The following is a 128,574-nucleotide window of genomic DNA, read 5'->3' as shown; positions in this document are numbered from 1 at the left end:
ATTACAGTGGAGGTGAAAAATTCCTATCACCTAGTGACATCTTGATGATCCTCACCCTGTGTAGGCCTAGGTTAATGTGTTTGTGTCTTAGTTTTTAACAAAAAAAGTTTAAAAAGTAAATAATAAAGCTTATAGACTAAGGATCTAAAGAAGGAAAAATATACATATATATTTAGAGATGAAATCTTAGAGTCTCACTCTGTCACCCAGGCTGGAGTACAGAGGCATGATCATAGCTCACTGCAGCCTTAAACTCTTCTTGGGCTCAAGTGATCCTCCAGCCTCAGCCTCCCAAGTAGCTGGGATTATAGACACACACCACCGCCCCCAGCTAATTTTTTTCATTTTTTTTAGAGATGAGATCTTGCTATGTTGCCCAGGCTGGTCTCAAACTCCTGGCCTCAAGCGATGTTCCCACCTCAGCCTCCAAAGTCGCTGGAATTTACAGGCACAAGCCACCATGCCCCACTAAGAAAGAAAATATTTTGTATATCTGTACAACATGTTTATGTGTTAAGCTAAGTGTCATTACTAAAGATTCAAAAAGTTAAAAAATTTTACAAGTTTATAAAGTAAAAAAGTTACAACAAGCTAAGGTTAATTTATTATTGAAGAAAGAAAAATACTTTTTAGTATTTTACTGTAGCCTAAGTGTAGAGTGTTTATAACGTCTAAAATAGTGTACAATAATGCCCTAGGCCTTCACATTCACTCTCTCACTGACTTGCCCAGAGCAACTTCCAGTTTTGCAAGCTCCATTCATGCTAGATATGTTTAGATACACAAATACTTATCATTGTGTTACAGTTGCCTGCAGTGTTCAGTACAGTAACATGCTGTCTAGGTTTGCAGCCTGGAAGCAACAGGCTACACCATATAGCCTAGGTGTGTAGTAGGCTATACCCTCTAGGTTTGTGTAAGTACACTCTGTGATATTTGCACAACAAGATCTCCTAAGAGTACATTTCTCAGAAAGTACCCTCATCCTTAAGTAATATATGACTATAGTTCAAAGTAGTTAATAGTTAAACAGATACAAATCTAACAAGGAACTTGAATACCAAAAGAAAAACCCAGAAGATGCAACTAACTGGTGAATCAGCACTGCAAGAGTGGGAAATAAAAGAACTAGAAATGAAAAAGTTAGCATAAGCATGTTAAAGCATTAAAGGGGTAGATCTTATTAATATTAAGTGTTCTTATCACAACTTTAAAAAAAACAAAAAGAAAAGACAGACTAAATGCAAAGAAATGATTATTATACAGATAGCAAAATTCCAATCAACAAAAATAGAAACAAAAAGAGAATGGAATTATAAAGAAGGTACAAATAAAGTATTAGATAACCATTTTTGTAAATATTTTTAAATGCACAAAACCATACTATTAAATATTTAGGAACATGTACATACTTAATAAGATTATCAAAATGTGGACTGATACATACCCGCAAATGTCAGAAGAGAGAAGGCCTCTAAGGTGGCAGCAGGGGATGGAGGGGACCTCAACTATATCTGAAACCTGCTATTTCCTTTTTAAAAAAAGTGCACACACCCACACACGCATACACAGAGCCACACAAACACATACGCATATCTAATATTTTTAAATGTCAATATGTAAAAGCAAGTTTTGTCCCCTTCAAATGATCTAAGCTCTCCATAGCCACCTTGGCCAAACTCAATACCTTATCTACTTGATCAGAATGTCTGCTGGATGCTTTGAAGAGCTGGTTTTCCAGCTGCTGCTGCTGTAGAGTTAGTTACTGGTACTGGAATCTCTTTACTGCCATGACAAGCTGGCTAGCTTTCCAAGTATGGATCAGAAGTCAGTTTTCTGGGGTGATTTCACTCTCAGTATATTGCCTATGTGGTCAGTAAAAACTTCTGGGGTAATATATTTAATACCACCCGGGGAGGGAACCGATGTGGAAGAGTACAGAGACCTCAGCAAATGCTGAGATCTTTTTCAGAAACCTGACACCAAATGAATGTAGAAACAGTGACATCTAGTGGCCAAACCACCAGCATGGTGCAGAGGGATGATACCCAGGAGACTTCAGCACCCCTAGCGGCTGCTGGTGTCCAGGTTGTTTGGCTGTCATTCCTCTGAGCTCAAAATCCATCCTGACTGCTGTGGTTCGAGGATGTCCGTAACCTGGACAGTGCTTTGGAGGCGCATAAGGAGCCAGTCCTCCTCTTCACCCTCTTCCGCCCCTCCCTGTTTCCGGGCTCACCTTCCCCTTCCGTTCCAGATGTGCCATCTCTGGTGCCTTGGGTCCCACAGCTGACCAGGTGCTGGCCAGCAGATGACACTGTGGACACAAGGAGAAAGTCATACTGCCACCTCACATGACACAAGGGATGCTGTTCTTCAGTGTGACAGTGTACCCCTTACCACTAAGCCAGCTAAAATGTGATAATTAAATTAACTTAGTGGTACCGAGTTATTGAAATTCAGGGCAGGGAGTAAGACACTGGAGTGCCAGTGTAAGCAACTGTTCTTTGGTAGCAGGTACCTGCAAATCGACCCCTAAAGGCCAGCAGCTGAGAGGCCAAAGAGAGGCTGATGAATCCAGTTTCTCAGAAAGAAACTATGAACAGAACCTATGACCAGGGTGGCCTTGAGACAGTGGGTCCCCGCATCTGCCCTCCAGAAAGTATTCTTTAGGTAGCAAGCTTTTTTTATAAAACATGCAGTTTGTCATGTCTCAGACCCGCTTTTGAAATTCGTGACCACTGGGGAGGTTAGACAAACACCTTTATAAGGCGTTTCCTGCACTACGGGAACACACTGGTCATCACGGCGGTGAGGCTTCAAGACGGAGCCGCCCTTGCCATGCAACAGGCTGCTTTCCTGCACCAACCCATCCCACCACAGAAAGGCCCCAGTGAAACCAGACCTGGCTCCACCAGCCTCACTGCCGCAAACAGGGCTGCAGGTATGTTTCTAAACACTCTAGCAATGGCCAACTTGGCAACTTCGAGATTATTCTAAGGAAATGCTGGCTCAGATGCAGAGGCCCATAAGAAAATTATAAAATCTGACACCTCTTCTACCGTCCAATGAAAATTGTCTCTCAAAGGTCACTACCAATAACAACAACAGTAACAAGAGCTAATACATATTGATCACACACACACACACACACACACACACACACACACACTGTGCCAGGCACCAGTTTAAGGCCTTTACGTGTATTATTAGCTCATTTAAACTCATGACAATCCTATTAGGCAGGTGTTAATATTATATGCATTTTACAGATGAGAAAACTGAGGCATACAGAGATAAATTAATGTGTCCAAAGTCACAGAACTGGTAAGGTAATGGAGACACAAAATGCACTGACATGGTCACAGTCACCCTCTGGCCAGTCTGACTCCAGAACGCTGCGAGCCACTTAGCTACGCTGCCTCCCAAAGGCGGTTCCTCAGTCGGCCCTGCTTTTCCTCCTTGAGGTCAACCTCCCCTTGGCTGGTTTCTTCCTCTCCATGGGCTCCTCTGTCTCCTTCGCTGTTAATACATTCTCTCTTCCTCTGTTCTACGAATGGAAGCATCTGGAGTGCTCTCCTCTCCAACCCTATTTTTCATTCTGTCTACTCTTTCTCCCTTTCTTTGGGACCTCTTACCATTGGGACTCATTGGATTTAACATCAGGATTCTGAGGTTCCAGACTCAAGGCCTTGTGTTCGGCCCCTTCCCTCCTGGGGTCCTGACATCCCCCTGTGGTAACTCGAGGGGTGGTTTAGAGCTCTGCTGCTTGCCTTGGCTGCCCACGAGCCCCTCCTGGGGGGCTTTTACAATCATGGCTGCCCAGGCCCCGCCCAGGCCAGTCAGACGAGAGCCTCCGGGGCAGAGCACAGGGACCCACACTTGTCAGGCTCCCGGAATCTTTGACTCCCTGTGGATGAGTCCTCAGCTGTGGCCTCTCCTCTCCATACCCATCCCCTCCTTAAGTGCCCTTCTCGCCAGCCTCCTGCCTCCAGGTGCCCCTGGTAATGAATACCTCCCTCTAAGCCAAGTCTAGCCTCCTAGAGGAAAGTTCCAGTCCTACCACTTGCCACCCTTGCTCACATGCAGTGTCCCCCATTCTCCTCATTCTCTGTTAAGGACAGACCCCTGGCAGAGGCATTCCTGGGCGTCCACATCATGGCCCACCGAGCCTACTGCTAAACCCGTGCCCACCTGGTAACTTCCCTCCCAGTGACATGCGTCATTCCTCAAGCATCACCTCACTCTCCTACCCGTGACCTCTTTCCTCCCTTTACATCTGTTGGCATATTTTACATCATGCAAAGCTTAACTGAAATGTCACCCTGGACAGTAATCGTGAGCTCTGAGCTTCCTATGGCAAGGTGGGTGGAGTAGGCTGGCCAAATGTGGCTGATTTCCAGGTAGATAGGTCTGCTCCCCAGAACCAGCCCTTCCGGATTCAAGGCAGAGAAGAATCGAAAGTCTCTCTTTGGTTTCCTGGCCCTCGCTGACTTCACACATTAAGCTTTCCACAGATGGGCCAGCATCAGTGAGTAATCTCCCCTCACCAAGCTGGTAATCTGGCAGTCTCTGCGTGTGCACTTCCCCCAGCGGGGGCCCTTCCTGGGAAAAGGGGTGTCAGGATGCCAGCAACACAGCAGAACCCTGAGTGCCTAACAACAGGGTCTCTCCCAAGGGCCAGCTATAGTCACTCGATAGCGGAGGGGACCCACAGGGGCCCCAGCACTGGCGCTAGTGCCAGGACCTGTCCCCCTCCCAGACCTCAGTCCCAGCCTGACCCCCCTTAACTGGGCTTGGAAGAGCATGAGAAAGTTGGGGGTTGGAGGACAGCTAGAAAATTTCTAGCATGAATATGCTTTTGAAAGCATCAGTATGGCCATATAAGTTGTTTTAAATTTATCTTTACATTTATCAACATATTGTGGGTCTGCTTAACTGAATAATGCTATGTCTAAAGCAAATTCACTCTGTTCTAAAGCATCCATGATGGAAATTCTCCAAACTTAGAAAGTTGAGTGCAGTTTCCTGGTTCCTTCCTTAAGTTCTCCTGCCTTGGGCTCAAATTCCCATACCCTGGACAACACGCAGCCCATGAAGGAGCTGGGATCTACTTCGACACCCTGCACCTACCCTCTTTCTCACTCTGTGTCAGTAAGCTCTTTATTGGAAAAAGTGGGCCGAAAACTATAAAATCCTAATAATTTATAGTTTTTAAGCATACTTATAAAAACAATTTATCTATATTGACATTTGCCCCTGTCTAGGCTTACTCTCTATGAGGCAAACGCCTGTCTCTTTCTGTTATGATGGTTGTTGTCCTGACTTGGCACGTGGGTGCACATTATATTAGTGCTTCTTGCATACTTTTCATGTGCAAATGAATTGTCTGAAACCTTGTTAAATGCAGGTTCCATTTCGGTAGGTCTGGGATGGAGCTTTAAATTTTATATTTCTAGCAATCCCCCAGGTGATGCTGAGGTTTCTGATATATGAACCCACGTTAAACAGAGAGAGTTCATAACATCTGTGCAAGGAGAGGTTTAGTGTAGAGAGAGAAGATCACTTAGACTACAAATAGAAAAATCACTCACTTATTCCTTCCAACCGTGAAGCATCTACCCCTGCACATCATCTCTCCCTGTGTGCATGGAGCCCAGCATTTTCTGGGAGATGTAAAATGTGTGTCAATTTCAATGGCATTTCTTGGCTTGGCTTGGCTTGGCTTGGCTTTGTAACTGTAACTTCCTTGTCTTGAGTTAATCTCCCTGGAGAAGAGAGGGGACCATCTCCCACCACAGTGGTGCTAATGCTGTGCCTCAACCTCCTTCTTTACCTTATGGAAAACCCTGCAGCCTGAGGCTGCTATAAGCAGATAATTCCCAAAGCTTCTTCCCAAAGCTATGGTGTAGAACATCAATGAAACGAAAGAGCTGCTTCTTTGAAAGGATCCGTAAAACTCATCCCAAGCCCAGGAGACACTCTGCTTCCCAAGATGCAGAAGCAGCCAGCCATGTGTGCACCATCCTTCCCGGGCTGAGAGACCAAAGAACGTGGGCCAGCATAGTGTTGGGTGGGGGCACTTTGCTAACAGTGTCCCTCCTCTCTCCTCCTACCAGATCCATGAGGGACCAAGGCCCTCTCAATGCACAATGCAGCCTTTGATATCCCGGCTGCAGCAGGAGGCCCAGGCAGGGTGGGAGGGGCGGCCCAGCCCTCAGGCCCACAGCTCCTGCACTGCCAGGCCCCTGCTGGGGAGCAGGGCTCCTCCCTGCCTCTCTGCAGATCACTCCATGCCTACCAGGCTGCAGCACATTCCTCGCATTCTAGGACTCAGATACACAGTGTGGTTCTTGTGGGGGCGGCCAGGGCAGGGAAGGAGGGCAGAGAGCACCCAGGAATCAACACTGCTGGGCTCGCCCCCTCCCTCACTGACTTGGTCCATGCTGCCTGGCCTGCCACCCCTTGGAAAGTGGTCCCCACCCAGCCTCTCCCTGCAAACGCCTCCTTGGCGATCTGATTAAGCTGGAGCTGTGGGTGCAGCATCTCACCTCAACCCGGGCAGCGTCAGCCAGCCGACTCCTCACTGGAGAGCAGGCAAACCCCAGCTGCTGCTGGGAAGGGATCCAGGAAACCGTCTGATGTAGCCCAGCATTTGCAAGTGAGGGGATGGGGGACAAAATACGTTAAGGCTACAGATATGCACGAAATTTAGTCACACAAAACTGACCTCATTTGCTTTAAGATAAGCAGCAGAACAGGGGAACGCAGCTGACGTAGTGAGCTGAACTTTAGAAAGCCTCCCACGAGATCCCACAAATGCGATGCGAGGAGATGTGGGCTGAATACAAACAAGGTAAGACAGACTGATGACTGATCTAAAGCCCACTAATAAATTACTGAACGCTTCCTTGGATGCTATTTTCTGAGCAATTTCTTAGTCTCAGGTCTCAGCCCATTCCAGGCCAAAATGTAATAAAATCTTGGATGAAGGCCCAAATTCACTCTTTTAAATCATATTGAATAAGCATCTACTCTGGACTGGGCACTAGTGATTCTGTTGAGTGTAAACAGAGCCCCGGGTCTCGCAGAACCTGCAATCCACCGGGGACTTACAGGTCAAATCATATAGTCACAAACAATTGTGCAGTGCGGGCTCGGACAGAGGGACGTTGGCGCTATTGGAGCACGTACAACGGGAATTTCGCCTAGGTGGGGAGATCGAGGAAAGCCTCCTACAGAAGTGACTCTTAAGCTAATATCTGAAAGATAAGTAGGAGTTACAGAGGCAAAGATGGGAGGGAAAAGAATTCCAGAGAGAGGAGCCAGTGTGTCCCTCAGAGGCCCCGGGCCAGGAGAGAATGCGGCCAGTGCGAAGGATGCGTGGCCAGGCAGTGCAGGGTGCAGGCCCGCATCTGCTAAAACGCAAGCTCCATGAGGGCAGGGAATTGTTATTGTTTTCCTCACTGCTGTATCCTCAGTGCGTAGAGCTGTGCCTGGCACATAGTAGGCACTCAGAAATATTGAATGAATGATCGACGAATGTATGAAGCTGGTGGAGAACACAGGAAAGAATATGTGAGCAATAGATATTTTGCAGGTTTTTAGGCAATGGGATGCTGTGAACAGATTTCTCTGTTTTGTAAAGATTTACGGTAGCAAAAAGGCACTAGGGGCAGGAATCAATAAACAACGTAGCTAAGAAGAGAATTCCGTTTCTGCATGAAGGTAGCTCAATCTAAGCTGTGGTGCTGCAGACAGAGGGGGCTGGAGAGTACTGAGAGATGTTTGGGGGACTCAGTGAGGGATTCCTGGACACAAGCTGATCAAAGTCATCGGCGAGGAGGGGACAGAGGGATACAGGAAAACAGAATCAGAACTCGCCATTATCTCAAAAGGCTTGCAGGGAATGCCCCAGTAAGATAGAAAAACAAATGAAATAAATGTTATCTCACTTATTTACTCAAAATACAGTCAGAAATACAAGGACACGAGTACAGTGGGGAAAATGGCTGAAAACAACAGGTATAAGAAACACTTCAGGCTTTGAGACACCCTCAGGCTCCAAGCATGAATTATTTGTAAATGAGGCTACTAAACATTAACGCAGTTCAGGCCACATGAGGACACTTTCTGTGTTGAGAAAACAAGGTGACCAATCATGCTGTACAGGTACTTTGGGCTGCTGATGGGACCCTGCCTTCAGCTCTAGGTGCTGGATGTTGAGATGAACATTTGTCAGCTGGAACTCACTGAGAAAAGGGCAGCTAGTAGCACAGCAAAGGACGTCAGTACATCAAGGAACACCCAAGTTATAAGAGGACATGGTAGACACAAGAAAAATCTCAGAGGAAGTAGCGGCATTTAAGCGCTTAAAGGCTCTCAAGAAACTGAGTGACTGTTCTTCTGTGGTCTCTGGGAACCCAGCTGAGGTGGCCATTGCAGGAACAAAGATTGCCACTTAGTCATAGAAAGAGTTTTCTAAAATAAATCTGTCCCCAAATGAAAGCCTTTGGCAAGTGTGAAGCCTCCCCTGGGGAAAGTAAACATGAAGGCAGGGATGGGAGAAGACAGGGTCAGGCATGACTGGCCTGTGTTTCTCACCAGCATTTTAAGGAGGGCATCGGCCTGGTTCTGTTTAAATTCTGGGAGGACCACTCCAGTGTTGAGGACAGCCTGGGGGCTGGGCTCACCGAGTGGTCAGGATCGTCCACAGTATACACCAGTTCACACCCAGTACACACCAGTTCACACCCAGGTGCTGATACTTTGGTTGGGGATTGCATTGAATCTACAGATCAATTTGGGGAGAATTGACATCTTGACGATAGCTAGTCCTCCAATTCATGCGCACACTATGTTTCTCCATTTCATTAGGTCTCGCTGGATTTCTCTCATCCATGTTTTGTGTCTCATCAACATACAAATCTTGCATGTATTTTCTTAGACTTATTTCTATGCATTTTATGTTTTGGGTCCTGTTGTGAATGGTATTGTTTGTAGATTCTTTAGGATTTCCTAAACAGATAATCATGTCATCTACAAATAAAGACAATTTTTATTTCTTCCTTTCCAATCTGTATGCCATTTATTTCTTGTTCTTTTCTTCCACAAATTCTGAATAGGAATAATGAGAGTGGCTATCCTTGTCTTGTTCCTGATCTTAGGGATAAAGCATTCAGGCTTTCAGTATTAAGTGTGATGTTAGGTATACATTTTCATCACTGACCTTTATTGGGTTAAAGAAGCTCCCACTTACTCCTAGTTTCTTAAGAGATTCTATCATGAATGGATATTGACTTTTGCTAAAATCCCTTTTCTGCATTTAATGAGATAATTGTGAGGGGTTTTTTCCTTTCTTATCTGTTGATGTGGCGAGTTAAAATAATTGATTTTCAAACGTTGAACCAACTTTGCATTTCTAGGATAAACCCGTTTGGTCTTTATGTGTTGTCCTTTGAATATATTGCTGGATCTGATTTGCAACATCTTGCCAAGGACTTTCACATCTGTGTCTTCCTCAAACAGGAGGATCCCTTAAGCCCAGGAGTCTGAGGTTGCTGTGAGCTAGGCTGACACCACAGCACTCACTCTAGCCCGGGCAACAGAGAGAGACTCTGTCTCCGAAAAAAAAAAAAAAAAAAAAAAGGACAAAGTACTATATATTCAAACTTGTGCTTATTCAGCAAACATGCATTGATCACCTGCCATATGCCAAGGATTATTCTAGGTAATAGGAATTCATCAGTAAACCAACAGATAAAATCCCTGCCTTCAGGGATCTTATAGCTTAATGAGAGGATAAAGACAGTGAAAATCACAAATAAATAAATAATGCAGTGAATTACAAGGTGCTACATCCTATTAAAAAAAATTAAAACTGCCGGAATAGAAGGGCTATAATTTTTATTAGTTCAGAGAGAGATGTGTTCTCTGAGAAGGAGACAATTAAGCAAAGACTTAAGGACACAAGAGAGGGATCCACAAACTTCAGGAGACCAGCATGCCAGGAAAAGGAAAGAGCCAGTGCAAAGGCCCTGAGGCAGGAGTGTGCCCTGCATGCAGAGGAAGGCCAGTGTGGAGAGTGTTGCTTGAACAGTGAGCCGGGGTGAGTGGATTGATCAGAGTTGGACAGGAAACAGAGGGTACGTTTTAAAAAGGAGTAATTGGAGAGTGTTTAAATAGAGACTATTTACAAAGCTACGGGCAAAGTTAAGGTAAAGCAGCAAGATCAGACTCCTGCAAGCTGGCAATAGCTAGATGCTTTAGCACTGGCTGGCCGGAAGGGGCCAGAAGAGAGCAAGATCATGGGAACCTGGAGAGAGCTATTGCAGGAGAGGGCTGCTCCCTGGGGCTGTGGCCCTGGTAGAGGAACGCAGCCGAGGCCACCACCAGGGCTGGCAGGGAAGGGACTAGGTGAGCAAATACCCCGACCTCTCTCAGCAGCCATCTCCCCACCCCACACCAGTGCCGCCATCGGCTGACCCTGCCACAGAGGGCAGCGGGGCACGTTTGAAGACCCCTGTGCCCAGTGTCCTGGGGAGACAGCAGGGTGAAGAAGGCTGGAGGGCAGATCTGGAGGGACAAAAGGAGACTGTCCAGGACAGGAAGAGAAGTGGAAGCTGAGGCAGAGAGGTATGTGGGTTGTGACGCCTGGTCAGCCACGTCCAGAACATTGGGTTTCACTCGTGGTGACATGTGTGCCACTGCAGGGTCTCGGGCAGAAGGTTGGTATGACTTGCTTGTATATTACAAGGAACATTCTGGCTGCTCTGTGGAAAGAGACTGCAGGTGGAGGAAGGGCAGGGTGGAGGCTACTGGCCCTGACTTGGACCATGGGGTAGCAGCAGAGGTCATAAGGAAAGCGTTCCAGTTCTAGATATATCCAGGTAGATTCACCAGGATTTCTGGACGGAATAGATACCGTCTCTCACCATGGAGCCTATGTCACATGTCCTACCTTTTCTTGGAATTTTCGTAACAAATCCTACACTAGAACACAAATCTCAGGACTCCTAGTTCAGTGTGTTCCCACAAAACATGCCAACACAAATCAGTTCATGTTTTTAAGTTAGTTCCCTAGTGAGCAGGCTGGAATAGGAGTGTGTGTGTGTGTGTGTGTGTGTGTGTGTTTGCCAAGTTCATGATACAAGCCCAGGACTAACACTCCCTACCACTCCCAGGGAAAGGAATTTCTCCTGAGTTCAGCTTAGTTTTCAGGGGAATTCAGATTTTAGGCATCTGACCCAGTAAACAAGACAGGTAGGGGGAGCCCTGCCATCCGGTGAGTCCTGCTCAGGTGTCTCTCCTGGAGAAACTCTTGCACCCGGGCACCAAGAGGCCTGTGCAAGGAGGCCTCCAGCAGCATCACTAGAAATAACGAGAAATGGAAGGAACTTCAATGTCCATCAATACAGAAGAGATGGTGCAACAGTTAAAAGGAATGAAGTAGATCGTCACAGAGTCGAGGAAAGAGCCCCAAGACATATGATTATGCAAAGAAGGAGGAGGAGGAGAATAAGGAGAAGAAACTGGCAGTACAATGCCTACAGCATGATCCCATTTATGTAAAAAAAAAAATCCCAACCCTATGCATGCGTGTGTGTGTGTGTGTGTGTGTAGAAAAAGCATCACCTCAGCCTGACGATGTCAGTGGATTTATTCCCTCCACCAATGTGCACCGAGTGCCCTCTCCACGCCGGCCCTGCGCTGTGGGGGCCAGCAGTGAGCAGAGCAGGCATCGTCCCTGCCCTGTCCCGGCTGGGTAAGGGAGCAGACGTGGTATAGGGGGCAGAGGTAGTCTAGGGGGTAAGGGGAAAAGGGATACTATCTCTTTTTTAAAAACAACTCTGTGTTATCCAAGTTTTTACAGTAATAATTTATTCATGAATGTGTCATTGCAAATATGTAAATAAACAAAAGAAGAAGGTGGAGGAAGAAGAGAAGAGGGAGGGGAAATTCATGGCTAGGGGCAGAGTGTCAGAGGTGCCCGCAGACTGGGGTGGCTCCTAGGCTGGAGCTCCACTGGTTCCCCACCCCAAGCACATGTCCACAGGATCCTGGAAGGAAGAGGAAGAAAATCAAGTAAGATCATATTTTCTGCAACAAGCGTATTCCAGTAACTGAAGAGTCCACGTCTCCCATTGTCTCCAATGACCTGCACAGAGCACTGCTGGTAGCTGGTTACGGCTTCTGCGGAGAGCTGTCTGCATCGTCCTCCGTGAATGTCATTGCCTGCAGACACGGTCTCTGCACTGTCGTCTTGCGTCTCCACCCAGCCCGTGTCCTCTGCAGAGAGCCCCCTCTCCACCCTTATTTCTTGAAGATGCACTAGGCTCCCACACAGACTAACCAAGAGCACGTGACAGGCAGCAACACGGATTACATAGAGGCACACACCTTCCAAGCTGACCCTTACCCTGCCCTTGGACTCGTCTTCTGCTCTGCACAGAAAAAGCGACAAGATAAACTATTGGCCAATTGGGTTCCAGTCTTGCCCCCAATTCAATGTGCTCTTTCCCCTTAATAATAAATTGGTTCATCAGATTTAGAGTCAGAGTCCTCTGTTCAAATCCCGGCTCTGTCAGTTTCAAGCTATATACCCTTAGGCACACTTACTCTTATGTAAAAAAAACATTATTATTATTATTATTAAATGGGGATAATAAAAAGGCCTACCTAACAAAATATCCGTGAGGATTAAAAGAGGATTTACAAGTGCTTGGGTGTTGCTATTTGTTGTGTGTACGGGAATGTGGCCCATCCTGCCAGTTTCGGGCACTGTCTGTGTGTCTGGAACGTGCTGGGCGGCGAGGAGGAAGAGGTGCCCAGGTGAGCAGGACAGAGATAAAATCTCAGTTCCGACCAGAAAGTCTACACGGAAATACATCCAGGTAAAACCAGATCTGCCTGTCCTCCAAGATAATCAGAAAGATTCCTTTCAGTTGCCTCCGACCAAGAGCAAACTGGCTGCATTTGTTTCCTCTTGTTCCTCAACTGACTGGCATTTTCCATACATAAGTTTTGAAAGCTATTTACTTAGGAACAAAAAATGAAGTTATATACTCAATTATTGTCATCGTTATGATATTTGGCTTCGGAGTCTAATGGATCTATTTTAACGATAAGGCAAATATAGGTGTCTGTCTCATTCCTTTCCTGGATATATTTCTTGATAAATTCCAGAGGGTGACCTTGAGCAAACCAAACATTTCCCCCTCGGTCCCTCCCCCTCTTACCTGACACAGCTTTGAGTCTCTCCGGTATTCTGGGCTTGCTTCTTTGAAGACATTAGCAAGTCCCTCGGGAAGTGCCACGGCCAGGTCCGCATGCAGGAGTCCAGGTGTTCGTGTCTCATCCGCAGCTGGAAGGCACTGGCCCTTCCTCCTCTCACTCCCTGTCCCCTTGTAGTCCACGTTTACATGAGCCAGCGACTCGGGAGATGGACCAGCGCCTCTGAAACATGACTACACTTCATCTCACTGGGACAGATTTCTCAAAATGCAGATTCCCAGACCTCGCCCTACCCAGTGCATCAGAATCTCTGGAGGTAGAATCCCTGGAAATTTTATTCTATACTTCCTACGTGATTCTGATTAGCCAAAATATTGGCAAACATTACCAGGGGGATGAGGGACAGGGTATAGGATTTGGGGTCTTCAATGCCGGAGTTTCCTTTCTTAATCTTCTGATCCACACCAAAGTGCATTAAAAGCCTTGACCACCAGGGGGCAGCATGTGCAGGGCATTTGGGCTGCGGAGAAAATCTGCAGGGACCTTTTTGATTCCTCACGTGTGCAGTGACGACAAATAACCTGTACAGAAGGCCCCTGTTTAGGAAGCTCCTCCAAAGCCACCGCTTCAGTATAGGCTTGAATCGCGCCTGCCAGGGAGCTGTCGGTCCACTTTCGTGCGGGAACCGTGTTGTCTAAGAGAAGCCCGGTGACGTCTCTACAGCCTTAGTTCTAACCGCTGGCACCTACGGGGGTGCCCACGCGTGCCAGGAGGGGGCGGACAGAGAGGGATCACGCACAGCGGGTTGATCACTTAAAACTTGTAAGAGAACATGACCCAGGAGCCCACATCACACAGCACAGCCTTCATTCCCAAACTTCACCTCCACCTTCAGCAACTCTGCCTACTAATGAAGTCCCAGCTGCTTCCCACCTCCGCAGAGCCGCATCCCTGCAGAGGTTACACAAACAAGGGAAACAAACTCCTCACCCACACCCAGTCAGCCGACACGAGGCTGAGTGAGCGAGAACCGTGTAAATGCCACGGGCTAGTTCTCAATTCTTAAAGTGCACTTGAATACCAGACTACTACATCTCAAACCTTAAAGTGCAAACAAGCCAACTGGGACTCTTGCTAAACTGCAGATTCTGATTCTGTAGGTCTGAGGCAGGGCCTGGGTTTCTGCACTTCCTAGCACGCTCCCAGGTGCCGTGGACCGTTGCCGGTCCGTGGACCACACTTTGAGTAGTAAGGCCGGAGCCTGTGTCACCCTCCAGCTCCTGCCGTTCCTCTCCGTGGATGGAAGCCCCAAGACGGCATGAGATGGGAGCAGTGGAGCTGCCCAGCCCTCAGCTCCTTGCCTTTTATTGTGTGAGCGTCTCTCCCCAGTGAAAGTAACTCTAGAGTTTAAAGACATTGTTCGTGCTTGGGCCCTAAAACAAGCCCATTGCTTAACCTCAACCCCACCTGAAGAAACAGTGATCATTTCATAGCTCCAGACTTCTAAATCATTCCAAGGATTTTTTTAACCAAATGAGATCTTTTTTAGACCCCAGCCCCCCGATGTGATGTGGGCCCCATGTATACAATACTATTATTGTCTTGGAGCAGAGGAGGGTTTTTTGTGTTTTGTTTTTTTTTTTTTATTTTTTTTTATTTTCTTCATTCCATTCCAGTAGTTTCCAGCCAGGGAAGATTTTGCCTCCTTAGGGACATGTGGCAATATCTGGAGACACTTTTGGTTGTCACAGCTGGCTACTAGCTTCTTGTAGGTAGAGGCCAGAGATGCTACTAGTCATCCCACAGTGCACAGGACAGAGCCCTACAACAATGGATTATTCTGCCCAAAATGTCAATGACACCACTGTCGAGAAATCCTGCTATCTTCTCTCATACTCATCAATATCCTTGGCAATTTGCTGAATGACTTTTTCAAAAATATTTTCACAGGTCAGGGTAAGAAGATTTTAGGCAGCCACTCCAAACAGAAACCACCAACATCTCGTGTTCCAATGGGCAGGAAAGTTTAGTGGCTGAGGGGTCCTGTGACTGGGATTGAGTGTCAGTTCTGCCATCAACAAGCTGGGTAAAATTGGACATGTTACTCAGAATCTCTCAGCTTTATCTCCCCAAACATCAAATGACTATAAGCCCACAAGGGCAGGGACTCTCTCTCTCCTTGGGGCAGCAAAGTACATACATCCTCCTGGCGCATAGTAAGTGCTTGTGTATTTATCGAAGAAACGAGTGGGGCCTGACTTACATGCAACATAATTTTTTTAAATCTGATGATGAATACTACTTTGTAAATCTTGATTAGAGGCTTGAATGTTAGGGATTATTGTTACTAGCTGTGGCTTATCTCAGCAGAGCCAGACTCGCACTCCGGGGTATGCGTAGGACCCTGTACTACGTACATCCCAATGCATCGAAGCAGGAAAAACCATGGGCTCTCACATCCGATGGCCTGGTTTCAAATCTTCACCCCACCACTACATTTGACCTACTCTCTCTATGCCTCAGTTTCCTCCTTTGAAAATGGGGGTAATAACAATTCCTATTTCACAGGGCTCATGAAAGAATTAAAATTAAATGAGATAATATATTCAAAGCCCTTTGCACAGTGCCTGGCACAAAGCACACGGTCAGTAAAAGAAGGCTTTATTATGCTTTTGGCCTCCCAATCAAAGGCACCTGATCACTTACCTCTCAGAAAAGAAGTGGAGACACTGTACTGAAATCAGAACCCGGGTCCAGAGACCAAACTCACCTGGCTCCTTTCTGCTGGGTGGAAAGTCAGGAGCTCACCCTTCTCAGTCTCTGCTCCACACGCACAAACAAGGGGTTTTGGAATAAATATTCCATGCTCTTCTGCATGCCCACTTAGTCATATTCAGAATATAGCCCCGACAACTGGATACCCTGCAATAAGGCCAAAGGACACTAATAAAGGTGTCAAAGATGAAATTGCTTAGAGAGCAAAGAAACAAATGAGGAGGGAAAACTGCAGCCTTTGATTCAGTGATGAATTTTGCATAAAGGGCTGTATATTACAGCGCCCCAGAGACCATACTGCCACACACTCTGCTTCCATTTTTTATGAGAAAATGGAAAATGGGGGAGGGGGGATCCAAACTGATATTAGGGGAGTATTCAGGGAAATAAGTTCAAGCATAGATCTTGATTTGAGCACATGAGCCCAAGCCATTTATATTTGATAGCACTGTAAAAGCTTGGAGTGGAAAAGAAGCATCTAGTCCAATCCCTTCATCTTCCAGACGAGCAAATGGAAGCATCTGGGGTTCAAGGAACAGGTCCCATACCATCAGCCCTGTAGTGGCCAACTTGGGAAGAGGTGCCGCAGGGCTTATCCCTTCATCTGACTCTAGAAGGAAACTTGGAGTTCTTCTTTTCCAAGGACACTCTTCTCTCTGGGCTTGTGAAGTTCATTCATTCATTAAAGTGCCCGTTACTGAGCACTTACTATGTGCCAGGTGCCATTCTCGGCACTTGGGCTACGGAGAAGAACAGGACAAGTGCCTGTCCCTTGTACACTTATGTTCAAGTAGGCAACACAGTCAATAAATAAGTGCACAAATACATTATGCAACATAGCTTCATACAGTGTTCTTATGGAAATAAAACAGCACATGGTGACAGAGAGCGACTGAAGGGGGAAGGACAACCAGGAAGGCCTCTCTGGGAAGCAACATTCACGATGAGAAGGGGCCAATCACATGGAATTCAGAGGGAAGAGGGTTCTGGTCAGTAGGAACAGCAACCGCAAACACCCTAGGCAGGCGTGGGCTGCAGCGTGAACAGGAGGGACACCCATGGCTGGAACAGAGGAGGCGACAGGGACATGCTGGAAGGGGGGTCAGTGGTGGGCAGAGGCAGGTTGCTGCGGCCGCAGGGACTTTCCCCAGGTCCCCCTGGAAGGTAGAAATCGGACTGAGATCAGGAGGAGCCTCTAGGCTTGTAAGTCGTTGTGGTTCTGTGTCAGCCCCTCATCGTGGAGACCTTGTGTTGAGTCAGCAGATCGGCTACAAGAGGTGCCACACAGGCCCCCAGACAGGCTGTACTCACACTCAGGACCCGGCAAGGGACAAGCTTCCAAAGGCCAAGGGAGTCCGCAGAAGCAGAGTGACCCGACAGCACTGAGATGGAGAGCGGTCCCTCCCTTCCCCTTAGAAGGGACCTTAACGAGCTCACTCAATCATGAATCAGCCCTGCCAGCCCAGAGTAGGGGCCCAATAGAGTCTAAGGCTAATTTTTTAATCGTTATTATTAATATTTAATTAAACAAGAACTTATGAATACAGTTTCCTTGTTAAAAAAAGAGAAATAAAAGAAAACATGATCCCTATAGCTAATGTCCCCTTAGACTCCTTTCCACTGATCCTATCATCCTGTCAGCCCCCACCTCTATCCTGCTATTAGTATCAGTTGGGTGAATATCCTTCCAGACCATTCCTTATGCCTTTACACACATCGCTTACCAAGCAGCAAGTCTGGAGTAGCTATCCAGTTTACTACATAAACACCCACCCCATTTGGCTAACTGCTGTGTTGCATTCCTTGGTATGACATGCCACCGTTCAACTTTCTATGAATTGTAATGTAGACCATTTCCAATTCTTTTTGTCTCATGAGAAATGCTGAAATGAAATCTCCTCCGTGTCCCCTTTGGTGATGTTCCTCTTTGGTAGACGGAGGACTTTACTCTCAGATACAATTCACAAGTGGAAACTGAATTGACTGTAGGAACTTCTAAGCACCACCCTCGTGATTTCAGCCAGTTCCCAACTTCTTTGGAACTCTGTGCAAGGAGGAACTTAGTTTCTGATGAACTCTGAGAACTCTTTCTTGCATCCTACCACTCTGTGATTTCAGGTATTAAACCCATGGGTTTCAATCACAGGTAGAGGGTCGATGGCTATAAGGTGTTGGCAGGAGGGTATCGCTGTGGGTTGCAACATGGCGAGGTCGCAGTGTGCCACCCCGGCCGTGGCACTCACCGTAAGGGCGTTCCTGGGGAAATGACTAGCACACACACAGCCACTGGCTTCTGCCTGCCCTTCCCCAGGCCTTTCCTGGATATTAGGGGAAATGATGTCACCTTCTGCAAATTGTGTGTGAATGCCTAAGGCTGAATCACTAATTTATAATGAGGTGAAGGAAAAGTAACTACAACTACTTTACATATTCTTTAGTTTACAAAACCCACAGTTCCTTATGTCATTTCTGGAACAGCCCTGAGACATACTCCAAAAAGGGATAATTACAATACATAATAATGTGCAGTGAATATTGTTATTCATTACAGCTGAATAGATTGAGACAAAGATAATTAACTGATTGCCCAAGGTCAACAGCTAGGAAGTGAGGGCAAACTTGGAACCCAGATGTTCTGATTCCTAATTCTTTTCTCTTGCACAGGACAACACTGGGCCTCCCCATTGCATGGCTGTGGAGACCCGTTTGTAACCCTGACTAACTGGGAGAGCCATGCGTCCTCAGCAGATGCTAAAGGACTGACTGCAAGACCACACTCAGAGACAGAATTTAGGTCTTAAAGAGGCAAGTGAATAGAGGGAAGAGAACCAACCTTGGGGGAAGAGGATGTGGGAATTAATTAACTGAACACTAAGATAAGACAAATAAGTCCATGTTGTCTGAAAGGCTTTTACTTCACTGGTTAATTGAAGATACTATTCAGGACACTTTAGCTAAACTGGTCATGGAAAGCCTTTCTAGAACGCGGCAATTAAGCTAAGACCTAGAGGATGAGGAGGTTCCAGCTTTGCCAACAGAAAAGCAAAGCAGCCATAGGCAAGAGTGACTATATGAAGTTCCCAAGGTGGACAAAGTCACTGGACGGCCAGAGACTTTCCTCCGCTCAGGGAGCCGAGGGCTAGGGGCGAGTGGAGACATGAGGTTAAGTGAGCCCCTTGATGACTGACCTGGGTCGTCAGTGTGAGAGGAGCTCCGAGCACTGACTCAGGAAGACGAGACTGGAGGAAGCTGGAGGGAACCACCAGCTTTACGCAAGGGAACAGCAGACGGGGACACTACAAGCAGGAGAACAGAAGGCAGAAAAGAAAATGCTGGTGAATAATGAGTAACACTCGGTCCCCTAACCTGTGAAATGGGGGAGCAGGATGGAGGGCTCCCTAATGCTCCTTTTAGACAGGTTCTACCAACGAGGAACTGAGCCCACAGAAGGTCAGCCCGGGAAACGGCAGGGCTGAGCCCAGCTCTCGGATCTCCCAATTCCTACCCAAGCTGGCTGCAGCCCAGCTCCTTCCTTCTGCTGGAAGAGAGAGCATCAGGAAGGAGGCTCGGGCCGTGGCCGGATGTGAGGCGAGGCCCCGGAGAAACCCCGCGGTGGGGCCATCTGCCTGGCGTTCCCCTGCAGCCTGTACTGCGGCCCCTGGCGCTCTGATCCCAAAGCCAGTCCCTTTGCTCCCCCAAGAATCTTCCCAGAGATGTTGGGAACCACTTTGATTTTTGTTTTGTTTTTTTTAACATCTCTCCACAAAACAGCGTGAGGAACAAGAGAAAATTCATGGCCCCGTCACAAAGCTGTTTCAGCCAGAAAACCAGGTCTGTGTCCTGCCAATTCCAGCTGGGTTTCAGGGCTCCCCCCGGGAGGAGAGGGAGGACAGACGTGGAGGTAGGGAGCACCGTGCAAAGCACCATCTCCTGCAGGGATGTTCTTTATTCAGGGCATGGGTCTCAGCACAAACCAGTGGTGCTCCTGGGGGAACAGGGTCCCCACACCAATCTAGAACACAGTCAGATCTTCTGCCCAAGTCCAAACACAGGACACTTAGTGGATACTTAGAACCAAGCGCATTAGAGTGAAAAGAACGCTCAGCAACCATCTTGTCCAATGGTCCATTTCTAAATACGGACACTCAGTCCCAGAGAGGGTCACCTAACAAGTCAGTTACTTATTTTACATGATACATTATGTGTAGTATGTATGTTCTATATAGTTTGAGTATTACATGTTATATATCACACATAAGCCCACATATATACATTACTCTAAAAACTATATACTATTATATATAGTTTTGTGCAATTTTCTTTTTTTATTTAATCACATACCATGAAAACCCTCCCCCACTACCATACGTAGATTGATCCCATGTTGTTAACAACTACCTATTATTTTTCAAAAATAAAAATAAAAGAAGTCACTCTTGGCGAGGTATTCAAATAGCTAGGGATGACAGGGAGAAACAAGAGTAGGATGAGGAGAGGGGCAGAGAAGAGCGTAGGCTGGGGATGGGAGAAAGGCAACCGGAGAGGAAAAGTCAGGGGCCAGGGGATGCGTCGGTCAATAATGGCAATGAGGGGACAGAAAGTGAGGAGAGCCAGAGATGACCCCAGTTAGGGACAGGAAGTGGGAGCTCTTTGTGGAGGGGAAGCACAGGAGAGGCAGCCCAGCAGCAGCCCGTGAGGGCGAGGCCATGGCCATGGGTAAAGCTGGCCCCAAAAAGCTTTCCTCTTTCCCCTCGAATAAGTCAGAAAATGTGTCTCCCAATGGTTTTACCAAATGGTTTTCCAACACCCAGGAGCATTTGCCAGTTTCCGAGTGGGACTTGTTTATTTCCATTATGGAGTCTCAAAGTTCAAAACAAACTTCCAAACAAAGGGATCCTCTGCTCCGTGGTGCTCAGCTCCATTCTCCTGCAAGGACGGAGCCAACGACGCCACTGTCCTGATGACTTTCCCAGCCGAGTCCACGGAGAATCCCACCCCCAGCTTCCTCCTGCGTCTTTCCCACTGCCTCCGATTGTTGTGGACATCCTCACGGGTATAACTTTTTTAGCTTCTTTTAACCCTTTTCTCTCTATCCTTATAACTCTGCAGGGAAAATAAAATTGTTTCCCCCACATAAGCTTTCGAAGCCTTTTAGAGTGGTCCAAGTTCCAGTGGTCTCTCCTAAGAGCTGATTTCATCAGCATCCGTCTGGATGCATTATTAAAAAGAACCCTAGACAAGAAGAACTGGTCAATTAGGCTCCCTGAAGTTGGAAAATTCTGAGGCACATTTTCATGGCCACCACTCTGTGGAAAAGCCCACCTAGTCTCCATAAGTAAAAAATGGCAGCATTTTCACTGAGGGCAGTGCACTAAATGAGGGATGATGCTAATAACTAGCATACATCAAGTCTTAATTTGCCATGCATTACACTAAGTATTTTAATACATACACCAATCCAAAAGGTAATACTGTCATTGTACCCATTTTACAGATGAAGAATTTGAGGCTTATGGAGGCTGAGTATCTTGCCCAAGGTCATGCAGCTAGTAAGCCATGGGGCTGGGATTAAAAGTCAGCTAGGCTGGAAACAGCACTAGCTTTTTAGGGAAACTATCGAGTTTCCCTAATTCATGTTTTGCTTAGTTAATTGTCTCCCTGGTGCCCCCAAATTGGATGTGTGCTGCATGAGGGTAGAGTCCTTGTCTGTCCTGCTCACCACTGTCCCCAGCAGCCAGCACAGGGCCAAGCACAGAGTAGACACTTGGTAAATAATTGCTGAGTGAATGGATCAATGAATCAATATCATGCTTTTATTTGACTATGTCCTATAATCTGAAATTTTCTGAACATCGAGGGTTTGGGCAATAACTAAATATGTTCATGGGATAGTCCTGTTAATTTTACATATCTAATTTATCTGAACTTTCTCCCAGAAAAAATACCTTTTTCTGGGCATTAGAATCTAGCAAGTTACCTGCAACTTGGGGGTTGAATAAGGAATCTCAACCTAAAAACATAAGGGGTCTCTAAAGTGATCTTTTGAAATAATTTAAATATTTATCATTTAGTATGTTTTCAAAGCTGTTCTAGGTCTCTGCCCTTTTCAACAGCAAAGAGCTATCTGTGAATCACCTGGAATACTTGCTTAAAATGCTGAGCGAGGGAACCCAGAGCTCAGGAATCTGCATTTTTGCAGGTCCCCCAGGTGCTTGTTACATATACAAAGCTTTGAGAACCGCTGTGAGGAGGTTAGGGCTATTTTTATTCCCATTCCATTGGACAAAAATCCTAGTAAGATATCAAAATGTTTCAAGTCCATTGATCCTTCGATTTATCTAAAGATTCTTTAATCACTCTCACAACTTGGGGTCATGAGCCATATCAATTCTTTCCACCGTATGTAAAATAGAAACATCATATTTATCTAAAAGGGGTACCTCCCCAGTTTTAATAAGAGGGTGGCTACCTAACCTCACCCTGACATCTCAGGCTCCAGTGCACTAAGTCAGTCTCACACATGACCACGCTAAAGCGGGAAGATCTGGTCCCGTTCTGCCACAAGACGCTGGCCTGGACACTGTTGCCTTGTCTATAAGTTGAGGGTGTGAGTGTTCACAGCTTTTTGATTCTACACACGCTCTAGCTGGAGTCATTCTATAGGCAGGGCTCATGTGTCCTCTCAGTCTTGTTTTTCAGCACTCAAAAGTAATGCTTCTGTGACCACGAATTAGGTTCAGAAACTCACAGGATAAGCAGTGACAGGAATGTACAGAGCTCCACCCTACTAGATCAGTTGTGACCACAAATATCCAAAGTATCAATTTCTACAATACACTCCTATAAGAAGTAATTACAAAAAAAAAAAAAAAAAAAACTCTTGGGCAAGAATTAGTTGACCACGCAGACACCGGGGGGACCTGTGAGGCTGGGTCGTGAGGCCACACACCTGTGTTCCCTGCTGGAGCGTTTCAGGCGGGGGCGCCTAGGCGGTCTATTCTTAGGCCTGCGTGATATTAGATCCAGAAAAGAGCTGGGTCATTCTGTCAGCAGGTGTTTATTGATACCTCCTACGTGTCGGGCACTGTTCTGGGTACCAGGGGCCAGGAAGTGAACCCTACTGACCGTCGAGACCCGTTCTTTCAGGGCGCTAACCTTCCAGCGGGGAAGAGAGGCGATAAACAACTCTAATGGATGAGTCAGTGATAGGAGACATGAAAGTTAGGGGCTGAGGAATCCCCTATGTCTCTTCCACTTGTCCAGCCGCCTCGTCCTGCAGCGAGGAAGCCGAGGCAGAGACCGCAGTGACCCACCCGCTCAAGGCTGGACTGCACCGAGCTTGGCAGCAGCAGGGCCGGGGTGGAAACTGTCTTCCTGCAAAGCCAGTCTGGCCTTCACGGCCCCTCCCAGCGATGTTTCTTTCCCCATCATCGAGCCTTTAGGCCCCAGTATCGAGGGAGGAAAAACAAGCGCTCGAGCACCCCCTTGCTGGTCCCAGGACGTGGGGTCGGTGCAGACCCCACCACACCCCGGGACCAGGCAGGAGCCCAGCGGGGCGGGGCCTCGGACACGCGCCGGCGCGTCCAGCAGGTGGCAGCAGCGAGCAGCCGCGCCCCCCGCGCTGCCAACCCGCGAGCCCGCATCATGGATGTCGAGCTCTCCTATTTCGCTTTGCTCGCCTTGGAATTCGAGACCCCAGACGAGGACCAGGATTCATGAACCGGTCGCAGGGGCCGGGGCAGGGGCCTCTGGCTCCCGACGCTGGCCGAGAGGTGGGTCCCGGGGCGGGTCGCTGCTCCCGAGGCCGGGTGGGGACGCGCTGCCCCCGCCCTGCCTCCCTGCGGTCCACACCCCCTTTGGGCGCCGGAGCCGCTGGGCTGGAATAGTCCGGGGTGCGCGCGAGCAGGCGCTGCCGCCCCGATCCGGCCCGGGATTCGGGGCTGAGGAGCAGGAGGACCGAGGAGCCGATGTCCTCCCCCTCCTCCTCTTCCTCCTCCTCCTCCTTGCTCACACCTGCGCCTATTAGTCCAGTCGCCTTCAAGGCCAGTGGTGGCTACAGCCCAGAGAGGGGACAGCAGAGGGAGAGAGCACCTGAGGATACAGAGCTGGCACTGGACTGCCTTTTCACCCCCAGGTGATGAGTGCGGTTCTAAGAACGCAAGATTTAAAAAGCAACCCGGGCCTCCGTATTGAATGAAAGACCCAGTGCGAAGACATCACCATGAACACGAGCAGTAAGTGGATCCTCCTCTCCTTTGCCATGGGAACAGGGGTGGGGGCGGGGGGTGCAGGAGCCTGCGCTGCTGGGGCTGCCTGGAAGGAGGAAGGCAGCCTGGCATCTCTGGCCGGACAGATGACCCCAGACTCCTCTTTGGTGCTTTTGGTGCTCCCTGGCAGAGGGACAGCTTTGGGATCTGGCTTTTCATGATCAGGTTGCCAATATTTTATCCGCGGCGCCAGTTGCCTCTGCTGGGAAAGCTGCTTGTCTCCTTCTAGCAATGCCTGGGAAGGCCTAGGAAGCAGTCGTGTGGCCATTGTCTGGCTGTGGGGGCCCTGAGGAGACCTCCCTGCACACATCTGGAGCACCACGGAGGGCCCTGCTTGTCCCAGAGCAGGGGAGAGCAGGGCGCCTGGCCTGCAGGCGGGCAGGCCGGCTGGTGGGTGTGGGCAGGCAGTGGGATGAGAAACAGCAGTTTAATAAACAAATCATCATGAAGCTACCTTTGGATCTAGAGATTGTGAAAGATCCAGCTCCTGTGCCCCGCAGCCCAGTGGGCCCAGGGCTGATTCCTCCACATACCTACGGGGTGCTTATCCATCCTTGAGAACAAGAGAAAAGGAACAGCCCTTTGGCCAAGGGCTCTGACATGCCAGAGGCAACAACTGCTTGCAGAGCCAGGACCAGACATTTTGCTGCCAGGTTGGGCCTCAGCAAAATGCAGAGAATACAGTCAGAAGTACAAGGAAGCATAGTCTGTTTCTGTTCTATCCAGTCCTTTTGACCACGGGCACCAGCAGGGGTGCCGCAGCCTGGGCAGTGCCCTGGGAGGCAGGTCAGGGTTCAAGTCTCACTCCCCCGCTCTCTCGCTAGCTTAGCTTGTCTAGGTCACTCCAGCATCAGGTGGGGCTGTGGAACCCGAGGAACCCCACAAACATACACTTCCTTGGGTCTGTGACTTGCTTATCACTCCCCTCTCTACATCTCAGACTGCTCATCTGTAAAATGATAGGGCTTGAACTAGAAGCCCTTCAAATCTAAGAATCTACAAGTTTTTTCCAAAAAAGCTAGAGCTGAGCAGCAAGACCAGAAATATCAGGACCTTACTGAGGCTGTGTCCAGCCAAAACCCACTGTGTCCTCACCTCTCCCCCCCACACACACCGTTTCAAGGCCGTTGGCATAGAGAAGAGAAAAAACAAAGCCAAAGCCACTGAGATGGAAACGAAATATATTTATTTACTATGTATTTGTATGACTCATCTCTCTGCTGTCTTCCTTTGTGTATTACATATCTATGCTAAGCAAGCGACCGTGGCTGGACTCCCTCTGCCTTTTCTAGCCAAAGAATTTTGCCTCTTGATTTGACAGGCTGGAATGGTGTTTTGGCTTCATTACCCGGCTCAGGAAAAGAGCAAAATCCTGTAGACCCTGTCACCTAGCAGGCCACATGTTTGCATTTGCATGTTTTCAGGAAAATAAAGATGTGAATTGCCTGTCACTTCTCACTATCTCTAGGAAAAAAAATGTATTTCTGGGAGTCCTTTCCCACTAAGTGACAGAAGAGAAAGATGGCTCATCTATTTTTTAAGGAACTAAGAAAGGAAACAAGCAACTGAATCTGCCCTTTTCTATCTCTGGAATCTGAAGGAAATCTTGTCCTGTTAGCAACACCAAGCATTCCTGAAAGAAGGAAACAGAGATTGTCTTTTTGTTTCTTTTTAAAGAAATAATGACCAATAGAGTTGGATACTGCAGAAGATTAGGTGAGAGTTGGCAAGATGCCATTCTAGCCTCAGGGACTGCTTCTAAGTAGGGAGAGTGTGTACTTTGCAGGAGTGGTGGCAAATGGACACCGCAGAATGGCGTGGTGGCCTGGGGAGCCTGAGTTCCTCCTGAGAGGAGGTGCTTCTCTAAATGGGTGCCTGGGGACACTGGAGGAGACTGGAGCTTAGGGTTGGAGGCTGGACTCGGGCATCATTGAGGTTCCTCCCAACGCTGGGTCTGCCAATGGAGTAGACATCAGGCCTCACAAGGAGAAGAGGGACAGGTCATAGGGTCATAGGGACTGGGCACTGGTAGGGGGCAAAAATGCTCCCTTTGAGATGTGAAATTCTTAACTCGATTCTCATGCCTGAAATTGTCCCTCACAGGAACTCTCCCTTAGTTTTTCTTTCACTGCCATTTATTTGGGTCTTACTCTCCACCAGCCACCATGCTACACACTTCCCTTCCTGATCTCACCAGACTCTCCCACCCAACCTGAGAGATGCATATTATTGCTCCAATTTTATAGGGGAAAATTTGATAGATGATGTTCAGTGACTTCTTCAAGTCATGCAGTTAGTTGTCAGATTAGGAAAGGTACTTGGACGTATAGTATATTTGACTGGGAGAGCAATTCCTAATCAGTGGTTCAGATGTCAACACTGAAGTGGGCAAAGCATGAGGTCACAGTCTGCCTCGGTGTATGCTGGGCATTGGTTCTAGGACCCCCATCTATACCAAAATCTGCGCATGCTCAAGTCCGGCAGCCAGCCCTGCAGAACCCACCTCTATATGCAAAATCAGCCCTCCATATTTGAATTCCCTGAATACGGTAATTTCCATCCATGTTTAGTTGAAAAAAAATCCACATATGAATGGACCCACGCCGTTCAAACCCATGTTGTTTAAGGGTCAGCCGTATAAGAAACTCCCTATCACTTCATCCGGAGAAGAGGGGCATAAGGCCGTGGTCTTCGGGCAGCATTGAGGGTTGATAGAGCTCAGGCCCTGGAATCAGATGGCTCCGGGTTCCAGTTCTGTTTTTGCACTTATTAGATGTGTGATCTCCAGCATGATTGTCTCATCTACAAAAATGGAAATGATGATATAGATGTACATGAGCTTGGAATGGAGACCAAATGTGGAGTGTGGACCTTAGCTGTGGCCATGGCTGGGATCATGTCAGTGATGGGGTGGTCACGCTGTCATGGTCACTGTGGTGGTCATTGTGGCTGTTGTCATTGTTGGCTTTATGACAGTAGCAAGCAGGTTATTCAACCTCTCAGACATTACACCTTCGTCATGAACTGAGAAGCATACTGGAAGTGTGATTTTTGAGGATTAAATGGGATTATGAGGAAATACTTTGTAAACATATGTAAACTATTTTTGTTAATAAAACCCCATTTCTCAGATGACAAAAACAGCAGAATGCTCAGTCAGTGACTCCTCAGTGTGAATTTTAGTTGCATCAGAATTTTGTCTTCTGAAATGCAGTTGGGCTTTAGCACACCAAAAGCAGGAACTTGAGAGAGAGTGGTAACACGGGAGATGACGGAGCAGGGTGGTAGGCAGACCTGGGTAGAGCACAGCAGGTGGGGTCCGGCCCTCGGAGTCAGTGAGGGAGGGGACAGAGGGCTCCTCAAAGAGACAACAGACACCCAAGGCATGAGCAGCACACCCAAAGCTCAGGAAGGCCTGGCCTCATGTCGCTGCCTTCCCTTGGGTGAAGGACTTCGGAGGAAAGGAAGGAAACAGGCCAGTCCCTGCCTCTTTGCCTGCCATGGGGTGGCTCGGCCACCCAGCCTTTCTTTACTCTGCGAGCTCCCAGCCTGATTCTGCCATTTGCCTCCTGGCCTACTGAGGCAGCCCCCGACTGACCTCCCTTCACCCACCCAGCCCCCTCCAGTCCTTCTCCATATCCACCCTCTGCATCATGCTCTGCTTTGTGGATGCCGTCCTCCTGGGATGAGAGAGGACACACCTCAGCAAGGCCCCGTGTGGCCTGGCCCTGGTCTCACTCACCAGCCCCATCTCATCTATACTGCACCATTCTCCCAGTCCTGGTCCCACTCCCCTCCTCCCACTCCCTCTGAGAGTTCGCTCCCGCCAACATGGCAAGCGTTGTTCCTTGCTCCTCGAAAGCCCTTTCTCCACAAGCACACTTCCCCCGGGCCAGCCTCCTCACCCTCCAGAGCTGCAGCTCACGTGCCCCTGAGGCATGCTCCCAGTGCACCCTGGCCCTGTCTCCTCAGAGCCTGGCCTCTGTCATTGCTCACCTCCATGCAGTCACTGCACTGAAGCTCACCTCCCACCAGACAGCAAACTCTGTAAGAGCTGTGGCATACAGCCCCTGGCAGTGACATATTCTGGGGGGTTTCTTCATTCTGGATTGTACTTGGGCTATTTTCCTAAGCCCACAGAGTGAGGAAGGAGTTGAACTGAGACCTCTTGCTCTCCCCCAGTCCCCAAGCCATGGGGTACCACCCATCTAATGTGCATATTCTTAGGCAACGATAAGTCTTGGATTATTCCCTGTCAGTGTCTCCCATTCCTATGTTGGCCCCAGGAGTTCCAAAGCCAGGGGAGACTGGGTTTCCCCCAGTGTGCTGGAGGTCCTGAGCACCAGAGTTAGTCTGTTTCCCATAAAATGCCATGTTCCTCACTTGGATCCAAACTCCCAGAGCTCCCAAAAGCTATGGCTTGGTGAGCATCACATCCAGCATGAACAATGGTACTGGGTACCATTTTCCCTCATTTCAGAGGCCTCCTCTGCCTTTCTGCCCCTTCGTTGGTCTTTATCATGGATGGCATGCTAACAAATTACTTTTTTGGGGTAGACTTTGTTCTGTGGAAGACAGTATTGAGGGGTCATATAACCCACACAAAGGCATCATGGGATAAGCAGATCCCATCCTGGAGCACTGAGAACCTGAGCTTTGGGGTGTGGATTCCTGAGTTCAGACTCCAGATCTGTCATGTAGTCTTTCTTGGACAGCATAGATCACATCTATGAGCCTGAATGTTATCACGTATGAAATGCCAGTGTGCAGGGTTCTCATGAGGATTGAGTGAAATACTGTGAGAAACTCACTGGCACTGGGTCTGGGCGAATGGAACTGAGTGTGAAGTTGAATTGGCCGTTGAGTAAAGCAAAGTTCTGGAATGATGGTCTCATAAAAACCAACCCTCGGATTGAAAATTAGCCTGTTCTGCTGGTATTGCCGCCTGGGCTGGGTTTGCTACAAAGGAAAGCCACAGCTTTCAGGAAGCCTTCAGGAAGATTATTAACCTGGCATGGTGTATGCTTAGGTCGACAATGGCAAGGCAGGGAGTTAGAATTCTAAGTGAGAGACAATTACCCTAGTTCAGAAAAGGTCTGAAGGCCAGGATTTGGGTGGTCCTAAGAGTAGAAATAAGGGGAAAGATCTTTGAGAAAATAAAGACTGCATGGCCTAGCCCCTGACTGTATTATAGGGTGAAGGAGAAAGGGGGGATTCTATCAGTCAGGGTCCTGGGGGGAACTAGATAAAGGACTCTTCACAAGTGTGTGAGAAGGGCACAGAGACCCAGAGACCCAGCCGGCTGAGGGGTAAGGGCTGCATGACAGGACCTGTGGCCCCTGGCTCCAGGGAGGCAGCCAGCCCAGTTGCAAAGAAGGAACCAGGGGCATAAATATCCTGACCCCTGCCTCCTCCCTCCCTGGGGTCTTCTACGGGTACTCCCCATTGGCCAAATCCAACCAGGAGCCAGAGGGCAAGAAAGGCAGTGGATAGTCCCATGACGTCAGCCTCCCAGGGCCCAGTGAGGGTGGGAGGGGACAGAAGGGATCTGGAACCGTAGGGAGTTCAGAAGAGAAGACGCCCAACACAAGGGGCAGGATGACTTTCCTCTGCTGATGCCACTGCCCATGTCCAGAACTCCAAGAATTCCTTAAGAACAGGATGCATTATGCACAAGAACACACTAGGATGCCCTCTGGAGAAATTCCAAATTTGCAAAACAAATTTGCAAACAAAGTGGTTACTTACTTACCATGATAGAGATTGTTTTAAAACAGTGTTTCCCAAATGAATGAAGCAGTTGTTGACAAATGATAACTTGAGGCTAAGGGGTGGAGTGGGAGGCAGAAGTTAGAGGAATAATGCAAGGAACAATTTTTAAATCATGCAAAATGAATATAACACATCTCTGAAAATCACAATGTGATTTCAAGAGCACTTGGATTACATAAAGGAAGTGATATCAATTCTGAACTCCAACTTCCCTTTCTGGCAAAAGCTTTATCTTGCTGAGATAGCATCTGTTGTGAATGGTCAACAACTGGCTATTACCCAACATTAGCCAGATACCATTGTGAAAGAACAGAAAACAACCAGAAGTATGTAAGCACCTTCAACTTTTTGGGTATTGTGCCAGTAAATTCTTCTCTGGTAGTTCTTAAGGGCACAGACGAGCTGGATGGCTGGGTTCAAATTCAATTCTAGCCCTGCCCTTTACTTGCTGTGTGTCCTTGGGTAACTCACTTACCTTCTCTGTGCCTTAGCTCCTGCTCTCTATGATAATGATGACAGGGAGGGCTAATAATAATGCCTCTCTCATAGAGTTATTATCAAGAATAAATTAGTTGTGATTTGCTTAAAACAGTGCATGGCACATAGCAAGGGTTTATAAACTATATAAAAATAAATAGTGTATATTATACTACATTGCTAAGTCTACCATAACAAAGTGCTATAAACTGGGCGGCTTAAACAGCAGGAATGTGTTGTCTCATAGCCCTGGAGGTTAAAAGTCCAAAATGAAGGTGTCAGCAGGATTCCTTCTGAGAGCTGAGCAAAGCACCTGTTCCACCTCTCTCCCTGGCTTAGACACGGCTGCCTCCGACCTGCTCTTTCAGCATGGTCCTTATCTGTGTATCTTTGTGTCCAAATGTCCCCGTTTGATAAGGACATCATTCACACTGGGTGAAGTCCCACCCTAATGACCTCATTTTAAATTGATTACCTCTGTAAATACTTTATCTCCAAATATGGTCACATTCTGAGGTCCTGAGGGTTAGGACTTCAACATATGAATTTGGAGGGGACACAATTCAATTCATAATATAGTGTTTGTCGAGGAAATGACTCCTCAGGGAGAAGAATTCCTTGTGGTTTGGTTTCCCCCGAGTCTCAGCCACTCCCCATGGGTGGCACAGGAGGCTGACAACTGATTGCTAAATACAAGTGTCACAGAGACTGTCCATCTGGTCTTGATGTTTAAACCCTAAGTTTACCCTTCCGGGACAGCAGGGGTGGACCTCCTTCCTGAGAACCTAAATAAAGATATGTGTTCACACATAGGAGGTCCCCACATGGGAGGACCCCAGGTAACTTAATGTGTCCACAGTCAGTCTGTTTGCCAAAAAAAAACCAACCCCATCCCACACTTATTCAAGCCATTAAGCACAACTTGTAGTATTTCAATCGTGTAAGGAAATTTACAGTCATGGTATTGGTTTTCAATCTGCCTAGTTCCTGGGAATGTCCAAGTGGGAATAAGAATTGGATTGTTCATTTGTTCATTCAACAAATATTTATTGAACACCAGCTCTGCACCAGGCATGATGCTAGGCATGGCGTGGTCTTCACCGTTGTGGCTCACACAGGTGGGCAGAGTGTGCCTCCCGGTGGCCAGTGGAATGGGATATCTTTTATCTGCTCTGCACCAGATTTTTAATGAATTTGAATTATTTACCATCAGTGGAAAATAGGAACATCAAAATTGGGATTTCTAGCTTCTCTTAAAAACAAAACACAACTGGAATATCTTGCAACCCTGGTGCCATTTTTCTCCATGACAGCGGTCAATAGGGTTGCCTGCTTTGGGTGGGGCATGCACTCATCTCTGGTTTGCCGCAGTCACCACCACTTCCTATTTAATTCCCCAAGGACTGTGTAATATTTTTATGTTACCTTGCCACTGTAGTCTTATAGAGGATCCATACAGCATGTAATATGGAGAAGTGTATCTTCACACAGAGATGTGGAAACTGCCACACATCTGTTCATAATTGCGGTAGAAAGTCTATCTAGGGTTAGCCATTGATTAACACTGCCATGCTACTGAAGTCCTCTTCAAGGGAGCAAAGCCCTGCTGCATGTCCTATTTCCCCAGCAAGCCCATTCCCAGGAGGGTGATATCATATCCTGTTGGATCTAGTTGGGCAAATAATGGGGCAAACAATGCCCTCCCCCCTCCATCTCCTGGAGGTCATTTTTGTTTCCAGGGACCATAGTAGTAGGGGGTGGGGCACAGAGCAAAGGAGAGCAATTCTGGATAAGTGATCCAGCTCTGGGTACCTTTTCTGGCACGAAAGAAAGCATCCTGGGAGGCTCAACTGTCCCAGAGCTTGTTCTGACATATAGGACACATCTGGTCCAGTCGAGGACGCCTAGTCAACAATGTGAGCTCTGTATCAGTGAGGTCGGTTTAGACAGCCACCCGACTCAGAGCGGATTGCTGAAAGGCCCCAGCAGTGATCCTATATGGCTACTCAAGACCTCCCTCTGTCACTGTGGGGTGCTCCTGCTTGGAGTAAGTGGGTAACGCCAACATAATTTCTTCTGTTAGGCGGCAGATTCTTCCTCATTGCTCTGGAAGAAACCAGGGTAGCAAATAATTCATGGAAAGCAAAGCACAGAGCCTGGCACATATTAGGTACTCCAAAGATGTTTGATGAATTAATTCATTAATGAAAAGCCTGCTCTCCCGGGTCATCTTTCTGACCAGCTGCTGAAATGCTCACCTGCATTCAAGGCACTTCTAAGGCAACCTAAAATCTAACAAACTAACTCTCTTTAAAAAAGCACCTGCTTTAACTTTTATGGTCCCAGTTGATTGACAGACGCTCCATCTACCCAGTCACTGAGCCAGTGATTACAAAGTTGTCCTCTGGGAAATTTCCCTTTCCTCCTCTCTCCTGTCTTCAGTCTGTCACCATATCTGGTCCTTTCTGCCTCCCAAATCTGACTTGAAGTCTTCCCCTCTTCAACCACTGTCACTTCCCAATGTCCAGGACATCGGGCATGACAGCCTTTGGAGTAAGACGCTGGGGGAGAGGGGTTGATCTCAAGTTCAGAAAGAGGCAGCTGAGCAATGTGGGCTGCTGGAAAATGTGATTTCAGCTGCATGCACAGGAGGAGGTCAGCACGCTGCCCTGCAGAACCACAGTCAGGCTCTGTCTGAAGATTTCTGTTCAGGGAGGACAGCGATCACCTGCAGCATGCCTGGGAAAGAGTGACCAGAATGGTGGAAGGACTTGAAACATGCTAGGGACAGGGCTTTGGAGGAGCAGCAGGAAGACACCGGAGTTGGCTCCACACATTGGTTTTGTGTCTGCCTGGGAGTGTGGATGGTCCCTCAGTGATTTCAGAGGATGCTGCTGGGCTTTGCCGGCTCCCTAGATGTCCAGGCCCTTTATCTAAGGATGTCAGCAGCCAGACAAGGGGGTCTTACAGGCTCCACGTTGCCGCCTGTTGCTCCCGGGCCGTGGTGGCTGCTCGTGTGCTGGTGCTACAGCCCCACCCCCTCTCCTGGCAGAATTCCACTCTCCACTGCCTGTATCATTTCCAAAGCTGCTTTCTCACATGTGCTTAATTTTGTGCAAAGCGCCGGTCTTTCTCCATGGGCTGTTATCTCTTGCCCTCACCGGCACCGGCAGGGCCAGCGAAACAACTGCCTCGCAACAGTCTAATGACACAGCTGATCTATTTTAAGCACCTGAAGCTCACTCCACCAAGTGCCAATCTTCCCGCTGCGAGCCGCGCTCCGCATGCAGGAGCAGGGGTGGCCCGAGGTCTATTCCTGCATCTTGAGATACGGGAAACAGCCCAGGGATCCCGGCCCTGCCCGTCTGATGACGGTCTAAGGCAACCGTAAAATTAGATATTTTCACAGTCAGCACGAGTTGCTCTGGAAGGAGAACTGCCTGTGATGTCAGGATCATATGGCTCAGGAACCTCAGGTGACCATAAATCCCCTTTCAAAGGACAGACACAGAGCCTGGGCCTGTTACACATCGAGAGAAGGGACCTGGGAGGCAGCATTTTAGAAGCAAAGAGACTCCTTAGCCTCAGACTAACGTTTTCTCCTCCTGTTCCTAATGAAGACACATTCTCTTCAAACTATAACCTATCTGAGTGCGAATGTTTCACATATTTTATTTAATGCTTACAACAGTCCTACATGGGTCTTCCCTGAATTCTGTGTCTAAGGACTAGCACCCGTGTTATGCTTGCTGTCGCCGTTCTGCACAGAACTTACCACAGTCAGTAATCATTTTGTTCATTAGCTCGTTGACTTTGTTTCCTTCCGTCTCTTATCCCCTTTTGACTTTAAGCCACACGACAGCTCTGTGACAGACCCTGTCTGTTTTGTTCCCTGCTGGGCTGTCCAGAACAGCCCGGCGTGTGACGCAGAGTGATGCTCGCTTGCAACAGCGTTTCTTGGGCGCAAGCTGAGTGCCTCGTGGGCATTCCTGCTTACCCCTCACGAAAGTCCTGTGTGGGGGACACTAATGTTACCCACATTTTACAGAGGAGGAAACTGAGGCCCAGAGAAGAGACAGTTGGCTCCAAATCTGAAATTTAAGACGAGTGACAGAGACTTGGGTGACTATGTGGAGTGAATATGTGAATGGATGAATTTAATGAGGAATAGTCCAATATCCCCATTTTACATACAAGGAAAATGAGGTTCAAAGGAAAATCGCCTGGACGAGGTCACAGGAGCTAGGAAGCAGGGGAGCAGGTGTGTAAGCCTCGTGGATCTGACTTTAGGGGCTCCTTTTCCTCCTCCCTCCTGCTCCTTTTCACCATATTCCCCTATTTTTACTATGCTGGGGTCACGGGGGAAAGCATGGATTGGGGTGGCTGGCCTTGCAGTCGACGTCCGGCACTATTCGCTCAGGCGATGAGGCGACTCCCCACTCTGCATGGCGATGACGTTCCAGACATCGCGGGATCAGGAATGCACACACAGAGAGCCTGGCCTCAGACTGCTTCCTTCCAGGGTCTCCGAGGGGCAGACGGGAGCACACACGACTGTGACATGAGGGAAACCGTGACGGGAGCTGAGAGGGAAGGGAAGGCAGGTCAGGTTCCTTTGGAAGTCTGGAATGTTTTGTGGGGAAGGTTCCGTTCCACCTAGTCCTTCAGGGGGAGCAAAGTTTTGTTAGCTAGAGTAGACAGAAAAGAAGGGCATTCCAGGTGGGCTTACTGACTCCTTCTCTCAGGCAAGCATTCCTCCGACCCTTAAGCACGACTCCTGAGTCCCGAGCCTTTGGCTAAGAACTGGGGGTCGGCAGGGGGGAGGCTGAACTAAAAAGACACAAAGCATTTCAGACTGCAGGGAGGTCCAGCCTGTCTCACTGCACAGAGGAAGAGGAGGTGGACAGTGAGAAAAGGCTGGCAGTTGGTGAGAGCAGATCTTTGAGAGTTTCAGATGCCAGGTGAAGAGTGTGTGTTACAGTCTGTAGCCAATGAGGAGTCAGGAGTGGTGACCCGACCAGAGCTGTGCATTATTCAGGAAGATCTCCCCAGCAACACAGGCCTGGCGCATCAGAGAACCCAGAGGCAGTGGGAGGCAGGCCAGACGCAGTGGTGCAGGGGTGAGTGGCTGGGAGGGGTGCGGGGAGGATGAGCTGCGGTGATTCTGCAGCCCCACTGTGCATTACTGGCCGCATTTGTGCCACTGTGCCCACAGGTGAGCCTGGTATCTGATTCTGATTTCTGGGGCTGTGTGAACTGATCCTTTGAAAACTAGGTTACCGACCAAGTCAAGAAGCCTAGATGGAGTATTTGATAATAGCTTGAGCTGTAGAATCAGACTGTTAGGGTCCACATTCCTGCTTGACCCTTACCAGCTGTGCAGCCTGCAGTGAGTTGCTTATACCCACCCCCAAGCCGCAGTTGCCTCTCAACATGGGAATGACAGGTGAGCACAGAGTAAAAGAATGTGTGAAAGATGCTTAGCACGGTGCCTGCCACGTGGAAAGCACTCAGTAATGATTAATAGTGATAAAGTAATGAAATACATTTGAATGCACTATAATGGGAAAAACTCTTAAATATACAAATTAATCAACACATGCTATTGTTAAGATATAATCATCTTTTGATCCTTCCATTGGGAAAGACGAACAGAGTTGTGTATTGATAACCCAGGCCTTTTTTAGCTAACATTTAAGGAGTACTTTACATGTCATATCCTATCCAAACACTTTCTGTATATTATCTCTTTGGATTCTAGGCATGAGACAGGCACAAAATTACTGTTGGAGAAGGCAGTCCTGATCGAGCAGGGAGCATGTCATACTAGACCAGGGATTGGCAAACTCTTCCCGTAAAGGGCCGGTTAGTAAATACTCTGGCCTTTCCAAGCCACAGTCTCTGTAGCGTGAAAGCAGCCACAGACAATGTACAAACAAATCGATGAGGCTATGTACCAATCAAACTTTATTTATAAATATAAAGGTGGAGGGTGATTTGGCCCATGGGACAGTTTGCTGACCCATGTAATAGACAATCTCTAAGGTCTCTTCCAACTTTGAGATTCCAATCAGAAATGATGACAAAGAAATGCCTAATTCTTCTAATTTAGGTTCACCTTTGTAATCACAAGGGGGTTTACTTCAAATATGATAGAGAAGATCACTGGAAAGATAGACACAGAAAGGACCAGAAAGCTTTCCATTCTTTGTGTTGGTTTCATGCTCGGCACACCCCATAATTCACACTCTGGTATTTTATGACTCTTCTCAAGTGGCCGCTAAATGCCAGCCTGCACAGGCTGCCTTGGGATCTGTCAGGTAGACAGTTCTTGGGCTGCAGAGAGTGATACTCAGACCTGAGACTTTCCCATTTGAGAAAGGAATATTGTTATATTTCATGCCAATGCTTCAATATCCACAGCAAAGTCTCCTCTCCCTTTGCTCCCCGTTCACATTTCCTACTCAAAGCCTACATTCCCTTGGAATTTAATATGATAACCAAGTGTCTGCCCAGCACGTTTTATCATCCCTCCTTCTGATTCTTTGCAAGAACTGCCCCCATCTCCTTGCAGTACTAATGAGCTGTCATTGTGGCCGTCTGCCCCTCCCCTAAAGGATGCACATGACCTAGGCTAGCCAACCAGAATATTCTCTGCAATTGGATCTGGAGATATTGGGAAGAAGTATTGATTCCATTGAGGTTGCTCAGCTAAGGAGAAGAGGGTCTGGGAATGCCAGTGGCCATTATTGTCCAACACACAGGAAGAAGCTGTCTGAAAAATAGAGAAAGCCATGGCTCTGACCCTATAGGAAAGCCCCTAATCCAGCCATACCTGAAGCTAGAGCTACCCCTAACCCCAGACCTCCTAGTTGTAAGAACCAACAAATTCCCTTTTTGCTGAAACTAGTTTCTGTTGGCTTTCTGTAAAGTACAACTGAAAGGGTGCCAAAAAAGGCACTGTTTTAAAACCATTCCTTTCACTTGGCAATTACCCCATTTATCAAAATCCTAGCCACCTTTAGGCTAAAACATTCTTTCATCCAGCTACCTATCATCCACTCCTGAGGTTATTTTATTCCCTCTTCTGAAGTCCCTAGCCCTTGGTTTAAAACATTCTTATGGTTACAGATCATTTGCTATAAATCAACATCGTTCATCCATGTGCATTTCTTAGCGTACCTCTTAGATTATAAACTCCTTGTGGATAAGAATCGTGTGTCAATCAGTTATGGTGTATTTGTTCCCCACTTGCAAGCCATAGACCACTGAGGAGCCACAGTATTATTGCTAGAGCTTACAAATCCATGTGTGCACCTAACTTTAAGTGCATCACACCTGTCAAATACATGTGTTTGAGAAAATTCAATATGGCCAAAAGCTACCCAAAGTACTACTTAAATGCAATACTAATATAGAGAGGCTAACAAACATTTTTGATGTTAAAAAGGAATCCTCAAATGATTTGAATGTGATTACGTGGATGTATATAAATGTAAAAATTGTTGAGCTGTATAGTTAAGATTTGTGCACTTGACTCTATACAGATTATACCACAATAAAAAGTAAAAAATAAAATAAAAATAAGGAGTCTATATTTGACAAGTCTCTCCTTCTCCAGTACAAGAGCCCTCTTACCTAAATACACTGATGATATATTATAGACCTTAAATAAACTAAAAGCTAAAATTATACAGCTCCTAGGGGAAAAAAATAGAATATCTTGTGACCTTGAGAGAAAGCAATAACTTCCTAGAACACTAAACTCGGTAAAAATGGGCAAGAATTCTAACAGATACATCACATATACAAATGGCCAATAAACACATAAAAAGGAGCTCAACATCGTTAGTCATCGGGGAAATGCAAATTAAAACCACCTCTTTACACCCACCTGAATGGCTAAAATTTCTCATATGTTTCTGGTGGGTATGCAGAATGGCACCACTTTGGAAAACTGTTTGATAGTTCATAAAAATTCAACAAACACCGACATATGATCTAGAAAAGCCTCTCCTAGATATTCACCCGTGAGAGATAAAACATATATCTGCAAAAAGATTTATGTAAGAATGTTCCTGGCAGCTTAATTTGTAATAGCCCAAAGCTGGAAGCAACCCAGATTCTCATCTATAGACAAATGGATAAACAAATCGTGTTACATTTACACAATGGGATACAACTCAGCGATAAAAAGGAACAAACTATTGATATGTGCCACAACACGACTGAATCTCAGATACATGCTTAGTAAAAGAGGCCAGACATAAAAGAGTGCATACTGTATAATTCCATTTATATGAAGTTCAAGAACAGGCAAAATTAATCTATGAGGATGGAAATCACAACAGAGTTTACCTTTGGGGGAGGAGTGAGTGATTGCAAAAGGTTGCAGCAAATTATCTAGAGTAATGGAAAAGTACCCCATCTTGATTAAGGTGTTGTTTATATGGGTTTATGTATTTGTCAAACTCATTGTATTTAAGATCTATATATTTCATTATTTGTAAATTGTACCCAATTTAAGTATATATGTGTGTATATATCCTGTTTAATAGAGTACCCTTAACTAGGTTTGGAAACAGAAGAACTGACTTCAAATCTCAGCTCTCCTACTCTGTAACTGTCGTCAGTTCTGTGCTCCATCCTATCAGCCTTGCTTACCTTAAAGGGCTGTTTCAATGATAATAATACCTGAAAAAGTGTTTGGTAAGCCATTAAGCATTGCATATTCCAAGGGCATCCTCTCCAACTTGTTTTGTGCGAGTTTCTCCTTGGCTCTAATGTTCCAGCTACACTGGCCTCCCTGACCTCGCCATGTGCTTTCCAGCCTCACCCTTGCATGTGCTGTTCGTCCACCTGGCTTGTTCTTGTCCCCGGTCTTCCATGGCTGGCTCCCTCCCATCCTTGCAGTCTCAACTGAAATGCTTTAGCTTCAGATTACCTATCCTGACCCCTTATTCATTTCCTTCATTCTATTTGTGTATTTACTTCTTGCGGATCTTTCCCATGCCATCATAAACTCAAAGGCTAGAAAACCTGACTAGTGCATCCCCAATCCTTAGCACATGGAAATATTACCTAGTAAATATTGACAAATAAATATTTGCACCAACAAACATGAGCTTTGATGCATGGACTTTGTAATCTATTTGTGCTGATTTGGCACTTTGTTCTTGGAGCCTGTTCTTCCCTGGGGCTTGGTGGGTGCCAAAAAGTGACCCCAGGATAAAGCTGGTGTCACTGTACTGTGCTCACTCAGGAAAAGCTTTTTTGTGTCAAGGATCTCAGGGAAGCCTTAGGACATCTTGTCCTTCAGAAGACTGGGACACTTTCTGTTGTTTATGGCAATGCTTTATGGCCCCTCTGTTGGGATGTAACCTGGGGGTTCTGCATGTCTCTCCAGGCTGAGGGGAACCTGAGGCACAAACAGGCCAACTGTCTAACATGCGGGATTGTCCTGTGTCTCCTGATGAGGTATTCCCAGCAGTGGGCCCAAGAGCAAGCAGGGTGAATGCCCGTGTTCATACCCACCTTATTCAGCTCCTTACAGACCTCTGGGCCAGTCACAGGTCCTCTTAGCCCTGATCCCCTCCCACTCCCTCTCCCTAGTGGTCAGACCTCCTCCTTTCCTGGGTTTTCTGGATCTGAATGCTGCTGCCCTCGCTGAGGCCGTTTCTGTCCTTTGGGTCAGCCCCAGGTCCAGAGGCCGCCCTGGAGCCCAGAACAACTGGGCATCACCCACAGCTCATCTGCCCACAGAAGCTCTCTGAAGCCTTCTGTTTACAACTGGAATGTGTTTGCTGACCCAGATTACTTTGGGTCTGTGACATCAGTGTTATGGGAAATGCTCCTTAGCCGGTAGCAAAGTCCACTTGGACTTAGAGAACGCTCTGGGGAAACCTGAGGGGCTTTGCGGTAGGTGAGAAGTCCACCCCTCCCCCATCTACTTCCTCCGTAGCCAAAATTCTGCTTTCCCTCTGCTTGGCTGTCTCCATTGAAATCTGTGTTCTTTTCAACAGATAATGTCAATACGCCCTTTATGCGAGTGGGATTTGGGGCTTCTCTGTTTCTCATCTGAAAATCTGTCCTGTGCCAATGAGTTTGGGCCTCTGGCCCACATGTTAATTATTGTACCAGGGTTCCTGGAGTCGATTGGGGACAGAATGCCTCTTTGGCTAGAAGAGAGAGATTCTGGTAGGATTTTTTTTTTTTTTTTTGAGTCATTAATGTAGCTTAGCCTGAGCAAGTGAAAACGCTTGTGTGCTTCTTTGATATTTGCTCCTTTCTTATCTGAACGCCACACTTTGCTGGGGTTTGGAAACCAAATGTTAATGAATCTCTTGGGGTTTCTTGAATTTATATTGCAATAATCATTTTTGCTACTGTTAGTGCCAGGAAAAAAAAAACAATATTTTAGGGTAAAGAATGGTAGAAAGGGATCTACTTGTGTGTGTGTGTGCATGTATTTAATATATGCATATGTGTGTGTGTGTGTGTGTGTGTGTGTGTGTGTGTGTGTGTGTGTGTGTTTGTGTATGGAAAAGAAATCTCGCTAAACTAGGAGTCAGAAGACCTGTGTTAGAGTCTGGGCACAGCTTTTCAATTCCCTAAGCCTCGGTTTGTTAATCAATGAAATAGGTGAAGTGATCCTTGCCTTACCTGATTCATATGGTTGATGGCCACCAAAGGAGGCAATGAATGAGAAAGCCTTTAAGTTAGCCTCCGTTTTGCTAGTTATTAAGTAGATGCCTTCCTCCCTTGGCCAGACAGTGAAGCCAAAAAAGACTTGAATTGCTTTTTTTATTACTTTTGGTTGCTGGCTGTGTTTCTTTCAATCATTAAAATTTAATACAACTCTGCATAGAAATTGAGCACAAGGCAAACCCAGCATTATTTGGGTTGTGGGTAAATGGAGCAAGGCGAAAAGAGTCCATTCATTGTGCATCTAGTGTCTTCATGGACAACTGTCCTAATTTCAAATATTTCACCCCACTGTTGGGCCATGCATCCGATCATGTGTTTCAGTATCTCACTCCAAAAGCATGGGCTCTATAATTAAATGATGACAAGAAGAAACATAGGACAGTGACCATAAGATAGAGGCTTTGCTTCTTCTCTTTGTGTCTGGAAAGGCGTGAGCAATCCAGACCAAAAAGAAAGAGCCCTTTCATCGCGCCCATCAGAGCAGGTGATTCATTTTGGCCGGCAGGACCAGAATTTCACCTTTTAGCTCGTTTTTCAACTCCCCGATGAATGGTGCTGTCACCAGGATTCGTCACTGTCTCGATTGGGAAGAACATCCTGCACACCTCTCGTAGGCCTCACTTTTTACTAATCCCCTCGCTCAATAATCTGGACACTCTTTAGCTGCTCCTGCGACAGTTTCTACCGATGGCTAACCTGATCAGGGCCAGGGGGAGTGAGCCGTGAGGACTTCTCCTTGCTGGGAGCTGCCTGGGGAATGCGTTTTCCATGACGTGTGACCGGCTGTGCTGGAAGCACGTCTGGCGTGTCTGTTTTGGAGTGAGAATCTCCCTGTCTGGAGAGGGAGCAGGATGCTTTGGAGGGAACAGGGATAAGGCCGGTGAGGCTGCTGGCAGGAGCCAGATCACACAGGGCCTTGCAGACCCTGGCAAGGAGTCTGGCCTTCTCCCAAGAACAAAGTGAAGCCATTGAATGGTGCTAAGTGCCCCTGGAGGTGGTGGGAGTCGGAGTTAAGCATCGTTGGATTTGCATTTTGAACGCATCACTGTGGCTACCGTGTATAGAACGAGCGGGGAGAGGAGGCCAGTTAGGGCCTACTGGGATCTTGCCGGCAGGAGACGAGGGGACAGGGACTGGGATGGATGGAGCAGGGCACTTTCTACTCCAGGGCCACTGCATGGTCTGATACCCTGGTGGCCTTATACTACTTAAAATAATGATTTGGAGTCTCTATTAGTCAGCTAAAGCTGCCGTATCAAAATACCACACACTAGGTGGATTAAACAACAGAAATTTATTTTCTCAGTATTCTGGAGGCTGGAAGTCCAAGATCAAGGCGTGGGCAGGACTGGTTTTCTGAGGCCTCTCTCCTTGGCTCATGGATGGCCATCTTCTTGGGAGTCCACGTTGTCTTCCCTTTGTGTGTGCCTGTGTTCTAATCTCTTCTTATAAGGACGCCAATCATATTGGACTGGAACCTACCCTATGACCTCATTTTAACTTAATTACCTCTCTAAAAACTCTAACTCCAAATATAGTCACATTCTGAGGTAGCCGAGGTTAGGACTTCAACATATGAGTTTGGGAGGTAGGGGGCAGGGGGCGGGGGTGGGGAGACAGGGTTCAGCCCATAACAGCATCCCTCCTCAAATTTTCTCTTCCCCTAATTCCAAGACTGTCTTACCTGTCACTGGAGGAGTCTCTGCTTCCTTTATTGCTGCTTTGGGGGAAATCAGTCTTTCCCCAGGTGAGCCCTTCCAATTCGATCACACAAGTTGATCATTTTGATTCCCAACATACCTTTTCTAAATTCCCTATAAAGAATATTTAGATAACCTTTAGCATTTTTGTTATTTTAATTGCCCCGTGCACACACACACACACGTATGTGCACTCACACACACAGTAACTACATTACATATACTAGAAGTTGCATAACCATGTGATAGATTTCATTTGGGTTTTGGGCTTCCACCAGAAAGGTGAACGTAACTGTGTTGTGATTTCTGTTACAGTGTGGTTTAGCCGCAGAAATTTCCTGTACTGGTTACTTCTTAGGAACAAGTCTATTGCATTTACCTTCCTTGTGGGCTCAAGAAATACCTATTGTAGGAAACAGCCGTCAAGTTCATCTTGACCGAATATGTAACTCTTCGGCTCACCCCATGGGTGTACTCAAATGTTTGTTGTATGTCCACAAGAATACCCCAGGGTATAGGGACGTAAGTAGCATCCCTCCTCCAGTAATTTACAATCTGATAGAGAAATAAAACAAGTGCAAATATAACTATAAAACATATAGTTAAACTATGCTGTAGGTCAGTGGTTCTCAAAATGTGGTCCCCAGACCCACAGTGTTAACTTTATCCAGGAACTTGTTAGGAATGCAAATTCACAATCCTCACCCCAACCCACTGAATCAGAACCCCTGGGGGTGTGGCCCAGTGACCTGTATTTGACAAGACATCCAGGGATTCTGGTGCATGTTCAAGTTTAAGAACTACTGTTTAGTCATAAGCAGTATATGCCATGAGATTTGAAAGAGAGCCCATATTTGGAGGAGGGTGAGGGGAGACATAGGAAATATTTCTAGAAGTATGTGGCATACGAGATAGGCCTTGAGGAGTGGGTAGGCTTTTGATATTTATATGTAGACGATCATATTTACTACAGTTGCCATCTGTATGTTTATATATTTCTTTCACAAAAGTAATTAACAGCCTGGACTCTTAACTCAAAAGATCTGCTAGCTGTCCCTTCCTTGCATTTTAACTGGCTCACTATGAATTGAAGCTTCCATCAACATATGCTCAGTTGTAGAACTGGTAATTATGGTTGGAGGACACGTTTCATTCCAAACATAGCTTCTGAACATAGCCTGAATTGGAGGTAGAGATTCTACCTCTACGTCCTTGAAACAAAATCAGCTTAAAGCATCCTTAAATCTTACAGTGGGAAGAGACCTTCAAGGTCATGTAGTCTAATAACCCAGGCGAATAACCTCTGAGCAGGCCTTGAAAGATGGGTGGCATTGGGACACCCAGCATAGACACACACCTCTTCTTTTAGCCCATGGAATGATTCTATAGCAAGAGTGGGCAAACTATGGCTCAAAGGTCACTTCTGACCCACTGCCTATCTTTGTAAACAAAGCTTTATTAGAACACAACCATGCCCATTCTAAATAAAGCTTTATTGGAACATAGCCTACACTGGGAGTCAGAAGTACTGAGTGCTGACGGTGTTACTGAATAGCAAAGCTATGAGATGTGATGACAAGACACAGTGAAAATCAAAAGGCCCTCAACAAATACAAGGAGTTGCTTTTATTGTCTTAGAATCAAAGAATATTTAAGCTAGCAATGGCACTAAAGTTTATCTTATCTTAGCCTGGGTGACATAATGATCCATTAATGTGTTTCAGTTGGCTCACATAGGATTCTTTTTTATTTTTGTTTTTTAAATATTTGAGCCAAGATATGAAAACTGAGAGTTGTACTTTGAAATACAGATTTCTGGTTTCACTGAGCACATGTCCCTACATGACAGGAATCAGTTGGTATTCTGACTGTACTTTTCTTATACTACCAGAAACTTCTCATCTGGTAGTGTGGATTTTTCAGATGGTCTGGACAAAAATGTCATTTTCTTATAGACAAGAGCTATGCTGATCATTGTGTTTCATGATTCTGTTATGAATTTGTATGAAGTTCATTATTTTAAAAATGTTTTTTGCAAACCACCATGTGCTAGGTATTATGCTTGGCATTAGGACTAAAGAGATAAGGAAGCTCCATAGATATCATTCCTGCCCTCCCTGAGCTTAGAGCCTAGTGGAGGAGACAGACATTAAGCAAATAATCGCAACTAATTATATCAATGCATCGTGAAAAATCCAGTCAAGACAGAAGACCCAGGACTATGAGGACCAATGACAATAGGGTTTCCACTGTTGAAGGAAGTCAGTGAAGGGCCTTTGACCTGTGGGGTGGAGGGGATCCATCAAAAGATTTCTCAGCTTAGCACTATTGACATCTTAGACTAGATAATTCTATGTTGAAGGGAGGAGGAACTGTCCTGTGCATTGAAGGATGTTTGGCAGCATCCCTGGCCTCTACGCACTAGATACCAATAGCACCCACATACACACACGCCAGTTGTGACAACCAAAAACATCTCCAGGCATTGTCAAATGACCCCCAGCAAGGAGATGGGAGTTGGAGAGTTGTCCCTAGTTGGGAACTGGTAACCGCGAAAGAGGCCTGGTAGGAAGGCTGCTGCGGTCCAGGTGAGAGATGCGTGTGGCTGGGCCAGGGCTGGTGGAGATGGAGGGAGACAGGCTGAACCGCAGAGCTGGGAGAGGGACGCGTCTACATGGCTTGGCAATGGATAGACTCTGAGGGGAGCCCAGGATGACTCTCACAGTGCGTCATGTTGAAGAAGTGACAGGTTTACACAAGTGACACCATCATATGCTGGCTCTGAGATCTCAAGGCACAACGCTCAGAATACATGGTGGAGTGAGGGAAAGAAAGCACCTTTACCTGTCTCCCTGCCAGTGTAGCCGCCTGTGTTGCTCATCTCCGCCTGATGGCAAATGGCTCTAGTAACAGACCAACAACAGCTCTTCCTGAAAGAAACGACAACTTTAAAAAAGAAAAACCATCTGTCAGGGCTGAGCGAATTAAGCGTGTGTTTAATCTAGCTGTATTAGGACATTATTTCAATGCCAGTTGACTTTTTTAAACAGTTATGAAGGTTGGCAAACACATCAGAGAAAATATACTTTGTAATACTCAGAGAGATATTGGCACATTTTCTGATGACAGTACTTTCAGTACACATTGGTATCACATACCAAGATTTCTAACATTCTCATCTCAGTGCCAAAGAGTGTGTGGATCTTCTTTCTAGTCATTAATCTAATGGTTCTCGACCTTAGTGAGAAAAAGAATGTCTAGTAGGGCTTGTTTACGGACTCAGTCAGTCTGGGGTGAGACCCAGGAATCTGTATTTTAACAGTCTTTGTCCCCTCTCGCGCCCACCTCAGGCGATTCTGAAGCAGGGGATGAGCTGACCACTTCAAGAAACACTCATGCCGTGAAAAGCACCTTGAAAAAATTGGTTCCAATTCCTTTGCACCACTGACTTCTGCTCCGTGACCTTTCCATCTCACCCCGACTCTGCTGGGCTCATTTGCTCATGTCCAGAGCTGCTCCAGCAAGCTTTCCCCAGCGGCTTGGATGCTCCCACGGGGTAGCATCCTTGGTTCTGCAGAATGCCTGCAGCAACAGGTGACAGGCACAACTAACGCTGGCCTGAACAAGCTACACGTGTTTATTTTACATAGCAGGAAGCCCAGAGAGGGCCAATTCCCAGGTGGGTTCGTTCAGAAGCCCAGCAGCACCGTCAGGCACCCAGATTCCTTCCCTCTTACAGGGTCTCCCTCGGAATCTGCCGTGAGCTCCATGGCTGCAGCTGCTGCGTCACAGGTGGACAAGAACCTCCATCCAAGAGAACCTTCCCAGGACCCCTCCCCCTCCACAAGCCCTCCCTCCTGTCTCCTCCCCCGGGAGCATCTCACACGTCTTTGCCTAAATCAAACCATTGGCAAAGGAATAGGATTATTAGGATCAGTCTTCACCAATCAAGATTCCTCCTGCAAGTCTAAGAAAGGTCACAAGCTTTCTGGAAAGACATGACTACTCAAGGGAAAGTAAACAAAAATTGGCTCCCCCTAGGGGAGAGGGGTTCTGTTCTCAGCAGAAGAGAGGAATGGCAGCTGGGAAGGCAACAGCTCTGTCTGCTGCAGGACTCTTCTTCCTCACTTGTAGCACTCTCACAACCATCCCCCATTGGACTGGGAGTCAAGTGAGGCAGGGACCGTGTCACCCTGGGTCATCATGGTATCTTCAGTGAGATGCTAGGGATCGTGTTAGATACATGAAGTCCAGCATGAGGTGGCCCTGAAATATTTAATTTAAATTAATGGAAGATTATGATTTAGATGGAAAACTTAAGTAATTAGGAAATAAATTAGTTAGTTGCAAATGACAAAACCCCAACTCAAACAAGCTTGTATCTTTTTTTAAAAAAGGAAATGTTGTCTGGGCGCAGTGGCTCATGCCTGTAATTCTAGCACTCTGGGAGGCCCAGGCAGGAGGATCGCTCGAGGTCAGGAGTTCAAGACCAGCCTGAGCAAGAGTGAGACCCCATCTGTACTGAAAATGTAAAAATAGCCAGGTGTAGGTCATGGCTCACACCTGTAGTCCCAGCTATTTGGGAGGCTGAGGCAGGAGGATGGCTTGAGCCCAGGAGTTTGAGGTTGCTGTGAGCTAGGCTGACGCCATGGGAACCCTTGCTGGGGCAACAGAGCAAGACTCTGTCTCAAAAATAAACAAATAAATAAATAAATCAAAAAGGAAATGTACTGTATTGGTTTGTATAATTAGGAAGTTCAGAAACTCCAGGCCCAGGAGTATCCACAGACTCAAGTGATGATTTAGGGATCTGTTCATTCTCTCTCTCCATGTCTAATGTGAGGAACAAGATGGCACCAAGAGCCTCAGGCTACCTCCTCCTGGCTTAGGAAGCCAGGTGGCTTCTCCAGGAGTTCCTGTAGAAAAACCCCAGAGGGGATTAGGCCTTGTGCCCACCAATCACACGGAAGGGCGTTTGGGGTTTTCTGCTTGGCCAGGCCTGGGCTACTTGCCCACTCTGTGCTGGGACAGGGTCAGCCCCACCCAAACCCCATGGAATGACTTCCCTACAGGAAAGAGAGGGTTCTATTGTCAGAAGAAGCAGAGAGCAGATGCTGACCAGACAAAACAACAGATGTCCACTACATTTGTGGGTGAAAAAAAACAAAAGCTGTTTGCAGGGCATTATACATAAACCAAACCGTAATTGAGAACTGCTTGCTGATACTCACAGAGATTAAACATTTCTCCCCTGGCCCACTGTACTATATGAATTCAGTTTGAAAGTTTGAATGATGCTTTGTTTCCTAAAGGAATTTTTGTCTGTTGATTTTTGGGGAGGATCTTTAAATTCTTTCATCTCAAAGCATGTCTCAAAATATTCTTTCTCTTTCCTCCTGTTATCTGTTGGTCTTTTTCTTCTCTATTTTTCTTGGTTCCTTACATGTCTTGACTTCTTAGTCCCACACATTATGTACTAACAACCTACTAAAAAATATAAAAATGCCATCTCTCCATGGTTCTTTTCCTCTCTCTCCTCCCCTTCCCAATCAGGAATAATACATCGAAATCTTATCACCCCGTATACGGACCTCTCTGCTTCCTTTACCAAGTTCTATGTTGGATTGTAGCTACTTAGGAATATATTTTCATCAGTCATTCATTTGACAAGTATGAATTGAGTGCCTACTTGTACCAGGTACTGGGACTAGCATTAGAGTTACAGTAAAAAACAATCTCCTCTATCCCAGCCTGGAACTTCCTTTGAGGTACAAAGTGCATTTACTTTATCTTTACATCTTCACAATGTTTAGCTTCATTTTATTAGTCACAGTATATTACTATTATTATCATTATTATTATAGCAAGCTTTCGTTTACCGCTCACCATAGACCGGACAATGTACTAGGTGCTTTATGTATATTGTTTCTCATCCTTTCAAAAATCCTGAAAGGTAAATACTGTTGTCCATTGTACAGATGGAGCAACTAAGGCTCAGTGCCATGAAGCACCTTGCTCCAGCTTATACAGCCTGTGAGAGGCAGAGCCTGCATTTGAACAGAGATCTGACAGATTCCATAGCCTGTTTTTCTCCATATCTCACAGAATCTGCTCTGCACATACCCAGGAGAACGTGGAAATTGGCTTCTGCTTTTCCACGAAGGTTGAAGTTCGGATCTGCCATCTTGCGTGCGGAACGTAGGGAGTGACTTTGAGTTGTGTTTTCTGTCGTGTGGATAAGCCCACAAGGCCCACGACTCATCCTGACTCCTGTCATCACTGAAAGACCCATTTGAGGCTTCATTATTCTGGCTCCATCTCATGCACCCCGAATCTCAGATGCGTCTCTTGTGCCTCAGTTTCTTCACCAACAAAACTGGGAAGCTTGATATAGACCAGATGTCCAATAGAACAGTATGCTGAGGAAAACACTGTATTTCTGCTCTGTCTAATACAGCAGCCACTAGCTACATGCGGCTGCTGAGTACTGGAAATTGGCTAGTGTGACTGAGGAACTGAATTTTTATTTTAATTAATTTACATAGTCACATGTGACTAGTGGCTGCCGTATGGGACAGGACAAAGCTAGAAGAATCTTTATCATCCTTTTGACCTCTAATCTTATCCATACCCTAGAGTTGTATTTTTTTTAACTGTGTGGTACAGCCTATTACCAGACCCTGAAATCAATGTATGGGGGTGCAAACAACATTTCTTAATGAAATGGCATAAAGTAATGAAATGGGATGGGATAGAAAAAGAAAAGAACCTATCAGTACCTATCATGGCACTCAGATAGGTTTTGATTGTGAAACTTTAGTTTCACATATTTGTGCACTGAGTCATTATAAAAAAAGTTAACCTCTTCCAGTGGCTCATGATCAAAAAAAGTTTGAAAACTACTGTCTGCCTCTTTGTAATGTCACCGGGACCTAGAGAGTGCCGGGCCTCTGTGTCACTCCCTCATCCACCCTGGGGCTCTGCAGGACCTCGTTTCAGGAGTGCTCTTTTCTTCCAGATCCTACAGGCATGTGGTGAGCATGTGATTTCACTCAGATGGTAATTGAAAGTGACTTCGTGGTCATCTATCTGTCTGCATGCAGAGACCCCACACTGGTGACCCAGAGGCGGAATCCGGCCCTCACAGAGAGACCTTGACCTATTTGTGCCTGATCATAATCCCCTGGGGCCCACTAGCTTCTTCCCCTCTAGGTGAGCCGGTCTCTACAATTTGTCCCTCTAGCTCTATTTGCCATTTACGTTACCTGCCTGGCCCCTGAAGGCATTTTGTGCTGCCCCGTATTTAGTATGCACAGACTATTATATCTCAAGGAGACTGAGAGGTCACAAAGTGCAACCTTTTTACTCTATAAATGGGAAAATAGGAGCCCAGAGGTGGGGTGTGACCTACCTGGAGCCTCACAGAAAGTGAATGGCAGAGAAGGAACCGGTTCTCTCACAAGGAAGAACCAGAGACTGGCAGAAACTGCAGGAAGAGGGAGGAGGGAGGAAGGAAGGCAGAGAGCGAAAGAGGGAAGGAGAAATGAATAGCAGGGAGGGCGAGGAGGAAGGGGGGGAGATGGAGTTGGAATGACAGTCCGGCTGTCCTCGCAGCCCTGGGGAGGGGCCCTGGCCGGCAGGTCGGATTTCGTGGGACAGGCCCCTCACGCAGTGATCACGTGGATGACCTCGGAGGCCAGCAAGGGGAGCCCTGTAGACCTTTGAGCAGAAGCCTCCGGGAGGTCTCTGCCCTCTAAGAACTGAGGATGCTTAAAATGGCTTTGGGAACTCCCTGACTTGTGAGGCCGAGACCTCATTTTGGGCTGCCCTCAGGCAAAGTGTGCCCGATCTGAAACTGTGGCATCTTCCCGATGCTTCCTGCTGGCCCTGGAGTGGCCAGAATGGTGGGGACCCTGAGCGAGTTCCCGCCTTCTGGGACCCTCAGGGCTGCATCTGTAGAGATGGGAACGTAGGTGAGATGGGGCAGAAGGTGCCCTGGGGGCTGCCTAGGGGTGAAAGGGGGTCTTGAGTGGTGGCACTTCAGGCCCTACCACACTTTAGTCACAGTGGCTGAGTTCATCTGCCCGGATTATAGGCGGGATCCCAACTCCAATGCCCTCAAGCGCCTAGCAGTGCAGGAGAGGAGCCGACCAGGGGTAAGGCAAAAGGAAGAAATAGGAACCATGGATTTAAAACAAACACCAAGCCACCCAAACAAAGCCAGTCTGAGAGCCACATCCAACGCAAGCCACCTCTGGTCTAGGGACTTTCCCTGAATGACTACAGTTGCCTCGTAGATTTGCATTCCACGCATGGTTTGCAACAGAATCAGGATAACCTAGAGGCCATTTCATCATTTCATTTCAAGAAAGGGTTCACAGCTTTAAAAAAAAATGTTCGGAAACCTCTAGACTAGATATTTTCTATATCCCCTCCGCTCTGATACTGAAAACCTGTAAGTCAAGGGACCCGAGTTGACAGCTGATATTCCTTGGATTTCCCCACGATCTATCAGGGCTTGATGGCCTGCCAGAGCCTCAGGAAGCAAACATTGTATAAGTATTAAGACCTCTGGCTCTGAGGCCAACAGACTGAGTCACTCATAGCACAAAGACAATTGCTGGCTTCCTGAAGTTCCTCTATTTCCAACATGGTTTCCAGGGACCCAGACAAAACCCAAATAGTATTTTTCAGATAAGCTGTAGAGATGTTGGATAGAGTGTTGCAAGGCTCCAGTATAAGTCAACCCCATTCTCCCTGCTGCAGTGCTTGTGCAGGTCCCCAAGGCCAGGTAGCTCCTAAGCAGGGCACAGACCAGGATGCATTGGGCAGAAGGAGGCCCAGGAATGCCCAACGGGGGAGGGAGGAGAGGAGAGACACTTGAGCCTCTCTGAGACCTACTGAGGCCTGTCTGAACCCTAGCTCTAAAATCCACATGTGATGTAACTTTAGGCTAATAAACTATCCTCTCTGTGTCTCAAAGTCCCATAAAAAATAGTGATCATGCGGGAGCTATCTCATGGAGTTGTAAGAATTAAATGAGATGCTATATAGTAAGCATGCACCACCGTGCCTGGCACATAGTAATTGCTCAATTAATGTTAGTTGTTTTGAGTTATTTTTACAGTCCCTTCATGTCCCTGACTGCGGACTTTGTAAAGGTAGCAAGGGACCCAGTCAGCAGTGACAAGAGAGTTGGTGTTGGCTGACAGGAGCCCACTCCAAAGTGGAAAAATACCCAGGCTGGCAGACACCCTAGGGATTGTCCCCCTCTCCATCTGATCCTGTCTCTTCCTCAGCCATTCTTACACAGTGCTGCTATCATATTCTTAAAACCCCCTGACCAAGCGTAGCCAGATGATATTCTTAAAATATTCACTGGCATTTCCTTCACCCAGTGTCTTGTGCCTTCCCTCTGTTCAATGAGCAGAGCCTCAGGGCCGGGATGGGCAGCAGAAGGCAGGGACAAAAGGGGTGGCTTCCTAGCTTTTCAATTTCAAAAGCCTGTGCCTGTAGAGGAACTGGAAGGATTGACTACCAAGCTAAATATTCCAGAGAAAGCATTAGTTAGGGAGGGTAGAAAGGGCTCCTTTGCCCCCATCTAACAAGAATGATTCTTGTTATCAATCCCTTCCACCCAGGGGGAGAGAGAGGAAAGAAATGAGAACACAGATATATTTGAGTCCTTGGGAAGAGGCTGTGTGCCTGCTCTCTGGACTGAGTTCATGGACACAGGCGCAGTCAATTGCGGGGGCGCGGGGGCCGGGGAGGGACTGGCTGAAACTTCATTTTCACTCATGATGAGGTAGGATCCAAGTTGAATAATAAGAAATAAAGAGCTCCCCGTGTTGGGGACTGCCACTCAGGCCGCCTGGCTTGCGCGGCTCGCTGCAGAGAAGGCCCCTGTAGATCTCACCCAAAGCCTGTCTGCCTAGCTGGCGCGTGGCAGCTGGCCGTCACACAAGAGCAGTCTGCCTGGCCAAGAGCGTGCCGTTCTGACACATGTCCTGACAGCACATTTCTGAAGAAGGCAGCAGGAGCCGTGTTGCCAGCAACATGCCATGACCACGGGACACGCTGACGAGGCCGGCAGAGAGAGGCTGCGGAGGAGGTTCTGCTGCGGCAAAGGTTTTCCGACATCCGCTCGGGGTGACAGACTGTGTTACTGACCCGCTGACACTGGAACTGTGGCCGGGGCGGGGCCCTCTGTGCAGGGACCCGGGGTTCCCAGAGGACTTGTACCTCTGCCCTGCTGCAGCTGCCGACACCTGCAGCGCCTGCCTCTCTCGGGGCCGGCACACACACCTGTCAGGCTCTACCTGCCCACGCCAGAGACGCTGCCCTGCGCTGACACCCCTGGCCTGGGAGCGGCTCTCACCGCTTCTTCGTCTTCTGCCAGGGATGCTGACCTGCTCTCCCCTCTTTCCCGGTCTGTTCTCTGGTCGCCTCTGATGGTTATTTTTAAATCTTTTCAAAATTATTTCTTTAGCCAGCTGGGTGATGGGTGATTACTGTTGGGGGAAGTTACATACCCCACTTACCCCCTCGACCCCACTTCCTCCCCAAAGGTGGCCATTCTCTTGGACTTTTGCATTGTAGGCAATAGAGCTTAGTGGTGAGAGCTCAGACTGCCTGGGTTCAGATTCTGCCTCTGCCATTTACCAACTGTGACCTTGGACAAGTGGCCCTAGGTCTCTGAGTCTCAATATCCTTCTCTGTAAACTAAGGATAATAGTATCTCCTCTTGAGTTATGAAAACTCAGTGAGATGGCCTATGTAAATTGCTGAGGACACACCTGACCCAGAGGAGCCATTGTCTGAATATTGTCTATTGTCCTTCCAGACCTTGACTTATGCACTTATGCCTGCTATTTCTTCACGCTTGGCTTCAAATCCAAACGCTCTGTGTGCTTCTGCGTCTTGGTACACTCACCCCCAGTCCACCTACCCTAAGACGAAGCCTCAGCATGACCTCCAGACTTTTGTGAACTCTCTCCCCACCTTTCTGTGATGCTGTGTACCAGCCCAGCCTCTTGATTTGCCCTCTCTCATCCTGTCGTCCAAGAAGAGCTGCCCCCACGCACTGAGGGAAGCACAGTTGCTGTGTGAGCCTGGGTGAAGAGCTTCCGTCCTCTGAGCCTCTGTTTCTCCTCTGTTAAGTGAAACCACTGGACCAGTTCTGCCATTCTTTTATTCATTCAACAAGCAGGAAACAATCAATGACACAATGATATGGCCACTTATTGTATTCCTGGCACTGAGGTGTAACGGTAAACAAGAAACACATGGTCCCTGCCCTCGTGGAGCTCACAATCTAGTGTGTGTTGACAGCCTCCCAGGCCCTTCTGCTCTAAAAGTCTGATTCCAGGTGTTCACTCAGTGAACGCAGATGTAATGACCCGATGAGATGACACATGCATGGCCCCCAGGGGTTACTAGAGGCGGCTCTTACAATCTCTCTATCAGAGTTTTCAGAAAGCAAATCACTCGCTTACTCTAAGTAAGCACACAACAAACACACTGACAGTTTCCCCTGGAAACAGCAGATGTGCCCAAAATACACCGCCCCAGGATAGCATAGATCATAGCCTTTCATCCCCACAACAGGAAACACCCAATTCACACATTCCTATGCAGGATATATCAAAAGCATGTCAGCCACCCACCTCTGCAGCCCACACAAGCCATAAACAAAGAGCGCTCTGGAGACAGGGGGAGAAAGAAGAGGTTGCTTACGCTGGTGAGTAGTCGCAGCCAACGGGTTTTTTCTTGGCCGTCAGCAGGAAGGGAAAACCAGGAAACCTTCGCTGAACTTGCTCAAAATGGATTTGAGAAATGTTTGAGCAAAGCTCTGTGGCTAGCTGGCAGGAGTTATTTAGAAAGAATTCCTGCATCGCGCTGGAGATGAGGATACACAGCTTCGGATCCTTTAATATTAATTATTGCTGAGTGAGCCCAAGCAACGCACTAAGCACTTTTATATAATGCAAGTAATTTAATATTCACAAATGACTTAAGTTATTCTCACTCTACAGATAGGAAACTGAAGCTTGGAGGTCATGTGACTTGCTCAAGGTCACACAGCCAGTGAGTGGTAGTGCCTGCCTCCTGCATCCCTCCCTTACCCTTTCCAACGCGGGCATCCGGGGAGACACAGGGTCACGGGAACACGATGGGTGCCTGGCCCTGACTCAACTCTGAAACCAAACCCAGGGCCCCTGCTGTGACGTACAAGTTCCTCTCGTATACAAGCCCACCTTAACCCTTCAGGCAGCTACTTTCAGATACCTGTGAAATGCCTACTTGAGGCTCCCTTAGTATTTAGCAGATACCTGTGAACACACTCAGAGTATTCTGGGCTCTAATTGAGAAGCCACAGCGTGAAGGTGGCTGCATCCTGCACCCGGGGTCCCCTGGCTGTTGTAGCTCCTTGCTGAACCGGTTGCTTCTCTGCTTGATGTTTCACCTTTCAGCCAGGAGCTCCACTGTTTTTATTACACTCCCAGACAATTACTCACAGTTGTTATGCTGTCTTCAAGTCAGTTTTGTCACTCTTTTAATTATACTGTAGCATAGCTGAGGTGGACCTACCTCTTAAAGACTATTTTAAAGACACTCTATTAAAATGTGGGAAGATTTTTATCTGCAAGGTCAAATGACTTTCAGGGGAGGGGAAAAAAATCTCTGCAGGCAAACACATCAATAAAAAGAACGTAACTTAGGTCATATTGCTTATAAGAGAGAAATCATGCCACTATCTGCTTTTAAAAGAGACTAATAGGCCGGGCATGGTGGCTCATGCCTGTAACCCTAGCCCTCTGGGAGGCCGAGGCAGGTGGATCGCTCAAGGTCGGGAGTTCGGTACCAGCCTGAGCGAGACCCCGTCTCTACTAAAAATAGAAAGAAATGATCTGGCCAACTAAAAATATATATAGAAAAAAATGAGCTGGGCATGGTGGCGCATGCCTGTAGTCCCAGCTACTTGGGAGGCTGAGGCAGTAGGATCGTTTGAGCCCAGGAGTTTGAGGTTGCTGTGAGCTAGGCTGACGCCACGGCATTCACTCTAGCCCGGGCAACAAAGTGAGACTCTGTCTCAAAAAAAAAATAAAATAAAAAAAATAAAAGAGACTAATAAATCTGATAACATAAAACACAGTCCAGTTTAAAAGTAGGACCCATTCATGGAGAGGGAGAGAGTTTGGAGGGAGAAAAAGAATCACAAAAGAGGACACACGAAGGCAGAATCATTTGTTAATTGGAGGGACCCTTTGGAGTCATTTTGTTCAATCTCCTCAGTGACTAAGGAGGGACTTAGGGCCAGAGAAGTGGGATGATTTCCCTAGCATTAGAAAACAAGCTAACAGCAGAGAGTGGATTGGAACCCAGATTACCTTCAGTGACACGGAGACAAAGAATAAGACCCAGAGAGAGAGGAAAAGTTAGGGGAGGAGCGGGGTGCTGAATTAGTTCACCAGTAGGTTCTACTTACCAGGAGATCAGTCAAGCCTCCCCTTCCAATATGTCATTTTGCGCCAACAATTTTAAATTATCTCTGTAGCATTTGGGAAGAACTTTACTTACAAATGTAGTTGTGGAATTAAGACTTATTTCCTCTTAGAACTCTAAAGGTTTGATATGCGTGTAAAAGAGGGCTTAATGTTTCAGACCCTTCATTTTTAATCTCAAAGGTATCGACCAGCTAGTTTTTTATCTTAAGGAATTATACTGATAGCCATTGCCAACTGATTTTCTTGCCTTTATTCTTGGAAAGATTAGGATTGTTCAGTCTTTCAGTGCCTGAAAAATTGTGATTTCCTTTAAAAAAAAAAGTTAGTATTTATTTCACTGCTCACAATCCTTTGTATCCAGATCAAATTCAGGATGGGTGAGTGTGTGTATACTTGGTTCCGATGGCAAATTGTTTTTTTAAGTACAACTTTAAAACTCTTCCGGGATAAAAATGAATCATTTTGGTCTGAGGTGGTATTCCTGAATTCATTTGTACATGTTATTTTTATAGGACTAGGATTTAACCAGGTTTAATTTCTTTCCCCACAGACTGGTGTTCTGTTTTTTAAATTAGCAGGCTGCACTGTTAAGTATGATAGCCACTAGCCATGCGGAGGTATTGACATGTAAATTTATGTTAACTAAAATTAAATTAAATTACATTAAAAATTCAATTCCTCAGTCACACTAGCCATATATCAAGTGCCCAATACCCACCCATGGCTAGGGACCAGTATGTTGGCCAGTGTAGATCTCAACCACGTCCATCATCTCAGAAAGTTCTAGCGGATGGCACTGCTTAAGGCTAGTAGCTGGGAATGTCTCTCTGGGCACCCTTCATTGGCCAAATAACACCAAAAGAAGCTGGAGGTCTCCTGCATACGTTTTAGAAACCTGTCACATGATCCACAGGTCTCCACATGGCCACTTCGTGGATGATCTTGCAAGTGAGCAAAGTGAATGTCCGTTGAGGCTTAGGGCTGGTCTGTAACGTTGTTCTCAAGGGTAGGTAGTTTCTAACATAAGAGGTAGTTCAAAAATTCACGTGTAAGTCAACTTGGAATTCAAAAGATGTGTGCACATAAGACAAATGTCATAAATCACGTGACTGAAACTTAGTATTTTCTGAGATAAAAATTAGTGGAAATAAGGCTGGGCGCGGTGGCTCACAGCTATAATCCTAGCACTCTGGGAAGCCGAGGCGGGTGGATCGCTCAAGGTCAAGAGTTCGAGACCAACCTGAGCAAGAGCGAGACCCTGTCTCTACTAAAAATAGAAAGAAATTATCTGGCCAACTAAAATATATATAGAAAAAAATTAGCCGGGCATGGTGGCGCATGCCTGTGGTCCCAGCTACCCAGGAGGCTGAGGCAGTAGGATCTCTTAAGCCCAAGAGTTTGAGGTTGCTGTGAGCTAGGCTGATGCCACAGCACTCACTCTAGCCTGGGCAACAGAGCGAGACTCTGTCTCAAAAAAAAAAAAAAAAAAATTAGTAGAAATAATGACCAACAGAGAATGAACAGTCAAATTTTAGTGTTTCAGGGGAATTATAGAGACACATCTACACACACAGAGAACAAGGTTAGATTAAGTTCCTGATTTAATTAGCCAAGGATACAAAACCTTACTGGAAATGAGGTGGCTTCCAGGGCAAGGGCAGGTGTGGCATATCTCAGCCCGGTTCCTCTTGGCCCCCAGAGTTCCCGCTGGCACCGTCTGGATGAGGGAAGGTCTTGCCACACCTCTAAGCTCAAATCTTGCTACACCGTTGCCCTTTTATAATCACATTTTACATCCACAATCTGGGAGAGCTCACACCAGTGATATGTGAATTTCTGCTTATGGGACTATTTATAAACATCACATATTCCCAGAGCTCGGGCCACACTGAGCATCGCCAATGCAGCACCCTCATCCTGAAGGGACACAGCAGGGTGTGGGCTGGGGGCCCCATCATATTTCTGCCCCAGAAGACCCATTTTCCTAATCCATACCCCTCACTCTGATTTTATGCTTTTTTGTCTGGGTGGTTCAAAGACTAAGTTCGAACTGAGGACCATGCTCACAAATCCATTTCCCCAGAAAATCAAATCAAATCAGAAAAAAAACTCAAATTGATCTTGAAAGTTGGTTGTTGAACAAAGAAGACAGGTTGAATTAGACGAGGTTGATGAAAACTCGTGCAGTGATTCTGAAAGGACTTTTGGATACTTCAGACGGTTCTCATCATTGATGGGGATGATTGTACGATTCGTTCTTATTTTATTTTCAGACTCACAGCTTTGTTTCTCTTGGCAATGATAGATCACCACACTGCTCACATAATCATGATCTATATTTTTCTCACAAATTAGGGGAAGAGGGGAGAGTGAAATATTTTCCAGGGGACATTGAACAAAAATCAGAAAAGGAAGGAAAGGGGATAGGACTAAAGAGAGTGTTTATGGACATTCTGGGGAGTGTGGAGGGATTGCTCTGAGCCGTGGAGAGGATGTGGTCGTCATGATACCAGCGAACATTTGTGGAGCACTTAATGCACTTTTTGAAATGTTTTACATGTATTAACCCATTTAATGTGTTAATCAATGATTTAGTTAACTAGCTAATTCATTTAATTTTTGTCTTGAATTTAAGACAGGAAAAAAACAGTTGGATAAAGGACATGAACTCCATGAAAGAAAGACTGTGAGAAGGATATTATTCTCCCACCCCAGGTGGCAAAGTTATCAGAAGCCACAGTTTCAGGGCTACGCAGCCAGCTCTCCGCCCTACAGCACACTTGTGAGTCAGGATACCTTCAGTGGGAGATAATCAGAAGTTCTGATTCCCTGTTTCTTGTCTTTAAAAGGAGGAAGGCAGATGAGATCAGCTATGGGGATCATAGACGTCCTTGAGAATATGAACAGAGCTGTAGGATAATATACGTAACACCAAATTTAATTAGAGAATTTAATTAGGTGGATCAGATGGAATAGTCCAGGTTATGCAACAGTAAAAAAAAGTTTTAGAGACTATGGCAATAAAGATTTGTTCTTGCTCATGATAGACGTTCACCGTGGCTTAGCGTGGAATTCTGTTCCACGGCTCCTCCATCAGGGATCCAAGCTGACGCATCCTGCACACCATCTGGGGTGTCACTCACTGCTGGGTTACAGAAAAGACAGTATGGCAGATCACATGCTGGCTCCCACGGCTTCCAATTGGAAGAGACACACACAATTCCCATTCACACTGCATGGCCATCAAGGCACCATGTGCAATCCTCCATGTGCCTAGAAGAAAAGATTCAAATTTCAGTGAACAGACAAAACAACTACCACATTGGAGGAAGAACCCCTGAAGTAGGGGATCTCTAAATTCCTTTGTAGTTCAAGGTTGCAGTGAGCCCAGCTTAATTTATAATATACTTATTCAGAGTTCAACCAGGAAATCTACGTGTATAAATGATAGGTACCAATTCTCCTTCAACCGGGTGGTTATCTTTATAACCAGGACAAGAGTGAGCATTCTCCTAGTAAAGTATGAGCAGAAGTTTTTAGACTATTGCTTCAACTTTGAGTGAGAATTGAGGAAATGAGTAATTCTCTCCCCAGTGCCGCTAGGGGCTGCCTATAAGAGAGAGGAGTAGGTTCCTCACTGACAAAGTTGTATCAACAGCTTATCCATAATGCAGTTGGACCAGACAGCTGTTAATATCCCTTTGAACCCTGAGATTTCCTGTCCTACGCAGGTGCCTGCTATTAGTAAATATCAGATGACCAGATTTTAGAATGGCCAAGCCAGACATATGTCAAGGAAAGGATATCTAGAAAAGTAGCCCTGAGGTAGTCTTAGCAAGAGAATGACAGGCACGATAGGCTAGCAGAGCTCTCAAGCATGGTCAAATGCTGACTACCGAACTGCAGCTCCTGGGAACACCAGCCCCTTCATAAGCTCCACCCACCCATTTTTCTTAACTGTATACATGTGATATTTTCTCCATCTTATGGAAAGTGCTGTTGAAAGGAGCTCTAGGATGAGTCCCCATGTCAGCCTCCTTCCAGCCACAGTGTCTCCCTTCATGCCTCCTTTATAGAATGTCCACGCTGCCACTGACCACTCTCGCTGGACAGATGTGAAAGCTGAGGCCCTGAGAGGGGCTGTCACTTGCTTAACTCAAAGGCCTGTTGGAGGCAGGGGCAGCCACCCCTTTCTTTGAGACCTATGACTCCAAGGCCCAAATGCCCTTTGACAAGTTTAGGGCCTGATTTTGATCCAAAGATCATCCAAGAAATGTTATTTCTGGATGGTTTACCTTGAAATACTCTACTTCCTCTTTTATTTTTCTTCACTCTGGAATTTGGCCTCTATTATTGCAAGGAAAGACTATGCTCACTCAAAATCCTCTGCCTGACCGGGCACAGTGGCTCATGCTGTAATCCTAGCACTTTGTGAGGCTAAGGCAGGAGGCTCTCTTGCAGCCAGGAGTTTGAGACCAGCCTGAGCAACATTGCAAGACCCCCATCTCTACAAAAATGAAAAGAACTAGCTGGGCATGGTGGCACACACCTGTAGTCCCAGCTACTCAGAAGACCGAGGTGGGAGGACCGATCACTTGAGCCAACAAGTTCGGCTGCAGTGAGCTATGATCACACCACTGCACTCCAGTATGGGCGACACAGCGAGACCTTGTCTTTGGAAAAAAAAAATAAAAAGCTCTGCCTGCTTAAGGAGATTTATGGACTCACATCCTAATGCCGCGCACTAATGCTGCCTTAGCATGGCTCACTCAGCCTGATGATGAATTGAAGTTACTTTGCTAATCATTTCAACCCTTTATGCTTTTTTTAATGATAATGTCTTACAGCAGACTTTTTAAAGAATTAAGGCCTGCTGGCTAGTGATCTCTTTGTCCTTTTACAGTTCCCTATCAGCAGAATCCTTACAATCCTCGGGGCAGCTCCAACGTGATCCAGTGCTACCGCTGCGGAGACACCTGCAAGGGGGAAGTGGTTCGCGTGCACAACAACCATTTCCACATCCAGTGTTTCACCTGCCAAGGTAGGAAGCCAGTTTCCCCACTCTCTTCTAGGATGCCTGACCACCCTCTCACCTCCAGGACACGCCACAGGGGTAGGGAGAACAAACACAGGCAGCTGAGATATCTACAAAGACCTAAGGAGACTTTCCTTGAGCCTCTTCTTAGCAGATTCTCCCTAAAGCAGTGTGGAGTGAAGGGGGAGCTTAGAGTGAAGGTAGCATTGGGATGTAGGAGACACAGGGAGCCTGGTGACCCCAGAGGGGTAGGTGCTGACCCAGAAGGAAAAAGGTCATCCTGCAAGCTTGACTTAAACATCTGAAAAGACTCCTGGCTTGTGCCTATAAATTCATTTGAGAGCAAATGAAAGTGCAAGCCACTTTGGCTATGATTCAGCATGGTTCTGAGATGATCCCCTATTCTATGACAGTGTGACAATCCTCAAAGGCTACATTTAACAAGGAAGACAGAAGAGACATTTTGACTTTGGTAAGGCTTGTAATTTGGGAGCTACAATTTCCTAAAGAAGGCAGCTAACTGGCAGCAGGAAGGAAGGGGCACCCAGCCAAAAGGGCCGGGGGAGCCCCTGGGCCCAGGGCAGCACCCCCTTCCCCAGTGTCTCTGACACATACCCCTCCAGGCTCCACCTCTTGACCTCTTTTTGCAGGCTTCCCTGTGCCACAGAGCAGATATTCTTACATTGGATTGTCCTGTGGGTTTACAAAATATGTGACCCCAAATCCCTGATGATCTTACATTTGCCCTCATCAAGTTTGAAGGATACTTTGTGTTCGCTTTTCCCTGCGACTGCCTGTCAGATACTTATAGCCAGATCTTCCCTGTGTCAAACTATTAATATATCTCAGGTCCTTAAATTTGGCCTCATCTGAAACGACTCCGACTGTGTTATCATCTGGAGTCTTCTCTTTGATCTATTCTAGTGTATCACTATCATTCTTAAAGCGTGATGCCCAGAACAGAGCTCAGTTCTCAAGGTCTAGCAGATACGAAAGGTCTGCATTTCTGTTAACGTAACTGATATTGAATTGACTTCCTGAGGAGCCACTTCACACCGCTGACTTATACTGAATTTAAGGTCAGTTGAAACCCCCAGATCTTTTCATATCGGTAACTGCCTCAGCCTCACATATCTGAGATTGACTTCCCCGGCCATCAAGACAGTCCTGCACTTCCTTCCTCATCCTGCCGGGTGAGAGTCAGGCCAGGGCACAGCGCCCCGGGCAGGGGGCAGATCCAGAGATCCCAGGGCAGCCCAGCCTCCCTCCCGACTCCAGCTGCCTGGAGACCCTGCCCCCCTCGCACCTGTGCTAGGCACTGAGGGGTCATTTTCTGGAGGATTTAGAATCCCAGGTCGCTGCCTTAGAATGACGGTCAGAGAGCGCCAGGTGTCCAAGGGCGTTGCCTCGTTACCACCCTCTCCCGCCGACAGGCACCTGTGCCCCGGGGTGGGGTCCCTGAGGCCCAGGGAGGGAGGGACAGGCCCGTCCCAGCCTGGGTCTCTGACCTCCAGAAGATGCCCCCTCTTCAAAGCTGCCACTGAACAAGCTGCTCAGCTGAAGACAGAGGGGCAAGTGTCCTGGGCTGCCATGTGGGCTCTGTCCCCATGTCCTGGGGATCTGAGTTAGATCATGATCTAACTAGACTCTGCACAGAGCAAACAAATTACATATTTATATTCCCTAATTTGTTTATAGAAGCATATAAGAGATATGTTTTAATTTAGGTGATTTAAATTTTATATTGAGATTTGGCATACCCCTTTGGTACAAGTTTAATTGCAAGAGTATCTTGGTGAGTGGCTAGTTTTACATTCGCAGAAATTGAGACAGGACAAAGGGTAAAGACAATAAAATTGTTAAAAAGTGGCTTGGGATACAACTTTGCAGTTATATTCCTAAGAGAGTGTATCAGTTACCTTTTGCTTAAGCTAAAACTTAATAGGTTAAACCAATCTTTTATTAAGCTCATGATTCTCTGGGGATGGGAGCGATGTTTCCAGTCTGAGTTGGCTCTGCTTAGCTCTACTGGCCTCATTAGGATGCTATGCAGTCAGCTGGTGGATCCACTGGCAGTGATTGGCAAGCTGCTAACCTGGGTGCCTCCACATGGCTCCTCAGCCCCCAGCAGGCTGGCTCGGGCTTGTTCATATGGTGGTGTCAGAGCTCCAAGTGCAAGGAGAGAGTAAGCTCCAATAAGTAAGATCTTCTCCAGCCACCGCTTGCGTCACACTAAATAGTGGCCTGTTGTTGGCCAAAACAAGTCAAATGGCCAACCCAGACTCAAATCAGGGTCATGGAGAAGTAGATTTTGCCTTTTGTGGAGGGATCTGCAGCATCAGATTTCAAGGGCAGAGAAGAGAGTAATTTGGCCATTTTGACAATCTACCACAGGGAGGTTATAGAATCTCTTTCGAAGGAAATTTTAAGGGGGAAGAAAAAAGGCCATTATTTTTCTGAGTATGTCCAATGTCAGCTTGCTTAAAGGTAAAACAAATGAGAGGATTTTCATTTCCAGCAGTAACCAGGATAGAGATTAGTTACCCTAGATGGCCTTCTCATTTAAAGAATCTAAAATTTTTGTGAATTTCTTTTACAACTCTGTTAACATGCACCACTGTGCTGACATGAAAGGAAGTAATCTGCAGAGGTCAAAAACAAAAGAAAAGCAGAAATCTGCTGTGACTACCAATGCCAGATTCCATTCTGATAGTTTGTGCTAAACCTTGGAGACCTTGAGCATTTTACCCCGATGTCTAAATAGATCATGGATATAAATTTTTTTAAAAATATAGTCAAGTAGAATATTTAAAATGGTCCTCCATTTGGCAAATGGCAGAAGTAAATGATAATCCTCTTTGGAGGAACTTTACTTTACTCCAGACCTCAAAGAATTCCCTCAGATAATGTTATTAGGAAAATAAGTAACTCACACTCAAAACCACACAAATCATAATTGTATGAGAGCCAGCAGAAACAATGGAGAGTAGAATCAGAACCTCAAAGACTTTGTATATTAGAATTTTCTGTCATGATATAATAACTATATTAATACATTTAAACAAGTAAGAGAAGCTAGAAAATATGAGCAAAAAACAAACAACACATTATAAGGAGTAGCACGGAAGATTTGAAAAAGAAACAAATAAAATTTTTAGGAATAAAAATATATAATCTTTGAAATTAAAAACTCAGTATATAAATTAAATAGCAGATTAGATGTTGCTGAAGAAAGAATTAATAAACTGGAAAATTTAACCAAAAAAGTTACACAGATATGGCCCAGAAATATAAGAATTCAACATTATATTGCAGATTAACGCTATGTTAATTAGGCAAGAAAAGGAGATAAAAAGTATCCAAATTGAAAAGCAAGAATTAAAACTACCTCTGTTCTCACATGACATGATCTGGTACAGCAAATTCTAAAGAGTTGCACTAAAAACTGTTAGAACCAATAAACAAGTTCATCAGGATTTCAGGATACAAGATCAATATACAAAAATTGATTGTATGTCTACATACTAGCAGTAAACAATCTGAAAATGAACTTGAGAAAACAACTCCTTTTACAATACCATCAAAAATTACATAAGAATAAATTTAACAAAAGATGTGCAACACTTATGCCCTGAAAACTACAAAATACTAAAGAAGAACTAAATAAAAGGAAAGATCTTCTGTGTTCATAGGTCAGAAGATTTACTGTTGTTAAGATGGTAACTCTTCAGCTTGATTGACAGATTTAATGCTATCTTAGCTCAGGCTGCCATAACAAAATACCCATAGACTGGGTAGCTTAAACAACAGAAATTTATTTTCTCACAGTTCTGGAGACTGAAAAGTCCAAAATCAGGGTGCCAGCATGGTTGGATATTGGTGAGGACTTTCATCCTGGCTGGTAGATGGCTGCCATCTTGCTGTCTCTTCACATGGCAGAGAGAGAGGAAGAAAGAGGGAAAGACAGGAAAGAAGTTGGACTCTTTTTTTCACACATACATAAAAATTAACTGAAAATGGATCAAAGACCTAAATGTAGAAGCTAAAACTGTAAAATTCTTAGGAAAAAATACAAGAATAAATCCTTGTGACCTTGAGTTGGGCAAATCTTTCTTAGATGTGACACCAAAAGCACAAGCAACAAAGGGAACATATATAAATTAGACATCATCAAAATTTAACACTTTTATGCTTCAAAATACACCATCAAGAATGTGAAATGACAACCCACAGAATGGGAGAAAATATTGGCAAACCATATATCTGATAAAACACTGTGTCTAGGCTATGTAAAGAATTTTTACAACTTAGTAAAGAAAACAAATAATTTCAAAATGAGCAAAGGATCTGAATAGATATTTCTTCAGAGAACTTATACAAATGTCTAATAAGCACATGGAAAAAATGCTCAATGTCATTTGTCATCAAAGAAATGTAAATCAAACCACAATGAGATACCATTTCATATCTAGTACAATAGCTATCATCAGAAAGACAGATAATACACATGTTGACAAGGATATGGAGACATTGGAACCCGTACACATTGCTAGTGGAAATGTAAAATGGTATAACAACTTTGGAGAACAGTCTGGCAGTTCCTGAAATGGTTAAACATAGAATTATCATATAATCCAACAATTCCAATTTCCATTCTGATGCTCAAGAGAAATGAGAACTCATATTCACACAGAAATGTATACATGAATGTTCATAGTAGTAGTATTCATAATAGCCAGAAAGTGGAAAAAACTCAATTATCCATCAACCAATGAATGAATAAATAAAATGTGGTATATTCCTGTAGTGGGATAATATTCAGCAATAAAAAGGAATGAAACACTAATAAATGCTCCATTGAAATCATGCAGGAAAAAAACATCACAAAAGGCTACATATTGTGTAACTCCATGTATGCGAAATGTTCAGAATAGGCAAATACAGACAGAGAAAAAGCAGATTAGTAGTAACCTAGGGCTAGGGGGCTGGAGGAAGATGAGGAATGATTTCTAATGGATTTGTGGTTTGTTTTGGAAGTGATGAAAATGTTCAAGAATTAGATAGTGGTAATGGTTGCATATAATCATATGTCAATATCATTCTTGAATGTAAATTTTAAAATCCTAGACAAAATATTAGCAAACCAAGTCCAGGAAAGTATGAAATATAAAAAAGATAACATAACTGACCAAGGTGAGTTTATTCCAGGAGTGCAAAATTGGCTTAATATTAGAAAACTGGCTAATACATTTCATTATAAAAATATCAAAGAATAAAAATTGATTATTTTAATAGGGCAGAAAAAGTGCTAGATGAAATTTAAAATTTAACACCTATTTATACTTATTTACTTTTAAAACTAGCAGGAATTGAAGAAAGCTGTAATAACTGATAAATGATGTCTATCAAAAAATATGAAGCAAACATTTTTAATGGTAAAATGTTAAAAGAATTCACTTTAAGATCAGGAACACGATAAGGAGGCTCACTGGCACAACTTCTATTCAACATTGGCCTGGAGGTCCTTGCCAATGCAGTAAGGTATGAAATAAAACTTATATGGTCTGGAAAGGAAAAACTAAATTTGCAATCATTTTGAGATGACATAATTGTATGCATAGAAAACCCAAAAGAATCTACAAATAATCTAGTAATATTAATAAGAAAATTATAATAATAAGGAAAGGAAAATAACTCATTGATCACTTTTAGATAATGCTAGTGAAATAATTATTCTGAAACAAATAATATAGGTAAAGAATCAAACCTTTAACCTATCTCTGATACAAACTGTACCATACTTAAATGTAAGCAAAGGGCTGATGAGGGAAAGTTTTTATCTAAGGAAGAGACTTAAGAGGCATATCAACCAAATGCAATGCGTGGACCTTGAGAGATTCTGATTCAAACAACCAATCACTAAAAAGAAAATTAAAAAAAAAAGGATGGGACAATTGGGAAAATTTGGACACATTGATTAGATGATACCTTAGTAGGCATTACTTTTAACCATTTTAGGTTATTGTGGTTAATTGTTCCAAAAATTTCTAATATTTTAGAGACACATTCTGAAATACTAGTACCAAAAAGAAAATCAATAAGAGAGTTTCTCAAGGTTACTAGATACAAAATAAATATAGAAAAATACGTTTCTATTCACCATTAACAAGAGACCATTTACCTTAGCAAGAAAACAATGTTTAATTTAGACATAAATCTCATTAAGTTGTATAAGCCCTTATGATAAAAATTATAAAATGTTTACATTTATAAAATTTCACAAGAAAAACGTGTAAGACCTAAATAAATGAAAAAATAGACTAAGTTCTCTGATAGAAAAGTAGAAATATCAAAACGGTGACAGTTATACCCTAGTTGAACTATAGATTCCAGGCAGGCAATTCTAATAAATTCCATATGGTTTTCCATTGAAATTTAGAAATCAATTAAAATTGAATTGTTGGCGAAAGGCCAGGAATAATCAAAGCATTCCTAAAGAACGACAACAAAGCAAGGCATCCTGTCCTACCAGGTATCATCACTTCTTATTACAAGTTATTAAGATAATATGGTTGTATTAAGGATCAATAAATAGACCACTGGAACTGAAGACAGAACCAAAAACAAACCTTCACATGTATGGAAACAATTTTTTGCAGATCAGTGGGGAAAGATTAGACTGCTTGATAAGTCACTGGCATGATTAATTATCCATGTGGGAGAAAATTAGATCCCTACTGTGTACCATTCCCTAAACTTAATTCTAGGTGGATTAACAGCTTTGCTATGAAAGTCAATACATACAATTTTATAAGACAATATAGGAGGTACCTTTTTAGGATTGCAGGCAGGGAAGAATTTCTGAAACATGACACAGAAAGTGCAAGTCGCAGAGGAGCATATTGATAAATTCAACAACATAAGAACTGAGAAATTCAGTTCATCAGAAAACACCACAAGGGGAGTAAAAAGCGAGCCCCAAATTGCAGAAAATATTTATAATAAATAATAAAAAAGGATTAATTTCCAAAATATATAAAGCATTTCTACAAGTCTAAAAGAAAAACAGAAAAATGGGCAAAAAGCATCAGCAAGCATTTTACAATAGAGAAAATACAAATGTCCTATATATTTGGAAAGATTCTCAATTTCATTGAAAATCAGGGAAATGAAGTTTAAAACCACAGAAAGATATTTCACATCCATCGTGTTGGCTAAACATGTCAGGTGTTACAAGTATTGTTGGTGATGCGCATCAGCAAGGACCGCGGGTGGGAAGGTGAACAGGAACAACTCTTCGGAAAACAGTGAGGCATTACTGCACAAATACAAGAGTGTTCATAGCAGCATTTTCATAAAAGAAGAAAACTACAAACCACTCAAATGTCCTTCGACAGTGGAATAGATCAGCTGTGACATATTCAGGCAATAGAATACAACACAGCAGTGAAAATGAACGAACCTCAGTTACAGGCATCGAAATGGGTGAATCTCAAAAACATAATAGCGAAAGAATGAAGCAAGCACAGCATAAATGCAGCATGATTCCGTCAATGCAAAGTACAAAACCAGGCCAAACTGAACAATATATTGTTTATGGATGCATCATAGATAGTAAAACCATAAAGAAAAGCAAGGGAATGATAAACACAAAATCAGGGGCAGTCTGGAAAGGGGGTGTTCTTAAGGAGAGGGAAACGGGCTTCTAAGGAGCTGTATTGTTCTGTTTCACAAACCTGGTCGTGGACACACGGGAGTGTATTTTATTCTTCTTCTTTAAGCTGTACATATGTATTTTTTATATTTCTCTACGTATAATATATTTCACAATTAAAGTGTTTTAAATAATGAATTAGATCACCCTCGGGGGGCCCTTCTGACTCTTTGACTTTGAAATTTCATAAACTCCAGTCTCATTTGAAAAGTTGAAAATCAACAGAATTATATGACAGATCTAGGACTCCTGGGATGTGTCCTCAGTGAACCACCTAACCCCCTCGTTTTACAAATGAGCTCCAGAGAGGTGAGGTAACTTTTGCAAAGTCACCCGGCACCTGAGGGTGGAAGAGGACCGTGCACAGAGGTCCAGCAACCTGCAAAACAGCACATTTTCACTGACACGTGCCAGGGCTGTGTACGAGGCCTCCTTCCAGGCATTCTATTTACAGCATGCATTCATTCCAGATTTGCTCAAAACAGATCTAACTTTGCATATTCTGTCCCATTGTCAAACCATATGATCTGCTTTTTTTTAATTGATAGAATTTGTTTGATTCACAGAATAATGACTGGCCCGGGTGTGTTAATGCCACGCCAATTCCATACTGCAAACCCTCTCCGTAGCCTTTCCTGTTGTTTGAACATCTGGCTCGGCTCAGCCTCGGACACATCTGCCGCGCTGGCCCAGCCTGCCCTCCATCCCTGTGCTCCCCACTGTATTTCCAGGAACCCCCGAGAGTCTTGTCAACATTTACGTCCTTTCTACCAAAAACTTCCTCCTGTAACTCCTTGGGGGAAAAGGGAGGAACTGATTGTTCCAAGTGTTCTTATGGCCTCCTAGGTTTCTCCACTGGGTGAGGTGACTCTGGGGGTGGAGTTGGCAGGGGAGACAAAGCGGAGAAAAGAAGGGAAAAAACAGGAGCTGTTTCCAGTGAGGTCGTAGGCCATGACCAAACCGATTCCACAGCCATGAAGTCAATTGCTCCACCACCTGCACACCCCAGAATAGCCCGTGCTCTGGCTGTGCCTGCTCTCGAGACCAGGCAGTGTTAGATGTGAATTTTCATGATGCTGATGGAAAATGATCCCTTCCTCCCTCCCACCCCCTCCTCCACCATCTTTTCTGGGTTGGCTTCAGGGGCCACGAGCAATAGCTCACACTGAGTTTAAAATGTTTAGGCATAAAGCAAACCCTAAAGGAAGCTCTTCTAGACTCACAGCATGTCAGTTCTAGAAGCTCAGCCTCTTCATTTTGCATATAAGTGAACGGAGGCCCCAGAGAAGAGGGAGCCAAGGTCACCGTCATCCAGAGACTTAGTGGCAGTGATGAGACCAGAGCCCAGGTGGTCCAACTCCCAGACCACTAGGTCTCCCACTGTTTCATGCAGTGACCTCTGGAACTGCCCCCTCCTTGCTCAGTCTGGCCCTTTAAGCCTCTGGCCCGTCCGCAAAGGTGAACAAACACACTTGCAAAGTATCTCCGGCATTCACCTGGAAGTCTCTCCTATTTTTAACCTGGCTGCTTTGGCAGAACAACTTTCCCTGTTAAAGATGGGGTGTTGTCACCCAGTTCCAGGCTGGCTCCTCAGACTTAACAGGCTTAGAACTACCTTGTTGGTTTCCCCACCCTTGATCACTCTTGGGAAAGCTGACTCGTCCTAACCAAGTCCTCAGGAAAGCAATGTATAAAGCCGGAGTACCTGTTTATTAATGTAGACAAGAGCTGCAACTCTCAATTAGACTACTTCATGGTGGCCTGGCCAGCTCCTTGTCTCAAAGGCGATCTAGGTGGAAAGTCAAACCATCGGACAGCAGCCTCAGCACAGGGGGAGGTGGTCACAGGATTTGAGTGGGCTCTGCAGCTGCCTTCCTTTGATGCTAACCAGCCTTCCCGGCTCACTCACCCTTGCTCCAGCTGACCAATGCACTCTGCGGTGACTCAGCTCTGGTGGCCTTGAGAGCCAGTCATTCCCTTGGAAGACTCTGCCTCTTTCTGCTCTGCCCGTTATGTGTGGATTTTCATAACTTAACTCCTTACAGGAAAATCTTATTTCCCATATTTCTCAGTTCTTCAGTGAGGGTGGATTCCACATGATTCAGTCATTCAGGTTCCTATAAATCCACCCATTCTTCTATTATCTGTCCTACATTCAATTCCTCCCTATTATCTACGAGGATATTCCAAGGGACCTTATGAAATCATGTCACATCTCTATTCAAAAGCCATCAAGGCAGTTGATCATTTTTGCAGCCATGTAATAATGAATTATTATAATCTTTTCCACACTTTTGCATATGTTTGAGATTTTTGTTTTAAGTTTTTTAAACTAGGGAAAAAGCTATCCACGGCTTCTCAGTATCCTGCAAAGCCTAAACTTCTTCAACTAGATTCAAGCCTTCCTCTAAATGATCCAAACAATCTTTTCCTGTATTACTTCCCTCCCTTCCCTACAAACACCACCCCTGCCCCAGCCTTCACACAAATATCATTTGCAACTTCCTACCTCTGTGCCGTGGTTCATTCTGTTCCTTCAGTGTTCAGCTCAGATGTCACCCCCTCCAGAAAGCCTTCCGTGATCCTTTCTGACTGGCAGGGCTTCCTTCTGTCCCTGCCCCCCAACTTACAGCCCTCACTGCCTGCATCCCCCTCATGGGCCCATCACCCACGACCTAGGGCATTTTCTCTGTATGGTCTTCTCTCTGCATGCAATTGTAACTCTTCAAAGTTCAAGGGGGCGTATTTTATCATTCCTGCCTGGAAACAGACTTACCCTTTATGGCCATGGCAAGCACAGATTCTAGACTTCACATCATCCATCCCATTGCCATCCTAAGCTGTTCCAGGTTGGGATTTGGAGCATATGGTCCCCACACCATTCTTTACCTGGCACAGAGTCACGCACACAGGAAGAACCCAGGAAACATTTAACTGAATGATTCTATTATTACATTCATGATTCCACCAGCTGTGCTGCGTTGAGTGAACCACATGGCATTAAACGTTTCACTCGCGTATTGAGAGGATTGCACGGCATCCGTGGTTCTCAGTCAGTGTGCATCAGAGTCAGCCTGGGAAGTGTGTTCAAATGCAGGTACCTGAGCCCAGCCCCAGGGAGTCTGATTCAGGCCCAGGCATCTGCCTCTTAAGGGGCTCCCCGGGTGATTCTAATGCACATGGACTACAGGCCATCCCTTAGGGAATACTAGCCCCAAAGGCCTGTGAGATATGCCACCTGGCCACTCCTGACAAAGTCAGACACCAGCCTGTCCCCCGGCGAGAACCTTGTGCTTACAGACCCTTCCTGGACTCAACTTGCCCTTGTTTCCCTCCTTGTTGCCCCAAGTGTGTGGCTGTGGCCTGGCCCAGTCAGGCTTCTTCTTCAAGAACCAGGAGTACATCTGCACCCAGGACTACCAGCAACTCTACGGCACCCGCTGCGACAGCTGCCGGGACTTCATCACGGGCGAGGTCATCTCCGCCCTGGGCCGCACCTACCACCCCAAGTGTTTCGTGTGCAGCTTGTGCAGGTGAGCGGGTGGCCAGCAGGGGCCAGGACCCTCTGCATGAGCCCCTAGAGAAGGGGCAGACATGGCCTTTCCCAGGCAGTTCTGGGGTTTACAGGGCTTATGTACACTGAACACTTGGATTTCTAGAATCTCAGAGAGGTAGGATCTGACAGGCCAGTGGTTTTCAAATCTTTTAGCAGCTGGATCTTTTTTGTAAAATGCAATCTGTTGTACAACACTAGTTGGTCATGTGATAAAGACAGGATGAGGATCTGAACCCCCAAACTCAGCCTCCCAATTCCCCTCAAAAGGCCTCCAAAGGAACCACTGAGTACCCTGGTCTCTCAGAACTCTGCAAACCACAGATCTGGCCTGGCCTCCCACATCCTCACATACAGGTGGTACAGGGACATCTGTTCATAGCCTTGCTCCATCCACCCAGTACCACCTCGTGCTGGCAGAGTGACCCTGGCAAGGGCCCATCTCTGTAAGCTTCATTTTCTCCAGCAGTAAAATGGGGGTCAAAACCATGCCAACCTTTTTGGGTTTTCTTGAAGATCAGTGAGATGATGCATGCAAAGACCTTAGCTCAGTGACCAGTATGTAAGTGTGTCTGTTTTTATTATTCTTTTCATTATCATAATGATAATCATCTAACCTCTCTCAGGACATCTCCAGGGACGGAGAGATCCTCACTACCTCCTTCCTCCCGCCTCCGGTATCTCAATCACTTGTTAATTTAGCAAATGTACATTAAGACTCCACTGTATATATGCCAAGCACCACATTAAGGAGATGAAAAAAATGAAGAAAACCTCAGCCCTACCCACAAATACGTTAAAATTTAATGGACAGCTCAGATTAAATCATAAGTAAAGCATGATTAGAGTGCATGTATATTTTTAATTGGGAAAGGGATTTATAGATTAATGATTCTCCCCATAAAACAACCACTGGTTAGTTACCAGTTGGAGTAACTAATTAGAGTTTCTGATTGAGACTAATGACAGACTGTGCAAGAAAATAGAATCTCCCCGTGGAATTCATTCATTTACCCATCTCTGAAAACCTAAGCCCTGGGTCCTGGGATCCCAGACCCATCGGAGGTTAGCACAGAGGGTCCGTATGGCACAAGGTGAGTTTGTAGTCAAGCCCCATAGAGATGAGGTGACTCCCCAAGGTCATGACTTTTTACCACAAGTCAGTGGCTGGGCCATGAGGACATAGCTCCCTTGTCCCACATCGCTCACACAAGGGCAGTGGAGCCACAGGAAGCCGCTGTTAGGGCCATGCTCAGAGTCCATATAGCAGGTGTCGCACTACAGGAGCAAGAGCAGCTCAACAGTGGGATGGGCAGTGCTGGGATTCTGTGTACGGTTTACGGTTTAGTTGGGGAGACAGAACATCGCGAGCTCGAGAGCCCTGGGCTGCGGAAACCCAACAAATCCAGGGGAGCAGAGGAAGAGGTTCTTTATGGACTGACAAACTTCCTATTAGGATGGGGGATTTTGAGAAATGTCTGAATAGTAAACAGAAGAAATTTTGTAAGTTTGGGAGCTGAATGAGGTGGGATTTTTTTAATTTGTTTTTGGTTTTTTTGAGACAGAGTCTCATTCTGTCGCCCAGGGTAGAGTACCATGTCATCAGCCTAGCTCACAGCAACCTCAAACTCCTGGGCCCAAGCCATCCTCCTGCCTCAGCCTCCCGAGTAGATGGGACTACAAGAATACACCACCACACCTGGCTAATTTTTTATTTTTAGTAGAGACAGGATCTTGCTCTTGTTCAGGCTGGTCTCGAACTCCTGACCTCAAGCAATCTTCTCGCCTCAGCTTCCCAGAGTGCTAGGATTACAGGCATGAGCCACCACACCCAGCCTGAATGAGTTCTTGACATATGGGGATAGGTTAAATTGGGATGTAAAAGTCCTTCCAGGAAGAGAGAACAAGTCTATGAGGCGTTAGTAACCTCTTCCTCTTAACAGCTGAGAAATTAAGCTCAGATAAGCATCATGATTTGCCCCGTGTCTAAATCACACAAATGGTCAACTGGGCTCAAGCTCTGGCCTCTGGGCCCCTTTTTGAGTGGTTTAGTCTGCCTGGCAGAACAGTGTTTGAATTTGCCTGGTGCTCTGGAGGTCAAGCTGCATGTGCCACTCACGTGCTTTGAGCGCATGTGTTATCAGGTCACCCATAGCCACAGAACCCCTCAGAAGAGGAGGTGTAGAATTTCTCCCTCGAACCCCTTGCAGGAAGCCTTTCCCCATCGGAGACAAGGTGACCTTCAGCGGTAAAGAATGCGTGTGCCAGACGTGCTCCCAGTCCATGGCCAGCAGTAAGCCCATCAAGATCCGCGGACCCAGCCGTAAGTTCTCCTCACGGGCCTCCCTGTTCATGGGCCTGTCTACCCGGGCACCCCTATCCCTGCACTGTCAACCACTCCCACAGGCCTGGAGGGGAGCGGGGGTGGGAGGTCCCACCCTGGAGGACCCCTGAATCACGGCCCAGTTGGCATATGGCCCAGACTCATGCTTCACAAGCACAATTCGGGGAAGACAGGCTGCCCGGCCATAAACAGTGCTGGCCGGTGCCACACATCAGCCTCCGGGGCGGGTCTCTTCTGGGATGAGCTGGGTTCTGATCTTATGTCTCAAGGACACCCCAACAGAGCTGATCATGTGTTTTGTCACCAGTGATTCTCAGTTTTTACAAACTCCACTAAGAAAGAATTTGTAGACATGTCTCACAAAAGAGGAAGTGTGGGGTACCCTGGGGGCAAACCACAGGAGCTATGCTAGCGGTTCTTAGAGTGTCCATGGCCCGCTGCATCAGCATCACTGTGGGACTTGTAAAAATGCAAATTTCTTGGCTCACCTTGGGCCTCTAGGGATGGAAGCTGGGAACCGACATTCTTAGTAAGCCTCTGGGTGATTCATTTGCTGTTCCTAAGATTGAGAGCCACTGTCTAGGGATGTGCCCAGGGCTGGGGGGAGGGCATCTGCCATGCCACGGTGACTGTTATGTCCTATCACCAAACCCCCAATTTGGGGGGAAACTGAGGATGGAGAGTGTACCTTAGCACAGTCATTCTAATTTGTGGAATGTCCGTTCCACTCAAGCGTGCCTGGTAACAAGGTGTCTAAATCACTGTTCCCAGAAGCCCTTGTCAGCCTGCCGACTGCGTGCACCCTTCACACACACACACACACACACACACACACACACACACACACACACACCACACACACACACAGACCCGCAAGCCACGCCGGCTCCAGTGTTCTTTCATGTTATACGACACTCTCACCAGCCTCGTGGAGAGAATCAATGAACACCCATTAGCCCCCTGCGCTGCATCACTGGGCGGGTGTGGGGGGCTGTGGGCCACGGCACCCGCAGAGTCAGCATGCTGGGGCCGCATCCGCCCGAGGGGGGAGCGGAGAACACCCCGAGTCAGCAGGGCTCGGCTCCCAGGGGCTCCATTAGAGTCCGCCCAGCCGTGGAGAGCTGAGGAGAGAGACAGTGGGAGCCCTCCCTCCCCTGCCCGCCCTTCCTTTCAGCCGAGGGACCTGTTCCTGGAATGTGAGAGCCCCTCCTTCCCTGTCCTCGCTCGTGCGCAAGAGCAGTTTGCTGCTCCGACCACGTTTCCATCTGAGGGTGGCTCAAAGCACACGCTGTTATCCTTCATAACTCCTTGAAAGCATCATCCGGAATGACAGAAAGACCAGGATGCTGGGATGCAGGACCGCGACCCTGCAGCGGTGCTGCCAAGGGGCCGAGACTAGCGGGGCCAACACCACTGAGGTAGGAGAGAGGCAAGCCCGAGACAGGAGGCTGCTGATTTTCTGCGTGCTGCAGAGCAGTCACATAGCCTCCCCGAGACTCAGTTTACCCAGCTATAGAAGAGGGACTGAATTCTTACCTTCTCCGCAGGAGTGTTATGGAAAGCAAATGTATTAGGACAGGAATCAAACTAACATAGAGTGTAGCGTGTAAAATGTTCTATAAACATAGAGAGAGTGAGGGATGATGTTAGCATGGAAGATGAATATAGAAAGCATGCCAAAAAAAGGACTGAGAATAAGATTCCTGAGTCTTGTTCTCTCTGTTGAGTTGTGTGTTACTTTGTGTGCTGGGGTCTCTGACAGGTAGGAGATTTCCCCTGCTGAACGTGGGAATCTCTCAGGTGAGCATGTTTTCAGGGAGAGGGTCCTAAATGTCTCCACCGTGATTTGGATGATTAGGAGGTAGAGGAAGGTGAGGAAAGTGGGAAAGTGAGTGGAGAAGAGCAAATGAGCACCAGAGCAGTTTCCAGAGGGTGCACCCAGGATTCTGGCTTATCTTGTCACTCACGAATTAAAGACATCAGTCCGTGGATCTGCAGTGCATATGTTTGATAGAGATATGTTTCCAAAGGTGGTCACTATTCATGCTGAAAATGCAAAGTGGCCTCCTGACTAGATGGGGTGTTGGAAGAGCTTCTGAGTTCCCAAGGGACAGAAGGAACCAAAGCCAGATTCAAGAGGTTTCTAAGAAAAAGAAACAACATATTGTGGAAAAGGAAAAGAAGGATGAAATAGTTGGTCTTTTTTTTAAAGCTACAAGTGTGACATTTCATCCCTGGAGGGTGAAGGTGTTCTGGAAAATCAGGAGCAATGTCTACTCAAAAGAGACCAAGGAGAAGACTCAGAAACTGTCGAGAGAAAATAATCCTGTTACTTACCACAGGAAGAGGAAATGTCCCCTCAAGACCTCTCTGAGAAGAATTAGCAACGGTAGCAGCATCAGCACCACTACCCCATCACCAGCAGCACCTCAACAGCCACCATCATCATCACCAACACCAACTGACTGTTACTATTGCCAGGCCCTGCACAGACCTCACTGAAAACAAACAGCAGCAGTAGCAGCAGCACCACCACCATTATTGTCACCATCATCGCTACCATCATGGTGACCAACACCACTGCCATCACCACTGTCACTACCAACACGATCATCAACACCACTGCTGTCATCAGTATCAGCATCACCACTGCCACCACCACCACCACCACCATCACCATCACCACCATCAACACTACCACCATCAACACCACCACCACCACCATTGCCACCATCAACACTACCACCATTACCACCATCAGCACTACCACCATCACCACCACCACCACCATTGCCACCATCAACACTACCACCATTACCACCATCAACACCACCACCATCACCAGCATTGCCACCATCAACACTACCACCATCACCACCACCACCACCACCATTACCACCATCAACACTACCACCATCACCACCACCACCACCACCATTACCACCATCAACACTACCACCATCACCACCACCACCATTATCACCATCAACACCATCACCACCACCACCATTGCCACCATCAACACTACCACCATCACCACGACCACCGTCAGCACCAATACCACCATTACTGTCACCACCACCACCACCACCCTCACCATCACCACCAATGCCACCATCACCATTACCACCACCAACACCACCATCCCCATCACCACCACTGCTAACATTGATTATTACTATTTTCAGGCACTGCACTAAGTATTCTATACATAATATCTCATCTAATCATTACAACAACTCTATGAGGGAGATAAGAGTCACTTTTCATAAATGAGAAAACTGAGACTCGAAGAGCATAAACAACTTGCCCAAAGACACATGATGATAAGTAATGGAACTAGAGTGTGAGACCAGGCAGTCTGGCTCTGGAGCCTACTCCCTTAATGCCCTATACCAGAGACATGACTTGCTAATTGGGAAGGGCCCTGTCTTCTGGATTAGTTGGCTAAAACAAGGTGGAGAGCTTGCTATGACAAAACCCACTCATTTTTGCTGATCTAAGTGGAATGAATGACACAGTCAAGAAAGACTAAAAATGGCTGAGGTCTTTAGAGAGCTCAGTAATAAACTAGAGGATTTGGGAGGAACAGGTGGTGGCATCATACTTTCTGCCAGCTGAAGACTATAATTTTGGAATAGAGAGGAACATAAGAGGAGTGGACAGCTGGCTCTGCAGAGACCAACTCGGGACAGGGTGTGGCTTTTCTGACCCTGATTATTACCCTAGACCCACGGGCTCCCAGATGGGCCACCTGAGGCTCCACCCGTGGTCAAGAGTGAAAGGAAGAACAGGGAGAAGAGGGTCCTGATAAATACAAAGCCAGTGCAATGGAGGACCAGCAGTATAACATGACAAGAAAAACCACGTGGAGAAGACATCTTAGAATTCTCAGGAGGAATCAGCAGGGCTTCCCTACAACAGGAATATAGCTTCTGCCTTCAGATCAGAGGTGGCCAATGCACAGTGTTTGGGTTACAAACACGAGAATGTGAAATAACAATGACGACAGTCACTTATTGGGTACATACATGCCAAGTGTTGTGCTGAGGCCTCACAGGCCTGATTTTCATTAATCTTCACACCAGTGTTGTAAGGAAGATACTCAGACAAGGAAGCTCAGCTTAAGGGTCTACAACTCACAAGCAGAGAAGCTGGGGTTCTCCCCTTGGCCAGCTTCTCACCACTCATTCCAACCTCTCAGTCCAGCCTGTAACCACCACATTGTACTGTCTCCTAAATATTAACTCAAGACTCTAAATTCATCTCAGATATATCGCCAGAACTTAGAAAGATAGGACTCATTACCAGAATGTGGCCACAAAAAAGCTACAGCTACTAAATAAGTTTTATTGAAGAGGTGGAGAATTGTTGTCTACCTCTGTGGGATCCACGAGCGAATTGGTCAGTGCATGACCATATCAAGCAAGGAAAAGTCAAGTGTAAGGCATGAAGGAGAAGAAAGAAACTGTAGTTGTCTTTCATTATTTGAAGGAACTGTTATATGGGAAAAGAGGTGGATTATTCTCGGTGCATAAGAGTAGGGGCAGTCACAGGAGTCAGGTCTCAGCTCCATGCAAAGAAGACAGTCATGACAATCACATCTGTCCAAAAGCAGAGTGGACTTCCTCAAGAGGAAGTGAGCCACCCACTCCTGCAGGCCTTTAAACAAGAGATGGGTGCCCATCTGTCAAGAATGCTGTAAATTCCTGTACTGGGTGGGACATTTGGCCAAATGCTGTGAACTCTGAACCCCTACGGAATTATTAAGCCCTGTCACAGAGGCCCACAGGGACACAGGTTCTGTATTTGTGTCCTATAAAGCTTGGCGAGACACCCGCAAGCCCCAGGTTCCTCTACACTGAGCTTGAGCGAGACGCTTCAGACGGCTGTCTGGCTGTAGAAGAGAAGTGGTACCTGACCTCTCTCAACTATTGCATTCTGAAGCCTGTGATGATTGGGGAGGGGCTGCAGGGGCATTTATAGACTTCTCTGAGAAAAGAAAGGCAAAGAGTTAAATGCCAAAGCCCTTTATTCTCCCAGCCCCCATATGAAAGCCTGAGTCTTGAAGCATTTTGCAGTTGGAGACCTTCCTGCCCCCGGCTTGTACCGAGGGATGTTAGAATCGAGCTCAACGGCCAGAAGGCGGGGTGGTGTGGGAACTGACTTGTCCAGACACTTCATCAGGGACCCGGGCCCTCCCCGCAGCCTGGACACACCACCCTTCCTAGATACGCAGACACATCATCTTCTCTGCCGGGGCTGGCTCCCAGATGGATGTGGGGGCTGTGCAGCCAGGACCCCCCAACTTGTGTGCCGTTTCTTTTCCCCTCATTACTCCAAAGCGTGCATTTGCCTTGCGGTGCCAACAGGGAGGTTTGTCCTCTGGTAAACTTTGTCCCATGACCCTTTCCTCCTCCAAAGTGGGCCATCCGGTCGGCTAGGCCTGAATTCCCAGCATCTCGCAAGTACCTTGGATGCTGCTCCACTTCCTGCCCCGCCCCAGGCAGTATTGAGCAACAGGCAGAATGCCAGCTCGGCCCATGCTCAGTCAGCCCCAGCACACGTTCCAGGGTGACGATGACTGGGAGTGAGGGCACCTTCCTGGTTTGAGACAGTCTTATCAGACTCTTTAATCCCTGCTACCTGGGAAGGCAAATGTTTAGCACATTGGGGAGAGGGAAGGCTTGGTAAATCCATACTCATTCAGCAGATATGCTTTGACTTCCTGCCATGTGCCGAGTACTGTGCTAGACAAGGGTATATATTTGACCACAAAATATGGACACAACCCTTGCCATTGAGTATACAGCATGAGGGTGAAAAAAAATGTATACTTAGCCTGTCCCCAGGAGGAGTGCTTCTTAAACTTTACTGTGCACAGAGATCTTGTTAAATTCAGTAGTTCTGGCGGGGATCTCAATGCTGCACGCTGTAAGCTCCCAGGAGATGCTGATGCTGCAGGTGCCAAGGTCACAGAGAGTAGCAGAGCTTAGGTCGCCACTTGAGGAGGACCAGAAGTGCAGGGTCCCCTCTGGATGAACAGCGTGGTCTCGATGACAAGCAGGGAAGTCTTTCCTTCTCCCCCGCACCAAGACTGCTTGTCAAGAGGCCGGGGCTCCAGCGGCCTTTTCTCTGACCTGGTAGAGTCCCTGGGCAGCTGCTGGTGCCAGGGTGGGGGCGGCTGTGGGAACACTGGCCTTCAGCAAGGGGTTTCCTCGACTTCAGCCTGAGATGGCCGGGGTCAGAGCTGCGTCCTCTTGTCTCTGCAGACTGTGCTGGGTGCAAGGAGGAGATCAAGCATGGCCAGTCGCTCCTGGCACTGGACAAGCAGTGGCATGTCAGCTGCTTCAAATGCCAGACCTGCAGCGTCATCCTCACCGGGGAGTATATCAGCAAGTGAGTCTCCCCGCCTCTCTCCCGCTGCCTGGGCCTCTGCATTCTGCAAGCCTGCCCCTTCCAGCCCTTGCCTGAATCTCAGCATCATCTCCCTCCTTTCCATCGGCTACTCTGGCCACAGCGGCATCACTCCCTGCAGCCTCTTTCCCCGCTGCGCCTCCCGGCATTTCCTCCTTGTTCCTCATGCACCATCCTTCCCTGCCTTCTGCTCTCAGTGCCACTAGCAATCCCAGGCTTTCGCTCCTTCAGCTTAGCCAGCCTAGCAGGGAGAGAGGCCTCTTTCCAAAGAACTCCAGAAAAAGTTCCCAGGCTGCCTCTGATCTGGCCATTCTTGGGTCACATGCCCTTTCCTGACCAACCACAGGCCAGGAGGACCTGAACCCTCTTGGGGGGCCAGAGAGCAGCCCACGGCAAGCTCACGTGGAAAGGGGTGGCTTCCAAAGGCAAATCCAGGGACTGCACTGCCTCCTGCAGAAGGGGACATGGGTGCTGGCCAAACAACACTTGCCTGTGTCTGAGGTACAGGTGAAGGGTTGTGAATATTCAGAGAAAGGAAGGATCACTCCTAACTGGCAGGAGGTGGAGCCTGGAATCTGTGAGAGCTTCATGGAAGGTGGTGATATTTGGATGGACCTTGGAAAAGAGGGGAAGATGTGAAAAGGCAGAGAAGGAGAGCCAGGCAGGTGGGCAAATACTAGACGCCTCCATCCTGTTTGGGAGCTCACGTGTGCGCACAGGTGAAGCAGGGTCCCAGGCTGCAGAGGTGAGCTGAGGTCAGATCACCGAGAGCTCTGAATGCCATGTTAGTAGGAGCTGGGCATTCCCTGCTGTACCTGCCAAGTAAGGAGTGCCCTTAGTAAGTCACCAGCCAGGAGTCCTTGAGTCTGGGAGCCTAAGTAAGAATTCTCTGGGCAACTTGGGGCTTGCTTAGGGCTCCTTTCAAGGAGGCCCAGCCCAGGTTGCCCACCACACCTGGCACCTCTACGATCTGGCTCTGGGCCCCTCTCCTGGCTGCCTGCAGAGTGGCAGGGGCTCAGAGGCACTAGCTCTGGCATCAGATGCCCGGGGTAGAGGCCCAGCCCACGTGGCCTTGGCAAGGGACTGAACTGCTCCAGATCTCAGTTTCCTTATTTACGAGAGTGAGACTTAGAAGACAACCTACCTTGTAGGGTTGTGTGAAGGCTCAGAGATCTATGCTTCTCACGTAATAAGTGCCCAGTAAATATTCATTTTACCATCTGCCTCTTTTTAGAATTGTGTGTATTTCAAATTCCCCAAGGCCTCACCAACCATGAATCCAAATGAGGTTATGTTGGCATTTATACCCAAATCCAGTTGGCTTGCTGTACCCACCTCCTGACAAATGACTTTCCCCCCTGCGGAGTTATCCTGGTTGAAAGGGTTGGGGAGAGGTGTCTCATGGGCTCACAAACAAGCCCCTGCCTTGTGGGCTCAGTCTGACCTCCAGAGCTTTGTCGGGCATCACTGCTCACTGTGCTTCTCCTTCAGACCACACTGTTGCCCTGTGCCCAGGGCGGGCCCCAGCAGTCCCAGCGTGCCCACAGCTCTGAGATGGAAGCATGGCATGCCTCTCCTTTAGGCTTCTCAGTGTCTGAGCCAAGTTCTCTTCTACCCAAAAGTGGGGGAAACGTCTCTCTCTGTCCTCAGAGTTCAGACCTAATCCTCAGAGCTGGGTGGGGCCCAGAGGCTGTGCTGAGCTCTCCGATGCCCCCAAATGTCTCTTCAGCCCTAGAGAACTGAGCACCAAATGTCCTCCTCCAAGACCCCTCTCAGCGATCATGGTGATTCCTCCAGCTGCCATCTGCTGAGTATTCATGCTGGCTAGACACAATCCTGAGCCCCAGGATACACTGGGCACATCTCCTTTAACCCTCATGACACTCTGGGTGACAAACCAGACCACCTGGGTTTGAATCTTGGCTCTGGGTCATCCTAGGTGACCTGGGGCAAGTGGCTTAACTGCTCTGTGCTTGGGTTTTCTCATCCACACAATGGGAATACTGATAGTTCTGCCCTCCTAGGGCTGCCGTAGGATTAAATGAAATAATCTGTGTAAAACATCATCAGAGGAGCTGGCACACACCAAGCAATAAGTGTCAGTGGCTACTAGTAGTAGCATAAGAATAATTAACACAATCTTATCACTGCTAAGTTATAAGCATTGGGTAAAAATGGAGCACACAGGAGGTGTTGGGGGGGATGTAGTTGGGGGAGGCTTCCTGTTATCTACCGAGCTGGGAGCACAGTCAGATGGTTCTTTCACTACAGGTGAAATGTGTGATTAAAGGAGGAGCCTCTAATCTTGGCCCAGTCCCCGTAGGCTGCAGGTCCTGGAACTAATTGCCCCACAACACGCACACTGATCCGCCCTAACTTCCTTGTCCTGTGTGAATATCCTCTTATAGGGATGGCGTTCCGTACTGCGAGTCCGACTACCACTCCCAGTTTGGCATTAAATGTGAGACTTGTGACCGATACATCAGCGGCAGGGTCTTGGAGGTGAGTGGGTACAAGTAACCGTGAAGATGTTTGAGCAGAGGGGCCTGTGACTCCAAAAAGTCATCACCGAGGAAGGAAAAAGTCACCCCACACCCCTTCTTCCATAGCCTCAACCTTCCATAGCCTCGACCAGCTTTGCTTGCTACCATGACCTTGAGCAGATAACCTTGCTGAGATCTCTGGGCATCCCCAAAATGAGAACGTAGACAAAATTATTCCCAGTTCAAAAAATGCTATGCTGGGAAAATCAGTTGCACCTTTGGATTCAGACCCAGGCAGATTTCTGGAGAGTGACAATTATTTTCCTCCCAGCCCTGCCGGAGGATGGAAGCCTTTTTTTTTTATTTTTTAAGTATTTGGTAATGTGCTGATTTAAGAACCAGCTTGTCTAGCAGCTTGCTCCCCAAGCCCTCCTTTGGCTGGTCCGTCACCATGGCAACAACTCTCCCCAGCCTCCGATGCACAGCTCGCTCTGCCAGTGACAGGCAACCTGCGGCACCTTGCTGTGCTCCCGCCTGAGCCCCCTGTCCTCTGGCCTCCCTGGCCTTCCTTCTCATACCCTGTGGGCCTGGAAGCTGTCTTCCCATATTTTGGGACCACCCGCCTTGAGGAATTAGAAACAGGAAAGCATTTGGTGCAAAGGAAACAATAACATCCTAACAGTAGGAATAACTGGGTTCTAAAATTGACTCTATTTGCTAACTCTGCTCCCTTTGGGGTATCATTGCTCCTCCAGGCCTCAGTTTTTCCATCAGGCAATAGCTGGAGGATGGCAGACTGGATCAGCTATTGCAAACAGAATCATGAATTCTGCCAGATCTGGCCAGTTGATTGTGGTTACCATGAGTGCTGTGTCGGGAAGGATTCTGCAGCCACATGTGGGCTCAGCAGGCGAGAATGTAGCAACCAGGAAGGACTCTCTCAGGAGACATGTGAAGCAGATCCCTGAGAATAAGGAGGCCATCCCCGAGGAGCCCTGCGGTGGGAAGAGCTAGAGGAAGAATGAGCTTGACCCGTTCAGCGAATAGAGGAAAAGGCCAATGCGACTGAATTCTGTAAACTGAGGGTGCAGGAGGATGGAGTGTATCACATAGGGCATTCATATAGGACTTGTAGACCATGCTTAGGAGTCTGGGTTTTATACTAAGTGTAGTGGAAAGCCGTTGGAGAGTTTTAAACCAGGGAGCAACATGATAAGATTTGTTTTAAAAAGATTTCTCTGGTTGCTATATGGAGAATTGTCTGCAGGGAGTCAGAGGGGATGGACAAATGCACGGAGCTGGGGAACTACGGAGCCTGCACAGGAACAGCGAGAAGCACGGTGCAAGGGGCAAGGTCTGAGCACCGGAAGGGCTGTTGGCCCAGGTTTCTGAGGTCCTGGCATAGCAGGGTGAGGAGCTTGCATGTGGCTCACTGGCCAGTGGGCATGTGGAAAGACTGGGCAGGAGTGACCTGATTAGAGCTGCATCCCCGGGAGGAGAACGCAGTGATGAGCACAGGCTAATGCAGAAGGAAGGAAGCTGGAAGAGGAGACAGGAGAGGAGGCCACCGCACGACCCGGGCGGGAAGGACTCACAAGGTCCAGTAGCAGCGGCAGGGCGGCCACCCTTGCAGAATTCCAGCTGGTCTGCAGCTGTGAGACAACTCGTAGACTTGGGATTGAAGGAGAAGCAGCCAGAAGTCATGCCAAAGTATCAAGCCTGGGTGACGGGAAGCTTGGTGTTGTCATCTGCAGAACCGGGGGTGGCGGGGAAAGAAGCTAAGCTGGCAGAAACATGACAAGTGTTATCTGGGACGAGTTGTGGTTGAAATCCCAAGAAGGTTTCAAGAAGGCAGTCGTAGATATGGATCAGAGCTCAGGAACAAAGCCTGGGCCTGGAGGGCCAATCTCAGAAACACTAGGATTTGAATCGAAGTACCTCGGGATTTCCAAGGCAGAGAGGGGGGGGGAGGGGGCTGAACCAACCTTGGGCAGCAGCTGCTTGCAGGCAAAAGAGACTCAGAAAGAGACCCAGGACTTATCAGAGGAAGGTGTGGGAGGACAAGGTGGGAGTGGTCATTGCCAGGGCAAAGCTTCAGAAAGATGGCGAGGTCAGCTGCAGTGTGGGTCACACTCTGCAGAGCAGGCGAGGACTGCGCGGGCGGAGAACAAGCTGCCGGGTGTGGGAAGGGTCACCTTCAGAAGACTCATTCGCGGGGCCTGCGGCATCGGGGGGAGGAGGCACCCAGCATGCAGCGGGTGAAGGGTCAGTGGGCCAGGAGATCACAACGGTAGACTTTTCTTTCAAGAAGGAAAGAACTTCGATTACACACAGGGCCGCAGATGGGAATTTGTTCGAGCATTTCCAAGCTGCTTTGAAATCCCGTCGGTGGTGGCTGCCTTCTCCCCGCGTGTGACTGCTGTTTGGCACTGTGACGGTCTCTTCCTCCTGGGCAGCTGTTGTGACTGGGTTTCACCTGATTCCGTCTGTGTGAGGCTCCATTAGCATCTTGGACTTACTGACTTTTTTTTTTTTCTTAGAGCTAGAAGAGACTTTTAGCAACCAACTAATTCAACCTCCTCATTTTACAGATGAGAAAAGTGAGACCCAAGACATGCGGTGTTTTTCCAAAGTCACAGGCAGGATTCCTGGTAGAGACAGAGCTCCTATATCCCACACTGAGGTCCACAGCTCTCAGCCACGCAGGGGTCTCCGAGGTAGCACGATGTCAGGGAAAAGACATGGTTGCCACGAAACAGACTCGGATTCAGATTTTACCACGTCTAGCCGTGACACCTTAAGCAAGTTACTTCCTGAGTCTTAGTCTATACCTCCCAACAGAGAATACCACTGCCCTGTTTTCCTGATGGAAATGTCAGTCAAGACTTTTTTGGTCGCAGGTACAGAAGCTACACTCAGATGATTCAGACTGAAAAGGAAATTTATCAGCACCTATAATAAAAACCCAGGAGTCATTCTGGCTTCAGACACAGCTGGATCCAGTGCTTAAACAAACTCGTTTGGAATCTCTGGCCATCTTGGCTCCACTGTCTTCTGTGCTGGCTTTATTCTCAAGAAGGCTGTTTTTGTGATGGGGAGGCTAGACACCAGTCGCTCCAGGCTTAGATCCTATCAGCCAGCATCCCAGTGGAAAGAGGGTGTCTCTTTTCTAATAGCTCAGCGAACATCCTGGGACTGACACTCATTGGACGATCTCAGGCCCTTCCCTGGACTGAGAGCTGTGCCACAGAGTTGGAACCTGCTTAGCGGTGGGGTCAGCACTACTGAACCCTCCCCATGATCCCTTCCTCAGTGACAGAGCTCAACAAGCTGTCAGTCACACTCCTTCCTGTCTTGTTGCTGACCTCACCAAAGAGGACCACAAACCTGGGTTCCTGGGGGCTGCATTCCCCACCCTTGCCTGCCATTCCCAGTCCTCTCCAACAGGGCTCCATTTGTGGGGTGAAACTCTGCCATTTTCCTTCACTGTTTTCTTGACTTTGGTTTGTTAACAGATGAAATGGTTCATCTCAGCTCGTTGACTTGCTTGTCCCTTACCCTGGGTGTGGGCTGCCCTAGCAGCCTCCCTTTCCTCCAGCTATTTTCAACACCATCTAGGGCTGCGGGTGCCACAGTGGGCACAAAGCCTCTTCCAGCTGGGGCAGAGTGGTGGGACGTGACATTTAGGAAGACGCTAAGCTTCAGTCTTGCCAAGGAGCTATTGCCAGCCTGGAAAACAGGTCTATAATTGAAATGATAAAGAGACACAGAGTAGGAAGAGGCTACTAATTAAACCTATTGTCCTTGTCATGGTGCGAGAGAATCAGTCCCACGACATTGCAACTTGGGAAAATAGCAGGCTCCTTCCAAAGTTTGAACATATTTGCTTTGATGACAACAAGGACATTTTCTCATTGGTGGGAGCCATGTAAACAACCAAGGATGGGGAAAAAAAGAGATATTGGAGATGTTTTTTCTTTTGTAAAAACTTATCTTTTCCACATTCTTGCTAAGTTTTTAGAATAGAGAGAGACTATCTCCACAAGAGGCAAGCCTTCCTATTGTGCAATTATAACTTTTGAATTGGAAGGAACCTGTGAGCATCAGACCAAGTGGCGGCTTGGAGAGGGGGCCTTTAACAGTCCCCCAATATCTATCAACTCCCCCCAGGTATTATCCTCCCTCCAGAAAACCCTGCCCTGACATGCAAAATGTTTCTTCAAAACAAGCCTCACCTTCCAGCCCCATTGCTGCGCTAAGCTCCTGCTATAGAGAAATCTGGAACCCCCACGAAGGGCCCTTCCACGTCAAGTCCTCTTGGCTGGGATTTTCATGTTGGAATTATCAGCATGGAGGCAAGTGACTGGCCCTCATGGTCTCGCCCCAACACTGCTACTGGCTTCCAGTGACACCTTGAGGCACAACCTTCTCCAAGGCTGTGTCTTCCCCCTGTAGAAGGATTTGCAGCTGCAAGTCATTTCCATTTTTAGTTTATATAATGGTGGGGAAGGAAAGTGGGAACAGGAAAGGGGACTCACCAGAGCCACACTGCGGTGAGCTGGGGATGGGGTGGAGGCAACGCTCGTGGGGCTGGCCTGGGGGTCGGGGCTCCGCAATAGGTCCTGTTTTTGTCCACTGAGCCCTAAAACTCTGTCCTTCGTGTGCCAGTCTCGCAGTGTTTGCCATGTATGTGAACTTTATATGATCATCCTTCCCTAACACTTTAATTGTCTTCAGGTTAGCTCACTCACATAGAAGAAAACTTATACAACATAATAGGAAAACCAGCACATACTTGCTGTGTTTCAGGGAACCCAAAAATATAGACAGTTCTAGCTAGCTTCTGTTGCTACGTTCCTAAAAAGGTAGATTAGTACATTTTGGATAGATATTAAAGGCACACAGGCACCAAACTGGTACTTTCTCCTTGATAAAATCAGAAGAATTGATAGAGGATTGAAAAGTTTGTATTTTTTGTTGTTGATTCCATGTTACTAAATCTCACGTTCATGTACCACTTAAAATTATTTCATGGACCACCAGTGGTGAGGGGTCCTCGCTTGGGGCAATTCTGGGATGTCCTCAAAGCAAGACTGTTTCCTCATCTGGAAATCAGAAGGTGGGCGCAGTGGCCTCTGCAGGGCCCTTCCCACTGCCAGAATAGAAGAGCAGGTGTCCAGGGAAGACCCCTGAACTGAACTGCCATCACAGACCCACGATGAGAATCACCAAGCTTCCTGGGTGGAATTTTAGGTGACTCTGACTCCCGTGGGTGGCCTCCAACCAACCTTGGGGTCATGAACATGCCAGCAGCACTGATATACCCAGGAAATGTTCAAACCCAATCTGTCCCACTGGACAGTAGCCCTAGCTCTGACCTCCTGTTTCATCTCTTGATCCCCATAGGCAGGCGGGAAGCATTACCACCCAACTTGTGCCAGATGTGTACGCTGCCACCAGATGTTCACTGAGGGAGAGGAGATGTATCTCACAGGTAAGCGAATCTAACCTTCTGTAAGATGTTACCACCCACTCATGACTGGGAAGGAGATACATTCTCCTTCTGTTTCAGTGTTATCTTGGCTTTTGGCTTGTCCTCAAAATTGCAATTAGTTTGCCCCTCTCTGAGTGGATCGGGAAAGTTGCTGGTGTGGCTAATATGAAGTGACATGTAATCTGCCTTCTGTCCCTGTACGCCTCCACCCATTGCTCAGCTGGCCTGCTTCCCTGGCAGTGCTCTGAGCAGACTCCCCTGGCTCTGCCTGGGGCTGGGAGGCCGAGCTACACAGGGCCAAACGGTCAGAGAAGCTCAGAGGAGGCCTGGGTTGCAGACTGTCTATACCACCGCAGCCTTTATGCCATCTCCTTCTCCCCACTTCTCAGAGCATCACACCAGGCTGCTGCTCAGTCTTCCCAGGGACTCACAGAATGCACAGAGGAATAAGCGGGGCACCAATAATTCCCAAAAAGCAAGCCAGTGCTTCTTTCCCCAGGGTTCAGCCCTCTTGCCCCAGAATTCTTGCTACAGTCTCCTAATTCATCTCCAGATCCCGCTCAGTCATCTGTCCTCCGCCCAACCCATCATCCCCGGGCATCATGGCATTCTTGGCACTGCCCCACTGAGAGGTTTTGAAGGCCCTCCCTGCCCACTGGTTTAGGTGCAAACACCAGCCTAGCATTTGAGATCATCTCCCAGAGGTCTCAGACTTCCTTTCTAGCCTTGAACGTAGCCAGCACTTAAGCTGCCAAAGCCAACTTTCAGCCATTCATTCATCCAGTCACCAACTACTCCCTGAGTCCCAGCACGTGCAGGCTCTGTGCCAGGGGCATGGTGAGGGCCAGCCGCAGCCCTGCAGTCCAGGGGGGGAGATGGGCATTCAGCAGTAATCACACAAATGTGTGTCAGCCTTGGTGAGTTTTAAGCAGGGGAGAAGTACGGGGCTGTGTGAGCACTTAGCAGGGCAGGAGAGGTGTCAGGGCAGGCTCCTGAGGAGAGGCCAGAGCTGAGATCTGAGGATGAGTGGTGTTAACTGGTGGTATAGTCCATTCAGTCTGCTATAACCCAGACAGACTAAGATACTATGGATGGGGCAGCTTATAAACAACAGAATCTGTTTCTCACAGTTCTAAGGACTGGGAAGTCCAAGATCAAGGTGCCAGCAGATTTGGTGCCTAGTGAGGGCCCACTCACTCATAGGTGGCACCTTCTCACTGTGCCCTGCATGTTGGGATGGGTGAGGCAGCTCTCTGGGGCCTTTTTTATAAGGGCACTAATCCCATGGCCTAATCACCTCCCAAAAGGCCCCACCTCCTAACACCATCACCTTGGGAGTTAGGATTTCATCATATGATTTTGGGGGCACACAAACATTCAGACTGTAGCAACTAGACAAAGAGAGGGGCTGGGATGTGGCAGCCTGAGGGGACAGAGTCTGCAAGACTGCAAGGTATGTGAGGCTGAGAGGAGCCTGCGTGGTTGGGGTGCAGAGAGAGGGGAGAGACGAGGCCGGGAAGTGGGCGGATGGGCCAGGCCTTGGGGTGAGTCCATGTTTGGCCCTGAAATGAGCTCACTGCCCTTCTTGTCGTCCGGCGCCCTCCTTTAGAAATCCTACCATCCAAGGCCCAGTTCAGTCACTGCATGCTTCCTGGACACGAAGCTTCCCCAATCCGAACCCCACCTACAACTTAACACACACCCTCCTTCCCGGATTCCCACACAGCCCCGTTTGCCCCAGGACCCTCCAGCTTGCACGGGAGTTGTTGGCCTCCTCCGGGAGCCCCCTTGCTCCTGGCGTCGGCTCCTTAGCCCTGACACTGGCACCGTGTGCACTCCACAGGTGATCGCTGTTGGCCGAGTCACTATGACTAGCTGTCCCTAGATGTTTGAACATCCTAGATGTTGTCGTGGGGACAAGCGAGGGCTCTTTCTCCAGCTTTCCCCAGAAGGTAGATCTAAGGCCAGGACAGTGGTTTCTTTAAACCCCAAATGTGGTTCGTGAGATAGATTTTGCTCTTGTTTTAAATGTACCTGCACCCAGGAAAAGGGAGAAGGTAGACTCTTTTTCTCCCCTTTTCTGCCTTCCTGTCTACACTAAGTATCCCCCTGTTCTGAAGATCTGAGACAATAACACTGGAAACACAGGAGTTCAGTGGTACCGTTTTAAACAGTTCTCTGTTATCATTTGTATACTGAAAACCCACATGGCAGGAAATGTTTTGTAAAATCCTGGGCAAACCCTGCTCTGTCAAGGAAAGTATTGAAACAAATTATAAGTCCCACCAATAACAATGATAATAATAAAAATAGTAACACTAATAAAATGCCGTAAGCTAGTATTTGTTGAGCATTTACTATGTGTGCCAAGTACCATACTAAGAGTTTTAAATGCAGTATCTCATTTTATCCTCACAACGACCCTGTGTGCTAAAAAGCATTAATATCCTCATTTTAGAGAAGAAGATTGACAGTTTAGAGAGGATATGTTAGCCAAGGTTAGCTAGCCTGTCTCATCAGCGTTTCTTTAAAGCAGGTTTCTTATATGTCTGTTACCAGAATTCTTAAACTGTGGTTCATAGCCTTCTGAATCCTATAAATCTCCTGCAATTGCTTGCCAAATTTTGCATGTAGTTGTGTTTCTCTAGGGAGAGGGTCTGTAGCTTTCATCAGATTTTCAGAGGTAACCGTGGTCCGAAAGAAAGCGAAGAGCCTTACTTAGCTCGGTGCTAATGCAAATCCTGCCTGGAGCCTTGAAGGCTTGTTTTGACGATTACACCAAACTCTTCTCTTGTGTAACTGAGTCTATTTCAGATCACATTTTTTTTTTTTTAGTTCAGGGGATACAAGGTCCTGGTATCAGGAGGCGTGTGTTTCTGGCACAGCTGGGGAGGCCGTTGGTATTTAGCAAAGGCCACATTTTCCTCTGACAAGGAATCGGAAAAGGCGCCCTCAGCTAAGAGATGCTTGAGTGAAGCCTGTCCCGTTGTTACGGGCTGCGGAATGTCAGCCCTCAGTCATCATCCACACATCTCATCAAACCACCTTTCAAAAGGCACCATTGTAGTATTGGTTGCTGCAATTTCGTAGTTTAGCGTTATTACTTTAAATTGGATCTCTCTACTGACAGCTTAGGTTGTAGGAGTTATGCTTAAAAACTTTAAATCTTATGTTTCCCCATTCCTGCAACCTAATTTTAGGTTCTTCAAACATATCCTGTTACTGTACTAAATTGATATTTCCTAAAGTCTAACTCTACTAAGCATATTTCACTTTAAATAGAGTACATTTTAATTTTTGATGAGCTGCCTTTTTTTTTTTTTTTTAGATTTTAAGGGTTACCAAGCATCTTGAGTCATATAGAAAGTATTACAGTGTAGTAGCTTAAAGTTTGTATTTCTAAAGTCTGTTTCCAGCTTCTCTTCTAAGGTCACCACAACCTCAAGCCGATGCGGCTATTTTCTCACCTGTCACATGTCATAGCTCCTTCAGCAGCCAATTTGTCCACATTGGTCAGAATTAGGTCCAGGGCAACACATTCTCTGGTTGCTTCCTCTTATTTTCTGAGAAACAAAATTGCCCGCTGGGCAAGGCGAGAACTTGTCAGATACTCAGGTTTTGGCTCGATGAGATGTTTTATTAGTCTGGACTTTTTAGGTGATAGAAACCCAGCTCAAGCCACGTTAGGCAAAAGGGGATTGACGGGTTAGCGGGACTGAGGAGCACCGAGGAGACACAAAGCTCAGTGGGGGCTGCGACTCCAGGTGGTTCTTCTCTCTGCCTCTTTCTGTGTCTGCCCCGCACTCTCCTGCCCTGGGCTGGCTGCCTCCACGTGGTGGGAAGGGGGGCCTGGCCATCCCCGGGCCCCATCAGTCCAGAGAGGTGGCATGCCCCACTAGGCTCAGCAGAGGCTTCCTGGGGAGACTCCGAGGACCTGTTGTCCGTGCCCAGGCCAGGGTGGGGAGAGAGACATGGACAAGCAGGCAAGATATCCAAGCTCCCTCAACCCCAATTTCCCATCTATAAGAGAGGGGTGAACTAGGCCCCACCTCACAAGGCTGCTGTGAGGATTAAATGAGCTAATCCATGGTAAAGGCGTAGCCCAGAGCCTGGCACTGCTGGCTCTGCCAGTCCGAGATCGTGATGAACAACCAGTAGTGTAGAAATGGCCGTTCCCCATGCTGCAGTGCACTAATCAATGCTGGCTATTGTTAATATTAATAAATGTCAGTGATCATTATTATTTTTTATTTAAGTACTATTGTTATAAAGTATGTAGCATAAGGCGTGGCACAGACACTCTTTAAATGTTAGTCGTAATAATAGCAATAAGATACTTAGTGCCTGGCACATACTAAGTGCTCAGTACCTCTTAATAACTGTCCCGACTGTTATTATCGGCACTTAGTATTTCCTGTGAATTACTAGGCACCTCGGCATTGCATTGCCCTCCCTTCATCCTGCCTGATATCCTCCATGGTAACCAGCCTCCTGGTAACTAAGCGCTTTCCTCCCTCGACCTCTTTATTAAGCTTCAAGTCCACTTCATCATGTCAGCTCCAGGCAAACCGGTCTTTACCACTTCTCCTGAGGTGCCCTCGTCTCTGGGCACAAGCCCAAGCTCCCAGGAGGGTGTGCTGACAACCAAGCCAGGCTTCTGCTCAGTGACTCCACTGGCGCAGTCAGCCTGTCACTTGCTGCATTCCCCTGCCACCTGACCCTGGCCCCCACTCCCCTTCCCCTCAAGTCTCCTCTAGGTCCTGGCACACAGGCGATTTTCTTAGGTGGGTAGGAGATAATATTAATAAGAACAATAATAACTAACACACAGTGTTCCTAACATAGGCGGACGCTGTGCTAAGTGTTATACGTGGATTATATTAACTCATTAATCCTCAAACCAAACCTATGCAGAAGACACTCTTACCATCCCCATTTTACAGGTGGGGAAACCAAGGCACAGAGAGGTAACTGACTTACTCTAGGCAATGCAGCTAGTAAGTGATGTAACCAGGACTTGAACCTCTTAAGAATATTACATTAGGCCGGGCGCGGTGGCTCACGCCTATAATCCTAACACTCTGGGAGGCCGAGGTGGGTGGATCACTCGAGGTCAGGAGTTCGAGACCAGCCTGAGCAAGAGCGAGACCCTGTCTTTACTGAAAATAGAAAGAAATTAGCTGGACAACTAAAAATATATATAGAAAAGATTAGCTGGGCATGGTGGTGCATGCCTGTAGTCCCAGCTACTCGAGAGGCTGAGGCAGGAGGCTCGCTTGAGCCCAGGAGTTTGAGGTTGCTGTGAGCTAGACTGACGCCACGGCACTCTAGCCCAGGCAACAGAGCGAGACTCTGTCTAAAAAAAAAAAAAAAAAAAAGAATATTACATTAAATGGTGCAGACAGTGCCTGATACACGGTGAAGATTTCCTAAGCCCCAAGATTATAATAATGATCACATTGTTTTTATGTGGCAGATTCAACAGAAATGCTCGCTCTTCTCTCTCCTGATGAGCTTGGCATCCTTAGTGACAAAAAAAGAACAGAGTGTCCTTGGTCTACAGAAACAGCTCGCCTGCTGGAGGGAGTGGAGTGGGGATCTGTTTTTTATTGAGGTCAAATTCATATAACATAAAATTAACCATTTTAAAGTGTACAGTTCAGTAGCTTGTGATGCATTCACAATGCTATGCAACCACCACCTCTCTCTAGTTCTAGAACGTTTTCATCACCCCAAAAGGAAACTCCACACCCATTAAGCAGTCACTCCCCATTCTCCTCTGCCCCTAGCCCCTGGCAGCCACCAATCTGCTTTCTGTCTTATAGATTTACCAATGTTTTCTATTTCATATGGCTGGAACCGTACAATAAGTGTTCTTTTGTGACTGGCTTCTTTCCCTGAGCATGTTTTCTAGGGTCCTCCATGTCACAGCATGTGTCCGTGGGTCATTCCTTTTTATGGCTGAATAATATTACATTTATGAGTATTCCACATTTGTTTGTCTGGGTGAGGATTTTAAAGAAGTTCCAGCCAATCTATGCCACAAAGGCAGTGCTGTTGTCATAAAGGCAGAATTCGGAGAAGCCTCACCCTGCTTTGATCAAGAGAAATCCGAAGAAGAAACCTGCTGTAAGAGAACACCCTAGCTAGGACCAGGGGCCAGAAACTCAAATGCCACATTAATGAGTGAGAAAGTCCTGGAGTCAGACAGCAGGGAGAGTCCCCGGTGACCTGCGGTGTCTAAACACATTCAGATTCAGCGTTGTTTAAAATCACAGCACTGACCAAACAGAACCCTCGGGTGGGCTACTTTCAGTCACCGCTGCGTGGTAACCCCTGGCTTGGCATTCAGAAAGACCATGGCACTAGCTCTGGCTTTGGCATTAAAAAACAAAAAAGCATTAGCAAATTGAATTTCAAGGTCCAGCAGAGAAGTGGGTGGGTTCCCAAACATTAAATCAGCGCCAAATACTATAGGTGTGGCGTGTGCTATAACCGGTCAGAGAGATAAGACGGACTGCTGACTCGGCTAAGGATTAAAATTGGCCTTAATACCTGGCTGAGGGATTGTTTTGGAGATTCACATCTCTGTCTCTGAGTCTGCTGAAACAGAAATAGCTAATCCTTCACTTCCGTAACCTTCCAGTAGGTTTTAACTGCAGAACCTGGAATTGTAGATGACAATCTCAGGGGTACAAGAGAGTGTGGCTCATAGAACCAGGAATGAACAAGCAAAAAAATGTTGCATTCTTACCAAAAGAGTTCTGTCTTGTAAAATAGGTTTGTTTATCCGACGACATTCCAAGGAAACAAATTTGGAGTATTATTTGCTATTTAGCCCTGTGGTTCTTAAATTAAGTGGTAAAATCACCTGGGAAGCTTATTAAATCAATCACAGATTCCCAGGTCCCTCCTCCAGAAAGCCGGCTTCAGTGGCTCTGCAGGGAGGACCGGGAATCTGCATTTTACCAGGCTGCAAGACAGGTGGTCCATAGGTCACACTTCCACAAACCCCAATCTAGTGACTATTCTTACAGACTCCATCTGGAACTATAGCTGCCTGATCAGAGTCTAGACTGTATTACATGTCCAAATAGCTGAGCCCAGCTTAAAGAATCCAACTGGCCTAAGGCAGAATATCATGTTTCTTTTGTTTATTTGTTCACTCAATGAGTATTTATTGAGGATCTATAGTCTCTACAGATATATCTGTAAATACGACATAGATGAATCCCTCTGCTCACAGGACTCTCATCACAATTATTCTCATCATGATTATTGGATAAGGGCAAATAACTATTTTCTCTGTACAGAAAAGCCTATTAAGATGGAAACAAAATTTCTAAGGATTAGGAGGGATGGTAACTATCGTTTAGTGTAACTACTATGTGGTAAGTCTCCTCCATGATATCCCTGCTGAACATTTATCTACCCAATATATACTTAAATACTTCTAGGGACGGGGAGCTCACTATTAGATGAACGAGGACATTCAATTCTCAGATGTTAAATTTACCTTCCCTGGAAGTTCTGCCCCTTATTCCTAGTTTTGCTGTATAGGACTTGCAAAATTAATTAATGCCTCTTCCCACAGACAGTCATTAAAATATTCAAAGCCAGTTTTCACTGTTTTGTACAGTCTTCTCTCCTTCAGGGTGAAGACCCTGCCTTAGCACCTACTTTTGAATCCCCTTCCTATTCTGGTTACCATCCTCCTCTGGGTGAATTTCACCTTGTATCTTTAAAAAAAAAAAAACTGCAGAGGTGGGATCCAACCCATCATGCATGCATTTCTGTATTAAACACACATGGGCCAGGCACTGTTTCCAGCTCTGGGAAGAAAGTCCACAGAAGGGAATAACCACCTTCTTCATTCTGATGTTATCTTTCCTTTAATGTCACAACGTTGAGCCATTGGCCAAGCGCATAAGCTCAGCAGACCATAATTTCACAGGGGCCTTCATGAACAAATCACCTTTTCTTACCTTCTTTTAACTAAGTCTATTGCTAGCTACCGACTCAGTCCTTTTTGACCCTCTTTTATTTAGATGTATGCTGCCAACTCCCAAACTTTGGATTTTTTTCATTTCTAATTATATTTTCTTTTTCTGTTATGATTCTCTCCCCTCATTTCTTATATAAACATGCTTTTCTGTATGCAGAGTGCTGAAATAATGGCCATTTTGGGCACAGTTTTATTTCAGAGCAGATATGTCAATGTCACAGAGCCAAAGCAAGAGAGACCACTTAGTCTGATGCCCTTTACACATTATCCCCCCATGAGAACTGCCCCCTCTACCTTTCCTATGCCTCTTTCTCCTAAGCACATGACCTTCTCAGACCTCTGTGTCCACCTCATCCATTTCCTACAGTGACCTGTAACATGTGTTTCCTGCCAGAGCCACAGTCACAAACAACTCCTGGTAGATTCAGGAGCAACTCAGAGAGGAACCGGAAACGCTCTGTCTAATAACTCCCGGAAGCAAGGATCCCGCCCCACGACTCGGTAGTGGACACACCCTGTGATTGCTGGATCCAGCCACGGACCCAGAATCCCTCTACTGGGCTCTGGGAGTCATTGCATTTTAAACTCATGTTGAATAATTAAGATCACCCAAGAACGTCGGCAGACAAGAATGAAAGATTCCTACTCTGCAAGAGACAGAACTGGCCCTAGAATTAGAATCCTGGAGATGAAAATAAAAATAATCAAGACCATCCGAATCCCATCTCGTTGATATTCAGATGAAGAAACAGGGACCCAGAGAGAAGATGTTAAAGGAACAGAAACAAGAACCCAGGGCTACTTATTCTTAGTCTTTCTCCTGTCTTTTGAGGCTAATTATTTGATTTACACCTCCCCCTGTCCCTTTGCTAGTATTCCAGTCCTAGGGGTTCCAGGCAACAAACCATAATGGAAAGTATATCCTAGAAACAAAGTCAGACAAACAAATGCCATCTGGGTCCTCAGGAATCTAGCCATTTGCTGGCTCCTTTCCTTTTAGGGCTGGTTACGAGAGGAATGGCTCCAGAGGGATAATATGTCCCTATTTTTCCTTCTAATCCAGGACACCTGTCTCTTCTTTGGGGAATGTGTAATATTTGGGGCTTCTTCTCAACATGTGACCAGCCACCTGTTGTTCATGCCTTTCCAAATTGGCCTTTTGTGTTTGGGGCTGGCCAACTGGACCCCCACCCACAGTGAAGTGTGGGCATTAGCCATATCCTAAATTTGAAGAGTCTGGAGTCTCTGAGGAATTAGCAGGTCAAAGCAGTGCTCTCAAGCAGAATATACACCATGACACCTCCTCCCATTAATGGGATAGTTCTGATCGACTGTCATGAGTCTTTGAAGAGAAAGGAAGGCTGGAGTTTGCCACATGCTGTCATTTCCCTTCACCCCCCACGCCATTCATTCATTTAACAAATATGTATTGACCACCTGCTATGTGTCACTCACTGCCACTCGTCCACTCATCTATTCACCCCACAAACATGTACGGACCTCCGCTGGGAGCAAAGTCCCATGCTGGATGCTGTGGGAGACATAGCAATGAATAAAGCTCGGTCCCTGCCCAGAAGGAGCTCTTAATTTAGTTGGGATGATAATTCCATGAGCTACTGTGATTTAAGACCATATGTGTGGAGAGAGATACACAGAACCATGGATGACAGAAGAGAGAGAAGTCACCCTCAGCTGGCAGGTGAGAAAGTTTGCAAGAGGATATCGTGTGAGACCTGGACCTTAAGGAATGGGTAGGATTTGGAAATGCAGAAAAGGGTGTGGATGGTCAAGTTGGTGCACCAGCCGGTGCCAGCAGTGAGCTGGGAAGGCCAAGGGGGTCCATCTGGCCCATGTGGAGGGTACATGTGCTGACCAGGGAGTAAATCAGGGTGGGGGATGGGGAGAGACTCTGAAAGCTGGTAGGTTTGAAAGTCTGAGCCTTTGTTATTTTCCTGGCCCCTTAGGTTCTGAGGTTTGGCACCCCATCTGCAAGCAGGCAGCCCGGGCAGAGAAGAAGTTAAAGGTAAGCAAGCTGGTAGTGATCCCAGACCAGCACTCCTACATTGCTACCTTTTGCCACAGGTCGGGGGAGCTGTGCTTTAGTGCTGAGTCAGCATTCCTTGCTGTGCACACTCCCAAATGTGTGCCTGTGTCCTTGGATTTCATTCGTGGTAACACCTGCCTCATGGGGTTTTTGAGATTGTGACACTGGATGTGAAAGCACTTTGAGAACTGTAAAGCACTGTATTTGCATGAATTTTTTTTAAGTGTTTCTGGGGCGAGGCTGTAACTGTACCATTGCTGATCAAGATGGCAGCCTCTCCGAGGCACTCACGCCATGGTCTTTCCCCAGCCTAAGGCCATTCATTAACAATAATAGTTAATATTGTCATAGTAATTGACAGTTTATGAAGCATCTTCGCAGCCACTGTCTGATTTGATTCCTTTAACCCTGGGAGGCAGATATGCAAGGAATTTTACCTTTGCCTTTGCCTATGAGCAAACCAAGTCTAAAGAGGGGAGTGGTTGCCCGAGTACCCTACCAGGCAGAGGCACAGCCGGGTCCCCAGGCACACACTGGCCCAGCTGAGGTCCTTGCATCCCTCTGAATTACTGTCCTCTGACAAATGGCGGGAAGCCTGTGATTCGAGATTCCTGATACTGCAGAGGGGGTGGAACTGCCCAGGCTGCAGGGAGGGGCCCTTGATGCTGCAGGGGGACACCTGGGTTGTGTGTCGGGGGGCGGAGGGGACAAGGAGAGGCACTTGATGTCTCCAAGGTACCTTTACACTCTGGCCCTCGGAACTTCCAAGTTGGTCCCTTGCAACTGCCACCTGAAAACACAAGTGCAACGACTTGTGACAAGCTAATTAAACAGGTCTCCTTCACTGCCTCATCCACTTATTGTAAGTTTTGTGAAAGAGCTGATCTGTTGATGTGTTATTATTTTTGAGCCCTGAATTTTTTTTCCCTGTTTTTTCCAAGTCGTCACCTATGTAAGGTATAAGAACTAATTGTCCTTTTCTTCAATTTCCCCCTTTTTGGTGGCAATTTCAGTCATCCTTCTGCAACCCCCATGCCTGTTACCATGGCCGTGTACCACCTGTCTCATTATACACTTAGTGCCTTTCTTTAAATCAACTCACTACTTTTTACTTCACTAAGCTTATTTTAAAATAAAATTTTATATCACCAAGTGGAAACCAGTAATACTTTCTATAAATGAAAGGAAACCATAAAATAGATTCAATGATAATGAAATAATCTTATGTAATAATTCTCACAAATAAATCTTAAAAATTCTATCTAGACAACATTGCCTGCACTCTGTTTAAAAAGGGAAATTAGCCATTATTGAAAGAGTTGTTGGGATGAATTAGCACCAAATTGAGACTGGCTCCTCAATCTAATCAAAATGATTGAACTAAAATGTTATATTTTACACTCTCACTCTGTCACTCAGTACTATCGAATGTTCCACCTAAATTCATCTTCGCAGACCCACCACTAGTTTGGGCAACACGGCTCTCTAGCCCACGTTGTAGGGGGAGAAACTGAGAGGGAATTCAGCAGTCCTGACGCTCTGCTTCTGCTTTTTACAGATAAAGAATCCGAGATCCCTAAAACCACATATTTCAACCATGGTCCCTGATTCCCAGTCCCTTACTTTGTGACTACAACATGCTGCCACTCTTGTAGATGCAGTAAGAGTGACATGACGCTGCTCTGCTACGGGGCTCTTAATCCATCATTGCCATTGTTCAGAGATAGGTTTTTTAAGTTTATCACTTCAGTGTGTGTCAGTTTGCAATGAATACACTATAAAGAATCAGCATAGTGTGCAATGACATGAACCTACTTTTACATTTTGAATAAACAACCTAGCAAGGAATGAATACTAACCAATTTTGTTTATTTAAATAAATACATTATTGACTGTGATAACCCAAGATGAAAATTTTTACGAGTAACTTCCTATTTAAAATGTTAGCTGCAAATAAATAGAAAATAAATTCATATTCTGCCCAACAGCCTGAAGTCCTATGCAGTTTGGGTCTCATTCATACTCAGACAGATTAAAAATGCAGAAAATAAAGAGAAAGTACAGAAGTATCTAGAGAATGTTCTAACAGTATTGCTAATGTGCCCTGCAAAGCTGCGTTCTTACACCCCTGTCTCTCCCTCCCCACCAACCCCAGCATGCAGCTTCTCACCCCTCCTGTCTTTGTCTCTTCCACAGCACAGACGAACATCTGAAACTTCCATCTCACCCCCTGGATCTAGCATTGGGTCACCCAACCGAGTCATCTGCGTATGTATCACTTTTCAGCCATGGAAGGGTGTCCCTGAACTGGTGTCCAAAGAGTTTCTAAGGATGAAGGAGCTGTCAGGTTTTCATCCAACTGATACTTGATGTGCAGCTGTCATGTGCTAGGCTCTGTTGCAGGTCCTGAGGATACAGTGGGAGTGGGGTACAGGGAGGACATAGACCCTGCCTTCATGGAGCACACACTCTAGCAAACCCGGAGTTTTAGAGATGATACAGAGTTCCACAGAGCATGAGACAGAAAGTACAATGACAGCAAGAGCTCTCACTGAGTCTGTAAACAGTGCAAGGTGCCTTCTTTCCTGTTACTTAACCGAGACAAGGGCAAGATAAAAACCGGGCTCAGAGTGGTATTTGGAATAGGTGCTGGGTAGAATATCGATGTGGAGGTAGTGGTGTGTGATAAAAGAGGCAGAAAGGAGAAGGAAGTCACGTGATATGGAAACATGGCCGTAAAGGATTTGCAAAGATAAAGAAGAGCTTTCCAATCATGGGCAAAGCCCAGGGATGGAAGAGACCACCTGCTTGTATCTGAGCTCCCGTCTCCAGAGGTGTTCAAACACACGGGGTTCATCATCTTCCTGGGATGTGGCAGAAGGGACAAGAGTTGAGTTACATGACCTCAGAGGTCCCTTGTATATGTAATTTATTCTTTCGTTCAACAAACATCTGCCGAGCATCTACTCTGTGCTAAGCACTGTGCTCTGCTCTGGGGAAATGGTGGTGAACTGCCCGACCCGATGCCTGTCCTCATGACATTGAACACATACGCCATGAATAGTCAGCTGCAGTTATAAGTGCCAGGAAGAAAAAGCTCAGTATTCTCTGAGGGTGCTACATAGGCACAGAGGGACCTGACAGTCTAGGACCGGTTGGGGAAGGCATCTCTGGGGAAGAAACATTTAAGCTCAAGCCTGGGGGATAAACAGAAGTAAGCTACAGGAGGCAGGGGAGGCAGATCCAGGGAGGACCAAAGTGAGCAGCAAACCTCCATCTGACTGACTCAGGACCCTCCAGCCTTCCACAAGTCAAAGGTTCCAAGAAGTCCAGCAATTGGAGGCAATGGTCTAGAGCAGGAAACCCACTCCTAACAGGGAGTTCTAGATACAGTCCCCAAACCAGCTATCGCTAGACAAATCCACATCCAGTTTCCTCTTTGATCCCTGGATAATGCCCATCAATGGCACTATTTCCTTTCCTTTCTTCCTCCGGTCAAATTAAAAAAGACTTAAGCAATATCATTGACTGCAACTTCAATATGGGTCAATACTACCATATGGTTGTCACAAAAGACAAGCTACTTTGATCACAGGCCATCCTCATAGAAGAATCCTGTCCAAGACCAGAGAGAGGACAGTGCCCTGGTACTGTGAATGGGGCCAGACCGCAGCAGGATCAATGGGCTTAGTTTCCGGGCCTGCGCTGTGAGAAGGCTATTGACAAATGTGAGCAAGTCTCCAGAAGAGAGTTGCCGGGGACATGTGCGCTCAGGAAGTGGCTGCACTACGATGCCGTCATTCACTAGCTGGTGGCCTGGGCTCCTGAGGAGCCTCGTTAACCTTTGTGCAGTAAGTTAAGCCCTGATGTTGTTCACCTTGCAGCCCCCTGTGAGAAGCAGCTTCCCCTGCAGAAGAGAGTGCTCAGTGGCACCTGGGGACCCCGTGCCCGGGCCTGCCCCCGGGGGGCTCGTAGGCTGAGATCAGCTGTTCCTCCGTCCTGGCACAGCCACGGGCCTCCCCTCCCACCTTCTCTTCTTCTCACCCTTCAGGGGGCCTCACGCTCAGCTGCTCCGGTGAATGATTGCATGTTTTAAGTCAGACCATCCCAAACTTCCAAATTTGGCAAAAAATCCATCCATCCACTTTGGGACATGCAAAAACAAGATACTTTTCATAGATACTTGAGATTTGGTATTAAAATAGAATCGTAAGTGAACCTGGAGCTGGCAGAGTCTTTCAAACTTTCAAACTTTGCTCCATCCCCCACTGGTTTCTAGAATCATCTTCAGGTGGTTTGACTTCAACCTGCCCCACGTTGTTCTCCTCTTTCCTTCCTGGCTAATTAGTTTAGGATGCCTTTGATCAATCACTGTGCCTCCAGACCTGAGGCTCATTTAGAGCCCCACCAACAAAGTGACTTAGGAAGAAATATAAATTTAGTATTTTTGCAGTTTGGAGTAAAGTGCCAAGATGAATAATTTTGGGTGGAGTTGAGTTTGTAAGATGCCAAGGTCAAGATCTAACATCCCAGGACAAAAGGCAGCAGTTCCTTCAGTACGTGGACTCTCCTAATAAGGTTCCCTTTACCCACACACCGCAGAATTGGTCCAGTCTGTAGCAGGCAGGCACCCCTCAAAGAGTTTAACTGAGGAGGGTGTCATGGAGTGACCATGTACAGAGGTGTGGGCAGGGTTAAGGGGACCCACAGGAGACAGCTAGGGATCTGGGGACTACAACAGCACATTGTTTCCACCCTGGGCCTAAAGAGACAAAGGAAGGGAACAGCATTATGGAAGCTGGTGAGAGCAGGAGCTGTGGACGCACAGCCACCAGGTGGGAGTCAGGCCCACCCACAACCAGACAGGAAGGCTGCCCGGGGGAGTAAGCGTGCCAGCCTCACTCTCCACTCATCCTCTAGGCTCTGCTGCTGCCTCCCATTGGCCAAACCCAACAGAAAGCCAGAGAGCAAGAGAGCCTGAGATGCAGCCCAGGGGCACTCAGGGCACAGATCCGGGCAAGGCAGGGCGGACAGTGGGTCTAGGGGCAATGGAGAATGGGCAGCGAGGTGTCCAGACAGCAGTAGGATGGGGCAGGGATGGAGTAATTAAAGGTCCTTGGGAAGTTTTTAAAGTAGCAAAGCTTATAAAGATTTTATGAATGCTGCTCTCTCTAAAGTAGTCTTGGCCCTGAGATGTCACCTGGCCCCTATGGCATTGGGAGACCATTATGAGGCTAACACATTCTCCTCCAATGCTCTATCCCATGGCCTCTGTCGTAATTTACAGCAGCCGGGGACCTTGCAAGACAGATGCTGGTTGATCATAAAAGAAACCAGATCACAGAGGGAACAGCTGATAGACATGGCTATGGAAAGGACACGGCTTCAGAAGCCATGAGATGTGGGCTGGCACATGCAAGGGGAAGCTGTCTTTTAATCCCTGCAGCTCTGGGGGGCCGAACTCAGGCGAAGTCAAGTCAAGTGGAAGTTGGAGGCTTGTTGCAGTTCAATGTGAGGAGCATTCTGGGTGCAGCGTCTGACAGTGTCAGACAGTGAACTCCTCTCGAGAAGCTGGGGAGACCACTGGAGAGGGCAGGCTCTCTGGGTTCAAATTCGGGGTTTTGCTACTCATCGGCTATGTGGCCTTGGGCAAGTCAATTGATTTCTCTGTGCCTCTGTTTCCTTATTCAAAACGAGGATAATGTTAATGCTTATACTAAGTATCCTATTACGGGTTGTGAATTGTGTGGATTAACGGAGTTAATCCATATGAGGGAGCTGGGACAGAGCCTGGCATATAATAAGCGCTCACCAAATGTTCGCTGGTGTTCTACCATCACGATGACTTCTGTCTTCAGCGTTTCATCTCCTTCTCCAAGGATGCTGTGCCCCGGGGTGTCCTCACTGTGTGGGGTGGGCAGGCAGTCAGCACCCAGGCTGCGTAGTTCAGGCTGGATTCACACCTGCTAGCTAAGCGGTGCATGTTGCCGAGCCTTTTGAGCCTCAGTTTCCTCATCTGGAAATATTATAGAAATGATATTGACACCTCTTCACAGAGGCATTATGACATTTAGAGGAGATAATTCCTGTAAAGTGCAGGCCCTCACAAATGATAACTGCTCAGTAAATGTCAGCCCTGTTGGAATGGGCGCCCTCTGAGACCACTCTTACTCTAAACTTCTACGATGTTTTGATTCGATCCTAATACACTGTTTTTAGTGGAAGCTGGAGAAGCTCGCTCCTTCTGTACCTTGTTTGTGCTTCCTCTCTCCCTTCCTTTTTCCCTCTTACCTTTCTACTCCTTTCCTGTCCATTTCCCTCTTCCCCAGGCTAAAGTGGATAATGAGATCCTTAATTACAAAGACCTGGCAGCTCTCCCCAAGGTTAAGTCCATCTACGAGGTACAACGCCCCGACCTCATTTCCTACGAGCCTCATTCCAGATACACGTCCGACGAGATGCTGGAGAGATGTGGCTATGGAGAGGTATCACGTCCTGCCCTTCGCTCTGGGGCTGCTGGAGGAGAAGAGTCCTGCCGGGGTCCCCAGCCCTGTCCATCGCAGACGGCGTGGCCTCCACAGTGCTGGCCCCCAGTCTCTCCTAAACTGGGATTTATAGCCAACATTGTAAACTCAAGAGATTTCATCCAAAAATCTGGCTTTCTGGATTTTCTTGAAAAATCAGAGCTGGCAATATTCCACCTGTATTTCCACCACCTGCAGATGGGTAGCAGCGCCCCCTGTAGACAGGACATGGGCCCCCCATTCTCCTCAGCCCCAGTTGCTCCCCATTAACCCCAGCAGTGAGGCTAAGAGCCTCTGACCACTTACTGCTTCTTCTTTTAGAGCAGAAATTTTTCTCCTACTCAGCCCATGGTTGTCATCTGCTGCCGCCAGTCTCAGTGGCCGTTTAGGTTTATAATCCCTGATCAGGCACGTTCTCTGGTGTGTGCACCTGGCCTTAAGCCCCAGTGTGCAGGGGGAAAGACACTTTTATAGAGACTCAATAGAGCTGGCTTTCGAAATCATTAAGTGGTTGCTGAACAAGAGAAAGTGTTCTCTGGAGAAGGCAGAGCAGTCATCACGCTGGCAGTCCTGGCTGTCCTCGCGGTCTGTATCCCAGGACATTTCTAACCCCATACCAGCCCCTGAGCTGAGATGATTTAGAGCAGAAGGAGCTCTGGCCTGGTGGGCAGGGACCCAGGGTCTTGTCCCAGCTCCCCCCCGAGCCAGTCTTGTGACCTCAGGCAAGTCCCTGCCTCTCTACGGGATTGGGGTGCTGTTCGGGTGAAGGGCCAATGCTGAGATTATCTGGGTTCTGCCCCCAAAATGGGAGCAGGAACAAGGGATCACGTTTGGTAGAAGTTGGCTCTCCTGAAGTTAGAAATGGCAAACCAAGGCCCACGGGCCACAGCCAGCTCCCAGATTTGATTTGATTCACTCACAAAGTATCTTTTTAAAATACCAACTAGCTGTCAACATGCAAACACTGGGAGACTTCACTTAAGAATCCGCATTTCTGACTTGTGTTGTTAAACCCAGAGGGTGTGTCACGGCAGGACAGGCACTCCAGCACGGCCTGGTCTCTGAGCAGCCGCTGCCCCCTTCCACCGCGACATTGTGTCTCCAGCTGGCTGCGCCACCCACAGGTCAACTCCTCGCTGACAGCAGCCTGGCCCTTGCCTGGCCCTACATGTGGGTTTCTGTCCTCGGCATTGTCCCCATGAACCCCAGCGGAGTCATGAGCCAGTAGAGAGCCGGGAAGGGTGGTGGAAATAGCTCTCAGCGAGCCGTGGAGAAGCCCGGGTCTGAGTCAAGACCTGCCACTTCCTCCCCAAGCGGCCCTGAGTGGCCCTGAGCCTTCACATTTCCCTCCTGGGCCTTGGTTTTTCCATCTGTAAAAGTGCTGGCCCTCCCTCTGCCGAACCATCTGACAATACTCTGCCTGTTCCTCTCACCCTCTCTCCTTTTGCTCCTTCCACGACTGCCTTCAAACTCTTCGCTTCTAAGTCGCTGGGAACATTATCTCCCTACTCCCAGGTAACTACGCTGAGAGAGAATTAAGTTGATGTATAATTGTGTCTCTTTGTGCTGACCAAGAAGACCCCAGACTTCACCTCTCCCCAGCCCCATGGGGCCTGAGCCCTTGGCCACGGTGCGCTTCCCAACCAGGCAGTGACAGAGGGGCTTGGGGTGTGCCCTACAGGGAGCAGCAGTGGCATAAAGGATGGGCGAACCCGATGTCCCCTTTCTACCCAGACATGGGCTCCTCAGACTCCCCGGGCTCCCAGTCAGGATTCCAGGGACCGACCCCTGGGTTCCGTTCAAGGCCCTGCTAGTGAATGGCAAAGCGCGGGAGACTCTCTGCCACCTCTCCGGCTGTGCGTGTAGCTCAGGGAGGGAGTCTCTGTGTTCATGCCTCAGCCCCTAGAATCCCAGATTCCATGTCACGCCCCCACCTGCCCGCTAGATCCCTGGGCCACAGGCCCACCTACCCACGGCCTTGCTCACAGCACACTTCCTCCCCCAGGACATCTACGAGAACCTGGACCTCCGGCAGAGACGGGCCTCCAGCCCGGGGTACATCGACTCCCCCACCTACAGCCGGCAGGGCATGTCCCCCACCTTCTCCCGCTCACCTCACCACTACTACCGCTCTGGTAAGGAAGGGGAAGCCCCTGAGGGAGAGGAAGAGCCGGGGGACAGTGGGGTGATGTGGTGTCTCTGGGCTGCAGAGCCCGCTCAAGGCTTCCCCAGGATCCCCACCACAGCGTGGCCCTCCTGGGGCCTGTCGCCACCTAGGGGAAGGGCTGGGCCTCTGCGTCCCCGCGGTGTCCCTGGCAGGGGTAGAGAAGGGGTATGTGGCACTGAGAAGCGGCAGGAAGGTGGGTGGAGAGCTGCCAGGAGAGGGGGTGGGGACAGCCCCGCGGCCCTGGCTGGAAGAAGATGCTTCCACCCGCTTCCTGGGGCCTGGCCTTCCCTGAGGGCCCTGCCCTGCCCACGCAGCCGGGCCCTGCACAGTCGCCCTGAGGGGAGGGGGAAGCAGGCTGGGATGGAGGAAAGGAGCCGGCAAGGGCGGGGCCGGGCAGGCTCGGCTGGGGAGCTTAGGGGGACGAAGACGCCTTCCCAGAGCTGGTAGGGTTGATTCTTACCCCCGAGAAATCTGACTTTGGGGTCCAGCCGGGAGGCAAGGTCAAGCTTGTTTCTGCCGACGCAGTGCATGAGCGCACATGCTGCTTCCGGCCGGAGCCTGAGCACGCTGGAGCGCCCCAGCCCACCCCCACCCCTGCTGTCATCACCTCACCGCTTCCTTAACTGCCACCGCGTTAATGCCTGTTTTCTCTGTGCCTCTGTTCTCTCTGGGGACCACTGCCTGCGTGCTCCAGGGCCCGAGAGTGGCCGGAGCTCTCCATACCATAGCCAGTTAGACGTGAGGTCCTCCACTCCGACCTCTTACCAGGCTCCCAAGCACTTTCACATCCCAGGTAGGCACTGCCAGCCCAGAATGCCTGGCGTGGGTGCATGCTCCATGGGGTCTCCGGTGCCTGAGCAGCCCACTCGATGCTGCACAGGCACCAAGGAGAAGCCAGCTCCTGGGGGACCCTCCCTAACCAGTCACCCACACTAAGTCCACCCACCAGCCCCAACACCCCCGGGGGTGTTAGTCTACCCATTTGACAGGACCAGCCTTGATCAAGACCTCAAGGTAGCAGCCCAGGGAGGAAAAGGTGCAGGGAGCTAGTGTGAAATTCCTCGAATGCTCAAGCCGGTGAGAGTACAGCAGTGACACACAGTGGTGAAGGTCACCAGCTGAGCATCAGAGCTCTTGGGGCGAATCCCAGTGCCGCTGCTCATAAGTGTATGACCTTGGGCCGGTTGTCTGGCTTCCCCAAGCCTCTGTTGTCCCAGCTGTACAGCCAGGCACTGTCATGGGCCCAGAGCTTATAGCTGTGCTCAGCCCGGCCCAGACCCTGCCTTCATAGTACCTGGTATCTATGTTCTAACGTGGGGAGAGAGATAATAAACAAATAAGTAAAGGATCATTTCAGGTAATGATAGATTTTCTAAACACATAAAAGAGGGCACCATGAGAGATGACGAGGGTCGTGTGGTCAGGAAGGGCTTCTTGGAGGGAACATTAAACTGAAAGGTGAGAAGGAGCCAGCCTGGGCAGACCACAGGCAAAGGCATCCGGGCCAGAGGGAGCAGCAGGTGCACCCTCGGCGTGACTGGAGGCGGTGCCGGGAGAGAGAGGAAGGCAGGCGCTGCGTGACTTGCAGGTGTGGTTCAGACAAAGGCTGAGTCAGGCAGAGCCAGGCCAGGACCCGGTCTCCTAACCCTGCGCTCAGGTTTTCACTCCCCACTCACTTTGCCCCCAAGAGCTCATCCTGCTGTGTCATCTACACCTTTCTCAACTGCCCCAGAGGGGTCTCCTCCTGTCTGTTTTTGAGGGAGGGGGAGGGAGATAATGCTGAAATTTGGCTGCAGCGTCCTGGGGACTTTCCCCTGGAGGTAGGACCCTGGGTGGAGGCAGTGGGCGCCTTCCTGCATGGATTCTGCTGAGCATGCGCCACCTGTGCCTGCACGCCCACCATCCAAGCCCCAGGCCCCTCCTCGGCACCATCTGAATCCATCTATTCCTCTCCCCCCACCTTACTTGGAACCTGCTGGGATGAGGTTGGAAGTTCAACTTTGGAAGAGGAAGTCCACCAGGGGAAAGATGGTGGCCCCTTGGAAAAAGTTGCTGACCATCTCTTTCTCCTGAGATCAACTGACCAAGTACTGTCTCCTTTTCTCCTCTCTCTCTCTACAACCTCCCCCCACTCTGCCCCTTCTTGGTCTGTCTGGCAGCTGGAGACAGTAACATCTACCGGAAACCCCCGATCTACAAACGGCATGGTACGGTCAGAGACAGATAGGGCTTGGCCACACAAGGAGAGGGGGGATGTTAAAAATCTATGCCGATGGCTCTGCCCAGGCCACCAGGAGCCACTAGCACAAGGCCACATCTTGGTCCTTCTTGTTGGCTGCTCCCCATTTCTCAGGGTGACACTGGGGAGGAGTTTGGTGTCATGTAAAGGTGTCAGTAAAGGCCTCATGTCCCCTAAATCCTTTCCCACCACCTTCCTAACCCCCCCTTACCTGCTGTCTGGTGTCCTAAATTCCATGATCAGAGAAACCCTTGTAAAATGTTTGTACCCCTGGGAGCATCACACTTCACGGCATTGATACTTAAAAATGTCCACTAGAATCACATCATATGCACACGGGTTCCTGGGCCCCACCCCAGACTTGCTGCATTAGAATTTTGTATTTGTAAGTTTCTCCAGGTGAGTCTGATCCTCAGCCCAGCTTGGGACCCACTGCTCCAAGCTGGTCTCAGTCACTGACTCCTGAGAGTGGATGGGTTCTTGGAGAGCAGATACAGATGAGAAAGGAGCAGAGAGTCACTTCATTCTTTCATTCATTCCTTCATTTGGTGTTTCTCAAAGAATGGTCTACGGGCCACACGCACCTGAGAGACTTATTAAAAAGGCAGAGTCCCTAGCCCTGGCCCTGCCCCAGACTCCCTTAATCAGAAATACTGAGTGTGAAGAATCTGCATTCTAACTGGCTTTGTCCCTGATTTCAGCCTGCACTCGGTATGAGACACACCAAATCCTCATCACCGACACCTCCCGTTCATTTTTGCAAAAAGCACTTCTTAAGCCTCGGTTGAATAGGCACATCCCTTCCTTTAGGGTGCAGAGGAGCAGCTGCCTCCCTGTGCACCTCGCTTGCTTAGGGTTCTAGTGGATACCAGAGGGAGGCACAGAGTCGGCAGAGCTTGGAGAGGGGCAAAGCAGCCCTGAATCAGGGTCTGAACTAACTAGCCAGTGGGGGGGTCTGTAAGAGTATAAATAGTGGCTCTGAATGCTTAAGACCCTACAATTTAGACAGACATGCTCAGTTTCAGAGGGGGCTGAGCAGGGAGCCCAGGTGAGCCTGTGAGCATGTGCACATGTACACGTAGCTGTGGAGGACACGCTACACACAGGCCCCCGAGTGGCCAAGAGAGGCACCAACCCCAACAAAGGTAGTTTGGCTTTATATCCAGGAAAAGCCCCCAGGGCCCAAGCTTCTCAGAACTTCATGGGATTTCCCAGGTGGGCTCTGTGGGGTAGCACCAAGGCAGATTCCAGAGGAGTGTGGGGTGGAGGTGGATTGCATGTGTAGGGGGGCAGATGGAAAGGCTAAATGCGATTGGCCAGGAGGGGCTGCTCAGAACCCAAGTCAAAGGGGAGAATTCGGCCAGGGATGGTGGCTCACGCCCGTAATCCTAGCACTCTGGGAGGCCGAGGCAGGAGGATCGCCTGAGGTCAGGAGTTCCAGACCAGCCTGAGCAGGAGTGAGACCCCATCTCTACTAAAAATAGAAAAATTAGCCGGGTGTGGTGGTGTGCGCCTGTAGTCCCAGCTACTCGGGAGGCTGAGGCAGGAGGATCGCTTGAGCCCAGGAGTTTGAGGTTGCTGTGAGCTACGATGACACCACTGCACTCCAGCCTAGGTGATGGAGTGAGACACTGTCTCAAAAAAAAAAAAAAAAGAGGAGAGAATTCAAAAGCTTTAAAAGCGAGAAGCGAGTGCTGCCGGGGGAAAATGCATAGCCTGGGGCTGGCTGAAGGTTGCTCCCATGACCCTCTGCTGCTCTGGCTCCACAGAGCATAGAGCTTGTCCCTAGAGCTTCCCTATAGCTGATCCTGAGAAATAGTCTTAGAGCCACACTCATTTCCCCAGCCCCTCTCTGCCGTACCAGCCTGTCACCTGTATTTGGGCCACTATAAGTCATTCATAAAGCTTTTGTGTTTGCAATGAGTCTTTTGGTCACCCTTGTCATGGGCTTACTTCAGGTGGAAACTTGAAGCTGGGTGGCACCTGAGCCAGCAGACCAATTCTGACACCTACAGATGAGGAAACTGAGGCAGAGAGGGCAGGATCTGCCCTGTGTTACACCTGAGTTAAGTGGCAGAGCTAGGACCAGAATTCAGCTTTGCTGACTTCCTGTCCCGCGCACCTTCCTTCGGGCCATGCAGCCTCCCCAAACCAAATGAGGCTTCTCAGGATGTGAGGGGGTTGAGCTGATTCAGCACACATCATGGCCCTGCCTGGCCATTCCCACCTAGATGTGGTTCAAATCCATAACAAGGCAGGCTTCTAAAGGGTTAAGAAGATGAGGGCTGGGGCTCACCTGAGACCTGTCAAGTCTTCCTCCAAGGAGCCACAGCCTTAGAGTTCACTCTGGAGCAGACCTAGGAATCCCTGGAATATGCTAGAAAGAGCCTTGGGCTGGAGTCCGGCCCAGTTCTGACGCTAATTTGCTGTGTGGTCTTGAGCAAGCCCCTTCCCCTCTCTGGAGTTTAGATACCCAAATGTAAAATGAGGGGTTGGCCCCAGCGCTGCATGTCCCAGACCCTCCTACCAGAGCCCCCTGACCTGGGCTGGAGCCCGGCAGGGACAGGGAAAGGGAGCACAGTCCCGGCCACGGCATCCTGCCCTCCTGAAGCATTCCCCTTGGGTCCTTTGCAGGTGATTTGTCTACGGCAACCAAGAGCAAAACAAGTGAAGACATCAGCCAGGCCTCCAAGTACAGTCCAGCCTACTCGCCAGACCCCTACTATGCTGCGGAGTCTGAGTACTGGACCTACCATGGGTCCCCCAAAGGTAGCATCCCCGTGGGAGCCTGGGACCAGAGCCCTATCACCTGTGCCAGGGACACAGCAGGTGGGGACAGACAGCACCCACTCCTTCACATGACCATTGTGAAGGAGAGTGTCTAGTGGGTACATAACTGAGGATGTTTAGTCATGCAACTGACGTGTACTGAGGGCCACCCGTGGCCCTGGGGATACACTGGGGAGCAAAACGGATCAGGTCCCGGCCCCTGTGGAGGAGACAGACGGAGGTCCCAGCCGTGAGAGGGAGATGATGCACAGGAGGTGGAAGGGATGAGGACAGCTGGAAAATGACAGAAGCGCCTCGGGTGCAGCGACTCAGCCGCCATGGGAAGGGAGACAGGAGGTAATTCAGCGGAGAGTGCAGAAACACGTGCAAAGACCCAAGGTGCGCGTGCGGGTTCCAGTGGAGGAAAGGAGAGGCTGTCAGCTTAGCCTTGAGCTCAGAGAGGGGGAGAAGCAGGTTGGGGGCAGAGATCCCACAGGGCTTTGTGGGTTGAGGTAAGGGTTTGGGTTATTATCTTACACAGTGGGATGCCACTGAAAGTAGTGACGTGATCACATTTGTGCTTTTGAGGGACCACTTTGGCTGTGGGGTGAAAATGGTTTGGAAGATGGAAAAAGAGAGGATGTGGGGAGATGGACGGTTCTTGTAGGCACCTGGCAAGGGATCCTAGTGATCCTCGGGGCCCAGCCCACCCAATCAGGCAACTCAAGCTGTTCCTTTCAAGTAGGGGGAGGGATTTTCATCAAAACACTTTGATTGAACACACGTTGTTACTAATTGAATGTCCATTCTGAGCAAAGCTTCCTGGAAGCTCAGAGGTGGCTCTTTCGTTACCCTCAAAGAATTCTCCATTTGGACAAGGAAGTAATTCGCAAATATAACTACACCCCAAGTCGCCCATGATTAGTACCCACGGGAGACGGTAAGTGTCCAGAGGCTGCAAAGGCATGAGAGACCACTCCCAGCAGGTGTGGGGGTATCTTAGATGAGACTATTTCAATCGCAAAAAAAAAAAGGAAAAGGAAAAACTACCTCCAAATGCCTCAGGCCAGGGCGGCTGAGTGGGGAGCACAAGTGGAAGCTGAACCTGTCTGTCCCTTGGCAGTGCCCCGAGCCAGGAGGTTCTCGTCTGGAGAGGAGGACGACTTTGACCGCAGCATGCACAAGGTGAGCTGGTCACACCACTGACCAAGATGCTTACAGGGTAATCACTGAGGGTTTTCTCATTTGCAAGTGACAGAAACCAAATTCAAACTTACCTATGATAGAAAAAGAAATGCATAGCTTTGCATAATTGAAAAGTCAAATGGTAGGATTAGCTTCGGGTCGACTAGATCTAACTGCTCAAAAAAAAAAAAAAAAATACCACCAGGAAGGTGTCTCTCTCTTCTCTTGTGGAGCTTCTCTCTGCTTTGGCTTCATGCTCTTTCTCTGTCATGGTGAGTGGGTGCCAGCAACCCTCCTCCAATGTTGCTGGTGGCCATGTGAAATGGTCCAGCCGCCGTGGAAAACTGCTGGACAGTTCCACAAAAAGTTAAATATAAGACTACCCTATGACCCAGCAATCCCGCTTCTAGGTAGATACCCAAAAGAATTGAATACAAAGACCCAAATACATGCATGCCCACATTCAGAGCAGCACTACTCACGATAGCCAAATGGACACAACCCAAATGCCCATCAGCTCATGAACAGAGAAACAAACTGCGGTATATCCACACGCTGGAACGTTACTGAGCCATAGAAGGAAACGAAGTGATGACACAGGCCACACCGTGGATGAACGTTGGAAACATGCTGAGTGAGAGAAGCTGGACACAAAGGCCCCCATGTTGCATGATCCCACTTATATGAAATATCCAGAACAAGCAAATCCATACAGAACAGAGATTGGTGGTTGCCGGGGGTTGGGAGAGAGGGGCATGGGGAGGGACTGATTAATAGCTTTAGAGTCTCCTTTATTACTCATCGTTATGGGGTAATAACGATGTTTTGGAGTGAGACAGAGGTGGTAACTGCACAACGTTGTGAATGTACTAAATGCCCCTGAATTGTTTCCTTTCAAATGGTTAATTTGCAGTTATATGATTTGCCCCTCAATTAAAAAAAAGATGGCAGCCTGCCCATCATTGAACCAATCACTGTGGCCAGGACAGTGGATCCTGTCACTGGCCAGGCCTGCTTTTTGGTGCCCACCACCGAGCCCCACCCAGACCACAGGACGACTTGTGGAAGGCAGATGAAGTCCCAAAGGGAAATGTGGGTGCTACGGGGCGGGAGGGGCGCTGGAAAGGCAGAAATGACAGAGGTTTGCCACAGAGGGTCCAGTCGCTCAGCCTTTCCCAAGCCTGTTCCATCTCCTTGTCCTTTCTTGTCCCTCTAACTTCGTCTTGCTCTTCCCCCGCCCCCAGCTCCAGAGCGGAATTGGCCGGCTGATTCTGAAGGAGGAGATGAAGGCCCGGTCGAGCTCCTACGCGGACCCCTGGACCCCTCCCCGGAGTTCCACCAGCAGCCGGGAGGCCCTGCACACAGCTGGCTACGAGATGACCCTCAATGGCTGTAAGCACTGCTCCCGAAGCCCAGCGGCGCCAGGCCTTTCCTGGCGACTGCCTGACATTTGTTGGCTGTTCACTCTGAGCCAGGCCTCCTTGAAGTACAGTCCACAGCAGCCCTTATCACTCCCACACGTGACAGATGGGGAACTAAGGCATGGCAGCCTTTGGTAACCTGCCCAAGATCACTCCGTTTCTTAGTGATGGCGCTCGCTTAATCAGATCCCCTGCCTGTCTGTGTAAATAAAGTTCTGTGGGAACACAGCCAGCCCAAACTCAATCCCTCGGGCTAACAAAGGAATCGGGAGTCGGGAAAGTCTGGCCTTGGTGGTTAACCCCAGAGCCTCCCACTTTCCTCCATTTCCGGTGCCCCCTCTGGGTCTAAAATACAGGTTTGGCAAGGGGCTGTGTGGGCCACCTCAGAAGACCATGCTGTGCCCTGAGCAGTCACTCCTACTCCTTTGGACCATCTGAGGCTGTGACTTTCCATCAGATTCGGCATAAAGAAAAATGTCTTCTAATAGTCTGCATGGCTCAAAGATATAGGGGACAGCCTCCTGGGGTAGTGAGTCTACCACCACTTGGAGGTATACAGGCAGAGGCTTTGTTCAACCTCTTCGCCTTGGAAGTCTCTCATTGCAAGACCCTCTCTGTTCCTGAACACACACACACGCTCTCTCTGCCTCCTCTTTTCTCACCCCTGTGGGATTCCGTCCTGCCAGGAAATCCCATCTCAGATTAATACTCGATGGATAATAAAAGGTATCATTTATTGTACTTCCATGTACTAGGCATTTGTGGATACATTATCACTCCTGGTCCTCACAAAGACCTGCAGTGGGTCTTATTATTATAGAGGGATTATTATCACCCACTTTATAGATAAGAGAACTGAGGTTAAGCCACTTGCCCAAGGTCAGAAAGCCACTAGGTGACTTAGCCAGGATCAGACCTGAATCAGCGACCACAAGGCCATGAGCTTTTCCCTCTTCACCATCCTGCACCTTGACGCTTGTTGAGAGTGAAGATGATGGTGGTAGTGGTGGTGGTAAAGCCAGTTCTATGGCATATTCTGTATGTGTCAGTCACTATGCTGAGTACCTTACTGTATTATGTCACATAATCTTCCCAATAACCCTATAAAGGAAACACTATCACTCCCCATTTTACAGGTGAGAAAACCAAAGCATGATTAGGTAAACTGTCTGAAGTTAGCTATTCACCAGGATGAACTGATCAGCCTGTTTCCCTGCCTGGCAGCTGGGGGCATGGTTTTCAGCCCCTGGCTCTGGGCTCTGTGCAGAGCACCAATGCTGCTCAAAATTCAACTCCTTCAACTGCATCTGTCCAACGAATATCACAGAGCACCTGTTCTGCCCTAGGGGCGGGGCTAGAAGCCAGGTGGGGGAGGGAGATGAGGTGCAGGTGTGACAATCGGAAACTGGCCAATGGGAAACGAGGTGCCTAAGGAGCCCCCTTCTTCCCGCCAGCTAGGGTGGCTGGGTGTGGAAGCCACGTCTCTTTGTCCTTGTGAACTGTCTCCACCACGTCTGTCTGTCCCCCTGAGCACTGGTCTCGGCTTTTCTCTCTTGCAGCCCCCCGGTCGCACTACCTGGCTGACAGCGGTACGTTCTGCCTGGCCTGCCTTCGCCCACTGAGTCCTGGGAGGGCCGGAGCTGAGTCGGCTGCAGCTCGCCGTGGCTCTGATGACCACAGGGGATGTCCCCGCACAGTCCCAATCTCAAATAGTCCACCCCCCTGTATTTCTCAGGCTGTGGGCTTCCGTGTGGGGTTCTAGAACCAGGATTGCCATGACCAGCAGGTCCCAGAGAGAAAGAAAGAGCACACACCTCCTCCACCCACCTGGGCGCCTTCCTGTCAGGGTGCTGAGCTTGATGCCAATTCCAGGGCCTTTGTCCAGAGCCACCCTGTGGCCAGGACACAGAGGTCTGTCACAGGAAGATAGATGTGTGCAGGCCAGAGAGCGTGTGAGTGGGTGTCTTGGGTGGGCCTAGAATTCTGCCAGGGTGCGGTGCTGCTCAGACAGTCAAGGTGAAAATCTGGAGAGCATCAGGAAGAGGGGGTGGCCTCTGGCTCCCACCCCTTCCCACTGGGCTGGGCCATTTGTAGCCGTTTGGTGACCTTGAGTAGAGGGATGCATGGCTTGAGGCTCCTGGTAACGGCCCTGGCTCCTTCTTTTCAGATCCCCTCATCTCCAAATCCGCCTCACTCCCTGCCTACAGAAGAAACGGGCTGCACAGGGTAAGAGGGGCTGTGCTGGGGGACATCGCCCCCCAGGATGCTAACACGTTCACCGTTAGCTCACTGTTGGGTGGAAGCCGGGCAAAGCCTTGGCTAGAGGTCGGTTAGCTGAAATAACCCAACGGCAGTGACTTGCTCCCCTCCCCTGAGATGCCTGCCTGAAAAGAGGCCCCATGGCAGGGGCTGGGAACAACCAGTACTTATCGGGCAATGACTCTGTGCCAGGGACTGAGCTAAGCACGTTACATGTGCTACCTCGTTTAGCCTTCACAACTTGGGCAGGTAGTTACTATTATTAGCCCTACTTTGTGCATAAAGAAATGGAAGCACAGGGAGGCTCGGTGACTTGCCCAGGCTCTCCCAGCCAGCAAGTGGTGGGGCCAGGATTCGAGCCCAGGCCAGCCGACCCCAGAGCCCACACCTGACTGCCATGCTCCACTGGCCTCTAACATGGCTCATCTCTGCGCTCTCTGATGCCTAGGATGTAAAACCCGCATGGAAGCAGTGAGTTGGTTTGAAGGCTGAAAGGAAATAAAAACATACCTTGGTCATAGTAGGACAGCTGTGCAGCAGGATAGTGATGGGGCCAAGGGGAGGGACATTTAGATAGATGTTGATTTACTGAGCATCTACTAAGTGCCAGGCACTGTCCCAGATGCTGGAGATCCTGCAGTGAGTGAAGTCACTGCTCCTGTGGTGATCACGTTCTAGCTGAGAGATAGACATAAACAAGACAATGTGTGATAGGAAGTCAGGGAGTCAGAAGTGTTTGGATGGAAAATAGTGGGGGAGAGAGAGAAGAAAGGCCTGCAAGAGCCACTCAGATAGAGGGAAGTGCAGTGTCCAAGTCCCTGGGTGAAGAGGGCACAATGGGCCTGAGCCGGCAAGGCCAGGACAGAGTGAGTAAGGACATGGAGCCAAACAGGAGTGACACTAGGGCCTTGCACAGTGGTTAAGGACTTGGAAGGTGTGCTGCCTGACCCAAGTCAGACTGACAGTGGGATCCCTCTGGCTGTCATGCGGAACAGAGACTACATGGGGACCAAGTGGAAGCCATTGACCCAAAAATAGGGAGCTGTTTTAGGGTAGAGCACCCCTGCAGAGCCATGGCTGGTATTAATAGTCCCCACCTGCTGAGAAACACACAGACCCTGTCCTTAACACACTCAAGGTCTAGACATCCATTCATTCAACAGATATTTATCAAAAGCCTTTTCCATATATGAGGTACCACTCCGGGTGCTTGGAATACATCAGTGACCAGAGCAGCCCAGAGACCCCTACACCTTGGAGCTTATATTCTTATAGGGAGAGGCAGAAAGTAAGTAATAAATGGCAAACAAGTCAAATGACATGGAATGTTAGAGGGCAGAGCTAAGGGAAAGGAAAATAGATGAGCAGGATAAGGAGGACTGAGAGTTTGTGGAAGGGACTACCTGCAATTTCCAATAGGGTTGTTAGGGAAGATTTCATAGGAAAAGGGGTATTTGAGCAATGAAAGCAAGCATGAGGTGAAATTCACCAAATTAATAGACGTATCTTGAGTGCCTACTGTGTGCCGGGACTCGGCACAAGCATACAGCCGTGAGTTAAGCTTCCCTAACTTGAGGCTGCTGAGAGGGCCTGGGTCCAAGCAGCCCTGGCCATTTTCTGGAGATGGTGGGTGCTTCAGGGAGGCAGAGACGAGCTTATCTCAGGCCAGTCCTGGCTCCGTTTCCCCTGCAGACGCCCAGCGCGGACCTCTTCCACTACGACAGCATGAACGCAGTCAACTGGGGCATGCGAGGTGAGTGCCGGCCCCGCAGCTCTGCAGGCAGAGGGCTTTTCCCGGGACTTCCCAGGATGTACCTCTCAGAACTGCTTGACCTTCGGCTAACGTTGCTGCAGATTCTGTCCCCACACTGGGCTACGCCCAAACCCCAAGTTCCAGCTCCTCTTCACTTCCCAGTCCCTCTCTTTTCCTCTGCTTGTCCCTCATCCTCTCAAGTCCCAGCCTGGGGTGATCTTCAGGCCACCTGTCCCATCTGGGTTCCCAGAGCCATCGTAGAGTGCCATTCTCCCTGGACTGCAGAGCTAGAGTTTCCTGCCAGCCCCAGTGAGGGGAAACACTCAGAGCCAAATGCACACTGTTCCCAGGAAAACTTCCATGAGCTTCATGTTCTCTCCAGCGGTGCTCTCATACCAGCCTCTATCAGCTCCTACGAGCAGGCTCCAGCAGGAGGGGTCCCACATCAAAACCTCAGAGGGTTTCTCTGGAAGATTGGGGCTCTCACCCATGTGCTTCACGATCTCAGATTCTTCTTATTTCTACTCTAAATATCTCAAAAGCCATTTTTCCCCTAAAACCATCTCAAGATCAGCCCAACTCCTACCTCCAGCCATCCACTGTGCTCATGCCAGCCTAGACTTGCTCCAGAGTGAATCTAGCAAGGACGGGGCCTCTGCATGGTCAGGGGGAGGAGGTGGCAGAGGCCAGACCTCCTGGGAAACTGAGACAGGCCAGGGAGTGATGCAACACAAAGACTGATGAGTTCCATTCTGTGTGTCTCTTTTGTCTCTGCAGAGTACAAGGTAAAGGACATGCATAGACCCCAGGGGTCTCCAGGATTCAGGGAGCCACAGCATTGGGGACCAGCAGGAGGATGACAGCACTGTCTATACAGGGAAGGGAACATAAATAACCCCAAGGGTCCTTCCAAGACTAACATTTCCTGCCCCTCCCTGGCCAACTTTCCCTGAATCCTGCCCTAGGTCTCTTGCCTACTGAAATCAGACCGTTTCCCTGGGCCTCAAAGACTCTCTGGTGGCTCACCAGTCACCAAATATTAGACACTTACATCCAGGAGGTTTTGTGCCCATATTAATGCCAAATGCCACCACCTTATTCCTAGCAGTATTAGGGGGCTTTCTGGGCCTTGCCTTTTGGGAGAAGTTGCCTTAAGGATGCTGGGCAACCCCAAGGGCAGCAGTCTCAGCCCTTGCCCAGATTCAATGTCTGGCCCAGACATGAAATAGAGCTGAAAGGAACAAGCCCACCCCTTTGCCCATGCTAGAAACATCCCCTTTCTTTCTCCTTAGATCTACCCTTATGAGCTGCTGCTAGTGACCACAAGGGGAAGAAACCGACTGCCCAAAGATGTGGATCGGACCCGTTTGGAGGTAAGTCTAGAAAACTAAGCAGAAGCCTTTGGGTTTGGAGAGATTTCAGAGGCTGCCTTGTCTAGCCCAGCTCGGGAGGGGCGGGCAGCATGAATGGTGTCAAGGTCACGCAGCTTGTTGCAAAATCAGAGACTTGAGCCCAGACTGCTCTGTGCTATTCTGTGTTGCCTCCTCTTCAATCAGTTAGCATCTGTGTGTACAGTGACAGCATGTCCTCACCTGGGGCTGATGCCCCTGCAGACCTAGGAGAAGCGCTAGATTTGGTCCCTGCCCTCAAGGGGTTCACAATCTCAGGACTGTGCCTAAAACTAGTGCTTGTGGTGGGGGAGGCGAGGGGAGCAGCGCTGTGCAGAAGGTGAAAACATAAATCAGTGCAGGTTCAAACTCTGCTTCTGCCACCCCTAGGTGGGCAGCTTTAACCAAGGGACAGCCCCACTGAGCCTTGGTTTTCTCCTCTGTAAGGTGGGGGTGATTGGAGTGCTCCCCTCAAGTTGCTGGGAGAAGCGAGTGAGCCAACACACATGGGGCCCTTAGCGTGGAGTCTGGCAGTGCGCTCAGCATGAAGAACCCAGTGACTGTTAGATCACTGTTACTCAGGGAAAGCCACTAAGGCCTGGGGCAGGTGACACAGGCTTGCAGAAAGAGGAAGGATGTGGATGGACTTCGAAGGCGGGTGGGGTCTGGATGGGTGAGGACAAAGAAAGGTGCATCATGAGTGGTGGGAACAGTATGAATAAAGGCACAGAGGTGGGCCTGAGGATGGCATTGGGCATTCGAGCTGTCCCATCCACATGGCGTGGAGTTCCAGTCCCTGATCCGCTCTGATCCGGGGCACGCTCTACCCTTTACAGCCCATTGCCTCTCCCTAGAATGCCCTTCCCATCTCGCCAGCCTGCTGACTGACTCCTCAGGGGCCTACGCTAGTGATCCCTGACCCCAGAGCCTCCTTCCTCCCCCCTCCTTAGCCTGTGTCCAGGATGTGGCCAGGCACCCCCATATTCCTCTGTGTCAGATCACTGACATACCCATTTCCTCTGCCAGAGCCTGAGCTCCTTAGGGGCGAAGATTGTCCTCTTCCACAGGGCCTGGGCTGGGAGGGTGTCAGGAGGTGTTTGTGGCATTGAATGCAAGCTTCTAAAGGAGGAGTTTCAGTGCCCCTCGGGAAGAGCACATGAGCCACCCCTGACCTGATGGTGAAGAACTTGTCCCAGGATAGAGGGTTGGGGCAGAAGGCGAGAATGCAAGTGGGCCAGGAAGCTTGTCCTTCCAGCTCTCACGCGCTGGAGTAGCAGGCTCCAAAACGGGAGGGTTCTCGCCACATCCATAACGAGGGCCTCCTCCTTTCCCTCCCTGCAAGTGAGGGTGTCCGCCGGTGCTGAAGGGGACAGCTCCCAGCGCAGCTCAGCAGAGGCGGCTTGAAGGGATGGAAACACTCTGCATAACATCAGAATCACCCAGCGAGCTTTTAAAAACCTCACACAGGGGCCCCGCCCTAGCCCAATTAAACCACCATCTGAGGAAGGAGCTCTGGCATCAGTATTTTTTTAAAGTTCCCAGGAATGTCTAAAATGTAGCCTGAGCAGAGACCACTGGGCTAGAAGACACTGCCCTCGGCCCCTGCACCAGCTCAGGGAAGGAACTAAAGAAGGAAGACTCTGACCCTGAGCTCAGGGAGTTCAGAGTATAGACAGCCATTCATCCAACAAATATTTATTGAAAGTTTATTCTGTGTGTCAGGTACTGTTTTGGGTGCTTGCAGTATAGCAGTGAACCAAACAGAGACCCCTGCTCTCTTGCAACTTGCATTCTTGTGTGAGGAGCCAGACGCTAAATGACACAAATAAAAATAAATGATGCTGTGTGTTAGAAGGTAATAAGGGCTAAGGAAAATAGGAAAAGGAGAGCAGAATAAGGGGGCTTGGGAGCTAGAGGGCAAGGCAAGGTCCAGTTTTAAATAGGGGATGACAGTTGGTCTTGTTGAATATGTGACATTTGAGCAAAGGCTCGAAGTAGGTGAGGGAGTTATTTTATGAGAAAGAAGAACATTCTGGGCAGAGGGAACAGCCAGTGCCAGGGCCCTAACACAGGAGTGTTTGGGGATGGCAGAAGGTGAATGTGGCTAGGGTCACATGAACGCAGCAAAGATGAAGAGGAGGTGATGAAGGCAGAGGAGATGGGGGCCAGATGCTATGTGACGGGCATGTGCACGGATCATTGCTCACGTGCCGGCCCCACACTGAGCACGTGACCCGAGTCCTCTCATCCACCCTCGCTGTGTCTGTGATGCAGGGGTTAGGATGCCCCCATTTTCCAGAAGAGGCAGTTGAGGCTCAGGAGAGACTAAGTAACTTGTCCAATGTCACACAGTCATGTCTCCCTGGCTCTAAAACCTTCCTGCTTAAACACCTTTCTGCGACAAATGACCAAGGGACAGGGCTGGCATAGGGGCCCTGAGAACCCCAGAAAGAAAAGAGGCTCCAGCAAGCCCTCAGGGGAGGAGAGGAGAGAGGCCTGGTCTCCCTTGAGTCCTACTTGTGGACACTTGACTTGAGGTTGAGGCTACCACGCCTGCGTGTCGAGCCTCATACAAACGTTTTTGAACACAGCAGACAAACCCAACTAGAGAATCGATAGTAACCGCCACCTCCAACACGGAAAGGACAAATGATTCTACCGAGTAGCTGCCCTGGGTCGTTACTACGGAAGGAGCAGAGAGCTCCCTCCTGTCCAAGTTATCTTCAGCACCACTTGGGTAAAACAAATATGACCAAGTTAACAGCCTAAAAACAGGAGAGGGGCACTCGGGGGGCCTAACAACCAAATGTGATGTGTGGGTGCTGCTTGGATCCTTTTTCAGACAAACCGACTGCAAAAGGACATCTTCAAGACAGAGGAATTTTACAATGCAGAGGTATTAGGGAATTCTGAGGCGTTGTTGTTAATTTTTCTTAGGTTTGCTCGGGCCTTGTGGTCAATGAGAAAATACCCGATATGTTTTGAGATACACACTGAAGTAAATAGGAACGAATTGACACCATGTGTAGGCCTTGCTATAACATATTTCAGCAAAGAAAATAAATGAAACAAATGTGGCAAGCTCCTGATAAGTATTGAATCTGGGTAATGGACATGTACACTGTACTATTTTCTCTCTTTTGTGTATTTTTTAAATATTTCATAATGGACTCATTGATGAATTTTTTCAATGGGGTTGACCAAGAGGGGCGGTGGGAATACAGGCATTGGGATCAGAAGGCCAACTTTGGCCTCCCTCCTTCCCTCCCTCCCTCCCACTCTCCCTCTTGGGCAAGTACGTCATTTTAATTCTCTGAGTTTGGGTTTCCTTCTCTCTCAGTCGGATAAAAAATAATTCCTGGTTTTCAGAATGGTCAGAAAGATGAAATGAGAAAAATGAGGGTGAAACGGCAGTTTTGAACTACTGAGCATAATACAACACAAGGAATTTTTAGTGTTATTCAATACCATTAAGTATGGAAAAATCAACTCAAAGTCACCAGCAGCCAATGATATCTAACAAAAAATTATCAAAGTTACCTTTGCTTGAAATTCTGAATGTGTAGCTAAAATATGAGTTCACAGTGGCAAGAGGCCAGAGAACTGGCTAATTACTGTGCGGCTGTGTACATAATCCTCGTCAAATCTCCTGCAACACTCACTTAGCTGATATAATTGCTACCAACAGGTCAGCTCCATGAATCCAGCAGTTTGCAGGTCAGCTATACGCCATTCAGTTCTCCTTTTAAACTTAATTTTCAATTTCATTTTGAAAAACTTCAGCCCTCGAGAAAAGTTGCAAGAACTGTAAAATGAACATCCATTCACCCTTCACTACATGCAACTAATTGTTAACATCTTGCCACAATTTAAATGCCATATATTTCCAACTCTAAACCCTTTTGACAATGTGTCACACTTTTAAGGCTGCTTAGAAGGGAGAAAAGGAAGGAGGGCAGAAAGGGGGAGAGACCTGCCATGAAATGCAGAGCAGTGTTGGATCGGATGCCATGCTTGTTTCCGTAGAGGAAGGAGATAAAAGGATATTTCAGTGGTCGAGAAATAATGCCCGGTAATTTTTTGTCACTGACTGGCCTGATGAACAGCCTTCCTGATCATTTGTAAAACTATTAATAAGAGGAAATAAACCTTAAAATCTCGGATATGCCTCCCTTTTCTCCCAAAGTGGACTGAAATAGCATTAGTCCATGCACACTTCTGGGCACAAATGCATGGAGCAGGCGTGTAGAAAGGTAAGGTCAGCCAGGGTGCACCGAGGGCTGTTTAGGTGGAGCGCAAGTCCCACCCGAGTCATGGCAGGGGAGGCCTCTCAGCCAGATCAGCTCCAGAGGCCCCGCCAGGGAAACATTCAGCCAGTCAACAAACGTTCATCCCACAGCTGCCTGGGTCGGACACTGTGCCAGGCACAGGGCGCCCAGAGGGAACATGCAATGCCTGTTCCCACCTGCAGTCTACCCCTCACACCCTCACGCTGTTCTCTCCCTGTCCCCCCCATCTCCTCAGCGCCACCTGTCCCAGGAAGAGTTCTACCAAGTCTTCGGCATGACCATCTCCGAGTTCGACCGGCTGGCCCTCTGGAAGAGGAATGAACTGAAGAAGCAAGCCCGCCTGTTCTAGGCAGAGGCTCTATAAATATATATGCATTTATATAAAGCTATATGTAAAGTCTCTATACTGAAGCTCGGTATAACCCTCTCTGTGTAACGGACACACCGCCTGCCGGGAGACGCGCTTTTCTGCACCGTCAGGCGAGCCCCCGTCATCCAGATATTTTTATGCTCCTTACTTTCTCTTTTCTAAGTGCTGTGGGATCTGGGAAGGGATTTGAGGGGACTCCATCCTTTTACGGGGGATCCTTTTTATACTGAAACACCTGTCCTAACTTGAGTCCCCCAAGGTCCAACTCTCTTTCCTAAAGAAGGTGCCTGAAGAAGTCTCTCTTCTCTCTGCTTCTGGGCCCTTTTCCCCAGTCTCTAGGGCTGATGCTGGCCATGTGCTTGTCACACCTTATTGGCCCCAGAGGGGCCCTCCCATGGGAAGATCCGCGGCGATCTTCCAAAATCACTGAGCGCCTTTGAGAGCCTGAAAAGAACTTTCTCAACACCCCCAACCAGGAGCCCAGTGCTCCCTGGGGGGCGATGCAGTTAGAAGTGAGCCTCAGACCTACTCACGACACCAGTAAACAGACGTGGATAGCGCCTAGGCCTCTCCTCAGCTCTTTCGCTCTCCTCCTCTGCCCTGCACCATAACCTCTCCCTTGTCCCAATCTAGGACTCACCATCAGGAAAAGAAAAAAGGCACTTCTCTTCCCTCCACCGCTTCCAATCGGCCCCTTTGCCTGCCTGCACTGGGAGAGCCAGAGGAAGGGAGCGGGGGACAGAGCAGGGCCCTGTCAGAGTCAGAGCTGCAGGACCTCTGGGACGCTCCTCCCTCCCTCGCTGCTCCCAGCACCGCCTGACCCTGCCCCCTTGCAAGGAGAGGCCCGTTACTGCAGCCTGTGCTCTTCAGCCTTATTACAATCTATGTGCCTGACAACTCAACACTCCACAGGGCTCCCCCACCACAGCTCCAACCCAACAACCAGACAGACGGCTCTACCCACCCCTTTAGAGGTAAACTAGGCCATGTCCCAAAGAAAGGTTCTTGGTCTACATCTCTGGTCCCTGGGCTGGCAGAGAAACCATTCTGGACCCCCACCAATCCTCGGCTCCTGCTGCAAACGTGGCCAAGTTTCATGGGGGAAAGTTCTGGAAGAGTGGCTGAGATTCTGAGATTCCAAAAGGAAGCACTGGCCAACACCGATCAAGGTCATCCTGGATTTCCCGGTGGCTGCCTTTCCTGCCTCCTTGCCTTCTGGAACAGGGGTGAAACCTTAACTTTCTCTCTTCCCCTCTCCAAACTTCCAACTCTGAGTTGGTGTTCGGTGGGGGCTGGTTCCTTCTTGGAGATGCCTTGAGTCCAATCACTTTGAGGCCATGGAGGAAAGATGAAGAAGTGGAAATGACAATTATGATTCTCAAGAGGCTGGTGACATGATGTGGCAAATGTAGAACTGACTTAAATTCCACAAACCCTCACTGAGCACCTGCTGATGCTGAGCACCTGCTGAATACTGAGCACTGGATGGGGGAGGGGGAGGGGAGCACTGGGATGAATCCACAGGGGCTCTGGTCTCGGGGACATGCCCACTAATAGTGGGCATCATGAGGCATGTACCCAAGCATAGTGGATGTAAGGCAGAAAGTGACCGGAGAAGGCACGAGAAAGTGTGTGTGATGTTAATGAAAAGGCGTATGCAGTCGGAGCAGACGAAGGAAAGCTTTCTGGAAGAGATTGCATCTGAGCAAAATTCAGGAAGGAGCTTTGTAAACTGGGAGGAGACTCGAAGTTGAAAGGGTGAGAGGTGAGGGGCCGGAAGGGAAGTCTGACGTGCTCTCATTTACAATGTCAGCCCTCCCTGCACTTTCTCCTTTTGGCCAATGTCTTCCGACTTTCCCTGACCCTTTAGAAATGTCCCCAGCCAGACGCAATCCTTGAAACTGCCTCATGATCACTAGTTGAGAACTTGGCGAGATTGGAGGGCTTTTGTTATTGTTGTTGGATATTTTTGTTTCCCATAAAAGCACATCATTTCAACCCAAACCTGTGTCCTTCTGTTGTTTCTAGTGTGAGTGGCAATGACTGATGTGGGAAGAGGCTGAACCTTGCACGTTTTTCAAAGGGAAAGCACCAAGAGAGCAGCCACTCCTTTGGCCTCAGCTTTTCCTGGTGTCAAATGAGAAAGTTCGACACAGTAAACATCACTCAGATTGTTTTCTGTGTGATGCAGGGTCCCTCATGGTGGTAGAGGATGTTCCAACAAAAAATAAGTTTCTGAGATGAAAAATAATAGTAATAATAATAGTTCCTCATTATTAAGCACCAACAACGTGCCAAGTTCTGTGTGAGGACTTGATACCCATCATGTCAGTTAAGCCTCTGCAACAACCAGGAGGGAGCCATTATTAATATCTGCATCTCACAGATGAGTAAACAGCCTTCAAGAGGACATATAATTAACCCTGGTAGAGCCAGGAGTCAATCCCAGCCTCTCTGACTTAGAGAGACCAGTTTATCGCTCTTATCAGGCAAGCTCCTTCCAGCAGCAAGTGCACAGCACCTGATTCCAAGTGGCTAAGCAATGAGAATGCTTGCTGTCGTGCACAACCGGAAGTCCAAGGTGCAGAGTTGGACCAGCATCTCAGGTTCTTGGCATCTCTGCACTCCACCATCCTCGGCATGTTGGCTTTTGTCCTTAGCCAACGTGTCCCCTCATGTTTACAA

The 128,574-nt window shown here is 47.9% G+C and overlaps 1 protein-coding gene across 4 annotated transcripts; it reads left to right on the top strand.

Moving 5' to 3' along the window:
* The first annotated feature begins 23,606 nt into the window (after window positions 1-23,606).
* ABLIM3 (actin binding LIM protein family member 3) lies at window positions 23,607-127,890 on the top strand. 4 transcript variants are annotated; one of them, XM_045551418.1, is made up of 24 exons: window positions 23,607-23,777; window positions 24,140-24,239; window positions 61,340-61,477; window positions 72,535-72,718; window positions 74,949-75,061; window positions 81,355-81,481; window positions 83,908-84,001; window positions 89,389-89,476; window positions 99,446-99,504; window positions 101,722-101,793; window positions 105,855-106,010; window positions 107,535-107,564; window positions 108,055-108,184; window positions 108,911-109,009; window positions 110,376-110,423; window positions 113,090-113,224; window positions 114,348-114,409; window positions 115,654-115,801; window positions 117,390-117,419; window positions 117,998-118,056; window positions 119,782-119,842; window positions 120,620-120,627; window positions 121,135-121,215; window positions 125,755-127,890. In XM_045551418.1, the coding sequence occupies exons 2-24, from the start codon at window positions 24,227-24,229 to the stop codon at window positions 125,866-125,868; spliced, it is 2,049 nt and encodes a 682-aa protein (XP_045407374.1). In that variant the 5' UTR covers window positions 23,607-23,777; window positions 24,140-24,226; the 3' UTR covers window positions 125,869-127,890. The 4 variants fall into 4 exon arrangements, with proteins under 4 accessions (XP_045407374.1, XP_045407371.1, XP_045407373.1 ...); XM_045551415.1 differs by lacking the exons at window positions 105,855-106,010; window positions 107,535-107,564; window positions 108,911-109,009; XM_045551417.1 differs by lacking the exons at window positions 105,855-106,010; window positions 107,535-107,564; window positions 108,911-109,009; window positions 110,376-110,423.
* Window positions 127,891-128,574: the final 684 nt, after the last annotated feature.

Source organism: Lemur catta, chromosome 5 (genome assembly GCF_020740605.2).
Source record: "Lemur catta isolate mLemCat1 chromosome 5, mLemCat1.pri, whole genome shotgun sequence".
NCBI classification, from domain to species: domain Eukaryota; kingdom Metazoa; phylum Chordata; class Mammalia; order Primates; family Lemuridae; genus Lemur; species Lemur catta.
The sequence above is the reverse complement of the archived record's forward strand: the minus strand, read 5'-3'. Positions and strand labels throughout refer to the sequence as shown.

Excerpts from the sequence above, each read along its gene's own strand:
- ABLIM3 (XM_045551418.1), top strand. Across the intron at positions 89,477-99,445 it reads AGAGGAGATGTATCTCACAG|GTTCTGAGGTTTGGCACCCC; the intron begins GTAAGCGAATCT and ends CTGGCCCCTTAG. Across the intron at positions 101,794-105,854 it reads CACCCAACCGAGTCATCTGC|GCTAAAGTGGATAATGAGAT; the intron begins GTATGTATCACT and ends CCTCTTCCCCAG.